Source organism: Larus michahellis, chromosome 12 (assembly GCF_964199755.1).
Source record: "Larus michahellis chromosome 12, bLarMic1.1, whole genome shotgun sequence".
Lineage (NCBI taxonomy): Eukaryota > Metazoa > Chordata > Aves > Charadriiformes > Laridae > Larus > Larus michahellis.
In genome coordinates this window covers 16,024,925-16,165,159 of record NC_133907.1, presented here as the reverse complement: position 1 = coordinate 16,165,159, position 140,235 = coordinate 16,024,925, and the positions used below count along the sequence as shown (strand labels likewise).

General features: G+C 46.5%; 7 protein-coding genes across 14 annotated transcripts; all 7 read right to left on the bottom strand.

The window, feature by feature from the left end:
• Window positions 1-1,364: 1,364 nt before the first annotated feature.
• LOC141750421 (centrosome-associated protein CEP250-like) lies at window positions 1,365-5,146 on the bottom strand. Of its 2 annotated transcripts, none has more exons than XM_074605448.1 (4): window positions 4,838-5,146; window positions 3,485-3,637; window positions 2,945-3,058; window positions 1,365-2,117 (listed from the first exon to the last, which is right to left on the bottom strand). In XM_074605448.1, the coding sequence occupies exons 1-4, from the start codon at window positions 4,937-4,939 to the stop codon at window positions 2,076-2,078; spliced, it is 411 nt and encodes a 136-aa protein (XP_074461549.1). In that variant the 5' UTR covers window positions 4,940-5,146; the 3' UTR covers window positions 1,365-2,075. The 2 variants fall into 2 exon arrangements, with proteins under 2 accessions (XP_074461549.1, XP_074461548.1); XM_074605447.1 differs by having other exon boundaries at window positions 3,485-3,640; window positions 4,838-5,143.
• Window positions 4,997-11,805, bottom strand: LOC141750420 (uncharacterized). Of its 3 annotated transcripts, XR_012589663.1 has the most exons (11): window positions 11,252-11,805; window positions 10,738-10,794; window positions 10,191-10,267; window positions 9,450-9,615; window positions 9,001-9,107; window positions 8,371-8,502; window positions 7,300-7,444; window positions 6,721-7,039; window positions 6,380-6,573; window positions 5,205-5,332; window positions 4,997-5,134 (listed from the first exon to the last, which is right to left on the bottom strand). XR_012589663.1 is itself a non-coding variant. In XM_074605445.1 (10 exons), the coding sequence occupies exons 1-10, from the start codon at window positions 11,348-11,350 to the stop codon at window positions 5,276-5,278; spliced, it is 1,353 nt and encodes a 450-aa protein (XP_074461546.1). In that variant the 5' UTR covers window positions 11,351-11,805; the 3' UTR covers window positions 5,154-5,275. The 3 variants fall into 3 exon arrangements, 2 of the variants coding, with proteins under 2 accessions (XP_074461546.1, XP_074461545.1); XM_074605445.1 differs by lacking the exon at window positions 4,997-5,134 and having other exon boundaries at window positions 5,154-5,332; XM_074605444.1 differs by lacking the exon at window positions 4,997-5,134 and having other exon boundaries at window positions 5,154-5,332; window positions 6,809-7,039.
• Window positions 11,806-19,870: 8,065 nt separating this feature from the next.
• Window positions 19,871-24,889, bottom strand: LOC141750250 (zinc finger protein 541-like). The gene is made up of 7 exons (XM_074605019.1): window positions 24,607-24,889; window positions 23,432-23,574; window positions 22,399-22,474; window positions 22,145-22,233; window positions 21,599-21,727; window positions 21,007-21,182; window positions 19,871-20,472 (listed from the first exon to the last, which is right to left on the bottom strand). The coding sequence occupies exons 1-7, from the start codon at window positions 24,773-24,775 to the stop codon at window positions 20,406-20,408; spliced, it is 849 nt and encodes a 282-aa protein (XP_074461120.1). The 5' UTR covers window positions 24,776-24,889; the 3' UTR covers window positions 19,871-20,405.
• Window positions 24,890-26,219: 1,330 nt separating this feature from the next.
• Window positions 26,220-37,318, bottom strand: LOC141750371 (uncharacterized). 4 transcript variants are annotated; one of them, XR_012589651.1, is made up of 15 exons: window positions 37,110-37,318; window positions 36,617-36,673; window positions 36,070-36,146; window positions 35,329-35,494; window positions 34,880-34,986; window positions 34,250-34,381; window positions 33,179-33,323; window positions 32,779-32,925; window positions 31,998-32,228; window positions 31,569-31,762; window positions 30,388-30,515; window positions 30,021-30,317; window positions 28,025-28,180; window positions 27,485-27,598; window positions 26,220-26,666 (listed from the first exon to the last, which is right to left on the bottom strand). XR_012589651.1 is itself a non-coding variant. In XM_074605342.1 (15 exons), the coding sequence occupies exons 1-15, from the start codon at window positions 37,206-37,208 to the stop codon at window positions 26,625-26,627; spliced, it is 1,965 nt and encodes a 654-aa protein (XP_074461443.1). In that variant the 5' UTR covers window positions 37,209-37,318; the 3' UTR covers window positions 26,220-26,624. The 4 variants fall into 4 exon arrangements, 2 of the variants coding, with proteins under 2 accessions (XP_074461443.1, XP_074461444.1); XR_012589652.1 differs by having other exon boundaries at window positions 28,025-28,177; XM_074605342.1 differs by having other exon boundaries at window positions 30,021-30,190.
• A 2,254-nt stretch (window positions 37,319-39,572) lies between these two features.
• Window positions 39,573-58,568, bottom strand: MAP1LC3A (microtubule associated protein 1 light chain 3 alpha). The gene is made up of 4 exons (XM_074605341.1): window positions 58,408-58,568; window positions 48,293-48,348; window positions 41,400-41,506; window positions 39,573-40,866 (listed from the first exon to the last, which is right to left on the bottom strand). Exons 1-4 carry the CDS (start codon window positions 58,445-58,447, stop codon window positions 40,704-40,706), a joined length of 366 nt encoding a protein of 121 aa, XP_074461442.1. The 5' UTR covers window positions 58,448-58,568; the 3' UTR covers window positions 39,573-40,703.
• Window positions 58,569-63,692: 5,124 nt separating this feature from the next.
• DYNLRB1 (dynein light chain roadblock-type 1) lies at window positions 63,693-71,449 on the bottom strand. The gene is made up of 4 exons (XM_074605340.1): window positions 69,649-71,449; window positions 66,973-67,048; window positions 65,320-65,487; window positions 63,693-64,212 (listed from the first exon to the last, which is right to left on the bottom strand). The coding sequence occupies exons 1-4, from the start codon at window positions 69,793-69,795 to the stop codon at window positions 64,169-64,171; spliced, it is 435 nt and encodes a 144-aa protein (XP_074461441.1). The 5' UTR covers window positions 69,796-71,449; the 3' UTR covers window positions 63,693-64,168.
• A 572-nt stretch (window positions 71,450-72,021) lies between these two features.
• Window positions 72,022-133,813, bottom strand: ITCH (itchy E3 ubiquitin protein ligase). Of its 2 annotated transcripts, XM_074605337.1 has the most exons (24): window positions 133,708-133,813; window positions 107,495-107,585; window positions 104,846-104,984; window positions 101,935-102,059; window positions 101,156-101,293; window positions 98,873-98,915; window positions 96,617-96,786; window positions 95,235-95,469; window positions 93,854-93,949; window positions 92,423-92,597; window positions 91,362-91,428; window positions 90,037-90,121; window positions 88,502-88,630; window positions 87,780-87,852; window positions 86,733-86,804; window positions 84,600-84,688; window positions 83,786-83,945; window positions 83,368-83,501; window positions 79,413-79,553; window positions 77,519-77,639; window positions 75,890-75,994; window positions 75,563-75,659; window positions 75,104-75,176; window positions 72,022-74,661 (listed from the first exon to the last, which is right to left on the bottom strand). In XM_074605337.1, the coding sequence occupies exons 2-24, from the start codon at window positions 107,562-107,564 to the stop codon at window positions 74,562-74,564; spliced, it is 2,637 nt and encodes an 878-aa protein (XP_074461438.1). In that variant the 5' UTR covers window positions 107,565-107,585; window positions 133,708-133,813; the 3' UTR covers window positions 72,022-74,561. The 2 variants fall into 2 exon arrangements, with proteins under 2 accessions (XP_074461438.1, XP_074461439.1); XM_074605338.1 differs by lacking the exons at window positions 72,022-74,661; window positions 75,104-75,176; window positions 75,563-75,659; window positions 75,890-75,994; window positions 77,519-77,639 and adding an exon at window positions 78,113-78,213.
• Between the last annotated feature and the right edge of the window lie 6,422 nt (window positions 133,814-140,235).

The window sequence follows — 140,235 nt, the reverse complement described above, 5'->3', positions numbered from 1 at the left end:
ATTAGCTGAGCTGCTGAACTGCTGACCAGTGGCTCACAGAAGCCATTCCAGCAAGGGAGTTTTCTCTAAATACACTCAAAAAAAAAAAAAAAAAAAAAATCACTAAAATCGCCACCCACCTCCTTCCCTGCTGGAAAATTCCTTCTCGTGGACGGTATCGAGAAGGCAATCAGCCGGCAGAGCCACCGCGACGTCCCCCTGAAGGCATCTCGGCTTTGGAGGGACGCTTTCCATCTCCTGCGGCCTCCGGCGATGGTTTCTGGGCACCAGCGAGGGACTGGGGTGCATTTTCTGGCCTCCAAGTCCTTCGCATCCCAACTCCAATCCAAATGGTTTCTCTCTGAAAGAAAATAACGAGAACTGCTGTTAAATAACAAGCACTCAAGGATTCCCTTTCCCTTGACCTGCTGCTCCTTCCTTGCTGTGTGCCATCGCTCCCCGCAAAAACACCCGATGGCGACCTTTTTCGGTAGAAAACCACCCGACCGCGGTTATTGGAGGGGGGTGGCGGGAAAGCCAAAAAGTGGAGAAAAAACAATATGGAGATAAAGGGGTGGAAAATTAATGGGAGGAAGTTGAACTGCTTTTTTAAAGAATAGAATTTCATCACCCTCAGTGTTCGATCTGCCGTTTCGGGCCAGGCGGTGTGGCGGGGAAAGGACTACGGGGCTCGGAGCTGAGCCTGCGCAGGGTGCTGGGGTGGGCACGGGCAGGAAGGCGACGTGCAGCCACGCAGAGTGCCGAGGGAGGAGATGTGCGGCAAGCGAGGTGTAGAGCCCCTGGGCAGCAGACACAGACCTTACCCCCTCGTATTGCAATAAAGAGTTTACTCCCACGTCTTTGCTTGTGCCTTCCTTCCTTCCGGCCAGGCCATACTGTGTCTGAGCATCTTCCCTGCAATGTTTTCCCTCTTCTTCCTCCCTCCCACAGCCTGGGTCAGGCGAAGACCCAGCTTTTGTCTCCTTTGGGAAGCTTTGTGGCCAGGCTATCGGAGGGGCTGCTCCAGCTCTGTTGAGCCGGGGTTCTGGCGGTCCTTGTGTTGAGATCCTTTCTCCAGGGCTCTTTCTCCTCAGAGCAAGCAGCCCTGCACAAAACCCTTGTTCCCGCCGCTCCGGGGACGGACGCTGGCGTCTCCCCCTGGGGACCGCTCTGCCACATGGCCTTTGGGTCTCCTCGCTGCGCAGCGGGGAGGCAGCTCTATTGTGGAGGCCCAGAACGGTGCAGCGGAGCAGGTTCGAGCAGCCGGTGCCAGGGCTCACCCAAAGGGAGCTGCAAGCAGGGAATGGGAAAAACCAGGGCCAGAGGAGATGGCCCTAAATCAGGGTTCTTCACCCGCTGGGCAAAAACCAATCAACACACTGAGTCGAGATATTTGGCTTTATTTCAGTTCTGCAGAATCGGGGGCCGGGCGTTTAACAACAGCCAGCACACCACACGTTTCCGACAGTCCCAGGTTCACAGTGATGAGATACAGCCCATGAGTGAGCTACAGTTCCCTTACCAGCCCTCATCAGACACATGCATTCAAGTCCAAGTTTGGAACGGTTTGGGAGATCCCCCTAATTAGGCCAATTAAGGTTTAATTTCAGGAGTTCAGCTCAAGCTCCATCAAAGTTCTACTACAATTCTATACAAAGCGCTCCTGGAACTTTTTAACCATATTCTTTTGACATCCCTACTCTAACCTTTTCCTGACCCATGAATGTACCAAGCACTCTCCTTTTCCTTCAAGAAACAGTACAAAATGGCTTTTATTACAAAAACATAAAAACCCCTCTCCCTTTTCCCTTCAGAAATAGTACAAAATGGTTTTTACTACAAAAACATAAACCCCCACTATCACTAGCACATGCTGCAAAATCTACACAGAACAAATGCACCCCCCCTGCCCGCAGGAAAACAAACACAGTCCAGGGAAGGGCCCAAGACGGGAACCCCGCGATGCTGCAGCTGCTCCGCGGCAGGACAAGGTTCAGCGCAGCTCCCGAGTCTCTGCCACCGGAGCAGCAGCTTTGGCCTTCAAGGTCTTCAAGTTCCTGGCCGGTCTTTGCACAGCACTCAATCCAGTCCCGCTTCTATTTTCCGTCTTGCGCCAGCTGCGTCTGCGGAAGGGACACCTGAAAGAGGCCAAAGGCCGAGCTCAGACAAGCCCACGCTGGTAGGACCAGCCCTAGCTCCACGGTACCGGCTCTCGGGGAAGACGCACCCTCTAACGCCAGCCCCGACAAACACTTGCTCTTCGGGGAATGGAAGTCACAGGCTCCCAGAGTCACCCTGGCCTCACCTCACACTATCAACACGTTGACTTTCTCTCTGGCTCACCATTCACACGTACAACCCCGAGACATCCCATGGATATGAGAGAGAGAGGTTCCTACAGGATTAAGTCACCCAACTCCCCTTTCCAAGGGAGAGACTGGGGCTACTGCCACCTTACTGCCACAGGCTTTTTCCTCAGCAGGAGAGTTACTGGTGACACAAGGCACTGAGGAACTCTTCTGCTCTCATCTGCCTTGAAAACGTGACAGCTAGCGCGTGAAAAGGGAAAATGGGAAAGCTCAACAAGACGAGCAAGACTCAAGGGGAACGTCCTTAGACTATTCTCTATTTCCCACCCATTCCGTTTTCTGAGTTTCCTCCAATCCCTCTCCCACCCTGCCTGACCCACAGGCACCACAGAGACCAGACCTCGGGGAACGATGCTGTCTGGCCATGGCCAAGGGACGCGTCTGACTGGGTATTCCCACCGCCTGCCGGCCTCCCTTCCTGATGGCCAAACAAAACTCGGGCCACAGCATCGTGCAGAGCTGTGCCCATCAGCACAGCCACAGCGGCTCTGGATGAGAGCTTTCCTGCTCCTCACCCGGTCTATACTGGGGGGCTGCTGCCATCGTTCCTCCATCTGGCCAGAGCCTCCTCCCACCAAGTAAGATCCTGGTCTCACCTGCTGAGACGCCAGCATCTTGTGCTGGTCAGACTCGGAGAGAGAAGATCCGCCTGCATCTGGCAGCGCCCGACCTCTGCAACATCTCCTCAGCCTCCTCCGTTCACGTTCCACCTGCACGTTGGATAGGAGAAAGGGTCACAGAAAGCTGCCACCACGCAAGGAGCAAAAGGACCTCTGGACATCCTGGCAAGGAGATGGCTGCTCAGAGACTGTGAATCGCACCACAGAACGCTGGGGCCAAAAAGCACTCCAAGCAGCCCACGGAAGAGAGCGAGCAGGAGGAAAGAGTTCCTGACACAAGAGTGTCCAGTGGGTGTGTATGGGGACACTGGGGCAAGAAGGCTGGTACCGCAGTGAACGTGCATTTGCGAAGGCAACGGGGTGCCAGAAGAGAGAGAAAAGACAAAAGCGTGTGGCCACAGGGGACAGTGGGAGAGGGAAGGAAACAAGCCGAGGACTCCACAGTGCTGCCTCTGGAAATGCGGTGTCTTCCAGAGGACCGTGATGCTGCGCAGAGGCAGCGAAAGCCTGGTCTACCTCCTCCAGAGTCCTCCTGAGCTCAGCACTGTATTGCTTCAGCTCCGTCTTCTCCCGGTCCAGCCTTGCAACTGCTCGCTGCAGACGTTCCAGCCGCTGCGACAGGAGTCTCTTCTCCGAGAGCCAGGACAGCCGCTGCCCTTCTGCAATCGCCTGCTGGGCATTCAGAGAGCAGATGATGGGAGTGGTGCCACAGAAAGGAGAGAAGGGCCAGAGTCAACACATCGCGGAGAGTGACCATGGAGGAAAGGACAGTGCTACGTCCCTTCTCCTCCTCCTCCCGGCCCACAGCCCAAAACAACACTCTCCCTTCCCAGGGGCCCTCCTCCACATCACCTCGGAGAAATCCCTGCGCCAAAAGGACACCCTGAAAGCGCAATGAAGCCTTCAACCTCACCAGCCAACGGTACCATTTCCATTCTCTCTAATACCCTGGGAAAGCTGGACCTCAGGAGTCTCCATCTCTGAAAGCATCCTCTAAGCACCATCAGTGTCGCTGCTGTTCAGCCATCCTTACAAAATTCTACTACGTTTAGTACATTCGCTTGGTCAACTGTGCCCTTTCCAGGCCAAATCCCAACCGCCACACATTGCTTCATCTTGCCTAGATAGGAGAGAACCAATCACCCACGCACAGCTCTTGGACTCGCATTCATTTTAACGGCAAGCTGCGTAGTTCTTTCATTAGTTCTGGGCTTGACGGAAAGCGTTTGAGCAGCTGAATGGTGAATTACTAGCAAACATTTTCTTCTCGGCCCAAGCACAAACACAAACAAGAAGTCTCAGCCAAGCTCCTCAGAACAGCGTAGGCTCACAGCCTCCATTGTCACAGCTCGGCTCCCTTTTCATCAAGGAAAAGGTGCAGACGGACTGCAGGGTCAGAAAGGGACCAGACCCTCGTGCCCTCCTCACAAGACAGGCCTCGAACGCCAGTACCAGGAACAAGGGGCCTGTTCCGTCTGCTCCAACACCTCTGTCAGCCGCCAAAGGACAGAAAGGAAGGAACAAAGTTCCCCCGCCTGCAGCTGGCAGCAGCGTTAGGAGTCTACTCCATGGCGGGCGGGAGGCTGCTAAGATCCCAGCCCTTTGCTGCCGTGCTTTGGCTGGGGACCACCCAACCTTCTGTTGAACTCCTCTTACGCCCACACGCAACCCGTGCCTGCATTTACTGTCCCACCAGAGTCCTGGGGTCTCCACGCTCCTTCCAGGACGAGCCACTGGCTCTGCTGCCTGGCCCGGCACCGTGTCGCCCGGGACAGACCATTGCTGCCATTTCCCACGCTCAGGCTGTTCTTCTCCTAAAGTCAGCCCACAAAGCTGGCTTGAAGCATTCAGAAGCATAGTGTTTCCTACCACGTCTTGCAGGAGCTTGTTTATCTCCCCTTGGTGGTCGGCCTCCCGAACTTTGAGGGTGTCGGTATGCTGCTCTTCTTTCTGCAGGAGCTCTTGCGCCATGTTTTGCCGTTCCCGCTTCAGGAGAGACCTCTCCGCTTCCAGCTCCCACTGAAGGCACTTCACTTCCCCTGCAAACACGACAAATGGCAAGAGTCAGAGTCTGCACAAACAGCGGCTCTGACTTTACTGACCTTACGCCCTTTGAGTTTCCGTGGAGGAGGGGTCTGTCTCCAGCTCCTTCACTCCTCAGAAGCACTGCGGACAGAGAGCTGCTTTCATACCACCTTCCCCAGGCACGGGGTCACCAGAAACGGGAGGCTCTCACCTTGGATCACCTCCTTGGCCTGCGCCACCGCGTGGAGCTGGGTTTCGAGATGACTCCTGCTGATCTCCAGCTCAGACAAGTGCTGCTGAGCCTCCAACAGGCTGCATTCCAGGGTCTCCTTCCCTGACCTGCAAATCGTGAATACAGAGAGAAAGGAGCTGCTTGCTCCTGACACCCACAGGGAGTTGTTCCAGGAAGAAGCGGTGCAAGATCCCTACCCCTGCCTACGGAAAAAGGCTCGCGTGGAAACTCCTACACAGACAGCCTATTTCTGCCCTTCCAAATAGCAATGCGGGCCCCTGCCAGGGGATGGCCAGGCTTCCCTTGTCACCTGGCAGCACACAGAAAGCCCAGCCGAATTGGACTGCAATAGCCAAATCTTCACTTGCTGGGGTCTGATCCACGACACACGGGTAGCTGCGCCCACCAAGCCTGTGCCAGCAAGCAAAACTTGGATGGACAACGGAGGACGTATCTTCAAGAAGGAGAACAAGCACACAGTTCCGATTACACCAGTCTCTGGCAGGCCAAAGTAACTATGTCCATTTTAACAGACATCAGTGATGGGCAGGAACCCCTGAAGGCTGGCGAGAATTCAAGAGAGGGTTCCCCGCCGCTGGTGTCACCAGCTCTAGCTCCTGCACCATACTAACACCAGTTAGCTTAGAAACAGAAGGCCCTCCACATTTTCTGCAGGAGCCTCTGGCTTCTCCCGAAGGGCAGCGTCCTGCTCACAACCTCCATAAGCAATAGCCGTCAATTCTGAAGATCCCACCTCAAACTACGCGACAAGGAAAGATCGATGTTCAAATGCACAGAACAAGAATCCAAGACCAGAGAGAAACTTCACGTTCTGGGAAACGTCTGCGTGGTTTAATTATGGCTCCGTTCAGAGCCCACTCGGCTTGCTGTGGACGTCACAGAGGAACACGTAAGGGGGCATAAACATGAGCCCCACGCTCAGGAGAGCTTTGCCAGCTTCAGCTGTCAGAAAAATAACCTTCAAATCAAGGTAGACTTTCTTTTTTTGCTTGAAATTCTTCCATTTTCTCTCCATGGAAGAGAAAACATGTGAAAAGCACACAGGATGCAATCGATCCCCGTGGAACCACTGTCACCTTTACCATTACAGACATTAAAGAACGTCCTGCCCAGGGTCTCCTCCCTGCCCTTACTTGGCCTCTGCCAGCTGCTCCGAAAGGCCTTGTCTCTCCCGCTCCAGGGCTGCCAGTCGCACCTCCAGGGCAGCCTTCTCCCGCACCAGCAACTCCTTCTCTGCGCACACCTCGGCCAGCGCGTGCCCTTGGCGAGAGGACTCCTGGCGCAACTGCTCCAGGCCACTGCGAGACGACTCTTGCTGGCGGGAAACCTGGAAGCGGGACAAAAGGCAGTGAGAGTCCTTGCGTGCAGCCCTGGCTTTTGCCCCAGACAAAGGCTCCAGAGCTACACAGTTTGCTGCTTTTGCCACACGGGAGAACAGTAGAGTCGTGGATGCAGTCCTCTCTCTGCAACTTACCAGAAGCCAAAAAGGAGGCCAACACGCACAGCTTCACCCAGCCAAGCAGCCACATGCCCACCCAGAAGCACCAGGTCTTTGGTCTCACCTCAAGGAGTTTCTCTTGGGCTTCTTCCTTCTCCTCTGCCAGGACGCCCAGCTCTACCCGCAGCTCCTCTTGTTGCTCCTCTGCTTTCTTCAGCAGCTGCTCCAGGTGCCCTTTCTCTGCACAGAGCTCGCTCTTTGTTCTTTCACACAAGCTCAGCTTCTCCTGGGCAGAGATCTTTGCTCTCTCCATCTCATCCACTTTACACAACAGAGCCTCATTCTCTTGCTCCAGCTGCAATCACAGAAGCACAGAGGAAATCAAATACAGCAAGACTTACTCTGAAGAAGAGGAGAGCAGCAACTCCACATCCCCTGCGTCTCGCTGACATACTCCCAGGTCAGCGCTCCCAATAAGCACGTGCCGACAAACTACCCCAAGGAGCCTGCGTGGTCTCATCACCATTTCCCAAGGAGGAGAACAGCACGTTCCCTGGCCTCTACTGACACGAAAAAAGCATCTGTGCTGGTCTTGCTATCACAAGGTGGCCATACCTTCTCCAGGGCCACTCTAAGCTCATGCTTCTCTTCCTTCAGCACATCCCTCTCAAGGTGCGATTCCTCCAGCGCCTCCCTCGCAACTACCAACTCATGCTGTAACACGCAGTGTTTGTCTTCGAGTGCCACTAAGTCCTTCAGTCTGTGAGAAGGGGAAAGACAAACAAGTTGTCAATGTAAAAACATTCTCGTTTCCAAAACCAGGAGCACATACTGTGTCCCAGATATGGCAGTTGGAATGATTTCCAACGGCTTTGGACCTACACCTAAACACCACCGGCATTTCCTGACTAGAGCTGCATCGCTCTTTGTCATGGATGAAACGTTCCTCATTGAGAAAGTAAATCAAGCTTCCAGACATCACAGAACGTTTCCAAAACGTTCAGGTACTGGCAACAGCTTCCTGCCTCTTAGTTCTCTCTCTCCTCTTTCATACGTTGGATATAAGCCTTGCACAAGTTCTTCTTGGGCTAAAACAGACTTTGAAAGTCCAGACTACGACTCCCACAACTACTTTTGCCTTCTGCAGTGAATGAATCCAAGGCCCTGCAAGCTGTCTGGGGAGACGGCTATGAATGTCCAATCCAATAACCATGGGATCACAGGAGGGTCCCGGTTAATACGCTGCATGTTGCAAAATGGCCCTTCTTGCCCCAAAGGCCTTCTGCACTCAGTCTCGCAAGGAACTGTCAGCACAGAGGTGCTACAGTGCTTAGGATGGTGCTGGGCAAATTCCTGCCAACTCCTCTAGCACCGCCCCGGGGAGCAAAAGGGCTGTACCAGAGACAGAGCTCTCTTTAGGCTGCTCTCGCTTGCTCACCAAGAACCAGTTCACAGCAAAAGCACTGGAATACGCCACCTCTTTGCCAGTCTGGTCTTACCCAGAGGAGCTTCTGGCAGTCAGACGATTTTTGCCGTCCTTTCTGTTGAAGGCAACCGTTTGACTCGGGACAGAAACAAGGCCGTGCAGAACGGGTGTGTTTGCAATGTGAACACAGCCCATCTATGAATGCAAGAGGCAGCCCCAGAAGAGAACGGTGCTAACAGCAAAGTTTAAAACACCTTTACCTGTCCTGAAGCTCCTTCTTCTCCAGCTCCCCCTTGGCTTGGAAGGACATCACGCTGCAGTTTAGACGGGAGCAGTTTGCCATTACAGACCCAGAAAGCCTCGTTTGCTCTGCCTTCAGCTCTGACAAATCTCTGCAGAAGAACAAAGGAAGAGCCAACGTTCACACCACCGTCTCTATCAGCTGACTCGCTTCTCACGCACGTAATGGCGCAAAGAGGAAAAGCTGCCAGGAAAGATGACATCTCGGCTGGGGACAAATCATTCCCCTGACACTCTGGGGTCAGGACACACCTTGGCGAGCGACTGCTCAGAGGCTCACGACAACAGCCACATAATAAACTTTTCAGGAAGGTGGAGGAAGAATAAGCCTAAAACGGCGTAACAAAAAAGCACAAAGAACACAAGAACCAAGGCACGCTCGACGCATTAAGGAAGGTTCATCATCCAGGAAGATAAATGGCTGACAGTAACCCAGAGTCTGAAGTCGCCTGCTGACACCAGCAGCAGACACTCTCACGGCTACGCTGCTCTTGTTTGTGTAGAAGGCAACTGTGAGAAAGGAACCTCAGAGAGGTGTGAAGGGAAGGTACATCTTTTCTGCCAGAGATCGGGCCTCAACTTCTACTCACCGGTTCGTGGCAGTCTTCATTTCCAGGAAATGACGGCGGAAGGTGACCATCTGATGCCACAGCCCGAGCAGACGGTCACGGTCACCCCTGAAGTAGTTCTCATAGAGCTACAGATGCAAAGACAAAAAGAAATGCCAGTTCAGCCTCCGCCATCACTGTATGAGCAGTAAAACACCAAGTGGACCTTGCTATAGCACCCTCTTAAAACTGTCGCGTCTGCTATCGACTTGGTCAAATCACTGGTTTATATCAATAAATATATTGCTGCTTCTCTCTTAGGAGTGAAGTCTATCGCTCCATCCGTGACAACCCCTCTCTTCTGCTCGTCAACACCAACACATCCTCAACCGAGCCACAACCTTCTCACAGCAAGTTCTCTGGGCCAGAAACAAAACGCGTTCTCATGCCACGCTGGCACCACCTCTGACATTCCCGCAGCTGAGCCTCACCTCACGTTCCTGGCGCCATTCGCGCTCCTTCGCTTCCAGCTCCTCCCGCGCCCTCATCCAATCCACCGTCAGCTTTCCAACATCTTCTTTGAGGGCTGAATTCACCTCTTTCGCTTTCTCCAGGTGCTCCCGCAGCAGACTGTTCGCTTCGGCCAGATCCTCGCACCTTGCAAAGGGAGGAGCAGCCATGAGGTCACTGAACAACCCCTATCCACAAGCAGCATCCCCGGGATTTCCCGGCTCCCCCAACACTGACTTTGTTCTCAAACTGAGAGGCAGGAAAAGCGCTTTCTAGGATGAACTAAGATCTCTGGGTGATGGCCAACTCATGCACTTCTCCTTGCTTTAAGCCTTCAGTTTCCACCTACAGGTTGGCTTTCCCCTGCCTCTGCAACTCGGACGATGCCCACAGTTGACGGCTGCCTCCCCTTCGTGCTGCCTCATCACTGGACGCATCACCTTTCTCTAGCGTTGCCCCCAGTCCCTCACCTACTGCACCAGGGCAGCGTTTAGGCTGGAAAGGGACCCTTGGAGCTCACCCGCAGGAACGCCCCGCTCCAAACAGAAGCGGTCAGCACACACCACTATTACTGCCCCACAGAACAGGTTGTGCACCTCTCTCCTTTCCAAAGGGCTTGCCCCAACACTTCCCTTGCGGAGACTGCCTACCACTGACAGGTTTTCCCTCCCTGCCGTGAGCATCCAGGATACCGAGTAGGAGGGAACGCTTCTTCCTTGTACCTTTGCTGCTCCTCTTTCACCTCAAGCAGGGCTTTCTCCAGGGCCTCCGTGCCTTCCCACCTGCCTGGGAGGCATCCCTGAAGAAGAAAGCGAATGGTTGGTCCAATTCTTCCACCTGAAGCCCAGGAATGCTCTCCTACGCTCCCACCCTTTCTTTCCTAGCTCTGCTTTAGCCGGCAAGCAGAACGAAAAGCACAGAGCCAGCTCTCTCTGCCCGACGCCAGCATTCTCGCCTTCCAAAACACTGTCTGTCCACCCATTCTATTTCGGAGACAGCCCTAGAACAGGCAGCAAAGCCCTCTCCCGAGACCCAGGACGAAACGCTCCCCGCCAATAAAGCACTCCCGCACACAACTCCAATCCTGCATTTCTGGGACCGCTGGCTGCTCTGAGAGCGGCAACTGGGCAGAACAGGGGCGGGCAAACTCGCAGCGCTTCTTGAAACCCTCCGGGAGCACAATCTCGCTTTCCCCTGCCATGGCTCGGGGAGCTTTTTCGCTCCCGAACGCTCCGGCCGCTCTCTTCAGTTCGCGCCCTGCGCACTCACCGCTCCTGCTTCCAGCTGCTGCTCCAGCTCTCGGCAGCGGGTCCGGTACTGCAGGACCTGGGCGCAGACACGGCATGAAGATGAGCGACTGCAGCCGGGGACGGACCCGGCTCCTCCGGCACCGGCTTTTCTCTCGCTCTCTGCAGCCCGAGCTCAGCCCGCGCCACGGCGCTGCCGCTCCGACACCGAGTCCCTTCGGGACCGGGAAGCTTCGCTTCCCCCGAGCCCGGCCAAGCCCCGGCGAGCGGCTCGGGGGTGACCGCCGACGGGACGGGACGGGACGGGACGGGACGGGACGGGACGGGGCGGCTCCCGGGGCCTCCCTCCCTCCCCCGAGCTCCGGGCTCGGCGCCGTCCCGCCCGCGGCAGCGCAGGGCAGGGCCCGGGCAGGACCCCGCCGGGGCCGCGCCTTCGCCCCCCGAGGGCTCCGCCGCCGAGTCCCGTCCGCGGACGGCGCGGGCACCCCGGCCCGGCCTCGGGGAGCTCCCCCCGGGCAGGCGCCCCCGCTCCTCACCTTCGCCTGCAGCTTCCGCACCAGCACCGCTTGCCGGTGCCGCGCCTCCTGCGAGCTCTGCAGCCGGCGCTGCAGGGAGGCCGGGCCCGGCGCCGCCATGCCCCCGCTCGCCGGCCGGGCTCCGCCGCCTGACGGGCGCCGCCGGGAGCCGCGGGGCGGGAGGGACGGGCTCGCTCGGGGCCGCTCTGCGGCGGCGCTTTCCTGCGGGCTGCGGGGCTGCCGCGGGGGAAGAGGCCGCTCCGGCCGCGGTTCGCTCCGGCCGGCTCCGCTCGGAGACCGTTACCGGCCCCGGCCGACGCTGGGGGCGGGAGCGGGGGGAAACGGTCCCCGCGAGCCGCGTGTCGGGGGGGCCCCGAGACGGCGGGCGAGAGCCGGGGCCGCGGGGACGGGCCGTCGCCCGGGGAAGGCGGCGGCAGCGCCGGAGCCTCTGCCGGAGGCTGCGGCTTCGGCCCGGGCTGCCGCGGGAGCGGGGGGCCCGGCCCGGGGCGAAACGCCGACGTGCCCGGGGGGAGCTCCCGGACCTTGTCCTCCCCGACGGGCGGCGCGAAGGGCCCGGGCCGCCAGCAGGGAACGGGGAAGCCGGGGCGGGAGGGAAAGCTTCCGAGTTCCAGGGCAACGGGCTCCGGGAATACAGCGCTATTTCATGGGCTCAGGGGGGAAAAGCGACAAACGGGGCTCAGTCCCCTTTGCCCCCCGGCCTCGTCTCTCCTGGGAATTCACTGATTCGCCACTCAAGTCATGAGTTTGCATAACTTACAGCCGTGCACTTGCAAGCAAACAAAAAAGAATTAGTTCCCTAGTGAGAGCGCTCATCCTTCCTCTTCCATCACGGTGCGGGCGTCCCCCGGGTCACCCCGGGAAGCACGAAAGCCTGAGTGGGCCGGCTGCTGCTGCATCCTGGGTCTAAAGTAGACCCAGTCAGTACGTTGTGACTGATACAGGACCCGTTACGCAACATTTTAAATACTTCTTGTCCCCAGGCATTAAGTTTGCAATGCCACAACCTGGGAATAGAGAAAGGCTGCCAAGGGACACCGCAGCGAGAGCACTATCACCACACTCCCGCGACAACGGGAGAAATCCTCGTACCTCCCCATCATTCAGCTCTTGCCTTTCAGCTTCAACACCAGAAAGTTACATCCAAGTGATGCAAACCAACAAATTCCCTTTATGCTGACACACAGAATGACGCTGTCTCCCAGAAAAGGTAGTCAGGAGATCACGTTTTGGAAAGGAGAAGTCAGGACAGTATTCCTGTTAGACTGCAACACTTTGCCAGAATCCTCTCTGGTTTGTATCGAAGAACGAGGGTGAGTCAGAACAGGTAGAAAGGGTAGAGGAGAGGGTCACGTAGCCAAGGGCCACTTCCTACAACTTGTAACCGATAAGTCAACTACAATATATTTCTCAGGTCTGCATGAACACACACAAAGTACCTGCAGTAAGGGGCCAAGTTTAGGCTTCAAGGCTTGAGTCGCCGGAACCTTCCCTGGGGAGAGGCTCTTTCCTCTAACCAGGTCATCCCATTTGTCAGCCCACTGTGATTTAAAGATACAACCAAAGCCAAGCTTGGCCAGAACAGCTGCTTCCTTTCTAGTCGTCAAAGACCATTAACTTGGGAGCTTTATTCCTGAAATGCATCCATGAGCCCTTGTCATAAGGTCAGAGGGACTAGGCAAAGATTTGCCCCGCAAAAGTAGCCAGTATCAAAGCAGTCGGACTGATCTGCACGTTTCATAGACTTGCGTGCCTTAAACGTGTTTAAGGTTCAACCTTAAGGTGTTTCAGTTTTAAACACCTTAAAGGTGTTTAAATGCTCGTCAGCTGTCCCTTGTTCCCGTGAAAGCCAAACCAGGCACACAGTGATGGCAGGACGACCAGAGCATCCGCCCAAGACAGGCAGAAGAGCGCCTTACCGTGTCTCTCGGCCCCTGGAGTCACGCGATTGCCACCTTTATCCCACCGCTGCTTAAACAGGTTGTGCTCTACATCCAGCTGCTGCTCTCCTGCTCCCTCCATGGCTTCGATGCTCAAATCTGAAAGCAGTGAGCAAGGGAAGTGGTCTGTAAAGGCACAGTCATTATGGCCTGTGGTGGGCTGAGGAAGCATTCAACCCGTGAAAATACAGAATCTTTCAGCCAGGGGGACAAGAATGTGCCAAAGTGAAAGGCTGTGTATGCCTGGGGCCGAGTGTCACCCAGGGAAGAAAACGCACGTTGCAGCAGCCGAAATGCCCCTTCCAAATACGGGGTTGGGTTTGGTGTACAAGAAGGACTGTTTCCAGCTGCCACAGAAAGCGTTACCCTGAAGGGTAATACACTTAAGGCCAAACAAATCCACAAACCAAGCCCCTCCAAGCCCATAACCATCTTCACAAACACCGCTTCAGGAGCACAGCTTAAAACGGGTTGAAAGCTGCCTCCTACCTCAACCCCCCCACCTTCAGCTGTCTGACTCCTTGTCTGACTCCTTGGGGGAGTGGGGTGTCTCTGAGGGTGCCAGGGATAATTTAGACGTTTCCTGAGAGCGGTTCCCGAAGACTTCCGAAGGGCAAACTTTGGCCTGCTTAGGAGCATGGTTGAGAGTGTCCCTTGGGGGACAGTCCTGAAGGGCAAAGGTGCCCAGGAAGGCTGGTCTCACTTCAAGGAGGAACTCCTAAAAGCTCAGGAGAAGGCCATCCCCAAGTCCCAGAAAACGAGCAGACAGGGAAGAAGACCAGTAAATTATCCACGAGCAAGGAATGTGCCCTTGTCGCCAAGGCGGCCAACGGAATTCTGGGCTGCATAGGGAAGAGTGTGGCCAGCAGGTCCAGGGAGGTCATTCTCCCCCTCTACTCTGCACTGGTGAGGCCACAACTGGAATACTGTGTCCAGTTCTGGGCTCCCCAGTTCAAGAGAGACAGGGAACTGCCGGAGAGAGTCCAGCGTAGGGCAACAAAGACGATGGAGGCATTGGAGCATCTCCCTTATGAGGAAAGGCTGAGAGAGCTGGGACTCTTTAGCCTGGAGAAGAGAAGGCTGAGGGGAGACCTTATTAATGTTGCCAAGTATCTAAAGGGTGGGTTTAAAGAGGATGGAGACAGACTCTTTTCAGTGGTTCCCGGTAACAGGTGATGGGCACAAGGACCCTTGGGGCCTCCCTGTAGGGCTGCCTACACTTTCTGCATTCCTTGTGCAGTGGAAAGGGTCCCCTTCTTGACCTCTCCTGTCAGGGGACACTACACCCAGGAATCAGCAGCTCTCTGCCGTTTGGCAGGACTCGGAGCGAACCCACCTTCTGCAGCCTTAAACCCCTCCCCTGAGCAGCCCGTGGGGGCGAGCAGCCCGTGCAGAGCAGGGTCGGGAGAACTGGACCTGGCGAAGCAAAGCTCCTGCTGCGCTGGTGGATGAGCCTGGGACCCCCGGCTCTGCAGCGCAGTCGGGGCTCTGCCCCTTATCTCAGCCCTTTGCCGGCCAGGGCTGCTGCGGGGGCACCAAAACTCTTCATTCCTGCACCTGTGAGCAAAAAATAAACAAGTCATTTCCCCAGCCAACGGTGAGAGTGCTCATCCCTCCTCCTCCCCCCTCACCTCCTCCTTTTGCCAGTGGGCAGCAACCCCACTCCCAACACCAACCTGGGGGGGATTCTGCATCTCTGGGGCCTCAGCCCAGAGAGAATTTTCATCCCGAGCCAGCCTGTCCCGTGGAGAAGGGGCAATAAAGAGCAGGTCACAGACAACCTCCCATCGGCATTTTGCTGGCAGAAGAATGCAAGCACCAAATAAAGACATTTTCAAAAAACGAGCAGTACTATGTTTTCCATTCTCCTTGAGCAAAAGAGTTTTGCTGAAGTGTTTTCCCCTTCTGGCAACAACCAAAGTTCCATATTTTGGCTGGGGCAGGCAGCAGGGCTGAGGACCCTCCGCTTGCCTCGGCAGCGGCACTGGCACCTCGTCCCGGCTTGTTGAGACCCCCCCCTGCCGCCACCCCCCGCCCCATCCCGGTTGTCCCCCGCCCGCCTCAGCCCTGACACATGCCAGCCAGCAGGGCTGGCACCAAGGAGCGCGTCCCACAGCCTCCACCCCACCGCTGAGGGCGATGCCTTCTGTCCCAGCCCGCGGGGGGCTCGGCAGCAGCTTGGGAAGCCTGACCCACCGGGCACTCGGCCCCCGCCTTGCCCTGGCACCTTTCCTCCGAGCCAAGGCACCGGGGCTTTCCCTTCATCGCTCCCTGCAGTTCCTTGAAACTCCTTTGCGCTCCCCACAACTCACTGCCGGGCACAAAAAGATGCCCCCAGTCATCCCCGCAAACATTTTATTGCTGACTTCCCACTTGCCCCCCACCTTGCCCCTTCTGCTCGATTGCTCTTTAAGCAGACCTTTCCCCAAACCCGCCCAACACCACCCTCCTTACCCAGCTCATCTGGGATTATTACAGCTCTGCTGAAGTTAATGCCCTCCCAACACCATCATCTCGGGGCACTCGCTACAAACTCACCAACACCAGGGGGGAGCTCAACTCAAGCCACAAGGAGGAAAGCTCTCGCAGGAAGGGTCTCAGCATGCGGGGGGGGAGGGAGAAGGATGGCTTTGGGCAGCAGGATCCGAGTGGAGACCGGGTGCAGGCTGCTCCCTGCAGCGCCTGACCCTGGGACAGCCCGGACACCTGCGAGTCCCTGGCTGAAGCCCCTGTGTCCAGGGGAGCCTTGACAGCCGGGGGGGCACGGACAGCTCGGCTCCGCCAGCCGACACCCACCGGACACACACACACAGCCCCGACCCAGCCACACGGAGAGAGGGGACCCCGCATCGCCCCCCGACTCCGCACCCCAGGCAGCGGCCCCTCCGCAGCCCCGGCCCCCCGCGGCTCCCCGCATCCCGCACCCCCGGCCCGCACGGCATCGCCCCCCCTCGCCACTCTGCCGGCACCCACGGCTCCCCGCACCCCGACACCCTGCGCCCACCGCACCCCTGCACCAGCTCCCTCTCCCCAAAGCCCCCCGCAGCCTGCGCTGCCCCCTCCACGGCTCGCCCCGAGTGGGGACCAGGGCCCGGGGCCGCTGCCAGCAGCAGGAATGCCGGAGGGCAAGGAGGGCTTTGCTCCGGGCTTCGGCTCTGGGCACGGCCCCGGGTAAAGCACGGCAGGACCAGAAGCAAAGACCCGAGCGTGGGGAGGTTCACACCATTAAACATCAGCCCCTGCAGCTCCAAAACCTTCTCCCCTCATCCTTGTACCAGCCATTCCCAAGGATGTCATGGCCCTCGGCTGATCAGTTTGCATTTTGCAGCTCTGCAGCCCCATCCTGGCTTGTGCCCCGTCCCTCCCTTTCCTTTCCCTCCAGCAGCAAGGCAGCAGCAGGTTTCCTGCCTGCTTTGATGGCATCATGGCAGGGGTCGGTCATGGCAGAGACCATGCTTGGCTGGGGACCCCTTTGCTGTTGGGGACCCCACTCCCCAGCAGCCCATGAACCCCGCTGGTGCCCAGGGACGTCCCTTTCATCAGCCGCATCCCATCTGTGCACAGGGACCCCTGGGGTGGCCGTGCCACCACCCCCAGCCGCCTCCAGCGCCGCCATCCCCGAGACACTGGAACCACAACTCTGCAAAGGCCGCGGCTCCCAAGAAATGCACACAGAGCTTGGGTGTGAAAAACAGGAACACAACTCTTTATTAACAACAACACAACTACCTACAACTCTTAACAACCAGTAACAACTCTTACAACTCTTTACAACTCTGAACAACTAACAAAAATATTAACAACTAACAAAACTATTAACAAACACCAAAACTATTAACAAACTGTAGACAAGTATTTACAACACTTCCTCTTCCTTGATCTGCTCTTGGTCTGGCCTCCGCACACCTGCTGCCCCTGGAAGAAAAGCCAGCGGCACGGCCGTTTGGCTAACGAGCAGCGCCTCACCCAGCAGAGCTGGGGCTTCCCGAGCCGGCTCAGCGGCAGCAGCTGCTTCGGGTCGGGCTTTGCCCCGACGGGCGTTCCATGGCCACAGCCCTGGGACACGCTGGGGACAGCGGGACTCTGCCGCCAGCGCTGAGCCCCGCCTGGGCTCGGGCTTACACTTGCCTGTCCCGGCCCTAAGGAATCGCTCCCGGCCCAAACCGGACGGGGGCTCAGGGCAGCGCGGTGGGGGCCGTTGTGCCGCCAGCACGAGGGCAGCGGGCGCCGTGTCCCTGCAGCGGGGACCACCCAGCCCAGCCCCAGCCCCAGCCCCATCCCGGTGGCAGGAGACCCTCCCTCCCTGCGGGCAGCGCATGGCGAGCACGTGCCTGTCCTCCTGATGGCGGGTCCACATCCATCGCCTCCTCCTCCTCCACATCCACCTCCATCTCCTCCTCCTCAGCCACATCCACCTCCATCGCCATCTCTTCCTCCGTCCCCACACTCCTGGCAGCCGCCTCTGCAGCCTCCAGCGCAGTCTGGCACATCCTAAGCCGAAAGGCAAGCAGAAAAGGGCATTGGTCCTGCCCGGGCCAGCCCAGTGGACCTGTGGGACGGGGGTCTCCGCACCCCTGCCCCTCTCGCCGGCCAGGGAGAGCAGTGGGGCCATGGGGCTCCAGCAGGAACTGGCTGGACCTGAGTGGCTCCTTGGCCACCAGCACCCACCAGAGCTGACGCCCCAGTGCCTGCAGCTGGAGGCTCCTTTGCTTCTGCATCTTCATTATTTTGGTGTTTCGCATGGTCTTCTGGATCTGATGGTGCAGAGAGGGCAGGGGTGAGCAGCCCTGCTCCCTGCAATGTGGGGCCACGAGCACAAACCCCGGGGCCCCCACACACAGATCCCGGCCCACGCGTGGTGTGCCTGGGCGCCCAGAAGCTCCTTACTCGGTGCAGATGGCCTTTGGGCTCGGTGCTGCTCCGCTGGCAGGGCTCAGCTCCCACGGCTCCAGCCTGGAAAGGGGCAGCGCAGGCACCGGCTCAGGCTCCGGCCAGCACCCGCCTGCTCCCGCCGAGCATCCCTGTGGCACCAGCCCGGGGCAGCCTGGGCTGTGTGTGGGGACGTGTCCCCCCGTGCAGGGATGCTGCACCCCAGCAGGGCATGAGCAGCCCAGAAGGGCTTCTGCCAGCCCCTGGCCTTGCAGGGGTGGGGGGAGAGGGCGAGACAAGCTCCTGGCACCACGACTACGGCGGGCTGCCCACCTCCAGGGGGCAGGGATGTACCTCTGCCAGCACACATGGATTCTTCTTCATCGCCTTCATTATCACAACGCTAGGGGAAAGAAATTGGGATCAGGCGGGATGGGAAGGGAAGGGCTGGGTCGAGGGTAGGAGCTGTGAGGAGCAGGAGAGCAGGGCTGTGTGGGGAGCAGGAGAGAAGGGCTGTCGGGCACAGGGCAGAGGGGATGCATTGTGCCCGTCGCCAGGGACTGGCAGTTACAGATGGAACACGGGCCATGGCAACGGGAGCGCAGTGGGGATGGGGACGAGCCCCCTTAAAGGTGGGGCAGCTGAATACATACACTACCCCCCAAAGTTAAGAATCCCAACACATTACACTTCAGTCCTGTCTTCAGCGGCTCTTCCTGACCATCCCCTCATGCCTGACCATCCCCTCATGCCAAGCTGCTCCTCAGTTTAGTCTCAGAAGCGTGCCGGAGAAGACGTGCCCAACAGCATCCAGCCTACGCTGCTGCGGGCTACGCTGGCCGAAGAGCAGGAGCTTAAAGAGGAGGCTGAGACCGTGGTCGGGGAAGTGCTGGATGGGGGAAGGCGCTGGATCAGTCCCTCCATGTCTTCAGGAGGGCTCCCCATGGGGTCGGCGGGAGGTTGTTTGCCAGTGCCAGAGAGGCAGAGCCTTTGGACACTTCTCCTGTGGAGCGATGGGAGGAATTTGGACTGGAGGCTCGAGAGATTGTGGCGAGCGTGTTGGGGAGCTTTGGGCAGCGTTTGGTCCTGAGGAGGTTTGCGGCTCCTGGGGCACAGAGCCCCCGCGCAGCTCCACCAGGCGGACAATAAAACCTTTGCTCCCAGGGGGTGCCTTGTGCCTTCCTTCCTTCCTTCCGGCCAGGCCATACTGTGTCTGTCTGGGCATCTTCCCTGCAATGTTCTCCCTCTTCTTCCTCCCTCCCACAGCCTGGGTCAGGCGAAGACCCAGCTTTTGTCTCCTTTGGGAAGCTTTGTGGCCAGGCTATCGGAGGGGCTGCCATTATCGGAGGTTCACACCATTAAACATCAGCCCCTGCAGCTCCAAAACCTTCTCCCCTCATCCTTGTACCAGCCATTCCCAAGGATGTCATGGCCCTCGGCTGATCCGTTTGCATTTTGCAGCTCTGCAGCCCCATCCTGGCTTGTGCCCCGTCCCTCCCTTTCCTTTCCCTCCAGCAGCAAGGCAGCAGCAGGTTTCCTGCCTGCTTTGATGGCATCATGGCAGGGGTCGGTCATGGCAGAGTCCATGCTTGGCTGGGGACCCCTTTGCTGTTGGGGACCCCACTCCCCAGCAGCCCATGAACCCCGCTGGTGCCCAGGGCCGTCCCTTTCATCAGCCGCATCCCATCTGTGCACAGGGACCCCCGGCGTGGCCGTGCCACCACCCCCAGCCGCCTCCAGCGCCGCCATCCCCGAGACACTGGAACCACAACTCTGCAAAGGCCGCGGCTCCCAAGAAATGCACACAGAGCTTGGGGGTGAAAAACAGGAACACAACTCTTTATTAACAACAACACAACTACCTACAACTCTTAACAACCAGTAACAACTCTTACAACTCTTTACAACTCTGAACAACTAACAAAACTATTAACAAACAACAAAACTATTAACAAACAACAAAAGTATTAACAAACTGTGGACAAGTATTTACAACACAAATCCACACACGAAAACTAACCTTATCTCTACCAAAAGGGCGCTGCAGTCCAGATCTTAAACGCTGCGCACCACCAGCAGGGAAACACGTTGTTAAATAGGATGACCCTTTTGGGGCCATTTCCCCCATTCCCTCTCTTTTTAGAGCGGGGGCGACCGCGTCTTCTTGAATCCTCAAAGCCCAGCCGCTGCCCGGATGCGGAGAAAAAGCTGGGGGGTTTGAAGAAAAATGGTAAAAACTGGCCTCGGGGTTGGTTTGGTGTCAGTTCCCAGGTGTTATGGGAGGAGGTCAGCGGAATGCGGGGGCTTTTGTGGCTTCGCCACCCTTTAGAAGAGCTCCCGGGGCCCTTTTAAACATCAGCGTTTGGGCGATGGAATCTCATGTGGGCGTTTCTCCCCTGGATCTTCTCAAACACCCTGAAAGTTAGAAAAGAAAGGCATTTTTAAGTCTTTGGCCGTTTTTGTAAATTTGTGAGACCAAGCTCCGTTATTCCTCCTTTTGGGAACTCTTACGCTTTGCTGCGTGGTACGACAGAGTTTCCGACGTCGGTGGTTCAACAGGACAGATCGTGGGCGATTAACATATTAGAATTAATTGGGCCATCGCTTAAAATGAGGCCGAATTGAAACGCGAGGCATTTTGCTCGGCGCGAGTGAGTGGAGCGGGGAAGCCTCAGGCCCCAAATCCTCACGGAACTTGAGGCTTTTTTGGTCAAAAAGGAGAAGCGCCGGGATTCTTGCGCAAGGGAGGGCCACCGCTCTGAACCTCAGGGCTCGGTGGAGGGTCTCCCCGACTCCGAAAACACACATTTTTGGGGGCTGAAAGTCAATGAAAACCGCCAAGCGGCCCCGGGGCAAGGGGAATCCTCCAGCTGCCCTCCCCCGCTGCCCCCACGGCTGCTTTTTGAGCCACAAAACAGCCGCTTTTGAGAAGGAAAAGGAAGAGCTGACCTTCCACACTCGCCGCAGGGGAAAAATCCCGGATCTCCGGCGCCGCCGTCCCAGCACCAGGAAGCACCGGCATTGATGGAGGAGCTGCCGCCGTTGCAGGGGTTCTCTTCCTGACTCCCCAACTTTGGATTTTCCTGGGGGATGATGCGCCGCCTCTTCTTTGTGCTCCAAAGGGCCTGTAAATCAGGTAAAAAATAGCTTGAAACAGCCGCAGGCGGCAAAGGAATTGGAGTTTTTGCGCCGGAGGTACCGCGTTTTATCAGCCCAACCCTGCCCGGGTGGACTCTGAACACTAAACAGTCGAGAAAAAACCACTTTAATTCCTCTGGGAGGACCAGACCTTGAAAGAAAAACCCTATCAGTTCTCTATTTGAAGCAGAACAGCGCTTTCTGACGCAAAAATCGATCCCAACGGGTTGAAAACGTGGAATTCCGAAGCACCGAAGCGACACCGTCACCCCGTTTCTACCACCACAAAGTTACAAATATTTCTGTGAACCAAATCCGTTGGTTTTTAAGGAATGTTTTCCCAGATGGCTTCATGGAGGAGCGGAAGCTGGCACAAAAATCCCTCCCCCAGCAGCTTTCCTACCTCTTCCTCCTCCTCCGGGTGTCTCGGGCGCTTCTTCTGCGTCAGGCGAGGACGAGTGCAGCCAAAACGGGTTTTTTTCTTCCAGGTATAATAATATTCAACACACTGAGACACGCTTTTAGTCTGGATCTGCCGGGAGGAAAACCAGGAGCCATTTCATAAGGGAAACACGGCAGTAAAATACCCAAGGGGCAGATTGACCAGGAGTCTCTCCTGCGCTTCTCGCAACGCAACGTCCGGGGGAGCTCGGACAGAAAAGAAACCTTCACCTGCTGAAAAACGCCGTCAAGAAGCGTTTTCAGGGCAGAATTCTCCGTTTCACAACAAAAACTGTCATTATTCTTTTAATATCTCTGCTATTTTCTCCCAGAGAGATTAAATAGTCCCTTGCCATCACACATGAGGGCAAAAACTTGTCTCGTACCGGTGGTTTTTTAGCATGAAGAAGGGTCCTAAGAACAGCATTCCAACACGCAACTCAAAGTACGACTTTCTGGGTTGAAATTGCCCACGCTAACGAGCTGCGCCTCCCTCTAACGGCTTTACCTGCTTCTGTATGAGGCGAAAATTCTTCTTATGGAGGTAAAAAGCCTCTTTAAACAATTGCTCCTCCACCGGTGTCCAAGTATCCGAGCCTAGGAATTAACCAGCGACAGCCAAACTATTACAATAGGCATCCCCCGCCTCCAAAAGCCCCGGAAAGGGATTAGAACTACTCTTTGCCCCACCCCAAAAGAACATTTGGAAGCCTCAATTCAATCAGAGCAAAGGCAACGGCGGGAGCTGTTCTCCTCCTTTACCTGTGTAATGATAATCAGCCAGGGGATGGGACTCGGGTCTCCGAGGCGGCCCAGCACCCAGCATCTCCGCCGCCTCCTGCCAGATTTCATAGGGAAAAAAAGAGTTAAATTCCTCTGGAGGAGGAGCCAAAAGGGAAATTCTCCCTCCTCCTGGCCACGCCCCAGCAGACGCCCAGCCCAGGGGTGTTAAAATCCTTCTTCCAAGAAGGGGGAGCAAAGCAGACCCGCTCGGGGCTCATCGAGGGCACACCTCGGGTTTTAGCCAATATCCCTTCATTCGGGAGTAATTCTATTCTCCAAATCCTCCCAGAATCAAAACCAACTCTTAGTGATGCACCAGGAGAGGGCTCGGGAAGCCCACGAGACGTTAACGCCGCGACAGGCAACATCCAAGAACCTCCTGCGCCTTCGGCAAAGAGACTCCCGCCCGCGCAATAGGAAACTCGGAGCGACTCCCAGCTCAAACCAGGAACAAAGTCCTTTCTTCATGAGAAACTGCCGCTTCTTACCAGCACGTCGCCTTGAGCCTCGTGCAGGCAATGCAGAGCCAGCTCCGCGTTGACCCGGCTCCCTGGCCCGCCCTTGGGAGACGCCAAATGGAGCAGGTTTCTAACTACAAACGCAACAAAAACCCACAAAAAGTCACGTTTTCCTCCAGAAAAGGGGCCAGAGGAGAGGGAGGGAAAACAGGACGAGCGCAGCAGAGACCGCAGACGAGGAAAAGGCAGAGAAAGAAGTCCGGTACCCCAAAGAGCTCTATTTAAAAGCTCAGAGAGAAACCTCCCCTCTCCCGAGGGCACCGCACATGAGCTGGGAGGGCTCCAAACGCCCCTTTTTCATGCAAGACGCTGCCGAGAGCGTCGCCCGTTAGTCTTTAGTCCCTCTCCCACCAAAACCCAGCCATCTCCTTCCCTCCAATGGGAACGCGGGCAAGAAAAGGAGGGAGACAAGCCCAAAAAGGTGGCATTTTCAACCCCTCCTATCCCTGGCTGGGGTCAAAGTGGAAGAAAAGCGGTAGGAAACAAAACCAAACCTTTCTCCTGCGTCTCCGGGTTGGTTTCCACGTCGCCCCAGGGCTTCCACACCAGCGACGCTCCCTCTTCCTCCTCTTCCAAACGGGCTGGGTCCTGGAGGTCTGGAAGCTCCGCTTGGAATTGGCTTCCAATGTTGATGCGCCTGAAAGCGTGAGGAAGAGGAGGTGAGGAAGGCGAGCGGGAAACAGCTCCGGCAGGAGAAACACGCACATACGGGAGGAGCTGTAAGAAAGACTGCCCCTATTTCCCAGGAAAGCGCTAATCGCTCTCCTCTAACAACTTCTCCAGCACCACCACGGTACCGTTCTGCCTCCTGAGTCCTCTTGGGCCCCATCGGGCAAGAAAACTGGGGGTTTCTTCCTCCTCAAACCTCTCCCAAGTGGTCAGGTTTGCTCTGAGAAGAGCAGCGAGCTGCAAGAGCCACCACCGCCGAGCACCAAGTGCTTCGGAATGTTGTGTAGAACGCAGGAGGCCGGCAACGCTCCGTGACAGCGCTTGGCCGGGCATTTCCGCACATTTCTGGCCAACTTTGCCCCAAAAAACCCGCCCTTGACGACTGGCCGAGCCACCGGCAGAAGCCCAATGGCAACTGCCAGGGCCTGCACACACCGGGCCTTGCACCAACCACACGCCCACTCCTCAACGGCACTTCCCTCGTCCCCCCTTTTCCCACACTCTGCTCTTCTTCCCACGGCTGGGCGCCCATTTTACTGTTTCATCAGCCAAAACACCCAAACCCCCTTGCAATTCTGCCTGGAAGGTAGCAAAAAAAAAAGCCCGAGAGAAAAATTGTTCCAACAAGACCAGCCTTTAGCCTTCCTCGCCATCCTCCAGTCTTTTGAACTGTGTGTTTTTAATGCTTACCTTCAGTTTTTACCCCAAACTCGCACAATCAAATCAGGTCGCGGCTTTAGGAGGAACCTACATCGCAACTCCAAAGTGATTAACAGGTTACCTGTTTCCCAGAAATTCCACCAACAGGCCCCTGGAACCTTTACCAACTCCGTTACCATTAGCGTTCATTACCACCAAGCCCATTCCTGCCGTCTTAGTCGAATAGAATTGGGGGGATTAGCTGAGCTGCTGAACTGCTGACCAGTGGCTCACAGAAGCCATTCCAGCAAGGGAGTTTTCTCTAAATACACTCAAAAAAATCACTAAAATCGCCACCCACCTCCTTCCCTGCTGCCAAATTCCTTCTCGTGGACGGTATCGAGAAGGCAATCAGCCGGCAGAGCCACCGCGACGTTCCCCTGAAGGCATCTCGGCTTTGGAGGGACGCTTTCCATCTCCTGCGGCCTCCGGCGATGGTTTCTGGGCACCAGCGAGGGACTGGGGTGCATTTTCTGGCCTCCAAGTCCTTCGCATCCCAACTCCAATCCAAATTGTTTCTCTCTGAAAGAAAATAACGAGAACTGCTGTTAACTAACAAGCGCTCAAGGATTCCCTTTCCCTTGACCTGCTGCTCCTTCCTTGCTGTGCGCCATCGCTCCCCGCAAAAACACCCGATGGCGACCTTTTTCAGTATAAAACCACCCGACCGCGGTTATTGGAGGGGGGCGGCGGGAAAGCCGAAAAGTGGAGAAAAAACAATATGGAGATAAAGGGGTGGAAAATTAATGGGAGGAAGTTGAACTGCTTTTTTAAAGAATAGAATTTCATCACCCTCAGTGTTCGATCTGCCGTTTCGGGCCAGGCGGTGTGGCGGGGAAAGGACTACGGGGCTCGGAGCTGAGCCTGCGCAGGGTGCTGGGGTGGGCACGGGCAGGAAGGCGACGTGCAGCCACGCAGAGTGCCGAGGGAGGAGATGTGCGGCAAGCGAGGTGTAGAGCCCCTGGGCAGCAGACACAGACCTTACCCCCTCGTATTGCAATAAAGAGTTTACTCCCACGTCTTTGCTTGTGCCTTCCTTCCTTCCAGCCAGGCCATACTGTGTCTGAGCATCTTTCCTGCAATGTTTTCCCTCTTCTTCCTCCCTCCCACAGCCTGGGTCAGGCGAAGACCCAGCTTTTGTCTCCTTTGGGAAGCTTTGTGGCCGGGCTATCGGAGGGGCTGCTCCAGCTCTGCTGAGCCGGGGTTCTGGCGGTCCTTGTGTCGAGATCCTTTCTCCAGGGCTCTTTCTCCTCAGAGCAAGCAGCCCTGCACAAAACCCTTGTTCCCGCCGCTCTGGGGACGGACGCTGGCGTCTCCCCCTGGGGACCGCTCTGCCACATGGCCTTTGGGTCTCCTCGCTGCGCAGCGGGGAGGCAGCTCTATTGTGGAGGCCCAGAACGGTGCAGCGGAGCAGGTTCGAGCAGCCGGTGCCAGGGCTCACCCAAAGGGAGCTGCAAGCAGGGAATGGGAAAAACCAGGGCCAGAGGAGATGGCCCTAAATCAGGGTTCTTCACCCGCTGGGCAAAAACCAATCAACACACTGAGTCGAGATATTTGGCTTTATTTCAGTTCTGCAGAATCGGGTGCCGGGCCTTTAACAACAGCCAGCACACCACACGTTTCCGACAGTCCCAGGTTCACAGTGATGAGATACAGCCCATGAGTGAGCTACAGTTCCCTTACCAGCCCTCATCAGACACATGCATTCAAGTCCAAGTTTGGAACGGTTTGGGAGATCCCCCTAATTAGGCCAATTAAGGTTTAATTTCAGGAGTTCAGCTCAAGCTCCATCAAAGTTCTACTACAATTCTATACAAAGCGCTCCTGGAACTTTTTAACCATATTCTTTTGACATCCCTACTCTAACCTTTTCCTGACCCATGAATGTACCAAGCACTCTCTTTTTCCTTCAGAAACAGTACAAAATGTCTTTTATTACAAAAAAGGTAAAAACCCCACTCCCCCTTTCCTTCAGAAACAGTACAAAATGGCTTTTATTACAAAAAAGGTAAAAACCCCTCTCCCTTTTCCCTTCAGAAATAGTACAAAATGGCTTTTAGTACAAAAACATAAACCCCCACTATCACTAGCACATGCTGCAAAATCTAAACAGAACAAATGCACCCCCCCTGCCCGCAGGAAAACAAACACAGTCCAGGGAAGGGCCCAAGACGGGAACCCCGCGATGCTGCAGCTGCTCCGCGGCAGGACAAGGTTCAGCGCAGCTCCCGAGTCTCTGCCACCGGAGCAGCAGCTTTGGCCTTCAAGGTCTTCAAGTTCCTGGCCGGTCTTTGCACAGCACTCAATCCAGTCCCGCTTCTATTTTCCGTCTTGCGCCAGCTGCGTCTGCGGAAGGGACACCTGAAAGAGGCCAAAGGCCGAGCTCAGACAAGCCCACGCTGGTAGGACCAGCCCTAGCTCCACGGTACCGGCTCTCGGGGAAGACGCACCCTCTAACGCCAGCCCCGACAAACACTTGCTCTTCGGGGAATGGAAGTCACAGGCTCCCAGAGTCACCCTGGCCTCACCTCACACTATCAACACGTTGACTTTCTCTCTGGCTCACCATTCACACGTACAACCCCGAGACATCCCATGGATATGAGAGAGAGAGGTTCCTACAGGATTAAGTCACCCAACTCCCCTTTCCAAGGGAGAGACTGGGGCTACTGCCACCTTACTGCCACAGGCTTTTTCCTCAGCAGGAGAGTTACTGGTTACACAAGGCACTGAGGAACTCTTCTGCTCTCATCTGCCTTGAAAACGTGACAGCTAGCGCGTGAAAAGGGAAAATGGGAAAGCTCAACAAGACGAGCAAGACTCAAGGGGAACGTCCTTAGACTATTCTCTATTTCCCATCCATTCCGTTTTCTGAGTTTCCTCCAATCCCTCTCCCACCCTGCCTGACCCACAGAGACCAGACCTCAGGGAACGATGCTGTCTGGCCATGGCCAAGGGACGCCTCTGACTGGGTATTCCCACCGCCTGCCGGCCTCCCTTCCTGATGGCCAAACAAAACTCGGGCCACAGCATCGTGCAGAGCTGTGCCCATCAGCACAGCCACAGCGGCTCTGGATGAGAGCTTTCCTGCTCCTCACCCGGTCTATACTGGGGGGCTGCTGCCATCGTTCCTCCATCTGGCCAGAGCCTCCTCCCACCAAGTAAGATCCTGGTCTCACCTGCTGAGACGCCAGCATCTTGTGCTGGTCAGACTCGGAGAGAGAAGATCCGCCTGCATCTGGCAGCGCCCGACCTCTGCAACATCTCCTCAGCCTCCTCCGTTCACGTTCCACCTGCATGTTGGATAGGAGAAAGGGTCACAGAAACCTGCCACCACACAAGGAGCAAAAGGACCTCTGGACATCCTGGCAAGGAGATGGCTGCTCAGAGACTGTGAATTGCACCACAGAACGCTGGGGCCAAAAAGCACTCCAAGCAGCCCACGGAAGTGAGCGAGCAGGAGGAAAGAGTTCCTGACACAAGAGTGTCCAGTGCGTGTGTATGGGGACACTGGGGCAAGAAGGCTGGTACCGCAGTGAACGTGCATTTGCGAAGGCAACGGGGTGCCAGAAGAGAGAGAAAAGACAAAAGCGTGTGGCCACAGGGGACAGTGGGAGAGGGAAGGAAACAAGCCGAGGACTCCACAGTGCTGCCTCTGGAAATGCGGTGTCTTCCAGAGGACCGTGATGCTGCGCAGAGGCAGCGAAAGCCTGGTCTACCTCCTCCAGAGTCCTCCTGAGCTCAGCACTGTATTGCTTCAGCTCCGTCTTCTCCTGGTCCAGCCTTGCAACTGCTCGCTGCAGACGTTCCAGCCGCTGCGACAGGAGTCTCTTCTCCGAGAGCCAGGACAGCCGCTGCCCTTCTGCAATCACCTGCTGGGCATTCAGAGAGCAGATGATGGGAGTGGTGCCACAGAAAGGAGAGAAGGGCCAGAGTCAACACATCGCGGAGAGTGACCATGGAGGAAAGGACAGTGCTACGTCCCTTCTCCTCCTCCTCCCGGCCCACAGCCCAAAACAACACTCTCCCTTCCCAGGGGCCCTCCTCCACATCACCTCGGAGAAATCCCTGCGCCAAAAGAACACCCTGAAAGCGCAATGAAGCCTTCAACCTCACCAGCCAACGGTACCATTTCCATTCTCTCTAATACCCTGGGAAAGCTGGACCTCAGGAGTCTCCATCTCTGAAAGCCTCCTCTAAGCACCATCAGTGTCGCTGCTGTTCAGCCATCCTTACAAAATTCTACTACGTTTAGTACATTCGCTTGGTCAACTGTGCCCTTTCCAGGCCAAATCCCAACCGCCACACATTGCTTCATCTTGCCTAGATAGGAGAGAACCAATCACCCACGCACAGCTCTTGGACTCGCATTCATTTTAACGGCAAGCTGCGTAGTTCTTTCATTAGTTCTGGGCTTGACGGAAAGCGTTTGAGCAGCTGAATGGTGAATTACTAGCAAACATTTTCTTCTCGGCCCAAGCACAAACACAGGCTGGGCAGAGAATGGATTGAGAGAGCCCTGAGCAGAAGGACTTGGGGGTGATGGTCGATGAGAGCTGGCAACGTGCACTTGCAGCCCAGAAAGCCCCCCGTATCCTGGGCTGCATCCCCAGTAGCGTGGCCAGCAGAGCGAGGGAGGGGATTCTGCCCCTCTGCTCTGCTCTGCTCTGGGGAGAACCCCTGCAGTGCTGCCTCCAGCTCTGGGGCCATGAATATCAGCACACGGACCTGTTGGAGCGGGGACGGAGGAGGCCACAGAGATGCTGGGAGGGCTGGAGCCCCTCTGCTGTGAGGACAGGCTGAGAGAGCTGGGGGGGTTCAGCCCGGAGAAGAGCAGGCCCCGGGGAGACCTTAGAGCCCCTTCCAGTCCCTAAAGGGGCTCAGGGGGAACGGTTTTAGACTGAAAGAAGGGAGACTGAGATGAGATATTAGGAAGAAAGTCTTTGCTGTGAGAGCGGTGAGACACTGGCCCAGGTTGCCCAGAGAAGCTGTGGCTGGCCCATCCCTGGAGGGGTTCAAGGCCAGGTTGGACGGGGCTTGGAGCAACCTGGTCTAGTGGGAGGTGTCCCACTGGCATGGGGGTAGGAACTAGAAGATCTTTAAGGTCTCTTCCAACCCAAACCATTCAGTCATTTGATGAAGTCTCAGCCAAGCTCCTCAGAACAGCGTAGGCTCACAGCCTCCATTGTCACAGCTCGGCTCCCTTTTCATCAAGGAAAAGGTGCAGACGGACTGCAGGGTCAGAAAGGGACCAGACCCTCGTGCCCTCCTCACAAGACAGGCCACGAACTCCCGTACCAGGAACAAGGGGCCTGTTCCGTCTGCTCCAACACCTCTGTCAGCCGCCAAAGGACAGAAAGGAAGGAACAAAGTTCCCCCGCCTGCAGCTGGCAGCAGCGTTAGGAGTCTACTCCATGGCGGGCGGGAGGCTGCTAAGATCCCAGCCCTTTGCTGCCGTGCTTTGGCTGGGGACCACCCAACCTTCTGTTGAACTCCTCTTACGCCCACACGCAACCCGTGCCTGCATTTACTGTCCCACCAGAGTCCTGGGGTCTCCACGCTCCTTCCAGGACGAGCCACTGGCTCTGCTGCCTGGCCCGGCACCGTGTCGCCCGGGACAGACCATTGCTGCCATTTCCCACGCTCAGGCTGTTCTTCTCCTAAAGCCAGCCCACAAAGCTGGCTTGAAGCATTCAGAAGCATAGTGTTTCCTACCACGTCTTGCAGCAGCTTGTTTATCTCCCCTTGGTGGTCGGCCTCCCGAACTTTGAGGGTGTCGGTATGCTGCTGCTCTTTCTGCAGGAGCTCTTGCGCCATGTTTTGCCGTTCCCGCTTCAGGAGAGACCTCTCCGCTTCCAGCTCCCACTGAAGGCACTTCACTTCCCCTGCAAACACGACAAATGGCAAGAGTCAGAGTCTGCACAAACAGCGGCTCTGACTTTACTGACCTTACGCCCTTTGAGTTTCCGTGGAGGAGGGGTCTGTCTCCAGCTCCTTCACTCCTCAGAAGCACTGCGGACAGAGAGCTGCTTTCATACCACCTTCCCCAGGCACGGGGTCACCAGAAACGGGAGGCTCTCACCTTGGATCACCTCCTTGGCCTGCGCCACCGCGTGGAGCTGGGTTTCGAGATGACTCCTGCTGATCTCCAGCTCAGACAAGTGCTGCTGAGCCTCCAACAGGCTGCATTCCAGGGTCTCCTTCCCTGACCTGCAAATCGTGAATACAGAGAGAAAGGAGCTGCTTGCTCCTGACACCCACAGGGAGTTGTTCCAGGAAGAAGCGGTGCAAGATCCCTACCCCTGCCTACGGAAAAAGGCTCACGTGGAAACTCCTACACAGAGAGCCTATTTCTGCCCTTCCAAATAGCAACGCGGGCCCCTGCCAGGGGATGGCCAGGCTTCCCTTGTCACCTGGCAGCACACAGAAAGCCCAGCCGAATTGGACTGCAATAGCCAAATCTTCACTTGCTGGGGTCTGATCCACGACACACGGGTAGCTGCGCCCACCAAGCCTGTGCCAGCAAGCAAAACTTGGATGGACAACGGAGGACGTATCTTCAAGAAGGAGAACAAGCACACAGTTCCGATTACACCAGTCTCTGGCAGGCCAAAGTAACTATGTCCATTTTAACAGACATCAGTGATGGGCAGGAACCCCTGAAGGCTGGCGAGAATTCAAGAGAGGGTTCCCCGCCGCTGGTGTCACCAGCTCTAGCTCCTGCACCACACTAACACCAGTTAGCTTAGAAACAGAAGGCCCTCCACATTTTCTGCAGGAGCCTCTGGCTTCTCCCGAAGGGCAGCGTCCTGCTCACAACCTCCATAAGCAATAGCCGTCAATTCTGAAGATCCCACCTCAAACTACGTGACAAGGAAAGATCGATGTTCAAATGCACAGAACAAGAATCCAAGACCAGAGAGAAACTTCACGTTCTGTGAAACGTCTGCGTGGTTTAATTATGGCTCCGTTCAGAGCCCACTCGGCTTGCTGTGGACGTCACAGAGGAACACGTAAGGGGGCATAAACATGAGCCCAACGCTCAGGAGAGCTTTGCCAGCTTCAGCTGTCAGAAAAATAACCTTCAAATCAAGGTAGACTTTTTTTTTTTTGCTTGAATTGGAATTCTTCCATTTTCTGTCCATGGAAGCGAAAACATGTGAAAAGCACACTGGATGCAATCGATCCCCGTGGAACCACTGTCACCTTTACCATTACAGACATTAAAGAACGTCCTGCCCAGGGTCTCCTCCCTGCCCTTACCTGGCCTCTGCCAGCTGCTCCGAAAGGCCTTGTCTCTCCCGCTCCAGGGCTGCCAGTCGCAGCTCCAGGGCAGCCTTCTCCCGCACCAGCAACTCCTTCTCTGCGCACACCTCGGCCAGCGCGTGCCCTTGGCGAGAGGACTCCTGGCGCAACTGCTCCAGGCCACTGCGAGACGACTCTTGCTGGCGGGAAACCTGGAAGCGGGACAAAAGGCAGTGAGAGTCCTTGCGTGCAGCCCTGGCTTTTGCCCCAGACAAAGGCTCCAGAGCTACACAGTTTGCTGCTTTTGCCACACGGGAGAACAGTAGAGTCGTGGATGCAGTCCTCTCTCTGCAACTTACCAGAAGCCAAAAAGGAGGCCAACACGCACAGCTTCACCCAGCCAAGCAGCCACATGCCCACCCAGAAGCACCAGGTCTTTGGTCTCACCTCAAGGAGTTTCTCTTGGGCTTCTTCCTTCTCCTCTGCCAGGACGCCCAGCTCTACCCGCAGCTCCTCTTGTTGCTCCTCTGCTTTCTTCAGCAGCTGCTCCAGGTGGCCTTTCTCTGCACAGAGCTCGCTCTTTGTTCTTTCACACAAGCTCAGCTTCTCCTGGGCAGAGATCTTTGCTCTCTCCATCTCATCCACTTTACACAACAGAGCCTCATTCTCTTGCTCCAGCTGCAATCACAGAAGCACAGAGGAAATCAAATACAGCAAGACTTACTCTGAAGAAGAGGAGAGCAGCAACTCCACATCCCCTGCGTCTCGCTGACATACTCCCAGGTCAGCGCTCCCAATAAGCACGTGCCGACAAACTACCCCAAGGAGCCTGCGTGGTCTCATCACCATTTCACAAGAAGGAGGACGCTGCATTTAAACAACAGTAGGAGAATGGAAAGGGAGCAACACGGTGTTCAAAGACGGGTAGACGTGGTGCTCAGGGACACGGGTTAGTGGGGTTTTGGCAGTGTTAGGTTCGTGTTTGGACTCGATGATTTTAAAGGTCCCTTCCAACCTAGACAATTCTACGAGTCTATGATTGTCCCTGTCTTCCCCTGCCAGAAACAGCATCTGTGGCGCTCTTGCTAGACTTCCTATGAAGGTTGGGCTTGGACAGAAAAAGGAACAGTTCCATATTCAGTCAGTCACACTGTCAGAAGGCAAGAATCTGAGAAGAAGCAGCAGCTGGAGACAAACACCTGCCAAGACCTTTGGCAACTCTGCTCACCTGCAGCACAAGTTTGTTCAGTTGCACTTTGTCCAACGCAAGAGCTTCATTGATACAGCTCATGTTTGCTGTTGCAACACGTAGATCGGCAAGTTCAGCACTCAGCTCACGCTGAGCCCCCGTCAGCTCTGCCACCGACTGCTCGGCCTGAAGAGACAAAAGAACAACATGACAACAAGGGCAGGGAAATCCCTGCCTTCGAGCAGCAACTCCACATCCCCTGCGTCTCGCTGACACACTCCCAGGTCAGTGCTCCCAATAAGCACGTGCCCACAAACTACCCCAAGGAGCCTGCGTGGTCTCATCACCATTTCCCAAGGAGGAGAACAGCACGTTCCCTGGCCTCTACTGACACGAAAAAAGCATCTGTGCTGGTCTTGCTATCACAAGGTGGCCATACCTTCTCCAGGGCCACTCTAAGCTCACGCTTCTCTTCCTTCAGCACATCCCTCTCAAGGTGCGATTCCTCCAGCGCCTCTCTCGCAACTACCAACTCATGCTGTAACACACAGTGTTTGTCTTCGAGTGCCACTAAGTCCTTCAGTCTGTGAGAAGGGGAAAGACAAACAAGTTGTCAATGTAAAAACATTCTCGTTTCCAAAACCAGGAGCACATACTGTGTCCCAGATATGGCAGTTGGAATGATTTCCAACGGCTTTGGACCTACACCTAAACACCACCGGCATTTCCTGACTAGAGCTGCATCGCTCTTTGTCATGGATGAAACATTCACCATTGAGAAAGTAAATCAAGCTTCCAGACATCACAGAACGTTTCCAAAACGTTCAGGTACTGGCAACAGCTTCCTGCCTCTTAGTTCTCTCTCTCCTCTTTCATACGTTGGATACAAGCCTTGCACAAGTTCTTCTTGGGCTAAAACAGACTTTGAAAGTCCAGACTACGACTCCCACAACTACTTTTGCCTTCTGCAGTGAATGAATCCAAGGCCCTGCAAGCTGTCTGGGGAGACGGCTATGAATGTCCAATCCAATAACCATGGGATCACAGGAGGGTCCCGGTTAATATGCTGCATGTTGCAAAATGGCCCTTCTTGCCCCAAAGGCCTTCTGCACTCAGTCTCGCAAGGAACTGTCAGCACAGAGGTGCTACAGTGCTTAGGATGGTGCTGGGCAAATTCCTGCCAACTCCTCTAGCACCGCCCCGGGGAGCAAAAGGGCTGTACCAGAGACAGAGCTCTCTTTAGGCTGCTCTCGCTTGCTCACCAAGAACCAGTTCACAGCAAAAGCACTGGAATACGCCACCTCTTTGCCAGTCTGGTCTTACCCAGAGGAGCTTCTGGCAGTCAGACAATTTTTGCCGTCCTTTCTGTTGAAGGCAACCGTTTGACTCGGGACAGAAACAAGGCCGTGCAGAACGGGTGTGTTTGCAATGTGAACACAGCCCATCTATGAATGCAAGAGGCAGCCCCAGAAGAGAACGGTGCTAACAGCAAAGTTTAAAACACCTTTACCTGTCCTGAAGCTCCTTCTTCTCCAGCTCCCCCTTGGCTTGGAAGGACATCACGCTGCAGTTTAGACGGGAGCACTTTGCCATTACAGACCCAGAAAGCCTCGTTTGCTCTGCCTTCAGCTCTGACAAATCTCTGCAGAAGAACAAAGGAAGAGCCAACGTTCACACCACCAGCTCTATCAGCTGACTCGCTTCTCACGCACGTAATGGCACAAAGAGGAAAAGCTGCCAGGAAAGATGACATCTCGGCTGGGGACAAATCATTCCCCTGACACTCTGGGGTCAGGACACACCTTGGCGAGCGACTGCTCAGAGGCTCACGACAACAGCCACATAATAAACTTTTCAGGAAGGTGGAGGAAGAATAAGCCTAAAACGGCGTAACAAAAAAGCACAAACAACACAAGAACCAAGGCACGCTCGACGCATTAAGGAAGGTTCATCATCCAGGAAGATAAATGGCTGACAGTAACCCAGAGTCTGAAGTCGCCTGCTGACACCAGCAGCAGACACTCTCACGGCTACGCTGCTCTTGTTTGTGTAGAAGGCAACTGTGAGAAAGGAACCTCAGAGAGGTGTGAAGGGAAGGTACATCTTTTCTGCCAGAGATCGGGCCTCAACTTCTACTCACCGGTTCGTGGCAGTCTTCATTTCCAGGAAATGACGGCGGAAGGTGACCATCTGATGCCACAGCCCGAGCAGACGGTCACGGTCACCCCTGAAGTAGTTCTCATAGAGCTACAGATGCAAAGACAAAAAGAAATGCCAGTTCAGCCTCCGCCATCACTGTACGAGCAGTAAAAAACCAAGTGGACCTTGCTATAGCACCCCCTTAAAACTGTCGCGTCTGCTATCGACTTGGTCAAATCATTGGTTTATATCAATAAATATATTGCTGCTTCTCTCTTAGGAGTGAAGTCTATCGCTCCATCCACGACAACCCCTCTCTTCTGCTCGTCAACACCAACACATCCTCAACAGAGCCACAACCTTCTCACAGCAAGTTCTCTGGGCCAGAAACAAAACGCGTTCTCATGCCACGCTGGCACCACCTCTGACATTCCCACAGCTGAGCCTCACCTCACGTTCCTGGCGCCATTCGCGCTCCTTCGCTTCCAGCTCCTCCCGCGCCCTCATCCAATCCACCGTCAGCTTTCCAACATCTTCTTTGAGGGCTGAATTCACCTCTTTCGCTTTCTCCAGGTGCTCCCGCAGCAGACTGTTCGCTTCGGCCAGATCCTCGCACCTTGCAAAGGGAGGAACAGCCATGAGGTCACTGAACAACCCCGATCCACAAGCAGCATCCCCGGGATTTCCCGGCTCCCCCAACACTGACTTTGTTCTCAAACTGAGAGGCAGGAAAAGCGCTTTCTAGGATGAACTAAGATCTCTCGCTGATGGCCAACTCATGTGCTTCTCCTTGCTTTAAGCCTTCAGTTTCCACCTACAGGTTGGGTTTCCCCTTCCTCTGCAACTCGGACGATGCCCACAGTCGACGGCTGCCTCCCCTTCGTGCTGCCTCATCACTGGACGCATCACCTTTCTCTAGCGTTGCCCCCAGCCCCTCACCTACTGCACCAGGGCAGCGTTTAGGCTGGAAAGGGACCCTTGGAGCTCACCCGCAGGAACGCCCCGCTCCAAACAGAAGCGGTCAGCACACACCACTATTACTGCCCCACAGAACAGGTTGTGCACCTCTCTCCTTTCCAAAGGGCTTGCCCCAACACTTCCCTTGCGGAGACTGCCTACCACTGACACGTTTTCCCTCCCTGCCGTGAGCATCCAGGATACCGAGTAGGAGGGAACGCTTCTTCCTTGTACCTTTGCTGCTCGTCTTTCACCTCAAGCAGGGCTTTCTCCAGGGCCTCCGTGCCTTCCCACCTGCCTGGGAGGCATCCCTGAAGAAGAAAGCAAATGGTTGGTCCAATTCTTCCACCTGAAGCCCAGGAATGCTCTCCTACGCTCCCACCCTTTCTTTCCTAGATCTGCTTTAGCCGGCAAGCAGAACGAAAAGCACAGAGCCAGCTCTCTCTGCCCGACGCCAGCATTCTCGCCTTCCAAAACACTGTCTGTCCACCCATTCTATTTCAGAGACAGCCCCAGAACAGGCAGCAAAGCCCTCTCCCGAGACCCAGGACGAAACGCTCCCCGCCAATAAAGCACTCCCGCACACAACTCCAATCCTGCATTTCTGGGACTGCTGGCTGCTCTGAGAGCGGCAACTGGGCAGAACAGGGGCGGGCAAACTCGCAGCGCTTCTTGAAACCCTCCGGGAGCACAATCTCGCTTTCCCCTGCCATGGCTCGGGGAGCTTTTTCGCTCCCGAACGCTCCGGCCGCTCTCTTCAGTTCGCGCCCTGCGCACTCACCGCTCCTGCTTCCAGCTGCTGCTCCAGCTCTCGGCAGCGGGTCCGGTACTGCAGGACCTGGGCGCAGACACGGCATGAAGATGAGCGACTGCAGCCGGGGACGGACCCGGCTCCTCCGGCACCGGCTTTTCTCTCGCTCTCTGCAGCCCGAGCTCAGCCCGCGCCACGGCGCTGCCGCTCCGACACCGAGTCCCTTCGGGACCGGGAAGCTTCGCTTCCCCCGAGCCCGGCCAAGCCCCGGCGAGCGGCTCGGGGGTGACCGCCGACGGGACGGGACGGGACGGCTCCCGGGGCCTCCCTCCCTCCCTCCCCCGAGCTCCGGGCTCGGCGCCGTCCCGCCCGCGGCAGCGCAGGGCAGGGCCCGGGCAGGACCCCGCCGGGGCCGCGCCTTCGCCCCCCGAGGGCTCCGCCGCCGAGTCCCGTCCGCGGACGGCGCGGGCACCCCGGCCCGGCCTCGGGGAGCTCCCCCCGGGCAGGCGCCCCCGCTCCTCACCTTCGCCTGCAGCTTCCGCACCAGCACCGCTTGCCGGTGCCGCGCCTCCTGCGAGCTCTGCAGCCGGCGCTGCAGGGAGGCCGGGCCCGGCGCCGCCATGCCCCCGCTCGCCGGCCGGGCTCCGCCGCCTGACGGGCGCCGCCGGGAGCCGCGGGGCGGGAGGGACGGGCTCGCTCGGGGCCGCTCTGCGGCGGCGCTTTCCTGCGGGCTGCGGGGCTGCTCCGGCCGGCTCCGCTCGGAGACCGTTACCGGCCCCGGCCGACGCTGGGGGCGGGAGCGGGGGGAAACGGTCCCCGCGAGCCGCGTGTCGGGGGGGCCCCGAGACGGCGGGCGAGAGCCGGGGCCGCGGGGACGGGCCGTCGCCCGGGGAAGGGCGGACCCCGCCGTGGTGGGGGGTCTGGGGCTGCGAGAGCTTGGCGTGGAGGGACGGTGGCTTTTGGTGACCCCGAGAGCAGCCTTGTGGGAGCCCCAAGATGGGGCCACACTCGCTAACACCAGTTGTGGGGCGGCTGCGGATGGGTCCAGTGTAACAGTCAGAAGTTTGCAGCACTCAGCTTTATCTTAAAGCATTGCCACAATCTTGGCATAGTGCAAAGATTCACCCGAGTTTGTTTCACAGCAGCACAGTGTCATTTTATTTTGCCTAAATATTAACAGTCTGGCATTGGGATGTACATAGCTGCAATAAGGCGTAGAAGGGGACTGAAAGTGCCCTCGAAAACTTTCATGCCGATCTCCAGCTGTTCAACCCCTTCTGCATCATAAGCAGAATGACCAGCATTGCATTTGCATCTGTGCTGGGTGCCCTGCCCTACTGATCCCTGTCCCCGGCTCATCTGGGTTACGGTGTCTCCAGAGGAGCCTCTGCTTCCTCCAGCCCTGACGGTTCCATGGTTGGGCACCAGCCAGCGCCTGCACACAGCTCTGCTGCAAAATCTGCTTGGCTCAGCTCTGGGTCAGGGTGGCCAGCTAGGTCGGTTCTGGTCAGTCCTTTAAGCCAGTCTGGCACGCGTAACCTCATTCACTAGTCAAGCGATGCCCAGAGGCATCAGACCACGCAAAGCCCAGGCAGGGCCCTCCTGCACAAGCAGTTGCTTGTATCAACACATGCAGCAGCTCATCCTGAACTTCACTAGCGACAGGGGAGAGAAAGGGAGGACAAGGCAAGGGTCTGCTTTCACCTCCCACATGGGGAGGAAGGGGCAAGACAGCGGCACTTCCATTCAGAGACCTTTGAGAACCTGTGGGTATTAGAAGCCACGGCAGTGCGGGCTCCAGCTGAACGTACAGGATAGACACGACTGGCTGTCGTGGCTGTGGGGATGAGCTCCAGTTGTTACCGTTATCTGCAAGTGATGGGGAACTAAGGGCAGAGCAGAGGAAAGGAGAACAGCAAAGAACTGCCTGAAAAACAGAAAGAGGAGAGATCCAGAGGAGGCCATGAAGATGCTGCGAGGGCTGGAGCCCCTCTGCTGTGAGGACAGGCTGAGAGAGCTGGGGGGTTCAGCGCGGAGAAAAGAAGGCTCTGGGGAGACCTTGGAGCCCCTTCCAGTCCCGAAAGGGGCTCCAGGAGAGATGGGGAGGGACTCTGGATCAGGGAGGGGAGCCATAGGACGAGGGGGAACGGTTTTACACTGGAAGAGGGGAGATTTAGATGAGATATTAGGAAGAATTCTTTGCTGTGAGGGTGGTGAGACACTAGCCCAGGTTGCCCAGGGAAGTTGCAAATACCATGAGGTTGGTGCTTAACAAAGGTCCACTGCCATTGCTGCTCCTGCTGCCAGCCCCAGTGGGGCAACTGTTCTCACCCCGCTGTGCCGGCTGCTGTGCTTCCAGCTGGCTTCCCACCATCTTCCTGCAGCGCTTACCCACTTGCGTGCACCAGCTGCTCCCCTGGACAGAAGATCCCCTGCAGGTGCAGGACACACGACAGTCAGCTGCAACTCAGGCTAACAGCATCTAAACTCTTCTCTGCTGGGCAGCGCAAAGGACACAGAGCGAGCCGAGGGGCAGGGAAACCCACTGAAATACTAAATGGCCACCAGCCCCTGCCTTTGGTTGGGAAACAATTTTGTCTGAGTGCTCAGGGAGATTACCTGCACTGCTCAAAGTCTCCTTTAAAAGCAGCGACTTCGCAAATGCCCTCCCCCTCGAGTTTTTCTTTCCCAGATGAGGAAACATGGCCACAGGACAAGAGGTTTACCCAACGCTATGTCGCAGGTAGGGCGAGGATCCCCGTGTTTCCCACATCACTATCCAGCGCTCTGCCCTCTGAGCCCAGCTTCCGCCTTTGCCTCGGCCGCTCAACCCCAGCCACCCGCTTTCGCCACAGCTCGGACGAAGCAGCTCCGAACTCCAGGCAGGCACCCAGCGCTCCAGCGACCACGGGGAACACGCAGCACTCTTACTTGACAGACATTAGGGACATTAACATAGACAAATGAGATGGGAACAGAACATTCCTACAAGACACGACTTGAATTTATGTTTATTTTATATATATATTTATATATATATACCTTTGTATAGATTAAACTGGTTGGGATTTTATCATATACATTTTTTTGGTATAATACATGAGAAACAGGAATGGGAACATAGCAAATATAAATCAGTACATTCCTTGAGCAAACTCTGCCACACTGAGACCGAAAAATTGCATGCAATGGGGAGACAGAGAGAAGGGAAATCAATTATATTTAAAAAAAAAAAAGAAACAAAGACAATCTAGGTACAACTGTCAACAGAGGAGCAGCACTATATATGGCAAACCTGTATAAATTAAAAGTAAATTCCACTCTGACATCTACTATGCTTTAAAGTGCAATGAAGCCTTATTTATTTACCTACAGAATACAGGAAAGATTACCCCCTCTCCCCATTCCAATCTATCCCTAAAAAAAAAAACCAAACCAAACCAAAAACCCAATAAAATAAATCTAAAGGATATACATTATCCACAGTCCTATAGAGACACCTACATCTACTCAGTAGCACCAAGAATCTGATATGGGTGTAATTAAAATCAATTAAAACTCGGGAGCAATGGTAACATCTGTTTGCTGCTTTTGCAGACCTCCTGCCCTTTATGAGTGTTGCGGAGGAGAGGCGGCTCTCCCTGCGCCGAAAGCCAAGGCGACGGCCTCCTGTCCCCTCCCCGCCACCGGCCGATCTCTCTTGGCAGTGGGCTACAGACACGCACACGGAGCACAGCGAGAGCAGCTATGGGGGGGGACGGGGGCGGGATGGGGAGCCAAGGCCCCACAGCGAGACCAGCTGAGGGGCGGGGGGGGGACGACAGGGACACGACGGGGAGCCGAGGCCCCACACGCGCGCGCGCGGGCGTCCGTGCACACGTGGGTGCGTGCGTGTGTGTGGAGGGAGCGGGGCTACTCTACACGGAGGTGAAGGGTTGTGCCAGTCCAACACACGCCACGAGCCTCTTTGGTGACGAGGCGGTGGGACGGGGCGGGAGGGAGAGGAAGGGAGTCAGCACAGTCCCCCTCTGGTGAGCCTCTGGTTGTGTTGTCTTCCAAGGCCGGGGGCCTGCGCGCCACAGTTCGTCTGTCTCCACATGCCACCTCTCAGCAGGCCTCAGTAGCCAAAGGTCTCCTGGGAAGCATAGACCATGTAGAGGAAGCCATCCTCGTCCTTCTCCTGCTCGTAGATCTCCGAGATGGGTGTAGACACGCTCACCATGCTGTGCTGGTTCACCAGCAGGAAGAAAGCCTGGGTGGGATTCAGCTGCAAGCGGCGCCTGTGGGGGCAAGGGCAGGAGGGCCTGGGTCAACCCCCCTGGGGTAGGCACTGTGACAGCAAGGTCCACCTCCCCCAGCAATGCTGCTCGTACGCCCCCACAGCAGGGCCTGCTCCCACAGGCTCAGGACACAGTGTCCATGAGCCCAGCTGAGCTGCTCGGGGCTCCAAGGCCTCCTGAGCCAGGACTCTGCAAAGCCCCTTTCTACATGCGCTTCTGGCAAGGGCAAAGCAGAGGGGCCTCTTCCATCTGAGCTGAAGGATAAAAGGAGGAGACTGGAATCCCCCTCATCAGCTCATGGAGGGTCCCTACGAGGGAGAGGTCACAGTCCACCACATACTCCTGAGCACCAGAACCTGCCCCCTCTCGGCACCCCCAGCAGTCTGTACCACAACACAAGGATGCCGTGGTTGCCATGTCGCCATTCCCACTCTCAGCAGCTGCCTCTGCCCCCCCTCACCCCACCGCTCTGTGTTCAGGGCCTGTGGGTGAGGACAGGTTCACAACATGCCAGCTGGGGCCACCCCACTCACCGGATTATTTTGACCAATTCACTCATGTTGACATGGTCTGGGACGAGGAACTTGGTCTTGTCCAGCACCGGCAGCTGTTTCTCTCCTTTATAGCGTTCAATAATGACCTGGGGAGAAAGTCAATGGTAGGGTTAGCCACAGTTTACAGTGCCCCAAGCACTGGCCTCCAGGTCAAACATGAATCAAACTAACACAAGTGGAGAAGTTGAGGTGAGGCCCCACTTTGCTTCACCCTCACAGGAAAACAAAAACCAGGCCATGGTGGTGGCCATCAGGTTGGCTGCAGACAGCTCATCAGCAAAGAGCCATCTGCCTGCCTGAGCCAGTTGGTGGAGAGCATCCCAGAGAAGTGAACTAAGGCATCGACTGCTCTGGCTGGCTGAGAAAACAGTAGGCATTAGCGGATTGATTTAGCTACCATCCCTGGCACGCAGGAGATCCGGAAGAGGAGCGAAGTGTATTTTAACATCGCTTTCAGACTGACCAAAACCACAAGTTTTTCTGGCTTGAGACAAGGGTTGAACTCATGGTGCACAGCAAGAGATGTTCTCCTTCCCTTCTGTGCCACAGCGCTGGGCTGCTGCCGTTCAGCATCACCCTGTTTGCTCAGGACGAGCTGCAGATACTCCCAAACAACCGGTTTTTAGAAATCACTGTGAAGCCATGCCTAAGGCATTCCTTCAGGAAGGGGGAGTTTGGATTTCGCCAGTCCCGCTCCTCCTGTTAACACTCAGACACACTGACTCCAAAGAGGCTCAGAAACCCATGGCCACTTCTCCCGTGTGCCACCACCGCTGTGCGGTAAGCTTCCAGGGCGCTTCAGCACAGTGCCACCACGGGGACAACCCGACCTGTCCTCCCCTGAAAAAGGTCTTGCTTGGGAAAGCTCTTACAAAGTCTACATTCTGAAATGGCCACACAATGATTTCTGTTCAGTTTTCCTGCTATTATAATTAAGGAATTCCTTCTGTTAAGACGTGTCTGCTGACAGCTACAACTGCTGTTCTAAATCAGCTTGGAAACGTACTATTTGCATTCTAAGAAACACGGCGTTAGGCAGTTAAAATAAGTAATGACATTCCTTACAAAGCTCCATACGTTCCCATTACAGTGATTCTCCGACTCTCACATCTCTCCAGTACCTCGTTGTTTTCTCCACAGAAAGACACTTACCCACTAGTCAGTTCATCGTCCTCTCCCAGTTGAGACTCAACATTATTTTTTCACTATAAGGCAAGGAGTTCCCATAAATCATTTTCCCAGGTCTTTTCCAAAAAATTATGGGAGACTGCAAATCCCTTTGGACGGCGGAAGGATGGAGCAGCATGCAGAGATCAGGATCCCCAGAAGATGGCTCTGTGGAGCCAAAAGGAACAGGCGAACTTGGGGGAACATTGATTTGCCTTTCCCATCGTCATCTGTTGACACACCAGCCTTTATCAGCAGCAGCAACGTAACTCCTGCTGCCTGGCTACACCAAAGCCAAATCAGACGCTCTGGGATTCTGGGAACGTCTGCTGAGTTCCCCATTCTGCAGGGCTTATCTCAAGGCCCACCAGGATGGGCCAAGCTATGGGGCAGGCAGTTCCTAGACAAGGGAGGGGTGCGAGGCACCTTGGTGAGAGCTCTGCATCTCGCTGCCCTCTGAAGAGCCCATCCTGGACAAAGCTCTCACAAGGGGGGCCCAGGAGCCGGAGAGCCGGACAAGCAGCGCATGAAGGTCCCCATGAGTCCACCAACGCATTCTCGCATTGGCCATGTCTCCTCTTGATACTGAGCAAGAGTGCCAGAGAAAAAGACCAGGGAAAGCCAGGTATTGATCCTTTGGTCCCTTTTGCAAGACAGGGACCTGATGAAAGAACAACTGCCTGCAACAGACTAAATCATAGAATGGTTGGAGTTGGAAGGGACCTTAAAGACCATCTAGTCCACCCCCTGCCCTGGGCAGGGACACCTCCCACCAGACCAGGTTGCTCCAAGCCCCGTCCAACTTGGCCTTGAACCCCTCCAGGGATGGGCCAGCCACAGCTTCTCTGGGCAACCTGGGCCAGGGGCTCACCACCCTCACAGCAAAGAATTTCTTCCTGATATCTCATCTAAATCATGCATCAGGATGCCCCTTACCAACCTGCTAAATGTCCCTTCCTCGCTCCAGCAGGAGAGCAGGGAAGGACAAAGACAAGCAGAACCATGCTACTGTATTTTATTTGAATCTTAATTGGACAGATAAGTATTTTGGCTATCAGGAGATGACTAGTCTCAAGGGGCTGGACACTCACAATAGCCACATACGGGGATGCTGCTCTGGGAAACACAGAGACAACAGCGGGACCTCAAGATTTTAACAGCAGCTTGCACAAACTACGCAGCTACTGTTTGTGCATGTATTTTTACACGCAGAGAAGGTCCCGTACACCTGGGTTCCGCCTCATTTCTCACTTACATCTAGCAGGAACAGAGGCAGACGTCTCTAATTACCAGCCAGTCCCATCACACAAAGAAAAGCCTCTCAATTAATACAAGAATGGGCCGAGAAGGATGTCCTGGCTGTTAAAGCAGCAGCTGCCTTGTGCCCCGAGCAGACAGAGGGCCTGTCACGTAGAAGAGCTCCAAGAGTTTCTGTTTCCAGAACATGAGCTGCTATTTGGGTAACCCAGCTACGGGAACAGGTGGCCAATGGACAAAACGTTCTTGTCTAGCTTTGGAGGGAAATGCATGATCAAACGCTAATATTACACCCCTGTGGCCACAGGGCTTGTATACAAAGCCACCTCCGCTCCCGTATCCTCTTCCAAGCTGCTGCCTCAGGCCAGGGGGTTCCTCAGCATGGGACACCTACTCCTGCAGCCGGAACCCACCACAGATCTCTCTGCAGAAATAACATGAGCTGGGCACAGGTGGGAAGGCTTAGGGCAGAGCCTGGGGTCCCGGTCCCATCACAGAGGGGGCTTGGGCAGCATTTATAGACTCAACCCTTGATCTAGGGCCAGTCTGAAGAGACGGAAAGGGATTTTAGTAGGGAATGGGGCTGGATCTGGCAGCCCGACAGAGGCAAGGCTGCCACTGCTCCATGTCCTCAGGTCCAACCAGCAGCCAGGCTGAGAATATATTCCCTGTAGGCACACACACACAAATGCGTACGTAACACGTACAGACCTATATACACGGCCAGCCACGGAGATCCACACAGAGCACTCCCACGAACGCAGACAGCACCAACAGCCTCATCCTGTCCCCCACCAGCTGAACAGGGTGGAGGTCCTCCAGGGGGAATGCATTCCGTAACCCCCTCTGTCCAAAAGGTGCTCTGCTGTTGATCCATCTTGAGTGGTGTCAGCCCTGGACGCTGGGTCTGCAGCCCCCCAGCACAGCCCTCGCAGGAGCCCAGAGAAGGTTGTCCCTTCCTCCAAGTCTGTAATTTGGGTTTCCATCCACCGTTGTGCAGGGGCAAGGCATTATTTGGGCTCCCTCACCTGCCATTGCCTCTCTGTGCTCCTCTGTGGGTGTGCAGGTGAGTTTTTTATCACGTAACCTACCAGAGACATCTCTCCAGGGCCAAACACACCCCCAGCCCTCCCTGTCAGCACGAGAGGGGGCTCTCCCCTGACCCACCCCCTGCAGCAGTACAGCCCCCGTCTCACCAGGCCTCGCTGAATTTAGCATTACAGTGCTTTGGGAAATGGTTTGCTCCCATCACTGCCCAGCACAAGCCGTTCCCCGGTGATTTTAGACTCTCCAGGGTTCACCGGAGCCAGCTTAAAACTTGCAGCTGCTCCTCAACAGGACTCCAGAAGGAGAGCCCTTGGGCCGATAGCAGGCGAGGGCAGGCGTAAGGTCAGCCTATCCTCTAGCAGGGCAGAAGAGATGGTTTCTAAAGCATCTGCTGAGGCTGTGGATGGAGGTCCCAGCGAGAAGGCAGGAGGCCCTCTGCTTGCTCTGCTCGCCTGAGGAGGAGCCACCCCGCAGATGCCTGCAAGGGGCAGCTGGAGGCTCCTTCCCAGCAGAGCTAAGCGTGAGGAGCACCTCGCTGCCACCACAACATGCCCTTCTCAGCAAGAGCTGTGTTCCTGTGCTCAGCGCTTTTGTACCATGGAAGTGCTGCCAGCTTCAGGGAATGCAGAGACAGCAAAGGAGCCCCTGGTGTGAGGTGGACAGGGAAACACTGGGGAGCCCTCCCCATCTCCTGCCTGTCTCCTTATTACACGTGCCCATGAGGCGTCCTGGGATATGATTTCCCTTCAAACGCAAGCAGAGAACTCCCCGCCTCAGGCAGAGGCCAGGTTATCTGCCTCTTTGTCTCTGGTGGGCACAGACAGACGCACCGCCAGCTCTCTCCCTACGCAGTCCCCCTGCGGGTATGTGGCACAGCCCCTTCCCCAGCTCCCTCTGGAAGTACCCTGATGGAAACAGGAGAGAAACGCCTTTCCCTGGGCACAAAGCCAGGCCATGCACTCCGCAAATCCTCCTGGCCCTCTGTCAAAGCAAAAGGGGACTCGCACAAGGGCTCCGGGTGGAAACTGGAGATGCAAGAAGGGGGCAGCAGCTGTGGCACAGATCGCTGTCATCTCTGTCAGCAACAGCGGCATGACCTGGGCCACCTTCTCCCTAACTCCCCCTGGGCCGTGGGCTCAAACCCCTTTGCTAATTCCAAGTGCCGCTCCAGGGAGGCCAGTCACTCGGCAAACACAGCTCCTGCCTTTCACCAAAGAGCAAGCCCTACCGACAGCCGTTCTGCCTGCACTGCTCAGACCCACAGCCACCTGCCGGCCATGCTCCGATCCACAGGAGGAGGCTCTGCTCGCAGCCCTACCGCCAAAAGCTACAGACACTGACGTGCAGGGACTTTGCTACGTAAAGGAGAAGAGACGGCACCAACCTTGGTGCCAGGGTCTGATGGGGACCAGGCCTTTAGAGACACTAGTGATACAAACACAGCTGCCCCTCCCCAGCCTTCAACATCCTTCTCTCCTCCTGATTCTTTTTACTGCTCCAGCAGAACCTGCAGCTAGATGTATCCTCCCCTGCCACGTCAGTCAGCCCAGGAAAGCAAAGCAGCCAAGCGTTTAGCCAAGTCCCTCATCCTCTCACGACGCCGGCACTTGGGACACCATCAAGGACAAAAAGGCACCAAACAAAGCAGTCACTGGAGCAGGTTTCTGCCACGGCTGAACCTCCCCAGACAACCACACCAGTGGCCAGGTCCTGATGACGCAGAAGCCTTCTCCCAGGGCATGTGGTGTTAGACCCCAACACAAAGAGCACTCCAGCCATGCACGTTCTCCCACCACGTTTCAGTAATGCCAGTAAAATTCTGCATGTGGATGCAGAGCTCTGGCTCCTTCTGTTCATTTCCCAGGCAACACACATTTGTGTACAGGCACTTGATACATGCACGTGTGTACATTTTATGCACAACTTATTTCTAGCCTGTCCTTGTTGCTAGAGCCTTAAGGCATCGTAACTAGCTCTGCCACAACTCTGGAAAAACGCAGAGCCAGCCTAATGCCGTGAAAACCATGTTAAAAGTGGCAGTTAATAAATGTGTAGATGAGATGGCATACTGTTATTTAGTGTGCTGCGAGGGGCAAGTCCTGCTCTGCTGAGCTGACAACACGTGGACACCACGGTGGTGGTGAGAGAGAAGAAAAAGAAAGAATTATTTTTGCTAGAAGACGTGGTGCTAAAATGAAGAATGAGGCAGGAACGGACTAGTATGTGCCAAGAGCAGTGAGAGATTGTATGCCATTTTAAGACATGGCCACCGAGAGTGAGCTGAACTACGAACGCATCCCATTTTTTGGTCACACATCCAATAGTATTGCAAATAATAACTCGACTGAGCCCAGTGTATGTTATTTCTCTAAGTTCTCCACCTTCTCAGAAAGAGAAATAAATACTCAGCTAGGATACCAAAAGCACACTCACAGCCAAAGAGCAAGACAGCATATTAGGTCTGACATGGATAGGAAGAACCGGAGGCGATTCATGGAGTCTCACCTACGCGTTCTCAACAAGAGATGCTGGGAAAGCACAGACCAGGTGTGATTGTTCGGCTAGGTTATGAAGTGTCCTAAGAGAGCCTCTTTGCTTTCAGTACAGCAAAGATCATCTCACACATCTTTCTCTGGGCAGATGCAGAGAAATCCTTACCAGGTTATCCAGGAAAAGTCAGGCAGCTACTGCAACAACAACAAAAGGCCATTTCAGAGTTTTCTCCTGCTGCGCTGGCTTGGAAGTAGATTTGAGATCAAACCAGTTCCTTGCCTCTAGGGTGGGCATGAATCACTGAATGCTTTGGGTTGGAAGGGACCTTAAAGACCATCTAGTTCCATCCCCTGCCCTGGGCAGGGACACCTCCCACCAGACCAGGATGCTCCAAGCCCCGTCCAACCTGGCCTTGAACCCCTCCAGGGATGGGGCAGCCACAGCTTCTCTGGGCAACCTGGGCCAGGGGCTCACCACCCTCACAGCAAAGAATTTCTTCCTGATATCTAAATTTACCCGCTTTCAGTTTAAAACCATTACCCCTCATCCTGTCGGTGTACTCCCTCATAAAGAGTCCCTCCCCATCTCTCCTACAGGCCCCTTTTAGGTACTGGAAGGCTGCTGTAAGGTCTCCCCAGAGCCTTCTCTTCTCCAGGCTGAACACCCCCAACTCTCTCAGCCTGCCAATGAAGCTTAAGAGAAAGCCTGCCTTTTGTGCTGCTGAGAATGCGGTCTACTGTCGAGCTGCTGGCATGCACAAGGCACTGGAGGCTTATGGAGAGCGTCCCGTGTTGATTCTGGAGAGCAAAGTTTTGTGACCTCCGTGGCTGACTGGTGGAGGCTGCCCAGCAGCACAGAGGGGTCGTGAGAACAAAGGCTAAAGCAGAACAGCAAGAACGACAACTTACCGGGATTTTGTTTGGATGCTGCTCTCGGATCTGCTGTACTTCTTTACAACGATCCGCTGGAAAGAAAGAAGGAAAGAAAGAAGTTAGAAACATCCGGCTGCGCTAGTTCAGGCAAAAACGAGGTAACCACCCTGCAAGCCACAACCGACAAAAGAAATGCAAATTCTTTTCATCAGCCTCTTCTGAACATTTGCAGCAGTAGACGGTCAGCCAGACGTCAGCTTCACGGATCGACCCTTTGTGGCTTCCAACCACCCCAATCAGCCCCCAAGGCCGGGACATGCTACCCTGCCCGGTAAAACTGGACAACACACGTGGAAATTAAATGACTTAAATGAGACCATAAGGATTACAAAACTCTATTCCTAAATCCACCTTAAGCACCTGCAGCTCATGACCATCCGTGCCACGTAGCAACACAGCTTTAGGGTCTCGGCTCTGGAAGTTCAGGCTCTTTGTGTCTCCTGGCTGCTTCCCCAGAAGAGATGATTCTCCACCTGGGGCTGGGTTTTAGCCATTTCCTTCCACCTGTTGCACACTTCCAAGAACTATCTGGCACAGTGCCTCAATCCAAAAGAGACAGGCCTTGCCAAGGAGGACTCCTGCGCTATCATAGATCTACTTAGCAGCTACAACAGCTATTGGCCTGACAGAATGTATTTCTAGACCTGTCGTGGAAACAGGAAGAAAAACTTAAGCAAGGAAATGACCCACGTACTGAAAGATTGTTTTTCTGCAGTTCTCACACTTTCTAACCCATTTTCCTCCAGAGTTCATGTTTACTGAGATGCACAACAGGCAGCACATAAAAGCTTGTATGCTCTTTGAGCTTACAGGAGGCTTTCAATGCCCCCTCACTGCTTTACAAGAGGGGTCTCCACTTTACACAATTCAAAACAGCAGAAAGGAGGGGAAAAAGGCAGGTATGGCTCTGTGTGTGCTCCTCCTGGGATGCTACAGACCTGCACTCCTCCTTGGGTCACCATTACTCTGGGAAGTGCTTCACAGCCTGCAAGGGCCCATCTGAAGTGCCCAGGAGAAGCAGTTTCATGGATCACAGTAGGTAAAGCCAGGTGGTGAAAGCTAACGACTAAGGACTGCCTAGAAATGTCAGATCTGGGTACCGCATGCTCTGCCGTGGGACTGTCCTGCCACAGCACCCGCTTCAAGCCTGACTGCCATGACCTGCTCCATGCAGCCCCAGCTTCTCAGGACCCACCAGGACCACATAGGGCAAGATAAATGCATGTGTTTGAGTGTGTTTTCTCCCCACAAACATTGAGCATTTCTCCACTAACCACTCAACAAAACCTTATTCCTTATAAATTGAATTTGGCTAGATACCACTTTGGGAAGAGACTGGAGTTTCGTTAGAGGCCACAGGACTACAAAATCACTGGACCACAGAAGCTTTTGAGCACCATTTCTGTCTCCTCTGAGAGGAAAATATATCCCTCTACTAGGAATTGCTAGACCTTTCTTCTGTAGGAGTCTATGGGCTAGCAAGACAGAGCAAGATTATTTGGATTTAATGGAAAATTTGGGCATGTTTGTTTTGGGGTTTACAACTGAAGCTGTAGTTCCTCACATTGCCTTTTCACCCTATCCAATGCTCCAGGGCATCCAGAGTTATCCTTGTGATAACAGACAATTTTCCCCAGAGGTCCCAATCAGCAAGGAGTTATGCAGAAATCAGCACTGCACATGACGCTGGCACAGCAGTGCCTCTTCGGGAACGCTGAAGGACACAGCGACAAGACGGACCCAAGGCACAGCATCCAACTCGAACAGCCAGCCAGAAGCGTGCCCCCCGCTTCTGCAGAGTTCTGCTCCCTCGTGTTCACGGTGTACGAGCTTCAGCAGGACAGAGCATCTGAAAGGCTGGAGAGCCGGAGCAGGAGTGGACAACACTTACCAGCATAAGGACTTTAGGCAGCTTGACTGCAGTCAACTCAGACGTGCTGGGTATTAACAGCGCCTGCAGAAGCTGCGTGTCCTCATGGCTGGCTAGTTTTTCTGGCTTCGCTACCCACCCTACCATGCATCTCTCTCCAGACTATCAGATGGCCGTGTGGGTGAACTTCCTAGACATCGTGCGTTTCCCTGCAGGGTCACAGAACTGTTTGCAGAGGAAGCCCCAACAATGCAGGTAATTATCAGAAGGGTCTGAGAAGCAATTCGCCACAGGCAAATTTGCAGCCTTTGCACGTTATCATGGCTAGTAATGTCGGCAATCTCAGAGCAACCAACTGGCCTAGGCTGCACGCGCCGAAGGGCAGCCACATGCCCGATAGCCCTTTGTGCTCCCTGGAACACTACCAACTCCAGCACAAGGCTGGCAGCCATCACCACCTTCGCTTCCACAGAGGTGCCCATCACACTGAAAAAGATGCCACACCAAGAACAAAACAGTACATCATCTACCCAGCCACACGTTAGGGTCTCAGGATACCACCCCTGGAACCACAGGCCTTTGTCCCTGAGGGACAGACTGCAGGTGCCTCGGGCAGAGGCAGGTCAGACTGCTGCTGCAGCACGTTTCTACCAGGTCTTGCCGACTCAGCAGGAATTAAGAGCATGAGCCACCAGTGATAAAGCTCTCAACTAGCCTGAAGTCTGATGTACCATAGTGGCAGCTCCCCTGTCCCACTCTTTTAAGACCCACCAGGTGCCCAGGGCCTGGTCCCTCTGCTCAGATGGGCCCAGGGTTTTGCAGCCTCTCTGATCTCAGAGGACCTCATGGGAGGTGGCTGATCCGCAGGTCACCACAACGCCATGGCAGTAGGTGCTGCTGTGCTCCAGGAGCTGCCGGATCCCTTCAGCAGGTCCATGTGATTGCAACCACAAGCACCTAGAGCCCTGCAATGCTTCCTCTGCCCAGGAGATGCCCGTTTCAGAAACTTCATTCAGGAAGGCAGGTGGGAGCAACCCCACCTAGGCTGTCGAAGTGCCTGAAGGTTCAGGCAGAAGTTTCCAGGCCATCTGAAGCTCTGTCCCATCCTATCCTTAGACATCCAGCCGAGCAGGCCTGGGAATCAGGAGAAGCTATGCTGCATCAAACCCTGCACAAGGGTAATTTCTGTGTGCACAATAGTTCAGGGGCTAGAGATCTCCTGGAAGAAATAGGTGATGGTCACCCACACCCTCAGCCTGGAGTGGGAGCTAGAGATTGATCCTGTGTCTCATGAAAGCATCTTCCAACATCACACAGCAAGGAATGGCTATAAATACCACCTTTAATTTAATATATATGTAGGCTAATCTGAGTCACAGGACTAGAGAAAACCATTAAAGGTGCCTTCAGAGAGGCCCCGATGGAGATGCCAGCCCAGCACCCCAGCCTACACCACGGCCGCTCCCTCCACCCTTTCACTAGCATTGTCCGCACACTCACGTTTCATACGTGACAGGTCCGATTGTACAAGCTTTTATCTTCTCCTGCAGCTATCCCAAATTATAGCTGTGCTAATTGAGATTAAGACTTTCCCGTTTTCTGTAGCACCTGGCTATAGTTAATCCTTAGCCTATATGTAAAGTGAACCAGAACTGTTTACACAACCCAGCCCCTATCTATATTTTTCCCCCTCCCTCCTCACTGCAAGGAGAAGCAAAACACCACGCCTGACTTCAGCACCTTGGGGGCTCCAAGCGAGAGGGGACGGAGGGGCTACGGTCTGCTGCTGCTGCCGCCAAGGAGCTAAGCAAAGAGGAATGAACCACAGGCAGAGGGAAGGGCACCGGCTCCGCTCCCAGCTGTGGGCACTGCACATCTGCCACGAGGGACACCGGGCTCCTCCCCAGTGCCAGGATGTGAGAGCTCCAGATAGCAGCAAGCTAAAAAACACACACTTTTTACTGGTTATTCCTAGCAAAAATTCACTGCTAGGGCCTACTGAAAGACCGGGGTATTTTTATAGCATTGCATGTGCCAGGAAAATTGCCTATTTCTCCTCCAACTGCTGTTTCAACAGTTAAGTACCAACAGCAAAGCTTGCAAATTGCCCAAAACACCAGAATCTCAGCTGTTTTCTTGACAGAGGTCCTTCCCAAGCTGTTCTCCCAAAGATGTCACAACATATCCCATGGCGATGCAGGATGAGACTATCACGACAGTTAAGGAGAACAGCAGAAAAATTTAAGCCAGACTTTCCGAGCATTAACCTTCACCTTTTTTATCAGCGGTGCCAGGAACCCTGGCTACGGGAGACAGGTCTTTGCTGTGCAGACACAGGACAGAAGGACAGCCTTGGATGCAAACGAGCTTAATCAGACAAAAGATACAGATGGCGGAACAGAAGGAAAACACATGTCAAGTTCTCCAACAGTGCAGTTGTGTAAGGGATGGCATTTTTCAGGAGACACTAGACAAACACTGGTCAGGCACCAGTGCTGCCCTGGGGCAGCAGATGGACTCTGCGACCAGCCCTGCTGCCTGTCACCAACAGGAATGTGGTTCAGAAAACTCCATTAAGAAAAAATACCACCTTGGAACATCATCAAGGTGCCACCGGCTCAACAGCTCTGGAACTGAGCAAGAGCTGTGTGTGGAAGGCACAGCAGAGAGTAGAAATTCAGCTATGAGCCCCTGCCTCTCCCTGCGGTCCCTCATCCCAGGGCTCCGGGGAGCACGCAGACGTCCCCTCCGCTTGCCGCCAGCCCCCTGGCTTCCTCATGCCACCCACAAGACACTCTGCCAGCCAGCTTGGGGGTGATTCTGACTGACTCAGATCTGAAGCAGATGCAAAAATAAATACATTTCTTCAAGAAGCTGCTGCGGTCAGTCCCGGGGCAGAGGGTTGCTATAATACAGTACTCTCTCCACAAGATTTTCTGTAAGGAGAGGAGGAAATGGATGGTTTTAAATCAGGATATGTCTGGGATGAGCTGCCAACTGCTGAAGACACAGGCAAGTTATGCAGGTCATTCCAGATGAACATCAATAAATATTTTTATAATATCACACCACCCTAAGGCCAGCCACCTCTAACCACCAGGAAATACACCCCTGCGTATGTGTCAGGGCGCACAGGAGAGCTGAGCTGACCTGGCCCTGCCCAACAGGCCAGCGGCACCCTGGGGAGAGCGAGAGGAGAGCAGGGCAGAGCCTGAGGCCAGCCGTGCCCTGGGACAGCTGTCCTCACCATCAAGATAGGGACGATGTCCCAGGCTAGGAAGGACAGCAGTGCTGTAGAAATCTGGCAGTGATTCTGACTGTTGGTCGTGCTTTACTCCTCCTGTCTGCAAAGCTGGGGGGGCCCGGACAGGATCAGCAACTCAGGACCAAAACTACAGTTTTGAACTTGCTGTCTGATAGAAGGTGTCTCTGCAACACAGTGTCAGCAGAACCCGATGCTCCATTGTCACAGGAAGGAATTACCAACAGGGACACGGGGCAGCTGATGATCTGTCTGCACGACTATCCACTTCGCTGTTACAGCTTCATTACAGGACACGTCATGCCTGGAAGGATTTTTCAATGCCTAGCTCCTGGAGCCCCAGGATTGCCGAAGGATCTCAGCAGTCTCACTCATTTGCATAAATTCCCAATCTTCCCGGCTCCAGAGTAGAGCTTGAAAATGAATTTTGAAAGACAAACAGGAACCGCCCTCATATGATTTTTTTTTAGCAGTTTCAGAATTTAATTGAGTATGATTTTGAGCCTGGTTCCAGGAATGAGTATTTGTATCCAGCAAATCCATGGTAAGGGCTCAGCTCGTGGCCAAGCAGAGCCAGACGACAACTGTGAAATCTAAATTCATGTCCAGGCACTTGTGCTCTGGTTGCCCAGTACCACGTCACCCCTGCCACGGTCCATGCAGGGCGAGCACTGGCCTCCATCATTCAACCAGCTGAAAACAGGGCTTCTAACTCACTACACCTCCCGAGCACGGGGGGCGAACAGGCAGCGCCTTCTGTGCCACGTTTGAATGGCAGACAGAGTGTTTACACCAGAGTTCCAGATAAGGAGCTGGGTTTTTTTCTCAACATTTAATCAGAGTTTCATTAGCCTCGGGAAGAGAACAGTAAGTTCCCTGTCCTCTGCAAGGGCTTCCCTCTAGCTTTCGTTTGACCTTTTCTTTCGTCTTGACAACCTTCACTATTATAAGTCTCCAAGACGGCAGGATCGCACACGAATTTCTCAGAACTGCTCAGGACACTTCAAATTGCACAAACAAAGAACTGGCACACTTTATAAGACTGTATTTTAATGTGGAACACCACAAACGTGCACAGAGACTTTGCACAGCCCGGGTCATTGCTATTTGTGCACAAACATGCCTGGACACGCATCTGCGGGGCCTATTTGGGGAGATGAGCCAGACGCAGCAGTCCTGAATTTGTTCCTTCCTTTTCTCTCACGGCCTATTTCCAAACTGCCTTCTGAAGACAAAAGGCAGCAAACAACTGCATGACCACGGAGTCGGAGGTGTTCACACGCTGCAGGTCGACCGCAGAACGTCACACAAGCAGGGTGACACACGGGAACACCTCCTGAGTGACCCTCCTGGCCGTGATCCCCCCAGGACCGACCACGGAAGGCACACAGGAGCCAAGGGAGGTGACTGGTCCGTGGCTCACGGCTACTCAATGACAGAAGCAGCAAGAGTCTACCAGTCTCACAGCTCCTGCGTTCGTCACCCTCCACCCTTCTGGCTCAAGGGGATATCTGAGGTTTTTGTAGTGAAAAAAATATTAAGTCATGAACAAAGGACATACAGGTTTTATTATTCCCAGCTGCCACTCAGGACCTTTTGTTATGTAAAAGAATAGTAATAATAATTAAAATAAAAATAAAAATCAATATTTGTGGTCTACACATCTAGCTGGCATTTGTTCTGGATGTTTTTTCAGTTCTTCTTGTACCAATATTTTCTTCAGTGCTGACAATTAACCCTGCATCAAATCGCGTCACTGAATGTCCTCGGTAATTAACAGAACTAGACCCAGGCAGCTACGCGTCAGCTTGCAACAGCAGCCTCATTTCAAGGAATCCCAGCTCTTCCAGCACAACTGCCAGAGCACACATACCGGGTACGAGGACAAGCTGACTCACTAACCAACCTCAGATCAAGATCAAGACGCTTTTCCAAGCCACCAACAAGCAAATCCATTACGAGAAGCCCAGGATGGCTGGTACAAGCCCGGCTGGCTCACAGTAGACGAGTTCCCAGAGAAGGCAACGCTGCCAAGAGCGTTCCCTTCCTCCAAAGGGAAGCGGCTTCCCAGAATCGAAGGCAGATCTCCCAGAGGACTGAACCTGGGATGGGAATATTCAGCGCAGAGAGGCTAAGGTCAAACCTCGATGTTTGTCCCCTCGGCAGGGGCGTACGTGTCCTGCTGCGAAGTGCCTCCACGTCGGCAGGACGCTGCAGCACGAGGCCACCTTCCTTTCAGTTACCCAACCACTGGTGTGGGTTTACGGTCCATGTTGGTAACCACACCGGTTACAGGCTGCCTTGCAAACAAGGCCTGAAGCCTGCTGTCACCTGCAGAGCCGAGCAGCCCGTCCCAACCGTCGCTCCAGGAACAGTGGGAGGTGCAAGCGCTGCCCGATGCTCCCAAGGACTCCCGCTCTTTATGGGAAGCGCAGCGGTGTCGTCAGGCGGCCGCACATACTCTCTACAGCCAGGACACCCTGTTCCTTCGACACAGACCGCACCTTTGTTTTGGGAATTGTTTTGGACTCCTACAATGGATCTGACTACACAGAAGGCAGCTGCCTCCATGTCCACAGTCGGGCCCAGCACACGGAAGCAGGGGGTTACTGTCAGATTTTACCCCCATGCACCCAGACCAAAGATGCTCTGCCACAGAGGTGCCAAGGACCGGACCAGGTCACAGAGCATCATCCTCTCACCACTAATGGCACATCAGATCGGGAGAGAAAGCACTCGGTGTCCTCAACACACCTGGGCTCAAAGCCCTGGCATTTCCCAGCCAGTCCCTTTTTCAAGTCCTCAAAAATGAGGAACAGAAATCAAGAAATTTTATTCAGAAGAGACCCAAGACAAAGCAGATGAACAAGTCAAAGAAAGTCATGGAAAAACAAATCTCAAAAATACAAGAAGGAGGAAAACATGCACCAAGGAAGGCAGAATTTTCAGCAGGGGGCAGCAGATTGAGACCTAAGCAAGGCACTGGCCATGAAACCGGAGCTGGGTTCCTTTTGTCAACAGGCACACTCCTGACTCTGCCTTTTCTCTGTGTTTTTGGAACCGTTCCACTTCTACAAAGTTTTGAAGACTTAAAAATGAAGCCATTCTGAGGGGACAGTGTCGCTTGGCAATGTTTCCCATCAGCCCTCTCCAACTGCCTTGTAAACAATCACTTCCCGCTCCTGTTGTGTAATGATCCGAAGAGGAAAACAAGCTGTATTTACTTTCTCCAACCCAGTGATCCCAGCCCTGACCCAAAGCAACTGCGTGGGCTGCCAGGCTGCCTCCCCCTCCTCCTCCTCCCAGCCAGCCGCGCTCCTCAGACCAGTCAGCAGAGAGAGCGAAAGGGCAGAGGAAAGTACACAGAAACAGGGAGCACCAAACTCCCTTGCCCCCCCACTCCTTCCCTCCTGGGCTATTTTAATCCTGCTCTCTTTCAACTACTCTGAGCCTTGGATTTTGTTTTCCTTCTGGCTCACGCAGAGGCTGAGCGATCTGCAAAGGCAAACCGGACTCCTCCTGACCATAATAAGCTGATTCTCACCAGTTTAACAGTAGGTAGCTACTAAGGGTGCAATTTAGGACTTCACTGCTTTTAATACGTAGTTTAGGAGAACACAGCAGCTGCCAACCAAGTATCACAGGGCACCCAGACTTAATTTTATTCTTGTTTGTGCACGTTCACCGGTCTCGGTGGCCATGGCAGGAGGCGGCTGGGTAAGCATTCAAGGCCGGAAGGGTTGCACCAATATATTACCAAATATTTACAGTTTCCAAGAGAGCAGCGAGGGGTTGGATCAGCAGTTCAGTAGGAAAAAGCTCCAATTTTAAAACTCACGTAGGAAACACGCCCTCACCTGCGTCTGAACAGCATCTGACACAAACTGAGGCCTTGTTTGGCACGAATACACTGATTTCAACATTATTCAGGCAAGCAACGCTCAATCGATGTCCCCCTCGGGATGTGACCCACCAGAAACATGCAGCTCTCCCAGTGCCAGCTGGCAAAGGTCAAGAGGGACAGCAGCTGATGTTTCATCTGATTTCACTATCAGGCCTGGCAATCAAATCTGGTACCTCATGTGGTGACCTCCTTGTCACTTGAGCTGTCCCAGCGTGTACATTTTACAAAGGGACAGGTACAACACGAGCATTAACTCTTCTGGCTCTCGGGAATGACCAGAGAGGCTCCACCAAATTCTTGGAACCACAACTACTCCAACGCTAACGAGACGGGGCGCAGGGAAGGTGATTCTTGACGAGGTCATCATGCTCCGACAGTCAGAAATGTAAAGGTTGAAACCCAGGGAAAGAGCGAAACACAAATATTTGCCTCTTGGCTACCACCCTCGCTCGGCATTAAGAGCCCCTCGCAGTGGTCGCCCCAGCTCCCTGGAGGGATGCACGGGGGGGGTGACACCGGGGGGGGGGGTGACACGGGGAGGGTTTCTGAGCTCAGCCCTGTCCTGCGCCCCTCCCCCCTGCTCCGACAGATTTGTTATTCCGGGCTGGATAAAAGCCGGGGGCTGCCCGAGCGGCAACCCCCCCCGAGGGACAACCACCCCGCCCGATGTGAAGCACATATGCACAGCCTGCCCCCGTACAGCCGGCGCCGGGGGGGGGGGGCTTTAAACCCGCCCTCCGGTTCCAGCGCAGCCCTCCCGGGGCTGCCGTCCCGCCGCTCGGCCGGGCCCGGCACCGAGCCCCCCCCCGCCCCGGGCTGCCGTCCCCCGGAGCGGGTGGGCGCCCCGCCGCGCTGCCGGCCGGGATGACATCACCGCGCGGCGGCTGCGGCACCGCCGCCCCCCGGTCCCCCCAGGTCCTTCCCGCCGCCCGCCCTCACACAGCGGAGCCCGGCCGAGCCTCCGGCCGCCCCGCGGCAGGGGGAGACGGCGCCCAGGGGGTCCGCGCGGCGGGGAGCGCAGGGAGGGAGGCGCGGGGACCCCCCGCCCGGCTCACCGAAGGTGCGGCGCTGCTTGAAGGGCCGGTCCGAGGGCATGGCGGCCGGGCGGGCGGGGACGGCCGGGCCGGGGCGCGGGTACCGGCGGCGGCTCCGTCTGGCGGCGCGGCCTGCGCTGGGGCTGCGGCGGAGCGCGGCGGTGACGTCAGCGCGGCACGCCCGGAGGGGGCGGGGTTGGGCGGGGTTCCCCCCCCCGGCGGCGGCGGCGGCGGCAGCGGGGGGCCCAGCGGTGCCGGGCTGGGCCGGGGCCGGTCCTCGTCACGGAGCGGGTTGAGGGGAGGGACCTCAGAGACCACCCAGTGCCACCCCCTGCCCTGGGCAGGGACACCTCCCACCAGCCCAGGTTGCTCCAAGCCCCGGCCAACCTGCCCTTGAACCCCTCCACGGATGGGGCAGCCACAGCTTCTCTGGGCAACCTGGGCCAGGGGCTCACCGCCCTCACAGCACAGAATTTCTTCCTGATACCTCATCCAAATCTCCCTCTTTCAGTGTAAAACCGTTCCCCTCGTTCTACGTCTCCCCTCCCTGATGCAGGTCCCAGCCCATCTCTCCTGGAGCCCCTTTGGGCACTGGAAGGCCGCCGTTGCCCCCGCACTGTCACAGACCGGCCTCTGCCCGGCAGAGGGGCCTTCTCTGAGGAGAGAAGCACCCTCGGGCCGAGGCTCTCGGGGGTGCTGGAAGGAGGGGGCGGGTGTCAGTGCCTCAGCAGCTTCTCCTGGCACTCCCAGCTCAAACCTCTCCCCGGTGACATTGCCATTCCTGTCACCGTGGTCTCCGTCACCGCATGCCGCTGCTGCGAGGCCCGTGGAGGGGAAGCACCAGAGGCAGATGCCTGCCCGGACCCTCCGCACCACTGCATCTACAGGCAGCAGACCCGCACGCTAACTCATCTCACCAAGATCTTCAGATATTTGCAATGCCCACGGTGACCCCCATCATCTCTCACCTAACGAGTCTCTCGTCTTCCCCACTGCCTTCAGAGCCACTTCTACGCTGAATATTTTAAAGACCGCAGCATGACTACAAATAGGGCAGGCTATTTCTGGAGCTACCATAAACGAATCAAAAAACAACCGCAAACAGAATGTCAACGTCTCAGGAAAAGCCATCTTTAATGTTCCTCCTCAATGTATGCCGCAACGAGAGCTGTATTCTGCCGGAGCAACATTGCATTGTTTACAGGGAGTTGGCACGAAACACAAGGGAACACAAAATGTTAAAGGATTAAGTACAACCTTGGTAAAAAGAAACATGGAAGATGCATCTATTAAAAAAATGCTTCAATTATTAGAAGTGTCACCAATTAGAAGAAAAATATATGTAACTACAATCAAATTCTTTTTTCCTTGTAGTTTACCCAGAAAAGGAAACAATTACTTTCCCGGCTAACATAATGGATTCTCCTTGACCAAGCAGTAGCAGTAGTTAATTAAACACATACTGGTAAGGAAGTGTAAGCTCTTCAGATTCACTTTTACAATTAAGATAGAGGTAGAGACATTCATTTCCAATATAGCTCCTTTTAATCATAAAATACATAAGGGAAAGCAGCAATGTGGAATCAGACATGGCAAGCCGATCAACGTTAGAGACTGTATCCTCAAGCAAAGGATTTTTTTATTGCTATTGTTATAAAGCATTAAGTCCTTTTTGATGAGAGGCATGAGGAACTCTCTAATTTAGTGATCTGATCCCCAATTTTACCCATGCAGATCTCAGTGCAGGACTGGGGCCATAATTCCATGGAAGATTATTCATACAGCCAGAGTGGGAGAGAAGACACTGGTTCGTGGAAGCTCCGGAGCTTCTCAGCATGTTAATGTATTTACAAAAATGGGACACGGATCAAGGAAGTTTTACTTCTAATACAGCAGAGTATTATTTATAGACTTCTTCCCTTCAGCTCTCCTGAAAAATCAGGAGATTTTTCCTGTTTGCCTGTTCTTAATGATGTCATCAGCAAAACTCCTTATTTCAGGAGGTGGACTTTAGATCCAAAAACCCCAGATCAGTCAAAGGTCTAAAGAAGATGGAAGGACCCAGCTGTACCAACCCAGCCCCTGAAAGCTGGCCTAACGCCACCCAGGACCAAGGAGCAGCTTTACACGTGCCAGCATTCCGACAGGGTGAACAATAAGCACTCCTGGATGCTTGCAAAACCGTGCTGGCAGAGGGGAACCTCCCCAAAGGAATCCTGCCCTGCTGGTAAAGGAAGGGTATTTTTGTCCACAGAAATTGTGTTGATGCTCAGGCTTCTGCTGACACGGCAGCGTTTGTCAGAGCTCATGGCCCTGCACACTCCATTACACTGGCTCAAGGAGCTGCTGCTCTACTAAGCTAAGGCCAGCCTGTATCGCTGTAACTGCCCGTGCCAGGCTTTCATCCCCTCCAGACGTAGCTATACATAACAAAAGTGGTAAGACAAGATCAAACATAAACGCCCTGTACACGAAGAGGAGTGAAGAGGATGCACTCCTCAGTCATCTCGGGCAGAGGAAGAGTTGCTGGAGCAAACACAAGCTGGAGCGGCTTCAAAGAACTGCTGTAAGACCCATAGAAGATGTTTCTACAAGCCCATCTCTTGCAGTATTGACATGTTATCACCTCCATTCCCCGGCCAGAGCCTTATCTTGGAGCAGAGTCAGCATGGGAGCACATCCTTGGGCCTCAAGTGCTGCTGTTCACACCCCAGAGCCATACCCCCGACTTCCTTTCATTAGCTTGGTAATGCGTTAGGGTCTGTTTTCTGCGTCTCAGCAGCAAACGCTTCCTCTGCCTTCAGAGAGGGACCCATCAAAAGTGACTTCTCCAAGACCGCAAATCAGTCCCGTCTCCAACCACAGCACAAAGCAGCTCTACGGCAAAGATCTCAAAGGTTATTCAAGTCCTCTTTTGAGCCACCTCCTCATCCTTTCTGGATAGAAAAAAGGACTGGAACCATAATGCTTGTTTTTCTGTTGTTCCTCAATGTGACAATAATTCTACCATACGAATGACTAGGCCCAGACTCAGCAAACACAGCACAAGAAGCAGAACTTCATCCCATCTCTTTCTTGAACCTCTTTAAGATAACTCAGGTAAAGTGAAATCCTCCCAACTTGCATACAAAGGAATTGCTTCCGCTCAGATCTGTGACTCTTTTAAGCTCCTAATCCAAATAAGACACTTTTTTCCCTATAGTAAGTACCTAAATGGAAGTTGTTCTTCAGCTTCATCCACCCCTTCCCCTTTTTTTTTAAAAAAAAAATTGAATTAACTTTGAATGCCAGCGTAAAGGCAGCACTAACATGGCATAGGCAAGGCCCTGTCCTGACCAGATGGATGTGACAAGCTCCTCCAGACTCCCAAACCAGCTTCTTCAAGAGCCCTTTATTCAAATTCCTGAGTATATTTCAAGTCCAACTGCTAACAGTCCTTGGAAGAAAACCCCAAAACAAACAAAAAAAACCCCAAAACCCAAACCAACCCCCAAAACCTCTCCAAACCCCCAATCAATGAGCATATAGCAGGAACTCAGTAATTTCACTGCAAGTTTTTGGTCTCAACACAATGCAGAAAATGGGAATGATCTTTGCTTTGCAATAGGATTATTTATTACAGCTTGTTTAAAAAAAAAAAACAAAAAAACACACAAAACCCAAAAACACTCTCTGTCCCAAACTCAGATGTGACACAAAACCACCAGCAGGACAGCGATCCTTAAGGAAGTGTCCAAAAGAACGGAGGACACTACAGAAATTCTTCGCTGTTCAAAAGAGTAACACTGCCACCTACTAGGGAAAGACAAAATATGTAAGCAGGTCACCACCTCCAAGGAAACATTTCTCTGGCTTGGAACAACAAAAGTCAGAGGAGATAACTGAAGTCACATTTTTCTTCTGCCCTGCCTCACTATTCAGTTATTATCCAGAGGCTTCAGCTTGCTGGGGATCATTTTTTTGAAGAGAGCATTCATACCGGAGCGACAGCCGAGATACTCAAAATGCTGTAAAGCACCCTCACCACTTTACAGATCTGAACGAATATTTCTGACCTTCATAGTCATAAACATTACCTAAAAAGTTAGACACAGTCTATAAATTAATGACAAACCCGAAAACGCACAGAAAACAACCACTTGAATATACAGGTTACCTCAGCTGTTTGAGTCACCACACGTCCACCCCATCACTTCGTGCTCTGAAATCCAGAAAAGTGTCCGAGTCGACACTGATATTTTGACTAAGACTCCAAAACTGCACTGCAGGCAGTTGGCTGGAACACCCCCTAGGCCCTAAATCCTTACTCTGTTCCTCGGCGTAGAACTGGACAGTATCGCATGTTCCTACTGCTTGTAATTTTGAAAGAGCAGGGCTAAACACAGGTTACACTTCTGCCAACAGAGGTACACGAGTTAGAAGTGATCCCTCACCAGCACAAGAAACAGCATCCCCTCACAAAACAGCAGTTACTCAATCAAGGTTCGTTCTTTAACTGCACAGTGCGTTTCATGCCTGTGGGCTGTGCCCCTTTGCTGAGGTGCACTGCGGGAGACATTCCTTTTCAGGCTGGTGACACACTTCCGTCACAAGCAGCCTGAGGACAGACATGCGAGGAGGATGAAGCACAAGCAGGCAGCCATGGTACCCGCTGCCCCCTCTTCTCCATGGGACACATGAGCCTGGGGAAGGAAGCGGCTCCCTGCTGTAGCCATTACCTGTATTGAGCCACCCGAGTACACAAAGAAAATGCAGTGCAAGACAATGTGCATCACTTCTGAATCTGGGCTGTGACCTTTTGCACATCGCTAAGACTCTTCAGGACAAGCCACAGTTGCGTCTGTCACACACGTGATGAATATGTTCAACACCGACATTCGGCGCAAATTCTTGAGCTCTGCACGCAATTATGAGGCTCTTTCAAGGCTACAAAAATAACCCCTTTATTATTTTGGAGGAACCTTTTTTTTGTCCTTAGTGGCCATCCATAAAAAATTACTAAAGGAAGATACCAGAACAAATTGTCTACTGAATTGTGATGGCGTGAGAGTCCAACGGGCAGTCTCCATGGCCTTCCTTAGCCACAACACTGCTCTGTCTGAAACAAAAAGGAACTGGTAGGAAAATGCTCCAACATACGAGGAGTTATAACTACATTGCACATGCACTTAGACTAAATCCTTGTTTAGAGACAGCAACAGATGAGTAAATATAGTCCTAGGAAGGTTCTATTTTTTGAAGAAAACCTCAACCAATCATGAGAATAATTAAAATCTTCAGAAGGAAAACACACAACACAACAACAGTCACCGATGACACTTTTTAATTCGATATGGCCGGGCTTTTTCAAAGGAACTTGTAAAACGAACAGAATAAGACAGCACTAGAAGATAGGCAAGTTTCATATTTACAGTCATTCGAAAGTAATAGTGTAAAAGCAGGACTCAAACGGTGGTGACAGAAGCATGGAAACATACAAAGAATAATCTTTTTTAGAACATTATTAGAGTTTTACTATAATATCTTAACTATTAAAAGGATCTGTTGCATTTTTTACTGCCTGATTCTAATTCACCAACTTCTCCTCAAAATGACTTGCGATACCAAAAAAAAAAAGCCACTTTTTCTGTTTGTAAACAACAAAACCACCTGCTTTTGTTTATCCAGACATTACTGAAGTGGCACAGCAGAGTTAACACTAATGCTCTATGCTTTACCATTAAATTAAAAAAAAAAAAACAACAGTCGGGCAAAGGGGGAAAACCAGACCCAGTCAGTGTAATCATTCAGTTGGATTCTGGATGACAATCAGGAAGTAGTCTTTATCTGGAGGAAAAAAAAAAATAAACAAATTATTCTTTCATTGCTGGTATTTGTTCACAGCAACAGTAAATGTCAACGTTTTTTCATATCTCACTGCTGCCCAGTGGGAACTATAGAATCCCAACATTCATTCTCAATGAGCAAAACCGGCTTGGCACGTCAGATCACTTATTTTGATGAGTTTTACTGAGGAAGAAGTCTCAGCTTTAGAAACCGCGTGCTCCTGAGCCAACTGAATTGAACTCAGCTTCTGCCTAGGAAGCAACAGCAACTGGCACGTGCGATGATGGAATCAAAACAGGCGGTGCAAGACAGAGATTTCCCATATCTCACAGGCAGGCTGCTGGGCTGCAGCGGCTGTAGCTGCATTTTTCCTGGAGCAATGCTTATTCATCTCTTTTCACCCTTCAAATGGAAATCAGAGGCTGCCTCAGCACAAACCCCAGAGCCTGTCTGCCTCCAGCAGTCCCTGCGGAGCAGTGCGCTGCCAACTGCAATCCCTCCTCTGCCTTCGCAGCAGCACAATCCCACCACAGAGCCCATGCAAAGCTAAGTTCCTGCCACGTTAAAGAACTGCACTTAGCTCTTTGCTTCCTCTTTCATAATGTGATGAGATACTGAGAACGTTTCCTGAAAGGAAGGTTGCTGCTGGTATATTCTGTGACTCATGATTACAGCTACAGTGTGTTCTATTGCTTTCCTCTGAACTGGAAAATCTATTAGACTGTTTTGCTTTATCGCTCAGTCTACGGCGCTGAACTGAAATTGCTCTCCAAACGTATTCCTTTCCAACTCTTGTGGTTTTAAACTGAAAAATGCAAAGCGTAAGAGGCTGCAACACACCTTCAAACACTATTTAACAGTTTCTACTTTGATCAGCATGAAATGAGGAAAGTGATTTCCCACATTCAAACATGAAAAAGCAAACTTAGGTCAAAGATAAAAGCTTTCAACTCTGAAGAAAGCAAAACAGCTTCTTGGAAAAGAAGAGATTATACAATATGAATAAAGCAGCAGGTAGAACTTTTCTCTCAGGCTGACAGTGTTATCTCACAAGAAAAGAATTCTGCTGGATTCCCTGATGCCTGCTTTCACCCCATTCGCTTTTACCTGGTGCCACCATGATTTCGTTTTTCTTGGAGCGGATCCGCAGGAACGTGAGGTCATTCTGGGGATCAATGTCTCGCACAGTGCTCCTTGCTTTCATGATGAAGCTGTGCATGAGGCCCGCGTACTGAATCGTTGTGGAGTTGTCCATAGTACTTTTGATGGGAATACCTGCAAGAAACAGGGGACAGCAAGGGACAGTGACAAACTCCAGAACTAAATCCACCTTGGGCATCATCAGGTCCAACGGGGTGGCTGGTTAATCTCAGCAGATGTTGTCGCTATACCAGGGAGTGTTCTTTTTAAAAGCTTAAAAGAAGAACATGAACAGAAATAAGATGTGGAAAGTCTCAGATCTGGAACCACAGGTGTAGGTGAGAAGAACTGTTTACCTCTAGTAGCATAAGTGCTTTACTTTTGCTTTTTCATTTATTTGTTTATTTATGAGATTTATAAATAGAAATAATTAACAACAAAAAAAGTATCTCGGGGAGAGAGGAAATACCAATGTTTTGGTTTTGTTCTCATGACTGGGGACAGCTTTTCCTCTCAGAAAGGCTCCTGAACATCCCAGTTAAATGACATTCAAGTAAGCCAGGCCGGGGTCAATGTTGATGGAGGAGGACATCAGCTGCTGCATCACACAGTGACAAAGTGGAGGCTCTGACATTTAGCCACAAGAGTTGATGCAGTCCTGCGAGGTCCCCTGTTCAATTCCTGCGCACCAGCCAAGAGGGCAGACACGCTGACACTGTTTGGCCAGAGCCTTCCCTCCCTTATATACTTCTGCCACCCGTTGGAGATGTTTTCCCATAGAAAGCCAGCCGAAATTCAGCTTGCGTGTCAGAACAAGGCAACAGCCAACTACCACATACTGGCGTGGCAGAAATACTGCTGCAGGTCTATGTTCAAATAAGCGCAGCTTCGGCCTGGAGAGCACAATCCATTATTCACTGTCATGAGTGACGGTTGCACTTGATGATCTTAAAGGCCCTTTCCAACCTAGATGATTCTGTGATTCCATGAAAAAGCAGCAAGCAGGACCACAAGTGGCATACAAGTACGCAATGATCTGATCTTCGATATATTCATATACAGCCACTGTCTTCTTTTCTAAGGATTTTTTTCTAGGAAACGTTCGATTTAAATTGATAATCACACAATTTAAGAGGTTGGGCTGCTCACAGTGTATTCAGAGTGCTCTGAACAAGTCTGCTCTGTTGGACCCTTCAGTGACTCCAGAAAGAGACAATAAGCTTATGCGTCTCAGGAAGCCACAAGCACGAGACAGCTGCCAAGCTACTCGAGTCCGCCAAGACAGCAGCATCCTGCACATGCACGGCTGCAAGATTTGAGATGTCATGAGAGCTTTTAGTGCTACTGGTAAAGGCTTTGACAGAACACGGTCTCAAACACTGGCGTAACTTGAGTATTTCTAAGCTTTTGCAATTTATTTTATTTAATTTATTTCCTAAAATAATAAAGTGAGCTTGCAGAAAAGGGAATCCAATTTTCTCTTGGAGCCTAATCACTGTCCATCTGCTTTGGCTACAGGGAAACCTGTGCTAAAGACGGACTGCAGTCTAAATGCAAGTAGTACAATCAGCGGTCCTTAAAGCGCACGTTTAGAATAAGCTGTATCTCAGAAAACAGTACCTTCAGAATTAACAACAATGATTCCTTGCACTCCTTTTTGGCTCTGAATACGCTTCAGTGTTTCTTCCACCTCAGCCTGCAAACAGAGAAAGACCAAATCAATAGATGATTACAGCTGCTATTTGCCTTCCACCAAAGCTTTGTAATACTGTGTCTGAAAATAAAGCTGCACAAAGATGATTCAAACAGATACCACCTACACTGTTCTATACAGCAAAGTGTCGGTACTACTCAATAATACCTTTTCTGCACAACCTTTTCCATTGTTTTCCATCTGTCTTCACTCTTTGCTCATCTGTGATTATAAGTTGTGGAAATTTGGAACTCCCCTCTAATCTTTCCCTCCCTCCTCCTCCCCAACCCTCCCGCAACCTCCCGTGTCATTTCCTTACTGTAGGCTTGCAACTGGAAGACTGCTTAGTCAGACTGCTACAATTTAGCTGTCAAGCTAAAATCACATATGAAAAATATACATGGAATTTATGAAAAAAGTAGAGGAAAAAAAAATACATTCTGGGTGCAAGACTACCGTCCCTTTTATCAAATGAATGCTAAGAGCAATTACAAATAAGAAAAGTGAGGGGAAAAAGACTGAATAAATGCTATTTATTTATAATCACGAGTCATGCTGGGATAGCTACAAGATTATAACCACTAGCAATAACTTACAGCTTTGCAAAAGAAAAGAAAAAAGAGAAAAATAAAAACTGAAGGCCAAGGCAGTAGTCCCTCTGCCTTCCCTGTAAACATCACCATCAGCTTCAGAAGAGCTTTCAAACCCTTCTGCACAACTGCCATTGCTACAAGACATTAATCAAAATTTAACTATGGGTTGTCTAATAGAGTCAGAAAAACTCAGCACCTGAGCTGTTTTCCACACTGGGTAAATATTTAGCATTTCTTATTCCCATTAAAGGAAACAGAGACACACAGCATCTTTCAGATCCTGCAAGACAGAGTCCCACAGAAACACTCCAGGAGGGAAGACAGGAATCACCTGAACTCAGGAAAGGTGAGACCTGTAAGGGGCATCTGGCAAAACGTGTGTCTTGGGCATCGTGAACAACCCTCTCTCCACTTCCACCCCGCAGCAAACGAGCCCAGCCATGTTGTAAGCCCGGTTCCCAGGGAAAAGGGCTTGTCCTAACAAAACAACACAGCCTCAGCACTACCAGCGAACTTGCTGCAGAGTGCCGTTAGTGTCAGCTGCTTGGAGTAACATCTATTGCTGATAAGAGATGGTAACACCCGAGTTTGTCTTCACAAAGCAGAGTTTTTCTGCCTTATCCAAAATAGAAAAATTCTGTCTTTTCAACACAGCTCTTGATTATTTCCGAATGCCAGGCTATTTTCCAATGTAAGACAAGGGAAGTGAAACAGAGCGTACAAATGCTGAGAGAAATATGGTGGCACACTGTTAAGTCTGAAATGATTTCCTGACCTCTTAATAGCAGTATTTAAGTCCTGATTCATTAAACCCTTTCTTCATTGAACCTTAACAAGCCTATTTGGATGCAAAGAAGCATCTATACAGAACAATACAAATTTTTCATTTCTTCTAACAACCAACAGACGCTCCAACTCACTGGCGGGGTGATCCGTTCCAACAGCTCACTGCTGTTGACATGGGAAGGTCTTGGCCCCCTGTTCTTTCTCCCTGACACACACGCACAACTTCACAGACACTCACTCTGGTGCTTGTCCAACACCTCCACAAGCCAGTCTGATTCACCAGACCAGCACAAATATTACTGATGAAAAAATAGCGTATTTAACTCCTGAAACAAACAACAACTATCTTAATGCAGGGCTGAATAACTACAAGAGACAGTATATGGGGAAGGAGGGATGCACTCTGAAAAGGAGAATAAATATCCCTCCATCACCAATTTGCTCTTGTGTAGCCTTTGCTGTATATACAATACAACTGCCTTTATCTTCCTGTTTTCATCTAGAAAAGTTCAACTCCTAGGATCGCCTAAACAGCATGTCTTATCAGACTATGTCAATTTTCCCCCTGCAACTTGGGCCAGTATTTATTTCTTTAGAAATTTTCCCACCTATTTTGATCCCCAATTTCATGAATGTGTGCTAGCCAACAATACATTTGAACAGGGAGCAACCTCCAACACAATAATAAGGAAATAAATAGGTTCCAAGTTCCACAGAATACTAAACAGCCAGTTTTCTTAAAGCTGCCTTTTCCCCCGAGTGCTTTCAGCTTTGGGAATTGTAACCTGGCAGCCGTAAGAAACACAAACACTCTCCTCCCTCGGCCCGCCGTCACACGGCCCGCTCCAGTGCCCCCCAGAATTAACGGAAGGTTTATGGCAATGAGACGCTTTCCAGGGCCGCGATTCGGGGCAGAAGCCCGGCTGGGCTCGGCCCTCCCAGTGAAGCCCCTACGTGAGCAAGCAGGGGGCCCCCGGAGCCACCAGACACGGGAGAGCTAGCGGCCCCTCCGTCCGAGGAGGCCCTGCGGCCGCTCCCCCCCGCCTCGCCCGGCGCCTGCTGCGGGCCGGGCGCCGGCGACAGCGCCGACACGGGCGTTCCCCGGGCTGGAGTCCCCCGAGGCCCGGGCGACGGGCGGCCCAGGAGCACGCACACACACACCCCCCCCCCGCCGCCCCGGCAGTACAGACACCCCCCCAGTCCCGCCACCGCCTCCTCGCCCACCATCTCGAGCCGCCGCCGCCGCTCCGCCCCGTCACGGCCCCGCGCGCATGCGCTGCCCGCTCGGCCAATGGGCGCGGAGGGGGGCGGTGCGTGCGCGCCCTGCCCCGGAAGTGCTTGTCCCAGGGCGGGGCGAGGCCTCGCCCCCATCGCCTCAGGGCCCGGAACAGGCGCCGCCCCGGCGGACCCCCAAAGTCCCGGGCCTCACGTAACCGTGGTGGGGCGGGGAGAGCCGCCCGGGCAGGGTGAGTGCTGGCCCCGCTGGCGCACCCCTAAACCGGCCGGGCCGGGGAAAACCCCGGGGACTCAGGTCAGACGGGTAGAGGTGGCGTCTGCCCCGGGTGAGGAGTAGAAAGGCGACCTCGCGAACTATTTTCTTTTTTTTTTTCAAGTATTTGACATGGCAGATGAGGTCACTGGTCCTTCAGACCCGGCAGTCACTACTCTCTGCTCAGAGACGACAGAAGATTCCTCCAGCGCATCCTGCCGTTTCTGCACTGCTGGGGAGCTGATGGGTCAAGAGCAGACACAGCACAAATCCTTCGTTAGGATCCCAGGGATACAGCAATTTTCCCTTCTGGTGGATACTTACAGCTCTGTAACCAAATTAATTTAAATTCCAATCTCTCTTATTAACCCAGCCATAAGTTTTAAAGCTTGGTTACGTAAAGTCATTTTACCACAGATGCATTCAACTTCTAGTCCCAGCATAGTTGGGAGTTGTTACTGCTAACAAAATTGTATAAACCAAACCCGTGTGAACATCTGGGAAAGTAAGCAGAGGGAAAACCCAGTGGGAAGGTCTGCAGCAAGGAAGGTGCCCTCTGTGGAGGAGAAGCAGTTTAGGGAACATTTGAACAAATTAGACATGAACAAGTTGATGAGAGTGATGGGATGTACTGGTGAGCACCGAGGGAGCTGGCCAAAGCAATTGTCAAGCCCGTCTCAACTATCTTTGCAAGGTCCTGGTGATCAGGAGAGGATCCTGATGAGAGGAAGAAGGTAAATACCACTTCTGCCTTTGAGGAGGCAGCTCAGGGTAACTACAAGGCTGGTCACTCTCACCTGAGCTTTTTTCCCCTAAACAGAAGAGAAAACACAACCTTGCACAGTCATAGCTCATTTTTGTTATCACTGCAGTAGTGGCACAAGGAAATGTTGAAGCTGTGGCTCCTGCAGAACCTTTCTCCAGACCGTCTTCCTCAGGGCACCGGCACTGACGGACCAGCAGCCTCACCCTCTCCTCAGGGCAGCATCCCCAGGATCACGAGCACCAAAAATTCAGGAATTGTTTAATCTGCAGTTTCTAACCAGTGACAAAGGCAGTCATGTCTGAAATCTCCTAATGAATTTCCAGTGCAATCAACAACGGCAGAAGGGGTCTCGGGAAAGAAATATTCCTGAAGACCTTTGCTAGAAAAACAACTTCAGAGAGCCTAACGCCTCACCCTCCAAAGGAGCAGACAGACAATTTATTTGCACACGGATGCTTCGTAACACAGAGGGAATAATGACGAGACTACCAGCTCTTTAAGTAGTTTTATAAAAGTATTTGACTTACTGAGATACTGTTACAGTTACCTGAGTATTTGAAATTACAATGCAAGGAAATTTCAACAATGAATTTCAGTACAGTATTTTACAATCCAGTGCTGCTGATCCCAGTTTATATACGAGTTCACTAGAGCACATATACACAAACAGTGATTCTTGAAGAAAATTAAAAGACATCACAAAAAGGGGGCTGGAGATACCAATATAACAGAGGGAGCTGAGATTACAAATCCAGTGCAGCATGTAGTAAAAATTCAAACAAAAAAAAAAATTAAACAAGCGGGTTTTTTTTTTGTTTTACTTTTCTCAGAATAATAAAAAACCCACCTTTTTTTTTTTAAATACAAGCAACTGGATTAAAAAACCCAAACAACTTCCATATTAGATCAGGGAAGACATGACCATGTCTTCCAACCCAAACCATTCTGTGATGCATTTACCACGCATCTCATTAGTATATTAACATTTCCTGAGCTACCCAGAACAATAAGGCTTTGTTAATTCTTAGATCAGCAGCTCAGCATTTAATTTTCTCATGTCATTCGCATAAGGCAAAATTCTAAATAAAAGTTATTTTAATACTTGAAAATTAGAATGAATTGACAGTTGCATATGAATATAGATTTGTGACATAACATGAATTTACGCAGCTCAGGCTGCTAAATCACTTGAAGTAGTGGGAGGCAAGTTCATTAATCTCTGCTGAAAATCTTACTTCTAAGTCCATAATAATCTATTATCTGGGATACCAGATGCTGTGGGCTCATCCACGCGTTTTCACCAGATCCCCATATAAAGAACAGAAAAGTGCACCAGTGGCTTAGATTCATTCCTGTTTATTTCTACAGAACATGCTGTAAGAACAGATTTGTTAGCATCCACAATGCTGACAAAGTAAAATGCCTAAGTGATCTTCACTTCTGACTTCAGAATATTGCCAATTTAACACAGTAAAGTTGCTTTAAGTTTTTTATGTTTTGGTCGAATCCAATGTTTCACAGATTTTTCCCCTCCCCACCCCCCAATGAATTCTTTATTTGCAATATTTTAAAATTGTATCTGGTGCTTGGGATATCCAGCCCCCTTTCCCCCATCCTAATACAGCAGAAAAGACATATAAACATGCCGTTTAAATTAAAGAAAAAAATGGAGTAAGTGGAATCCCGGACTGCAAAAATATATACAAGCGTTTACCTTTTTCCTGAACTAAACATTTCAACCATAAAAATATTAAACAGCCATACCCTATAGAACTAGGGCTAAGGCTATTTCAATTATAACTATTCTTTATTTTAAAAATATAGGGCTGAAAGCCTTTTGGGTGATTTTTATACATTAACAATATTTCTAGGTTCCCTACACGAATCATAAAGCATTATGCAGAACACTATTTTTCATAGCTTAATCTTGCATTATCTTGCTTAATTTAATCTCTCTTGTAAATACGTTAGATAACTACATTTCCTTGTAAGAATTAATATAAACAGAAAATATTTATAAGGCTTTTTTTCTCCTCATGAGCTGTATATGGTAATATATCCATCACACGTTTTGAAGTTGGCAGATTTTCCTCCTCGTAAAGCCATGACGTAAGATTAATTCTCATCATCATTGAAACTGTAAGAGGGTCATTTCTGTATCATCAGAAACTCTTTTCTATGCCTTTCCTAGAATACGCATGACAGAAGAGTTATTCACTTTAAGCCTAATCATTCTGCCTTCCAATAATCATGTATTGTATGACCTGAAAAACTCTTGAAGTCAGTTAAAAACTGTAGTGTCTTGGTTCTTAGGCCTGAATCAGTTTTTCCCTCTTATGGTTTAGTCGGAAGGGACAGCAGGAAAGAAATACTCTCTTCAAGACTGGAAGTTCAGTTTTACAGTTTCCCACTGTCCTGTTTCACCTCCGATATCTAGAAGCCTCTTAAAAACAGCTCGCTGTCCCAACGGCTCTGAGCTGCGCTTATGCTTTAAGATGTGCTACATGCTATTTCAAGTGTCAGGTCTCTTACTGCGGCGAACAGCTCCGCTCATTGAGGTTTGCTTTCCTCCCTTCAGATAAGGAAAGAGCTGATCATACCCAAAAAGTGCATTCAGTCTAAAGGAGCAGTAAAATGCAAAATGTTATTGTAAACCAGAAGAGAATCGAATACTAACATATTCTAAAAGGAAGTAAAAGATGTTATTAGTCCAATAGGAACTCACTTACAAAAGTTACTAGCTGTAAGCAGCTTAGGGTGAATTAGCTTAGAAACCTCCCCCAAAAACTTTAGTTTCAATCTTTATAGAACTATTTACTGATGCTCCAGCTTTTAAAAAAATCTGTAATCCGTGTCTGAACTTTCTAATCCTCTCAGCTTTAGACAATATATCAGTTCATCAGCAAAAATGATAAGTATTACCATTTTCCGAATCCAGTTGTTTTGCACCTCTTCCTGAGAACCCAATACAGTTTTCAGAGCAAACTGACTGCTACATGTAAGAATAACACTGAGAATAATGTCCATTAACACTTTTGACAAGAAACATCAGTCTGCAAACAGGAATCTAAATGGAATCAGTGCAATCCCAGGTGGTCTTGTCTTTTGCAAAACAAGTGAAGTACCACAGTGTTAACATTGATTTAAAAGTTAAATGTGTTACACAGAAAAAGATCAGAATTCTTCTGAGGGCACAAAGAAATGTTCCAACAACTTTGGGCGGGTGTCTATTTTGCTGAAATTAGCAGGATTTGGAAAAAAACAAAGCAAAGCTATGCCCTGGATTTGTGCCACAGTTTGACATCCCCTGAACAGCAGCTTGAGTCCAGCTGGCATGTGAGCAGGCTCCAGGCGGGGAAAAAACAGTCTGGCCACACTTGAGTTAGAAAAAAGAGCTTTAGCAATGAGTTTGCTCATGGTACGGAGAGGATCGTTACAAGCTGGCTCTAATTACACTGCTGTAAAGAGGCTTATGACGATGCTGCAGCATTGCAGCTACCAATGAACTTCCCAGTGCATCAGTAGCAAAAAATGCTACTAAAAAGGAAAGACAAAACTATTGTTAAAAATGTGTCAGTCATTAAGGACACATTCTAATTAATGAATGGTAAAACGAAGCAGAGCCCAAAGCTGTATTAAACCTCTACCTAGGTCATAATTCATTTGTAGCCGTATCTGATTGCTCATTTGATTTCTGAAAGTGCTCAGTAGAAATCCAGAGTTAATATGGATAAAACCTCAGGATAACATCCATTTACTTACATATTAGTATTGTTAAATAAATCCAAGTCAAGTCTACTTTACAATGAAGTGTGCAACAAGCAGAAGAAGTGAAGAACATACATCGTGTTGAGTTCACATTCTTCGAGGTGCAAATTTTAGCTATTCTTGCCCAAATCCTTCTGTTTCTTCAATTGCGAACAACAGCTTTTCCTTCAACTGCTCATAATTCTTATAAGGTGGAAGGTCTAAGCGATTGAAACTGAAAATAAAGAAAAAAATAAGTACTGAAAAATAATTAAACCATCACAAAAAATATGGGTAACTAAACTTTTTGCTGTGTAGATGGATACCAGGATTTATACCCTGTGAAAAGGTGACCGCCAACGTAAATTTATGTATTTCTGAAAGCTAAAGTTAGTATTTAACCGCTTGAATCGATCCCAACCTCTTTAAACAGTACTATTTATTACACTCAACTTTCACTAATACACAAATCCACAAAATTTACAATGGAACCTATTCCATTCCACAGGTGTTTTTCAGAAGTTCAGCTTTTATTCAACACCAAAGTTTATCGGTAGAACTTTGCTTTCACCTAGTCTCAACCATTTAAGTATATTACCCATTCACTAAAATCGCCGCGTAGATTGTTGTCAGCAAAACCAGAACAATAGTAAAATTCTGGTTTGTTACATACTCACCAGGTATGACTTCTAGGTAACCAGTTTTCCTTTCCAACTTTTTCAATACAAAATTTTTGGGGTCCGTTGCTCCCTGTAACAAATTGAAATAAATAAGTCATAGGTCTAGCTACCTTTGTATCAGTAGGTAACACATTACCACTGCGGCATGAGAGGCTTAAACGCAAAACAAAATCACCATTACTCACACAGAAAAGAGACATCTGTCTTCCACTATTCAACTTTGTCCAGATCAAAGTATGCACGTGGAGACATGTATTAATTTGAAGTGATTTTCAAACTCAATACAACAGCTGTAAACATTCCCTCCATCTCTTTTTCCACCACAGCTCAAGTATATACAGGACTTACAAAACAACATTAAATATAAAATTAATTAAAAGTGTCCATAAATGTATAACTTGGTTCTTTTAAAAAAAAAAAATTATCTAATGCATTAGAGGGATTATTAATGCATACCCATGAGGTCAGCAAATCCTCCCACTGGTAATCTGCATGTTCCGGTAACAAACTGCAAGAGTCTCATTCTCTTCTCGTTATCTATTTCTTTCACAAACTGAAAAATAATAATTGAAATAAACATGTAGGTATAGATTTGATATTCAGATCTTCCCATCATCATCCATAGATTAACAGATTACATGACTGTTAGGAATAGCTGAATTAGCAGTAAGAATTTATATTTACACACTACAGATCTGCTCAATAATTCTGACCGTTGTTTACTAAGCTGTAGCTGTGCTCTGTAACTTCTGTTGGTCCAAGAATAAAACACAGTCTACAAACCTGCCAGAACCACATTATCTGTCTGCTGGTCCTGGTGTAGTGCCGGTAGATGGTATGCCTCTGCCAGTCATTCAAATCAATTTCTTGCATTCCACATAGAAGCACCTTTAGGGGAGAAAAAGGGAAATAAGGTTGCGAATGCAAGTTATGACTTTCCTTCTATGACTTCCCACACAGCCAAACAGGACATCAACCGCACCCGTACTTAGAAGCATCTGCAGTGACAGTATACTTGTTTGTAATTTTAAACTTTATCCAAAACTTCTACAACAAAGAATGATGACTGCTCATGAAGTGTACTTGGAGAGGCCACAAAACAGACAGCACCATAGAATCGTCTAGGTTGGAAGGGACCTTTCAGATTGTGTCCAACCACCAACCCAAAACTGACAAAACCCATCACTAAACCATGTCGCTAAGCACTATGTCTACTTGGCTTTTAAATACTTCCAGGGATGGCAATTCCACCACTTCCTTGGGCAGCCTGTTCCAATGCTTAATAACCCTTTCAGTGTACAAATTTTTCCTAATATATATGCTAAACCTCCCCTGGCGCAACCTGAGGCCATTTCCTCTTGTCATCTCTGCCATGAGAAATGGAGTAATTGCTTGCATTTAGACATCTAAGCCAGGAACGGTTTATCATTGCCCAGCCATAAAATTCTATGCTAGGAACACAGAATCACAGAATGGCCAGGGTTGGAAGGGACCTCTGGAGATCATCTAAGTCCAAACCCCTGCCAGAGCAGGGTCACCCAGAGCAGGTTGCACAAGAACGTGTCCAGGTGGGTTTTGAATGTCTCCAGAGGAGACTCCACACCCACCCTCTCTCTGGGCAGCCTATTCCAGTGCTCTGGCACCCTCAAAGGAAAGAAGTTTTTCCTCGTGTTCGGACAGAATTTCCCATGTTCCAGTTTGTGCCCGTTGCCCCTTGTCCTGTCACTGGGCACCACTGAAAAAAGCCTGGCCCCATCCTCCTGACACCCGCCCTGTAGATATTGCTGAGCATTGGTGAGATCCCCTCTCAGTCCGCTCTTCTCCAGGCTGAACAGCCCCAGGGCTCTCAGCCTTTCCTCAGCAGAGAGATGCTCCAGGCCCCTCATCATCTTCATAGCCCTCCACTGGACTCTCTCCACTAGTTCCTTGTCTGTCTTGAACTGGGAGCCCAGAAACAGGATGTTTTCTTTTTATGTTTTTATCTTTTTAAATTGAACAGATGATACAGAAAGTGTAATTTTGAGATCTCAAAACCATCTAGAACCTGGTCCAGTCTATATGAGATCATCCACTGCCTATCTGGTCTTATCTTCCTTTCTGTCAAGTTACTCATTCTTTAAACACAGGCAAAACAAATTGCTGAGGATTACAAAAGCAATTTGATAAGAAGTTTCTACTGGCAGAATCTTACCCTTTGGAAACGTGTACACAGGCTGCAAAGATGAAAGTGAAGGGAAACACACTAATCAAATACCACTCCATAATGTTTCCCTCATATGCTCCACAATGCAGAGCTCTCGGTGAGCTCTGCTGAAGAGCCTCAGTGAGTTCTGCTCTTCAAACGTAATGACTGGAGCTTAAGTATTTTATGTGTAACAACATGGATCTAGCAATTGCCAAACAATCTTTTACCTCCAGTTCCTTAGCATCAAAATACTGCAAATACTGTTGGGGCAGAATTTCATTGAAGCCTTCAAAGAAAGCCTGTGTCTGCTCCTCAACGCCTCGGGAAAGTCTCCATTCTGCTACTAGCCTGAAAAAGAAGATACAGAAAGATAGTTTAAATGGCCTGTGGTAACCAAAGCCCAGATCTTTGTTAGCCTATTTTGAGACGAACCGTAAACTAAGTTTAAAAAAAAAAAAAAAAGGAAAGTCTGGAAAGTTCTGGGGATAGAGCATTGTATAATTTTATTAGTAACCTTTACTCCGTGCAGACGATTCTGGTTTTTCTTCAAGTTAAAACCCTATGTTTCCAACCACTCTGCTACGGAAAGTATTTTAGACCCAAAGAGCAGGCTGCACCTATTCACTGATTATATTAATGAGAGCACAGCAGTCCCTAGGTATTTGACGAAAGAAAAAAAAAATACTGAGCTATATTTGTCTAATATTCTCCCCAGAAATCTCAGTCATTATCCATGAAAAGGTAAAAACTAGGTCAAGTTGTACTGGTGAAGATAAGTAGGACTGCTAGCTTACCAAGAAACGACTATGTCCATTTGGAAAGTTCCATATTTGTTTCTGTTAATCATGAAACTTTGCTCTGTGGCAGAAACTCCACTCTCCATTAATAAAAGGGTGAAAAGCAGGCAGGAGACCCGAAGAACCTGAACCCAGGGAGAAGCAGATATTATGCTGAATTCAAGCCTAACCTGGCAGGAGAATGGGAGTCTAAAGGAGAGATGGCTATTTTCTGATTTCAATCCTAGAAACCTTGGGGACTTAAAGCAGGACTCGGAGTAAGACAAAAGAATACGAGTGAAACTCGAATCCGAGCTCTCCCTGGGTTCCTAGAAACTAGAAGAGAATGGTTTTCTGCAGATCCTATTTTCAACCCCAGTATGAATACTTTGCAAAACCGCACAATGCCAGTATGTATCTTCTGCAAATACCACCTTTTCTGAAATGTCTTCAGATTACTCATGCGATGAAAACAAAATCTGCTCCCTTCTCCCTCCCCACTTCCCATGAGAGAAGCCTTTCACAGAACACATCGTAAGAAAGAGAGGAAAATTCTACTGTGATTCAGTTTATTTTGTGCCTGCAACATGTGAATATTTATGGTTTTTTGCAAGCACCTCCTCCAAGTTTATATGTTGACGTTCATACCCTAAAGCAGAGTTTATGTACTGCTGCACATTGAGGAAGAAGGGGATATTTCCGCAGGTCGGTGTTCACATTTTTATTCTTTAACCGTGCTTAGGCTCCTTCCTTTTTAACCTATTGGTTTAAATTTTCTGGTACTGCAAACATAATAATTTATGACAACGCAATTTATGACATCATTCATAACACCGTCCGGTTACAAATGCTAAGACCTAATTATAGTATACAACCAGTTCAGATAAAACTAGTAGCAATCCCAAGTATCTTTAAAAAATAAGAATCATCACAAAAGCATCCAAAAATGTTCTTAAGTTTAAAAAATAAATGGCTGGGTAGAATATCGGCAGGCTATGAAGCAATATAATTCCAGTAATAAACACATGCAACAATTTCATGAAGGACCTGACATTCGGATTTGTTGTCATGCTGTTCTGCCAAACTTCAATTTCTCTAGGAAAAAAAGTAGACCTTCTACTAACTGTAATCGTTGGGAAAAGTGGCTTTTAAAAACTTATTTCTCTCAATATTCTTCTTTCAAATATGATATCCAAACAATTGTCACTTATTGCCAACATCAGCAATTACACAGAGACGGAATTTCAGTCGTGCTTCAGGTTACAGTTTGACAATCTCTCCTTGCTAGAGCTAATGAAAGAAAAGACGGCGGTAAGAGTATTTTAAAATCTTCATTTATTCTTACCTAATGTATTCTTCTTTGTTCTCTTCTGTGACCAGAATGTTGCTACCATTTGGCTTCAAATCATGGCTTTTGATTTCACCTAGAATTTCTTTATCAACCGAGAAAAACATTTCCAAGCCACATTCTTCAATATCATTCTCTCTGTAAGAAAAAAAAAAATTTTAAATAACTGTGTCAAGACCTTGTACTCAGAGGAGATGAGTATGAAGAACCTTAAAAAAAAAAAAACAACGTTTTGGAGCTAAATAATCAAGGTAAGGAAGTGTTCCTTACACAATAATTATGGTTTTATCAACGTGCAAAAATGAATTGGACTCCTGATCAGAAATTTTTGATCCGTAGCACCTTTAAATTTAGCAATGAGAAGGCTGACAAGCTACCTGCTGCCTATGGTCTGCGGAATGGCTATGGAATACTGGAATGGCTACGGAATACGAACTTTTCCAGTAATGACATTTCTGCCTATTTCACTGCATGATTGCTTCTTCTAACAGGTAACGTAAGGACCGTGTGAAAATGTGGCTGTCACTTGCTCAGAGAGTGGCAGACAAGAAACAACTAAGACACACTTTGCATGCTTAATGAATTATCTTCAACTCCCGTATATTTACGGGACTATCTTATAAGCATACTAAAACGTCCCAAGTTCCTAAGTTAGCAAAGTACAAATACTCCTGCTAAAGAGGAATTCTCTTAGGAATTTCAACATAGGAAGAATGTGGAACCAACAAACGTTGCTCAAATAAACTCTATTCTCTTTACAGGCATTAACAGCCAGGAGAATACCAGGTATAAGCACTGTAATTTATATGCTGATACGTGCTTCTGTGAAGAAACACCTGCACACGCAGAGGTTTTGATGACCATTTTCCCCCAATTTAAAGTGCAAAATCAAGATATTTTCCTGAACCGTAACACAGAAATGTCAGCCTTGAAGACATCACTGTGGTTTATCAAGCACCGTGACGCAACAGTAATTCTGAACTTGGATCTTTCCAAAATACCTGCTCTTGCGTGAAATCGCAGATGAGGAGGGAAGGCTGAAGATGGATGGGTAACGAAATAAAATCACCCCTTTTAAAATGAAAGATGCCTGCTGTAGCTGAGATTGAGCAAGGAGGTTTGACTAGGTGACGTCTAGAGGTCCCCTTCCAAACTCGGGGATTATGTGAAATTTTCAAAATTGCAGGAATGAGAAAAATGGCCACCTGATAGGAGAACCACCAAGAAATTCAAAACTACTGAAAGCTTCGTGCAAAGTTTTAAAAATTGCTTTTTTGGTGAGAAACAAAGTTATGTCCACCCTGACAGACATGTCTTTTTTTCCCTTACAAATTTGCAGTCATTTCCTTCAAGGACAACTTTATCAGCAACACAGATGAGCGGGCTACACTGAGCTTGAAGTTTGGGTGTCTGTACGTAGAGGGCAATGTGCATCCCTCAGAAGTGTGAGGGTTTTTCTCCAAATTTTTTATACCCTTAAGTGTTTTGTTTTTTCTTATAGCGGCAAGCCTTTCATGGACTCCAACCTAGAAGATTTCTTTATCGCTACAGAAATTGTGACTCATATTTGGGTCACGTTTGCTCTAGAGACAGCCTCCAGAAAAGTTCTCGTTACAACCTGAGGCTTCCTTATTGCTTTCTTTTGCAGTAAAAGGAGGAAAAAAAGGAAAAAAAAAAAGCTGAACCCCAAATACTGAGTGCAGGTGAATAAAAGCGTATGTAGCCAGGGCAGCTTAGTCATTTGAAACCCTGATACACAGAGTGATACGCAAGAGCTGTTCTTGACAGTAAGTTTTGAGTTCTCCAGTTCCTTACTACAGATGCGCCTCCTGTCTTTGACAAAATCTGTCCTCAGGGAATACTGGCACCCCAGAATTCAGTCTTGGAAGTTTCACACCAACTATCCACCAGGTGGTATCTGGCAACACTGCATGCTTTGAATTAAAAGGAGGGGAAAAAGCAGTCTGTGATGTCTGTGACAAGTTCCCATTTATTGCCACAGACCAGCAGCCTCTGTGCTTCCTTTCAGACCATTGGAAATTAAATATGCACCAAAAGAACCACACAGAGAATAAATGTAACACACTCCAGCAGCACTGAAAGACCTTGCAATTGTTGGGTGTTATAAAGAGAATCCATTGCTTTGAAATGTGCAAAGTGGCCAGCTTATGCACACTACACACACAAATGCAAAAATGCAACTATGTCTACAGATAACAGCTTAAAATAACACCCTTCTACTCTAGACTTCCCACAAAATACTAACGGATTGATGCTGTTCCTAAGGTAAACGTTGTTACACATGCAACTTGGTACAATTTAGTCAGAAGACCATTCATCAGTAATAGCTTCCTCCATGATTTAATGCAGATTTCTTCCCTATATAACTTGCAGTATCATATTTGCGTGGTCTCTAAAACTCAGTAAGTCACAAGATGACAAAAAAACGGCGCTTCTTTTAAAAACAAATATAGGTACATTTTCTGACTACGAAACAGGTAACAGGATTCCTTAATTGCCAAAATCAGGACTTAAGAGCTTTTGAGACCTTTTCTTCCCTTTCAGGCCTCAGTTTCATGGCATCTTTACTCAAATAGCAACTATTTTCAGTTTTTCCTAATGGAATTGTAACTCACTACACCTTTTAGCAGCACATACATTGAGTATGGAACATACGACTCTTTGAAAACCAAATCAAAATTTCTATCTCAATTTGTAAACATCTCATGAAGCAGCTTTCCCCTCTCCTTGTTATTCAAGATAATGCTTCCAAGACTCACCACTACAGATGACAATCTTGTCTTTTACATTTATTTCCGCATTTTTAAAGCCAATCTATCCCCAAACCTTTTATGAATTCCTCAAAGCATTTTTAAAACTATTCTGTTTTTTTACGATTCTTAAGTAAAATGTTTTATCTCTCTAGTCACATTAAAAAAAGACTAATTTTTATGCTAAATTGTTTTTACTACAGCAGAGGCAAGAAAAATTTTTAACTGAATTTGTCTTTTTGTCTTTTCCTTCTAATTTTTTTTCTTAACTGTTGGGAAAGGAAAATCATCTGTGTTACTGAAACAAATGGTGCACATCAACCATGGACTACTGGAGTCCTGCTACTGTAAAGTAAGTACAGAATTACAATGCTTTAGATCTAAGAGGGTTTTTTTTAATTATTTCTTAAAATATTTTTAACACATAATTCCAAAATAATTACATTCTACAAACTCCAGATCCTTTTTACTTGCTGCTCTCTGGAGAGGAACCTGCAAAGGAGTGGAGAAAGAAGACCCAAAGTGTACGAACGCAGAACAGCAGCTGACTGACAAGGCACACATGGAAAACTACACGTGGGAATGGTCCTGAATCATTCAGCTTGAAGCAAAAAACCGAGGGCAGCTAGCAAAACGCATGAGCATTAACTTCTTTAAAGCATTAAATCCTCACTATTAACCCCTAAGTCAAATTTCAGGTATAACTAACAGAAGAATTACGTGGTAGGAAATAATGAAGTATATTTGTTAACTTCACGTTATTATAGCACTAAACTTTTTATGTTTCTAACTAAGAGAGAAACATTGAGTGGATTTTTGCTGATTTCTTTTAATCAGTTATCTGAAAAGTTTCAGTGGAATTTACTCAGGCCATTGTATTTGTGAGAGTGTTCAAGACTACCACATCTGTATAACGTCTAGGTAGATTTATTAAAAAAGAGCAAAAATGAAATGCAAGATGCTGTGCAGAATATTCAATGAAGGCTTTTGCATTATCACATTATCTAATTATTATCTATTAGTTACCTAAAAATACAGTAAAACTCCAGTACTGCTCTGCAATTGAAATATTATACTTTCCAGCAGGGCTTTTAGTAATAAATTTACATCTAATTCCTGGCATATGAGAAAATCAAAAACCTCGTATAGCTATTTCAAGAACAAAATCAAGTCAAACTCACTTTACCCAGATGAGAGAGTTGTAAAACTCTGGATCAACAGATTCTAAATCCTTGAGTCCTACTGGCTTGTTTAGGATACGTTTATAGAACGGCAGAGAGAAACCAGTGTCAATGAATTTCCCATGGAACAAAGCCTAAAGGAACATGAAAACAGACAAAATAATGCAAAGGATGATTGAATACTTAATATGACAACATTCTACATTCTGTACCAATGAAATCTGACAGTCAAAGAATTGAAACAACCTAGAATATCATGCCTGCTAATACGCTCAATTAACTTATACCAACAGTAGTTATAACCAAACCCGGTAATAGTTTCAACTCAAAAAATAATTGTTTAATTATCCATCTGACAGTACAATATTTATTTGTAGGAAAATGACACGAGAACACCGCTTTCTACTCTTGAGCTTACCATGGCAATGAATCTTCCAATAAATCGGAAGTATTTCAGATGGTCTGGATTAATATAAGAGGCTGGGTTTATCTGTAAGCAGTAGTTATCTTTCCCTGCATATTCAAACAGGCAATACATTGGGTTCAAAACTTCATGTGACAATAGAAAGAACCATTCCCTGAAATCACACAAACAACAAAAACACATTTCAAAATAAATTAAATCAGCAATTACTTTCGCTAACTCACGTTGAGTTTGGCACACAGGTAGGCAATGTGACTTCTTCACCAGAAACTATGCTAGGCCAAACTGAAACCCAATTGAAACCAACACAAACAATGAATTAATATGCAAAGTTACAATGCTATACAACTGGCAGTGGTTTGGATAAAAAACACCCTTATCTAAATGAGCAGATTAAAAGTCTAGCACTGATTTAAACTTCAGGGGTTTAGGGAATCCTAATTAATATATGCACTTCTCGGTTACATTCTAGTACAGACTTTTGACTCAAAAGGAGATTTCTATTAACTTTTTCAATAAACTGTGATATTAAGAGTTGTGCCAAAGGTTTACTGTAGTTCAGTAAACTGCATCTCTCTAATCACTGAGATGATTAAAGTAATTCCTAACGTGAATTGAAAATAGTTTTACACAGTTTTAAGACATGAATACATCTTAATATGTCTTCCTCAGATATTCCAAGGAAAGATAGGGAATAAACTTCACTAATATTTTGCAAGCACTGCAGTTTAAGTATCTGATTTGGGGAATTCTTCACACCAACAACTTGCAAAAAAAAGAAATTCTTTGCCATTTCAGTTTCGTTTACCTTGCAACACCTCCATAATCTAAGCCTTCTTCACCAGGGAAAATAACCCATAAACGTCTCCGTAGATCCTGAGGGCTGAAGCTCATTATCTTAGTAAAAGAAAAACAACCAATTCTTTTTAAGAAAACAGCTACAAGCACCGGCTAGACTTATTACTATTTGCTATCAAGCAATGTAGTATTTAATAATTCAGACCATAAAATGAACTATGAGTACGTGAAGTACCCGCTTACGGAATGTTCATGGAATTTGAAGCGTTAGTGCAAACCCATTTCCATAGATTAAAAAGATGTAAAAGAAAAGGAAATAATAATTCTTAAAGACTTGGGATACTTCGGCCAGCATCCTGTCTGTAAGTATATGACAGAAATCCAGCCAATAAATAAGTGGGCCCAAAGTGAGTAAATTTGGTGTTTGTTAAATACCATAATGAATGATATTCCCGGTTACACGTAATGAAGACACATGACCAAGGACTCAAAAAAAAATTAGAAACAAAACAATAATAAACATACATTATATATTTTTTAATTTTACAGCTTCATCTCCCAAAGAGGATAACAAAAACCTAGCTGGTTGGTTTGTTTGATTTTTAAAAGTTAGGAAGAATGATAGATGCAAAGGAACTTGACTAATGCTGGTTTTAATACAATGACCGAAATTTGTAATTATGCCGATTTGGTCAATTGTTGGAGGTTTCCATAAAGAGATGTCACATAACACTTGTGTGTGTCCAAGAACCTTAAGTTTTTGTTTGCAATGACAGGCACGGAATTTGGGTCAGGATTTGCATTTTAAAATCTCTTCTGGATGTCTGCAGTAACCATCACAAAACATTTTATAACCCCAACAAAGACATCTGCAACTGATGAATGACTAATAAGTATAAAACATTAACACAGGTCTTTGTGATTATGTCATCTGAGTTATCGATAAGGCCCCCTGTTTTCCTAAGGAAAGCCAGGTTTGCTGGCGTTTACGCAATGACATAATCTATCCCTTGATTCTTTCCAGTACAGTATAATTTTGTTACCGCTACGGTTACTGGAAAAGGACCAAGTGCAATTTTAGAAATAAGGCTGTAGCTAACCTTCAGTTACAGCATTTATTTTGTCCGCTTCTAACCCCTTTTATCTGAAGACATCACTGTTCCAAAAGCCAACTGCACCATTTGTTGCTTCTACTGAGCCAGTTTACAGCAGTTTGAACAAGAAAGCATTGATCTTCATTTAAGAACTTATTTGTCTCAAAACATACTATTCTATTTGTTCAAATTCCCTGGCTTGACACATCTGTGATAATTCCTACGAGAAACGAAGCCTGAAGATATATGGGAAGATTTAAACAAAAAATTCAGCTAGGGACAGAGGAAGCTAAAAGTTCCTCCTTCTTAGAGAAGTTCTGCGTTTTCTTAAGTTACTTTTAAGTCAGAAAAATAGAGAAGTGGCCAAGAGGAGTATGTGCCAAGAGGAATTGTTGCATGCACTTCCAAGTCTGTTTTCTATGTATCTTCTTAAAGCGACAAATAGCTGCTTTTGTCTTCAAAGCAATAGGAGTGATTTATTGCCATAATGAACATTCAAAAAGTAAAAGTCAAATTCAAAAGCACTTGAAAATATCGCATAGGAACAAATTTTAATCACAGTTTAGGTCTATAGACATTAACAAGAATTTTGGTGCTAATAATTTAAATAGAATTAATAATTTTTGTTTTCTTTTAAACATTTCATTACTCATTTAAAGACCCACAACACCCAGACTAAAAGCAACTTAATGTATTTTGGTGCCAACAAATGTAAACCAAACATGAAAACTTCCTAAGAACGGGGAGCTGCTCTGCCACAGCGCTTCCCTCAAAATTAACTCAGATTTTAAAGAATTATGAGGAAAAATAAAAAATAAAAAATCACCTTCTCTGTCAGATGAATCAGTCTTCAGAGCCAGAATTTCATGTTTTAGCATGAATTTTTAATATATAAATATGGATGTATCCCAACTATTAAACTGGTCTTTTTTGTTAGTCTCACTTAAAGTAACATTAGCAAGATGTCAAAGGATCAGGAATGCCATGTGACAATAAATCTAATCAACTCAACTTTCCACGTCCACGACTAACATGTTTTAATACAATACCTGTTGAAATGAGTCTTCAAATAACGTTTTTCTGCTCACTGTAATCTTTATGTGCTGTGGCAGTGCCAGTTGCTGAAATGAAATTTTTTAGAGGTGCAATCACTTAAAAGTTTCTAATACCGAGCTTTGACTGTTATTTATTGTATATACTATTTTAAGAGCTACAGTTGAATTTCAATAATACATATAAAACAAACCCAGCAATCAAGATATCTGAATTGTAATTTGCTCCAAGAACAAAATGCTTCCACTACTGCTATCTGCAGTGCGGTACACATGCCTCCAGATCTAGCTCAGAACAGGTTCAAACACCATACTCTTACAAGACATTGGAAAAAATTAAGATCAACAACATATTGCAAGTCACCAAGGCTTTCTACCTCACAATTTAATAAAAAATTAGAAAATTTAGGTTATTCTGCACAAAATTCAAAGTGAAAAATTAGGCTAGGCTCTCTGCTATTTTTCAAAGGACAATTCAATGACTCTTGAAAACTGGAACATTTAAACCAGTTTTAAGAGTTTTAAAGAGTTTTTCCTAAACACCAAGTTGCTTACTCTTTTGAGATACAAAATGTTTAGAGGACCAAGACTGAGGCTGGAATTTGATACCTTGCTAGAGCACGTTAAGGTGCAACACAGTATATTCCTCAATGGTTAGACAAGCACCTTCTTTGTCCAATGCCCTGCATTTTCTTCCAGAAGTATGCATTCGAGCAGAAAGTAGATCTCGTCTTAAATATAAAAATACTGTGCCTCCATATCTTCCTTTATTAACAGCAGAAGGAAAACACTATTCTGAAATCCAGAAAGGTAGCGAAATTGATGTTTTCCTTTATTCTAAAGAGTCTGAAAGCCATAGCCTACCCAGCTTTAAAGCTTACGTGAGTTCATAAGAGTCCTGCAGTCACTCCCTCTTAATTTAACTCACCTTTAACCCTGAAGTAGTTTGATTACCTTTACTTGCAAGGCATCGAAGAGTTCATTTAAAGCATGTAAGCAAAACCCCAAAATGCAAACAACTATTCCCAAGAAATGAATCCATACCTGACACCAGAATCTGAAATAATGGACCTTTGCCTTGAAGTCACGCACATAAGCGATCTGGGGTCCATTGTCTCTGGAACCAAAAGGAGGAAAAAAAAAAAAAAAGACGTTCAAAAGTGTTTTTGTAATTTAAGTAAAAGCCTGCAAATTTATTAGTTACATAGTTGTATGGTTCAGTTGGCTATCTAGTTGGAAGACTCTTACTCACATTTTTTTTGATTTGGGAGTGTAATTTTTTTTTTAAAACTAAAAAAAAAAAATCTTCCTGTGTAAATTGTGGAGTGCATACACAGTACATTTTAAACAGCATCTGATTATTAATTGTGAAAAAGATTCTAAGAATAAGGATGGGATGATATTCAGTTCATTAAAGTTGAGAGTTAAATTCTGGTTTTAACTCCATTCTGGTTCCTAAAAATCCAAGAAAGAAAGGGTTGATTGTAACTGGAAGGAAAGGATCTGGTCATCAACAGTACCGATGAAGCTCCTCCATTACCCTCAAGTCTTATGTACTCCTTGGCAAGAAGGATTCTGACGTGTTCAAAACACTGCCTTCTTCAGGAAGAGTTACCAGCGGACGAAAAAAACCCACAAAATTAAGAAGTATTATTACATGTAAAACTTTCTGCATAAAAAAAAAGCATACAAAGAGAACAAAACCTTCAAAACCGATGCATGCTAAAGTTCACTTTTGAAAGCAGTATAATGTTAAAAACACTTACAGAGCAGACTTGCCCGTTCGAGGATCTATATATGTAGTGGTTCTTCTATTGTGATCCACAAAATATGGAATACCATCCACAGTAAATCGCATTTCCCAGCCCTCTGGTAAGGGTTTCTCATTTAATTGGCTAAAGATACAAGCGTATATACAGTAACTGATCAACTTAATACATTAAGTCAATTGAACAATACCTGAGACGGTAAAAATTTTGTCAGATCTAGAAAAACTACGGATTGAGAAGCTTTCTGTTCAATACTTATTCTGCCTTTTTTTCCCCTCTTAAATTTTCATTTCAGCTCTCAATTAGACTGTTTAAATAAACATTAGCTCATTTGGTTGCACTACCTGGAATAACAGAAAACAGAAATTTAAGGAAAAAATGTAAGCAAGGTTTTCAATATTTCCTCCACATCATTTTCTCTTCTAACTATTAGGATTTTACTTGAAAACTGACATAATTTTAATAAATAGCTTTTGGTACCTGATGTATAATCACAGTAGCCAAAAAGTTAGAGAGTTTCAGAATGACAACAATAAAAGCAAATGCAATTACTAATCTTGTATAATTTTTCAACAACTTCCAATTCGATGTTGGTATACACAAAACCAGACCTCAGTGTATCTGGAAGACCTGAGTAGCGTCGCTCCAAAGTGCTCTCAGAGTGACTTCCCTCTGCAGAACTGCACTGCAGGACCATGTGTCTAACTGTGAAGCCAGCACATGTGGTTGTTGGGTTTAGAGTAATGGTGTTCTCCCCAGAGACAGCTGCTGCAGCTGTGACCGGGATGGAAAAATCGCAATCTCTGGCTACAGCTACTACCCCCGGACACATAGTGGGCTATTCCGCTCCCCCTCCCCTTACTCTTTCACTAGAGAGGACAGATGAAGTTGCTTCACCAAATGGAAATTTTCAGCTCAGATGGGAGGAGTTGGGATTGAACACCCTTCACCCTCCATTTCCTGCCAACATTCCCCACCTCAAAGAGTCAGAGTGACCAGAGCCTGAAAGTAACAGTACTCCGTTACTTCTAGTAGTACCTCCAGTTCTCTTTCAGTCTTTTTTAATTTTTTTTTTTTTTTTTTTTTTTTTTTTTTTTTAAGGTGTGAGAAGAGGTGCTGCAGTTTTTCAAGTTTGTCTTCTTTCTGCCTCTTACCTATTGACTGTCTAGGAAATAACCAAATTCTTATTCAGGATCCTCTGCACTATCCCATCACCGTATGAAAGAAATCCCTCCCTCCTCCAGCGATACAAACATTTAGACACGTGTGTCTTATTTATAAAAAGAGTAGGAGCTGTTCCGGGGAATTAACTTACTGCTGTTGACCAAGACTCTCCTGGTAATTGTACTATTACTGAGTAATACTTTGACGGTTTCCATTTTGGCTAGTACCTTTTCATATTTTAAGGGGTTGTCTGAAGTTTGTGCAGGACAGTCTGTGTTTCAGCTGTGGCAACATTTCCTAGCTCTCAGTCTCACTACTTAGTTACGTTTTCTTTCCAGACTTAAATGAAGCTGCAACTGATTCCTTACCCTTGACTCCTGGGATCTTCCCACTGCGTGATTCGCGTGTTGTGGTTGACAAAATACACTCTGCCATTGCTGTCAGTTCTCTTTTCTGAAAAGATGACAAAAGGAAAACAAATTTCAACACCTGCTTACGATATCGCTGAGACTGTATCAAATAAAATCAATCAATCAACAGACCCTGCCACAGCCTCTTCTGTCTTTAGGTTTCTTTACATCCTTTGACTCAACATCTTTTCACTCTCATCAACATTATTCCTTAATGGCCTTCTCACAAACAGGAACATGCCTTAATACTACTGACCGCTAACGGTTATACGCAACTATGCTCTGTTATACATATATACATCTCCGAAATACAGAATATAGAGTACAAATTATAAAATCAGGCCAAAATCTGACTACCACAGGTAAAATGCTTCAGTTTACAAGAGCAGTCTGGAAGCAGACGCTTGTCTATGACAGCAGAATTCAACATGATGCAGAAACTCAGTTTTGTTGTTCCCTGGGCAACGCCAGCCAGAACTTTCTTTGCAATGTTGTATATGTCATGCAACAAAGCACGAGTGAGGGGAACAATTATTCTACGGCATGAAATTGCATCAATACCAGAACTAAAAATCCCAATAGTTACGTGTGAAAAACAGACGAGCCAAAAACCCAGGTCTAACTCCGCCAATTAATTACTTGCTTTAAAATGACACAATTTTGAGAACTTTGCTTTTGACACACTTTGAGAACTTTATTATGAAACCTGAATTCTCGTATCTGCTTGACAGTCACACCAGAAATAAGTTTTACACTTACATTTTTGTACACCCCCCAATTATATTAATTGTAAATTGTTAACCCTGTAAAGTACAAAACCAAAATTATTCCAGGGGGAGGGGCAAGAAGCAATAAGTTGTCATTAAAAAAAAAAAACCACAAACATTTTCAGACCAACAAAACTCTCCAAGAATTGGCTTGGGGAGGGAATTTGGCTGTCTGAGTTAGAGGGGATGTGGAGGCTGATTTGGCAGGAATAGGATTGTGGGGGGGAATCCTATGTAATGAAAGCGGTAAAAAAAAAGAATGACATTGTGAAAGAAGCTATCATAATAGTTACAGGGAGTAAACCAGAATACTTTATAGTTTCTAATCTACTTTGAAACCACACATCTTTGTCAGAACTCTGTTTTAACAGCATATTTGATTAGATTTTAAAAGATTTTTTGATCCAGATTTTAATTTTAAAAAACTAGCTTAGAAAGCTGACAAAATAATCTGGCAGAAGTATTCTGTAATGTTTAATTATCTTGCATTACAAAACACTTTCGAGCCAGTCTTACCCCATCCATGTGGCAGAGGGCCAAGAGGATCAAACTCTTTGTTCTGCGTGGATGAAAAGTCCTGGTTCTGCAAGTCACACAAACAAATGGTGCATTAATGACTAGTCATTTGCTTTCCAGATGCTCTACCGTAGCCATCATGAATTATTGAAGTAAATGCATTTTTGTTAATGTTACATATAAGCAAAGATGCCAACAATTTATTTTTCTCCACAGAGAAGGCCTATTTTACAGACCTTGGCATGCTTAATTAACTACAGTGCCCAGAAAATAATTATTCTTTGTTTAGTGTCCCTGCCTACGCAGAAGGGAAATTAGTACAGTAGCACCCGAAGCAACCAGAAAGCAAACCACCTCATTCCTGCATTCAGTATAGTTCTCCCTACCACCATTTACGAGGTCCATTTTTATTCTCTACACATACAGCAAATTTAGAATCTACACCCTTCTTGAGAAACCAGCAGCGTGAGCTGGAGTTTTCTAAAGTTTACTAGTGATCAGAGGTAAACAATGGATTTAAAATTCTGGAAGGATTATTTTCAATTTCCCTGCTTTCATAACAGTCATTGTGTGTATTTCATTTTACCCAAAGCAGAAGCATTTGTCCTGTGAGCTTGCTTACCTTCCAGGTCTTTGGCAAAGCCAACACAAAACACAATACAAATAAACCAGCTTATTACGAAGCTGTAGTTTGTTTTGAACCAATGGCTTTTATCAGTATTGTACATACATTTTATCAAAGAATATCACTTATGTTCAGCTGATAAACAAAAAAACATTATACAGCATGCGCTGCCTGCAGTCATTGTACGGACATGAACTAAGGTCACCAATTATTACTGCTTGCCATGTTACACACACAAAGATACTATATTATCATAAAAAACAAACCATAACAAAGTCTAGTGTCTTTATGGGGAAAAGCGACCGTTGGGTTGCTTGCATGCCCCAAACCCAAATACATACCTACTTTCAATGTGCAGGAAAGAGACTAATGCGTTGAAAATCCGAAAAAGATAACTCTCTTACTTAACCTTTATAGTCATCGCTAAATTCCTTACCCCATATATAAATCTCTGATTAAATTGCTGCATAGCTCCTTGAAGCTGACTGCGCTGAAGCTGCCACTGCTCATAATTTCGGACAGACTCTAGTGTTGGTCTCTGCCACGTTGTTGTTCTAGTGAAGTGGTCAACATAATAAATTCTTCCCATGTTGTCAACTCGTCGTTCCCAGCTTTTAGAAAAAATTACAAACAACAGTTCTCAATAGCAGACAACGTTAAGAGCTCAGAAGCACTTTTAGGCAAACAGGCAGTATGGTGGCAGTGGACAGAACGCAGGGGCTCATCAGACTTTTTTTCTCCTTTTACCCTCCAATAAAACTATGTAAGAGCTAATATCATTTGAGGAGAATTACTTTGTTGCTTACTATACCAAGTCAGATTAATTCCATTTACTCTCCTTTCAGGATTTTTTGAAATAATTTTCAAGAGCTACACAAACCAGTCAATTCTATCACTGCCTTTATCCTGCCCAACCTGTACGACAATAGTCTGCTGGTTTCTTCTCAAAAGACAGCAAACCCCCTGGCAGTTTGGGCTGTACAATGCAAGATTTCCCCACACGCTAATTTGGCAGAAAAGGAAGGTATTGGCATTGGGTTTTGGTTTGGTTTTTTTATTGTTATTATTTTGAGTTCAGACGGAATCAGTACTATTTACAGAACTTGAGTGAAAACACTACCATTCTGAATAAGTTCAAGTAACACACTAGTCAGTCCTCTGAAGGAGTGCAAAACAAACTGAGTATGACAGGTGGGTTCCTTCTATGAGCCTGTCTTCCAGTTTTTGTTCTTTAATATCAACTTCTCTTTACTATCCCATGCTTCCACTTTGTAATTCTGTATAGCCTGTGAACCACTTGAGTATGCATGAAGTGTAACAGAATAACTCTTATGGTTTTCTTACATTTTATAAAAAATAAGAAACACAGAACAAATGTGAACGCTGCTTCCACGCAGAGACTAACATCGCTGGCTGTTCTGATGCCAACAGTTGGAAAAGCCCAATAAGCAAAGCTGGTTTATATGAGCATAGTAAATTAGCAGCTGGGAACCCTGAGAGAAGATCAAAGGGCTGCAAACAGTAACCTCGGGACGAAGAGCTAACCACGGGCATTCTTGCTCAAGCTGATAGTTACCTCAATCCCAAAATACTTTTCCGTGGTTTTGGTTCTCTTTTCCAGTTGGGGGTGTCTGCTGTCTTTAACTTAAAACTGCTCCTCAGTGCTTCATCTTCGGCACGAAATCCAGATTCTGTTATTTTTGACATTCAACTCTCTTCCATACTATGCATTTTTACAGAACTCTTTGGAGACAACCTGGCACAATTGTCTGCCCTGGGTTCACATTTCTATTTACAAACATGCTTTCTAGTTTTAGTAAAATGTCAGTCAATTAATTTCTAAAAATCCAGACATGTCCTGGCTCACCTTGGAGGAAGAGGCTCTGGTCGATCCCACGTCGTTCTTTTTTCAACGTGATCTACATAGTATACTCGACCATGTTGGTCTACTCTTTGCTCCCAACTGAAAATAAAACAATATTTTTATCTTCCTCCGGATCAAACTACTCCAACCATTTTCATCTACAGTATAAAGATGAGAAATGTTTGTTTCCATAAAATACTTATTTCTAAATAAAATGCTTGAAACTAACACTTAGTTCATGAGATGCACAAAAATGCTGTACAATGTACACTGTTCATATTAACACTAATTCTATGTCAACTAGAATACAAAAAGCATTCTACTTGATCACCTTTCCTAGTTTCTGGGAAACTGGAGTAAAATTCATCCCTATGCCTACAATTTTAGCAAGCAATGAAGCAAAAGTTTTGCATTCAACATCAAGTGTACCAATAACCTGTTGAACAGAACAATCTGTAGAGCATAATCCCCTTTAAGAGTTAACATTAATTCAATTTAAATCCTCAAAATATGCAAATTTTGCACAGGTCATGTATACGCAGAGTTCATCATAAGGGCACTGGTCACGTATTTTCTGCATACGCAGCATTTGGGAGACTGACTTACCACTATATTTGCATCAAACATAACACTGATGAGAAAAAAGCATGCTAATTTGCCATTTCTGTTGAAATCAAAATGGTAAAGCAACAACTGATGTTTTCAAGACTGCTTTTATATTTCAGGTACCCTGTGAGTAAATGAAGTCATTCAGACCTCTCCTACCTTTCGGTTCACCTGCCTGCCAATTAAGGCAGGTATTTCACCAATTACACCATTCACATTGGGAAGCTTTTGCTTTCCTTCACTCAAAGAGTCCAGAAATTTATTATTTTTTTTTTTTCTAAAGTTTAGATTCTAAATGAGAGCTCTGAGGCAACACACCAACCATCTGGACAGGTTCTACATGTGCCTGAAACACAACAGCATGCCCACGCTACTCCCAGGAGCTGCAGTATGAAGTCCAAACCTTTTGATTATGTACTGCAATAGCAGCGTTTCGTTATTATCTACACCAATATTTTACTACCTGGCTTCATCGTAATTTGAAGACAGCAAGCTGTCACACTATTTAAAGTTTCTATGTTTCACTGACACGGGAACATACGACATGTGTCAAAAATATCTGAAAGATTAATTTTTTTCTTGAATAAACCGTGCTTGAAGGCCTCCGTAACAAAACAGTTATGAAAACCTCCAAATTAATATGGGGGGGATTTTTGTTATGCAGCAAAAGGCAGATGTTACGAATGCTTTGTTATACCTACTGTAAGTAAAATAAAGTAAAAGCAGAAGTTTCAGCACAAAAAAAAATAAAATAAAAAAAAAATCACGAAGCTCGTACCCAGGTGGAAGAGGACCTTGACTGACTGTAGTAAGCGCCTGAGGTGGAGGATTTACTGGCTGGACTTGTCTGGACACCGGAGGTGTGGTGAGAGCAGGAGTTGCAGGAGCCGTTGTTGTGGCCGCGGCCCCCTCCGGACTCTGCTCTGCAGAGGTATTCCCAGCTGCACCCGTCAGGGACCCCGCACTGGCCCCGTCACTTTCTGTGGACGTGGACGAAGGACCATTTACACTTGCTACAATGTCAAAGATATCAAAGACAGAAGAAAAAAAGTCTTTAACTGATTTTTATCGCCAATCGATTTCAGAAGTCGTAAATCACAAAAGTAAAACGCACAAGAACTGGTATTTCAAAGCACACACAGCCAGATTTTACAGCTTACACAAAAACTAAAAAGCAATTTTGTTTCACTTCATAAAAATCCTGTAATCCAAGAACTGCCATCAATGGCACAATTTTGATATATTTGATGGAATAAATCATATTTACCAAAGCAAGCTTTCTGCATTCTGGAAACACTAAGCAATTATAAAGAAAAAAGTACTTTCTTGCATTGGTGAGTTGATTATTTTCCACTTATTATTTGGAATAATAATTTCAGAGATAACAAGCATAAAATTTTCAAGAAGAGATTTGACATTGCATGGAAATAAATTACTGGTATGGGAAGGGAATACACACATTCTTTAAACGTTTTCTGTTTTTTCTGAATGCCAATTGGTGGGTGGGATTAAAAGTTGTAGACAAATCAGGCTTTATCACTGAACTACAATGGATTAATCTTTTAAAGTTATTACTGTAACGCAGTTTTCCATCCAGACTCATCATTTATCAACTGTAATAATGAGACTACTGAAGCAGATTGCAGTGTATGGGGGCGAAGGAGGTTTTTAAGTAATCAGATAAAATAAAAAAAATAATCTATTCATTTCAGTGCAAAAGAGTAATAAATGTTTTAAGTGCTTCTATTTCACAGAATTTAACTAGAACTGCAGAAACAAATAACGAGTATTTCAAAACCCAATATTATCAGCTTGAGATAGTTCTGCAAGTCCTTTGGTAGATTTCATCTCAAGACTCAATCTCAGCAGATGCCTTGGTGCGGCAGCAGCATTCAATTGTGTTCTTTTGGTCCCAGCTCCACTACACGGAGCAGTATCTCTGCAGTCATTACTTAGCAGACAAGGAAGCAAGACATTTCTAACAATAGGAACGACGATCAAGCAACATGTACTGAATGCAAGCTAAATAATGGTCCTTTGGAAGTTCTCTGCCAAAGAACTTAACGTGAAAAAATGTAGTTAAAAATCAGCATCACAAACAACTACGCTGATTGAAAGAGTGTGCAGCCTTGGAGTGAACCCCTGCCCTAGAATACGTACCAGCTACCGACGTGGGTCTGCGGGGAGTGGGCGGAGGGGGTCTAGAAGGCCTGGGAGGTCTAGAAGGTTTGCAGTTTCCATTTGTGAGTAATGGAGAATCGCTGCCATTAACAGTCTTGTTTTCATTGGGAGCAGCATCTTCACAGCTTTCAAGGCCATTTGAGTTAGTCCTTCAGCAGGAAAAGACAGAAAGGAGAACTGTTCTAAGAGTGTGTGGAGGACATTAAACTTTATGAAGACACTAGAATGTAATAGCTATGACTAGGTGAGATTCTTACATTCATAATAATTCTAAAAACCTGTACCTCTGTATAGATGTACTAAGAGTTTATCTCCTGAGGTATGTGAAACCTCAGCTAACGAAAAGGTTGGGAAATAGGTATAATGTGTGTCACTGAAATCTCCTCTTTCATTTCCCAACTCGATACACCTGCCTTTAGGCCCAGGCTCTGGATTTTGCAGCTCAGCTATTTCCACCACTTGTCTCTAATGAGATGAGAAGCTGACTAAGATCTGAGAACAGCCCATGTGCGTTTACTCCACAGGGCTAGCATGTTCTCAGAACACACAGAATGCTTCAAATTTTTAGAAAACACCATATATTTTTAGAAATACACCAATTTTCCCCCTAAACTCAATTCTGGAAAGGGCTGCAGAATTTAGGACTAAGCATTAAAGTTTTGACCAACAGCTATGAATATAAGCTTCTCAACTCTACAAGAATTAAGAAATTAAATAGGAGCACTCACCCTTTCTGTACTGTTCAGTTACACCGAGCAGTGTATTAGTCTGATGTATCTGTAGCTCCTTAAGCAGAGTTACAGGTATCTACACCTTTACCTCTAAAGCATTTTACTTTCAGAATATGTTGAGCAAAATAAAAGGATTGTTAACTAAAGTTATAGTGGATTGACAGGTCAAGTACTTAGGCCATCAGTAATTAAACCATAGATTATTGTTTCATCCCAGTACCTCTAAAATTACATTCCTCTACATGTACACAAAATAAAAAGCAGTAGGTAAGCCTAAGTAAATAACAAGTCTCGGAGGAACAAGTAGAATCACATACATTTGATTGAAATACCATTGTCAAACACACTTTTGCTCTATACCAGGTATGGTGCACGTAATTCATACCATACCACGTGAACCGCTAAGTAAATGACTATGAAAGCGTGTACAAATCATTAGTGATCTGCAATTTCTAAGAGCTGTAGCTGAGGTTTCCCTCAGCCCCAGACAGCACACTGATGTTGTTTGAACATTAAAGGCAAAAGTGTAACCTCTTATCTTTAGTGTATTTGACCAGTTGGCTTAAGGTATAACAATGTATATCAAAACATTATTATACATGCAGCAATAACCACTGCTAGACATGTTCCAGGTCATTTACATGATCCTCAAAATGGACCTTTAATGAACACCAAAAACCCCACTGGTTGATACTAAAACCAAATCGGCTACTATTACTATTACTGTTGTTGTTATACTATTCCACACTCGGACGCTGCGAATACCCAAGCATGGAAACGTTCTCTGAGCATGAAAAGGAAACAGAACAAAAAATACCTTTCACGGGAAGACTTTAGGTGACATAGCTAAGAGTTACAATCTATTAAAAAAAAAAATCAGTGAAATTTAACTTAGCTACTCCAGATGTCATCCAAGAGTGTTGTGTATTATACAGATTAGTACTGGAAACTAATTAAAGTGGCATGGTGCTCATTGCAGGTTAATCCACCATCAAGTATGGTCACACTTCTATCCTACCAAGCAGCAGGGCATATAATCCGATATCGACCTTAAAACACTGCAACTGCTAGACAGCTTTTCGTATCTTCTTAACAAAGCTAAATATAATTCTGATACCTCCATGCTATAAAGCAAAACAGTGTAAAAATAACCAGCGCCATTTACTCACCAGTGGGATTTTTTTTTATTTTTTTTTTTTAACATTTTACTTTGGTTAATCACTGGGAGGAGGGTGAGGAACACGAAGGAAAAAATCCAAAAGATCAGTCAGGTATGGAGACAAACTGAAGCCAGAAGACAGGGCTCATATGGAAAACAATTTAATATGTGAATGTACAACAGCACAGTATCTTCGTTTAGGACACGCTCAGATCTTAACAGATCTGCCTGTTGCAGGGCATACTCAGAAGTCTTTCAATTGTCTTTATAAAACATACAATTCCACTTTCAAAACTGCAAACACTAAGAGACAGTATAAAAAAAAAGAGGAAAAAAAAGTCTTACCGTGTATCACTCCTTACTTTGGAGCTATCATTCTGTGTAGGACCTTATATATCAGAAAGAAAAAGACAACAGCAGTATAAGCAACATCCTGAATCATTTCCAAGAAAAGAAGCAGTCTTTAACACTCACATTTCTTTCAAATGTGGAGGTTATACACTATGTGCTGCTTATCTGCTGTCTTATTTCAAAATGGTATACATTTTGCATGTCTCTCTATATGTGCGTGTATACATTTTTTTAAAACCACTGCCACTGTGAGTAATATTTTCAACTTATGAAAGACATAACAGGATATCATTAGACTGTATGAATATTCCCAAACACACACAGTTTGATAACATTGTCTCCTGTCTTTGTAGCAGCATCAAGCAGCATTCTCCATTCTTCAGGTAGAACCGGCTTTTCATGTTCTCTCCCTTTTGAACGATGACAGGCAGAGCAGGAAAGACAACAACTTCTCTAAAATCTCTCTGGTTGGCTTGCAAGCAACCACGGGGGCTTTGTTTTCTGGGGCTCTCTAGCCTGGACCCTCCCCTTTCTCTGTAAATTATTTAGCATAAAGGCATTCAGGCAGGTACCAAATCTGGCTGCGCTCCAAACAGAGTTACGGCAGCTCCGCCTAGATTTGCAAACGTTTTGCAACCACTTATTCAGCCAGCTTGGAAATATCTGCCTTTTGTGCCAGCCTTTGCAACACTTGACTGTGCAGCACAGAACTGCTCATTCAGGTAGACAGTACAAATACTTTATTTCCATAGAATTAAACAAATGTCATTAACAAAGAAATCGGTTATCAATTCTGACGGGAACTCTGTACAGATCTAAGCCAAAGCCAAGGATGTGGCCATGGAAAGGACGTAGTCATGTAGTCGTGACAAGAATGTAGCCACAGTAAAGGCTTATGGTAACGTGCTGTTAGTGGGCTGGGCACAGAAGTGATTTTAATCCCAGAAAAGGAAATCTTAACTTAAAAAGCTACTGAGTGAACAACGTATTTCCCTGTAAGTACCTTTAGCCTGTACAATAAAAATGTATTAGACTAAGATTTAACTCTCCTCATGTGCTCCCGTCCCCTGATCATCGGAGAACCTTCTGCTGAACTTCTGGCTTGGTATGTCAACATCTGTCTTCACTGTGAGCCCAAACCCGTGTCTAGCACTCACTGCCACGACCTGAATGCCTTTCGCTACTTGCTAGCGCCTTGTTCTCAGTAGGTGAACGTCAGGAAACGGAAGAAAGCACAAATGAAACCCGAGTATTGCCTAAGAGGAAGGTTGTTACTTTCAGCAGGTATTTCTCCGGACACTCCCCAGCCCTGCTCTACAAGCCTCAGGCGACCCCAGCATTTGGCTTTCATTTACAAAAATATCCCTCACCATCAGATCATGTGAACAATCCTTTTAACAAGAGGTAAAGAAAAATGAACTAAAAGCTTTAAGAAGTAATGGTTACAAAGCTAGGGCGTTAATTACATTTTCCTATGACTTAAATGGAATTTCAACACAACTTCCTCTAGCCCTTTTTAAAAAAAAAACAAAAACAAAAAAACAACAGAAGCCTAACAATTTCCAATTAATTACCTGCCTAGTCTCTCCAATGCTCCCTTCTGGAGAAATAACCTCTTACCTGTTTCTATTTTGCAATGTACAATACCCTCAAAAATGCTCCATTGCCTGACCTGCAGCTATGGAATTAAAACCCCTTACTTTTTATTTTAGTGTAATTACACATTTTACATGTATTCAAGATTTTTAGTTAAAAATAATATAGTTATCAGAAACTGATGATACCAACTAAAAAGAACAGTGAAACTCTCTCTGCAGCATTCCACAGGGAACAAAATCTATGAAAGCTCTTATTTAAATGAGGGATTTCAAGAAAAACTAATATAAACTCATGTCTTCTAGTGAGCAGAACACTTATTATGATGAAATCAAAATAACTTATTTTACATTCTTTTCTGTTTATGATGTTATTAAAAATTCAGGGAAGCTAGAGGCTTTCATTAAAGTTTGAGATTGCTAGATACAAGTTAGCAAAGTCCAGGAAATAAAGATGCTGATCTTATTGTCATTACAGTAAGGCTGAAGAGCTTCACTGCGGACGACGACTCCACCTGAAAATAAAAATGCGTAACCGTCCTGGTCTCTATGAACAGAAGTTATAGAAACTGCCGTTATTAAAATTATTAAAACACTGTGTTAAAGTTTCCATTAAAAAAAAAAAGGCAGCTTTGTGTACCAAATATACACAGAGGGTAAATTTCAATTGAAAGTTACTTACTTCTTGTACTCGAGGCATCACCATTGGTTAGGAGCTCAGGATCCACCTGCATCCCGTCTAGACAGACGGACAAATCTCCTACCACCTCTGCTGGTTCTCGGTCACCAACAAGATGCAACGTCACCACTACCTGCTCAACTGAAAAAGTACAGAAATAATAGGAGTTTATCTTACTACCTGACACAAAAAAAAGTGCATTTTGTTCAAGAAGCCAAAAATACTTCTAAATATTTCCAGATGTCAGTAAAAAAATTATTTCTACAAAAAGGGGAAAACTGGAGCATAACCTTATTGCTGCCTAAAGAAAGGATTATCATTACAGCAGAGACCGAGTCTCACGTTTCTGCCCACATTTCTAAAGCAATTAGTACACCCGTCCTCAAAAACCTATTGTTAGGAAATGTAATTCACCTTATTCTTCCTCCAGAGCAGATAACAATTTTATCTTCCGATTGAAGTATTTCACACTTATCTAATGACATCAAGATTCACATTCAGAGTGCGAAGATTTTACATCATATCCCCAAACCAAAAATATTTTCAGGGTAAATAACTGTTTTTCAGTGAAACAGAACTGTAAAAACATTCTGAATTAAATGGTTTGAAACGAAACCCAATGAATTACAATTTACTGAAAAAGCAGGAGGAAGCTCATAAATGCAATCCGTAGTAACAAAAGGAATTCTCAAGGCCATCTACAGAGTTGCACACAGACTCATTAACAGACAATTCCTGACAAATCCTGCAGCATTCCAAGGTCTTATTAATCTTATACTTACGTTTCATACTGTTTGATTTCAGTGTCTCATGAATATCCAGAGCAGCGCTTCCCAGAAGGACATCTGATTTTAACGTTTGATGGCTCCAGACTCGAAAGTTTAATTTACTTACAGGAGTGACAATTCTGAAAAGAGAAAGTTGAGCGCTGTGTCAGGGCACTTGCTGGCAGGGGAAGCGGGCGAACCGAGCAATCTACTTCAACTGTCACTTAAAATTATTTAAAAACAAAGAAATAACAGTGGTAACATCAAACCATTTCTAATTACCACATTCTAGTATGTCATGTTTATATGTCATGTAAATCAAGACTGTTGCAAGACTGTTCAGACTGAATACATTTTTTTATTATTACTACCTTAAGGGAGGCATCTATAGAAAAAACTACCAGCTCACAACTGGCATCCGAGTGTAACCAGGATTAGAAAAAAGGACTGATTGCTGCAGGTTCACATTTCGTGAGTGTTCAGCATTTACGTACCTTGATGTGAGAATTTTTCACACAGAGAGGGAAGACATCTAATGTGCTTTCTGAAGAGGTTATCAGAAAATTTCAGGACATCCCATAAAAAGGGAAATACTCGAAAATACTAAAAATTATTTCAAGTGTTTTTAGAAGATGACTGTTCCCCTAATAAGCTGGGACATACTTACATCACACTATGACAAAGAAGCAGGAAGACATATAAAATTATTTAACAGTTTACTAGTATACTTCTGGCCTCGCAATGCATTTACTAAGAACAGAAGAACACGCTACATCATCTTAACAATTCAAAAACTTCCCTTACCACTTCGAGGAGTAGATGTATTACTTCTACAGTGTGCTAATTTGATTATGTCCTTGGAGAAACGGTCCCAGGTTTACTACCAGAAAAGACCTTTATGGACCCAACTATCACAACAGTTTCTCTTCATTCCAAAGCAAGTAATTCAAAGAAGAATTCAATCATTTATTCCTACCCCCCCCTTCCACCTCCCTGAGGCTTTTCTAAAATTTTTACTTGTTTCAGTAACACAAAAATCTGAACTTCATTCTAAGCATGGTGCCACAACCTGGAAGGATGCCCTCAGAGAGCACAGTACCAACACGGCCACGTCAGCCTCTACACAGTCCAAACAAGAGCCAAAGCTCTCTTGGAACATCTTGGAGAATAAAGGAACACTTCCAATCATCAGAAAAACCAAAAAGCCTAGATTTTTCTTTTTCCTTCTTAAAAGTATTCTGACAACAGCAGAAAGATGAGCATCACAAAATAGCTGATACTACAATCAAGAATGGACTCAGAAATTTTTTTTTCCCCAGAAAGTTGCTCTTAGAGGTAAAATAGTCACCTGCCCCTCACACTCCCTTGAGTTTTGAGAAGCCTTACAAGAGAAAAACAAATTTACATTCCTATCAGCTGCTGATACTGTATGAACATGTTTCTTTTTTGGTTGGTTGGGGTTTTTTTTGTTTTTTTTTTTGTTTTTGTTTTTTTTTTTGTTTTTTTTTTTAAATCCCTAACAGGAACTTCAAAGTAATTTTTAATACTAATATTCTTTTTCTATAAGGAACATTCTAACATTTATATATTTTAAAATTATTTTAATTTTAAGAAACATGTATTACAAATGACTGTTCATTTTCTTCGTAGAGAATTTCACTTGTATATGGTTGATAAATCCAGACTTTTGACAGTCAGACAATCCCTTCGGAATATGCAACTCCACCTAACAGGCTGCCTCCCAGGGGAGGAACCCATGGGCCATACCATCTGCAGGAGCCATTACAACTTTTCCTTTTTATTCTGGACCTGAATGTAAGCAGCTGTGTCAAAATATTTCCTAAAAAAGAATTAATTTACTAAGTTCCATGTAGCATTAGTGTAATCTTCAATGAAGGTGATGTGCATTGGGTGTCTCTGACACTGAACAACAGCAAAAATTGCCCAGGTATTATTATGTGGACTTGCACAGCTCAAGCCACAAACATTTCAATTAAAAAAAAAAAAAGAAAAAAGGCAGCTTTTAAAAGCTAAAAGAAAATTCTGCTCTTTCACATTGATACACATGTAAAGCACAAGGTTTTCTTCTTAAATTACTTTTTTGCAGTGGAAAGTAAAGGTAAACAGTAGTAACTAAAACTTTGTAATAATCTGAATTACAAGAAAAGAGCAGCCATAAAAAAGGTTTTCATCAGGCAGGAATGTTCAAGGTGCCTTAAGAATAATAATCTAGAATTTAAGCATAAACAAACGTGCAAGCACAAGACTGACCTTTATCCCAGATTTCCATGTGACACATTCGTAAGAGAAAACTAAACTTTATAGAAGCTGTAGATCTTTTTTTTTTTTTCTGTGCTTTACCTCAAAACACAAATACTGGGCCAAGCAAACGTCAACAGCTGTGTTCACCTTGAATCTAATGTTAGTTATGTACTCTGAAGGCACATATTAACCGGGAATTTTGTGCTTGTGATTGAATTTAGATGCGCGCAAGACTGAGCAAACTGGGTGTTCTACAGCACGGTACACAACAAAGTGGCACACAAAGAACAGCTACACTTTTCATGGTATTTCTGAAACACCAGAACCTTAAACGTGACAACAAAAACGTGCATGGGACCGTCAGTTTTGGTAAAAAATTACCTTACTTTCCTTACTACTCACAGAATTAAAGCTCCTTTGATATGCCATATACATTAATACAGAATATATTCCTTCATAAGCACTGGGTCCCTTCCATAGGGCATAATGCAATAGTTTGTAAATATATATCCCAGACTGTACCACCTTTGCTCCAAAAATTACACAAATATCTTCATATCACGTAACATTGAATGCCTTGCTTAAAATAAAACCGCAACCCCTTAAGTCCACTGTCAATTGCACTAACTTATCTCAAACTGGAAAACAAAACCATGAAACTTACACTGTAAGATGCTGTTTCCACTTCGGACTATTTGTATTGTTGCATTTTTCTGTCTTCTTTGACTGTCCATCTACTGAGACTTCCACGTAAGGGCTTGGTCCAAACCATTTATTTTTTTCTTTTAGTTTTGCTGAAATAACTGTTAAGAGAGAGAAAAATTTCAAATAATATTTTTCAGTTGTGTGCTTCAGTGTTCAAGTATCAGGTCATTCATGCCTGACAATAACGCTCAAGAAAAAAAAATACATTATATTGACAAAAATGCTCTTGCATTCCAGACCATTTTATACAATGCTATAGCTCACACAAATGTCTAAAACATGCAACAGTACTTCTATAACATCAGGTACTATAGTTAATAATCAGTATAAGGTCCACAAAAACGCTTCGGTGTTTGAAAGTAGAAAACACCCTCTACAACCTCCTCCTGTCTATCACCAGCCAAGAGAATTCCTGGAGTTTATTATACTTGCTTGTTAAAAAGCTCAGAACATGATCTGTCTCTCTCATTAAGGAATCATGGAAAACTGCCAACACTTCTGGTGAAAAGAACATCATTAAGAAAAAGAACTTTGTGTTAAGTTTTCTGTATCAAAGCAAACTAACAACAAACTGCGTTCCAACAACTACCTATTGTTCTAGAAACAACAAAACCTGGACAGGCCTTGCAGCTCTAAAGCTTTAATTTGTGGGTGGGGTAGGGTGGCTGTTTTGTTTGGTTAGTTGGTTTTCATGTTGTTTTTTTTTTGTTTTGTTTTGTTTTTTTAAACATTGAACATCATTGACTGCAACACTCCTGCCTTTCCAAACACTACATTACCTGCATTTACCCAGAGCAGCACGTGTCTGCCCCCGACTCTTAGATTACGAGTGTTCTTGGATTCCTTGACAACACTAAACTCACAAAACAGTACTTAAGACAAAAAATTATCATTTTTAATTGCCATGAACCCCACTTGATTCTACCAAAAACCAACTTGGTCTCCTGTGTTTTCAGCACCCACCTCAGCTGCACTACATCCTTAAAAAAAAGGGTGACTAATTCAAGCCCATATGGCTAATCTACCTAGATTCCCTTTATAGTCTATGCTCCTTTAGAGATTTAGAGAAGTAGCTTAGTATAAACTGCTCTCAACTGCTCCCAAGGGAAACTCTTTATATATTACAGACAACCTACAGAAATTAACTTGTTAGCTAACATTAATTTTCAAATAGTTCCCCTTCCCTTCACATCTCCGGTAGGTCTATACCGCAGCATCCCATGCCTCATCACAAGCTAACTCAAAGGCATCAAGACCTACTTTGAGGCAGCCCAAATCATCTGTCTTGCAACTGCTTTCAAGGTTCTTACACAGACAACCTGGAAGTTCATTTAAAACTAAAGAAGACAGCAGAGGGGGGAGGTGAGGGTAGGGCAGGTGGGGGGGCTCCATTTAAAGAAATGTCTTCAAAAAAGTAACACCTGCTTGAGCAGGAAATAGTCTGCTTGCAGACTGTGGCTGAACTTCTACAGAAATTCTGTTCAAACATATTAATAGTCTCAGTTCTAAATACTGAGACATTTCTTCAGCTTCGCTTTCTTTACGCGAGTCACAGGCCTTCAACAGAGCAAGCCTTAGAGAGCAATCACCACTTCAATCTGTAGCTCTGCTCTCCACAGCTATGTGGAGGATGCACCTCCTTCCAAACCTCTTCAATTTTTCTCTCCAACATCAACCTGTAGGGACAAGATTTCTCCTAAAGTCTCACGGCCTGTTCAAAAAAACCAAGCCTGTGACCTTAGTGTGACAGCTAGAGCCAGTGTAACTATTCAGTTACAACCTCCTTTCTAGTCCAAAGCTTTCCCATTTATTTTTGACAATTTTATTCATCCCCACAATATCAACTTTGTGAAACTTCTGCATATACCCACAGATTTCCACACTGAGGGTGCAAAATTTACTCTTGATGCTTTCAAACGTAGACCTGCGTACCTACACAGATCTCCCACCCCCAGGCTTTGGCTTTTACACTTCAGTAAAAATTGGCAGAGAGTAAAAGTAACGAAACCGTAGTAACTAAATTTCAGCTGCTGCTCTGTTCGTGGAGCACTGCAAAAGCAAAGCACGTCATGTAAATCTATTCCTCTGCAGTCTACAGATGCTCAATTACAGTAATATTCTCACCAACATTTTTCTTAAAGCTCCTTTACAACGATGGCCATAAAAACACGTAACAAGGGAGAGGCAATAAGTCAAATTTAATCAACAGCAGTTCGGATTCACTTAGCCTGAGATGTAAAAAGACTGTTAGGAGAAAGCGTTAGATTTGGTATTATGTCAAGTGTTAGTAACAGAAAGCAGTACCGTATTACATTATTAAATTTCAAAGAGGACTGTTCTGTACAATTTAACAGCATTCAAAAAGAATTATTCCTCTTTTTTTTTTAAACACAGAAATGTATCACTTCAAAATGCATTTTAGATAAAATCCTGAATAAAATAGACAAGTAATGATGGCATAACACCATCAATTTTATTGTATGACTTCTCTTAAGTTTTGTACAACTCAAAACTTCCTGAAATGCACCATACCAGTAACTTCCCTTTAATAGCGGGAAAAACTTTCACATTTCTAACCAAAAAAGATACATCCTTTCAAAAGGCTTACCAGTGATTTGAAGCTGTGATTTCATGGAAAACCCACTGGATGGTCCTGATTTGGATCCACTGCCAGCCATAATATGGGCTGGATCTTGAATCTGGATGAAGAGACAACGTAAACATTTTAATCCTCAGAAACACAAAACTGAAGCCATCTGGTTTTTGACACATAGATGCATTACCCTGCAAACAAACACACCACACTTTGTTTTCTTCCTAGTTCCTTCCCATTTTCCCAAAGTACAGAAAATAGTTTACAAAGGGCTTGGTCTCAACTATTGCATGATCTGTAAATATTCATGTTCTAGGCAAAAGATGGCTTTTGATTTTGTCCCTTCAATTTGCCAATTAACTGAGAGTGAATGATGTTCTAACTGCAAAGTTTGCCATACCCCTTATGTCTGAAAATACCTGCCTACTTTGATGTCGTAAGTCCTGGGTAAGAAGTTTATCTTCCCATGTCAAGTACTGGTTTAAAAAAAAAAAAAGAAAAAGAAAACGACAGTCCGCAAGCATAGGAAAGGCTGAAAGTAACTTATTACATTCAAAAGTGAATTTCAAATTTAGAGCTACCTGCTTCTGTATGTCTTTTGTTTTCATTTGGTCAGATCAAGTCTACAGACAAGGGCTATAATTCTACAAAGCACTTGGCTAGAAGAGGAAATCCATCACTTCTGAAAAAGGGTAAAACAATCTTCATCTACAGCCCAGCCTTCCTCTTCCCAGGCCCAACCCTCACACCTGCGCTAGCCTCGTCCTCCCAGCGCCAACCAAAGCAAGCAGGCATTCCTACTATTCTTTGAATTTAATTCCATTCAGTATTCAGTTTGGGGGGGCAGGGGCGAGAAAATGGACAAACAGTGTGCTATTTAATTAAACACAGACATCACTTTGGAAATATCCAGATATCCTGGTCTCCTATCCAGTTTTAAAACACATTTTCAGCTCAGCCTCCCCTACCGACTAAACTAGATATGTACCAGTAAATCCTCTACAGCAGATTACTCACTGGAAAATGGACGGGTTACTGAAGACTCCAAATTACCCGCTGGATACAACTTCCAGACTACTTACTGCATCCCCCTCAAGCCGTGTTCCCTCCTTTGTGCTATTTCCTCACTGTCTCCTGTGGTCATGGAATCATCGAATGGTTTGGGTTGGAAAAGACCTTAAAGACCACCCAGGGACACCTCCCACTAGACCAGGTTGCTCCAAGCCCCGTCCAGCCTGGCCTTGAACCCCTCCAGGGATGGGGCAGCCACAGCTTCTCTGGGCAACCTGGGCCAGGGGCTCACCACCCTCACAGCAAAGAATTTCTTCCTGATACCTCATCTAAATCTCCCCTCTTCCAGTTTGAAACTGTTCCCCCTCATCTTATGGCTCCACCCCCCGATCAAGAGTCCCCTCCATCTCTCCTGGAGCCCCTTTAGGGACTGGAAGGGGCTCTAAGGTCTCCCTGGAGCCTTCTCTTCCCCAGGCTGAACCCCCCCAGCTCTCCCAGCCTGTCCTCACAGCAGAGGGGCTCCAGCCCTCCCAGCATCTCTGGGGCCTCCTCTGGCCCCGCTCCAACAGCTCCGTGTCCTTCTGCTGTTGGTGGCCCCAGAGCTGGAGGCAGCACTGCAGGGGGGTCTCCCCCGAGTGGAGCAGAGGGGCAGAATCCCCTCCCTCGCCCTGCTGGCCACGCTGCTGAGGATGCAGCCCAGGATGCCGGGGCCTTTCCGGGCTGTGAGTGCATGTTGCCAGCTCATGTTGAGCTTCTCGTCCACCAGCACCCCCAAGTCCTTCTGCTCAGGGCTGCTCTCAAGCCATTCTCTGCCCAGCCTGTGTTTGTGCTTGGGATTGCCCCGACCCAAGTGCAGGACCTTGCACTTGGCCTTGTTGAACTTCATGAGGTTGGAACAGGATCACCCTCTAGAGCCTGTCCAGGTCCCTCTGGATGGCATCCCTTCCCTCCAGCATGTCAACCGCACCAGACAGCTTGGTGACATCTGCAAACTTGCTGAGGGCGCACTCATAACCTACTGCAAAACCATTCATCCACCTATCTATGTCTGACCTCTCTCTCTGGGCTCCCGTCTGGGGGGGGGCTCAGCTGCTCTGGCCAAGGGTCTGGCTAATCAGCCCCCGCAAATCTCCCAGCCCACTGCTGCACATCTTTGGTCAGCCACCAAATCTGACTCCCAAAGCAGATCAAATATCACATGCCATCTCTCAGGTCGTTTTCTGCACACAACATTATTTCCAACAAGGAAAGTAACATGTTATCTTAAGCTGCTGATATCAGTATCTTGAGTACAAAATGCTGTATGTATGAATTACCAACTGATAACAGCACGAGAGTCTAAACAAGCACGTGTCTTGCCCTCTGCATGCCATGCAAAACAGAATTTGAGAAAGAGAGCTGATCTGAATATTGCAGCTTTTTTTTTTTGGAGGCTGCAATCTGAAGAAAAAGTCTGTATACCGTGACACTGGTAATTCCACAGGTATTTCAAAAGTGGTAAAATGAGAAGTCCTTGCATCCTACAGCTCGCTGATGCTAGTCTTAACTACTGCAGAATATGACACCACACAAAAAACGTACTAATGACTTGCTTAAATAGTATATAGTGTTATTAGTGGAGTTCCGTACTGTTAATTGCTAGATTCTAGATATGAATCACACATCTAAATCCTGCTACAGTAAAAAAGCTTTTAATACACATATTTCAAAAGTAGCCTAATTTTAAAAGATTTAGAGGACAATTCTTAATTCCGATCCTGTGATTAGTTCTATCAAACTCACTAGGTATCCATTACGCTTTAAGAAAGCGTATGAACAGCAACTAGACAGAGACAGACATACTGGATAGCCTAAAGGAGGTTGCATTTACAGAAGAGCTGCTCTTTTCCACCTGGAGAAACAACACTGTACATAACACAAACGCGATTACCAAAGGTGATAATTTTCAATTGAAGTCATACAGTAATCACATACAGCACACAACATTCATTCAGAAGCACATGTTAAAGCTAACTTTCATTTCTAAGTCTGCAAAATACACTCATTAAAATTATTTTATTAATATTTGGTCATTTTCATTGAGAATACACCGAAAAACTTCTAGCAGCTTAATCGCATCTGAAGTGACTGTCCTGCAAACATTTGTTGAGTTAGCACGTATGTGCCGGTGTGTACTTGGCAAGCCACAGTTTTCACTAACAACTAGCTTAAGTAAAGTGTCAAGAATCTACTGCCTCCTGATACTTCTAAAAAAAAAAAACCACCACCAAACTACACTGCACATTGCCTAGTTCTCTCAGCTGCCAAGCTGCCATAAGTTTCTAATTATTTTTGAACAATAAAATTGAGGAGTCTTACTTTATTGCACGCTAAAATCCAGAGGCTCTTCACTTAAAGCAAGCTCCACTAGTTAACCAGGAAAAAGAAGAGTTCCAGAGGAAGAAGCAACAATTTACCTGTGCCCTGCACGTAAATAGCCCTACTTCTCTTTTCATATTTTCGAATACCTTGACCCCAACAATTCTTCTGTCCCCCTGAACCAGCAGCTGAAAAAGACCCAGTGAGCAGAACAGCTGGTTCCAAGCCAGGCATCCAGCAAGGAATAATCACTGAACTCTCACTGCAGCTTCTTTCTCAGCTGGGCATTGATTTAAGTCAATTCCCTACCATACATGTAGGTACTCTATCCAGATTTTTCATACCTCATATAAATTTAATCAACTTTGATACCTCCATGTCCACCGATTTTTAGCTGGAATGGATCAGCAATTATGAAAGTTTACAGTGCAACACACAGAAAAAAGGGGAGAAGAGAACAGAACAGGATTGGCAGGTGGAACTGTATACACCTAGTTTTCTTAGGAAACAAAGCTAAAATACATTAACTCATCAAATAAGAATCCATTATGATTGATGTACTGCACTTTGAAGAAGCACAAAGAGACTGCAAAAGACAATAACCCCACAAGTCACACACATTCAGCTGATTTCTACTTTTAAACTTAATTTTTAGCATTTAACTCCTCTTAATTTATATAACAAACACACACACAAATTAAATGTTTGTTAAGAAACCACTGTATTAACAGCTATTTTTAATGGTAACACTGCGTATGATTTCAATTCAAAAGCAGCCTAGGGCTACTTGAAGCTTAATCACAAAGTAGACAACATACACTCTTCAATCATTATTAAAATATTTCCATTTAGTTTTATTACAATAGAAATAATAGTTAGGATTCTGTGAAAAGCAAATGTCTTAAAGACAAGCAGTTCTGTCAGCAACTGGATGTGAACAGGCTGTCGCATGTGAACACCAACAAGCATTTCAACTGCACTAGACCTCTGGACCCCTCGCCAGTGGAAAGGAGTATAATGACTGCTTGCAAACTATGTTGTAAATAATCATTTTAAGACCAAAAATATAATTTGCGAAATCATTATAAACTAGGTATGTCTGCTTTATAAATTCATTGCAATGCAGCAAGTATTTCCACAAGTTGAAACTGTCATTCCAAAGCACTGAGAATGCATGCTCAAGGGGTTTTTCTGCAGCAGAAAAGTACACACATCTTCATAAATATTTAGGAATTTGGTTTGTTTTGGGCTTCTTTTTTTCTTCTAGTTTTGCTTTAAATTATAGTAAGGTCATATTGCTATTTTTTCCATCAGAGGATGCTACCCACTTCCAAGAAACCTGCCAGAATTTGAAATTCAGGAACACTCATTGAAAGGTTTGAAAGCTGTGTCAGAGAGCAGGGGCAGCGTAACAGATACTCAGAGGATGATCGTGTGAGTATAATTTTCTTAGAAATGCACAAGGCAAATTATGTAGCATATAAAAAGATACAATGCAAAATAATACAGAATTAATATCTTGTCATTAAAAATAAACCATTCAAACGCTTGCCCGAATTTCTTCAGTGGCTGCATACCTACTCCCAGGCAGGTTTGTTTGTTTTTATAACGTGCTACCATAACATGTAGATGATGAGATAAATTATGCTCAGCTTCATAATTGCATAGGCCATTGTCTGTACTTGGGCGGGTTTGAACAAACACTGCTTAAAATAAATCCGCCTCGCAGTAGGAAACTCAGGCCACGCATCCTTTTGGGATTAGGTTCTTTGAATTCCCCCCTAACCGAGCATCTTCTCAGGCGCCCCCCCTGTGCCATGACCTGATGCTGTTAGGCCAAACTGCTGCATCTTCAGCGCCATTTTAATCCAAGACAGTAAACTTCAGCACCAGATTTTTTTCGTGTGAGTGGTGTAGAAGACGGAAGAAATTCTAGAGTAGTGCAGCCCAGATGCTACAAACACTTTGAGAAAAAGAAAGGCAGAACGGGAGGATCCTCAGTTATTTTTCTTTTAACAAGTCATGAGAGAGCGGGGAGAAAAGCAGCTTTAAGTGCTTCTTGGTTAAAGCAAAGTGAGGAGGGAAGGAGCTTCTTACCCAACAAAATCAGGGAGTATAAACATAAGAAAAATGCTATCAAAGGCTTGAGAGATCTTTAGAACATCACACCAATTTAACTTCAGGTGATTTATTCAGCAATGGGATTCATCTGTTAAATGTTAGACTTACCGCAGAAGGTAATTTTGTTTCGTATTAATTTGAAAGAATAGAAGACAACTAGGTCTGAATGAAATTGTGACTGTATATTATACATGCATAGCTTTGAAAATATGTTGGCACATGCTCTTTATAATTTAAAAAATACTGAAATAATTGCACATTGTTGGCTGCTGTAAGCCTTATGTTTAGTAATTAATTTTAAGAACAGGCTAAACTGCTCTTTACAGGTGAACCAATTCAAAGTGTATTTGCTGTTTCAATAATGCAGCAAAAAAAAAATAATCACATAATGAAAATTTTCTTTAACATACCTAATAATTTTAACAATAGTTTTGAAAAACCTTGCTGTGTAACACAGGAACATGGACTTTTGGAAAAAGTGTAAAATATACAAAGTTTTGATTAAAAAACTGCATGGAAGGTGTAACATGACCCCTTTACAACAGGGTTTTTTTGGTGGTTTTTTTTGTTTGGTTGGTTGTTTTTTTTAATCAACAGGTACATGAGTTACAGACAATTAAGAAGGGCTTAAACTAGGTATTTCAGAGAAAGTGCAAAGTCACCTGTTTACATTAACACCACGCTTTTTTGTGTCTGAGAAATTAAATATAAATGCTTCTTCTCCTTCCCCCAAAACACGGAAGCCTCTTTTTAATTGAAGGCATGCATATTGTAGAAACGTTATTTTGTCTTAAATGTTAGATATAATTACCCAGTAAGCCCAGGCAGAGGCAGCTAGTTTGGCAACTTACTTAAGCAAATTTGCAGGAACTTTAACTGTTCAAGTTTCATCTTTAAAGTCAACGTGGTTTGACAAAGCTGTTTTTATTGGTTTACATTTTTATCATTTTTTCCCTAAAATACGTTTTAAGGACATGGTCAGTTTTGCCCAAACAAGTAAGAAGACATCCAGAAAGAAAGAAACTGCTGAGTAATCAACCAGGAAGAAAAGAATAGACACAGATTATAAGAGTGTTCAGTACACGTTGGAAAGGGAAGCAATTATGAGGTTTGCATCAAGGGATATTTATATAAGGAATGGGAACAAAGAGGGTTTTAACAGCAGAAGGCAGCTTAGCTCCCTCGGCCATTACTGCATGTAAGCAGCACTACACCTATTTACTGAAAATGCAGTAAAATCAAAGTACTCTCTGCCATAATACATCTGTTGAAGTTTAAAATCCAGCTGCCTAAGTTGTTTTTTTGAACAAAGGCGAAGTATAGCGCATACTGGGTCCAAAACCAGGCTGCAGGTTGAATTACTGAGCTGCTGTTGCCGCACCTCCACTGCTATCGGTCACCGCACTGCCCCGACGCCTGCACGGCCCCCTGCGCTGGGCGCTCGCTCCCGTTAGCTGTCCACAAAGCTAACGTGCAGGTGGCTGCTCTGCTAAGAATGACTGAGATGCAGACTCAAAGACAACACTTGAGCCAATTCAATACACCAGCTAAAAATATATTTGTGGGAAACACACTTTAATCAGTCTGGGAAGCAACCCAAGTGACATGACCTTCAGAGGCTGCAATGAGGGAAAAGCAAGATACAGAAACCACAAAACACAGGAGAAGAGCTGCCCAACTTCTGTCCTGTCCCTACTACAGACTTGCTAATGAGAAATCCTTGACATTGAAGTAGACACTTCATCCATTATGCTCTCTTAAAAATACACATTTTACATTTGTCCCTAATTCATGTATAAAATATATATGATCCATTGTACTTTTGGCTCAACACAAGAACCACTTTCTCATTATCTCTCCTTACGAACTATCATTTCTACACCCTTTCAAAGTACAACGGTATATCAGAGTCAGAAGCCACATTTCCTTTAAATAAACAGATCTAATTATGAGTGAGATTATTTGAATTTATTCTAGATAAGGACTATCCTGAATATTTCTATTGGATGTTCTTCTGCTACAGGTAAACATACCTCATAGAGAATTGCAATGGAGATGTTAAGATTGGTATGAACAAAGAAGGAACAGAAAGATGCATGTATAAAGCAGGAAAAAAAACCCCAAAGGTTAAAAGAATGGCTTTTCTTGCTAACAAAGAACACTTCTTGCAGCAGTAAAACTGAGGCATGTTTGTGGGAGAGCAGGATGCCTTCACTCCGATGAGACTACAGTCCAGACGACTGAAAGAGCCAACAGAAAGAGCCTGTGCTTTAACGGGAGGGTTACGGCACATCACTCACATATGTCGTTCCTTTTCCTGTTCGCCCAACAGGAAAACTTACTGCAGCTATAAAGATATGGATATTCCAAATCAGGAAAAAACAACTAGCATTAGCCTTCATTTAAGATTTATGGAGGCTGAATAAGACAGATTCTAAAGCAAAGGATAAGCGTAAAACAAGTCTTGACTCCCAAGGGATATAAAATATCCGTCTATAAAGCAGTTTGTTGTCACTAAAAGGAACCCGAAGCATGCTAAGCAGCTGACGGATACCATTAGTTCCATCCTTCGTGTTGCACATAAGAGATACTGACTATTCTACTTCAACACACAAAAACGTCCTGGTGCTTGTGAGTACACCAGAGTGAGAGAAAGAGTAAAGTAAGTGTATCAGAGGCTCACTGTGAGGGGTAAAATTAATTTGAGACTTTAAAAGTAAATACCACTTTCCCTTCCTGTAAAGTCTCACACTGAGTTTAGTTATACTAATTTCCTGCAGCCTCATACACAACATGAATGACACCGTACTGATATCCTACAATATCAACAAACGGCTCTCTTTTGTGTCATGAACAAATTTAAAATTAACGTAGCAAAGACTAAGAGACTGCAAACTAACACCCTTAAACACCTTTCCTAAAAACACTTGGTCAAATTATTTATGCAACACTAACCCTCAGTGCTGATTCCTTGTTTTTCCTAAACATTTACCACTTCCAAAAGGAGGACTGATCATGGGAAACTCTTCTGAATCCAAAGTTTCTAAGTCAGAAAAGCTGAAAAACATTGAACCTGACTATCAAAACAAAGAGATTGCCCAAGGAAAGCCAGAATAACTCTGGAAACATTGTGGCCAGACACCCAGTGACATTCATGCCGTAACTTTTATCTCAACACTAAGGATCACCAGCGTTCCTTATGCAAACTGCGCAGATTAGAAAAACTGGTCCATCAACTTCTACCTGCAGAGAAAAATGCTTCCAACAACACTGCTTGCAATCCAAATTAAACTATGTCTTCAGGCCTCCCAAACCAAAGACTTAAATCAAAATTACAGAGAATTCATTCATTAGCATTTCTATGCACCAAGAAGCCTGTTGTATAACCTGCACCTCAGCAGAAATATTTCATATGACTCTCTTCTACATACATGTAGTACCTGATACTGATTAAAAGAATTGGAAAAAAAAAAAGAGAGATGTAAAGAAACAGTACTGCGATATAAAAATTTCAAAGAAAAAAGTAATTTGACATTTTTTTCCCCTTTCAGTAGTACATCAGTAATTCCCCAGCCACAAGCTGTTCTTAGACTAAAGCTGTGGCAGGCAGAACAAAAGGGACAAAACAGGCTTTGCCACCAACTCAGATAACTTGCCAATGAACTTCCTTCCTAACTAAGAGGATGTTCGCTTTTACTAACTTTTACGAAATGCTCAAAAAGGGGAAAAAGGACAGAAGTGTACATGAACATCATATGCCTTTTGCTTGATTCCAAAAAGCCTGGCAAGAAAAGCCACTGCAGAGAGCTGCACGAGATAATTAAAACCATTTGTGAAAACAAAGAGATAGTCTATTTTTATTTCAGCCATTTCCTTCTCATGGTACAATCCATTTCAAAGAGGACAACAATTCATATATGCAAACCACTAAGCTAAAACTGGTTCACTGCTGTAATCTTAGAAATAGAGCAATACTTAAAATGGCTGGTTCTTAAATACCACCACTGGAAAACAAGATACATGAAACCTGGCATGCATGTTAAACCACAGTAGAGAGAATTACACTGGGACTGGGAAGACAGAGGAGAAACTGGCATCGTTGTAACTATCACAAACTTAAACAGATTTTTCTAAACTGCTGGATTTACTGGCATTAACCAGACATTAACTGGATCAACTCCTGCATTTTCTAAACTACTGCTTTCAGAAATTCATTTTGGCCTTTTAAGCTGTTTTTTAAAAATCTTTTGTAATAATACAGTTTCAACACAATACTGCATTGACTCAGAACTATGCTTCATCTTAATACTTCTGTGATGAGGCTTCAGGAAAATTTTTCAGTGGAAGTGCACAACCAGAACAACGTTACCATCCGCAGACCGGCAGGTAAGCAGTTATCTCGCTACTCACAAAGCAAGACAAACTGCTTTTCATACAAGAAACCAGACATTCAAGCCTATTCCTTTTACGGCTGAAAGTACCCAGGTGTTATCATGGGCTGACAATACACTCGCAAAGTAAAAGGTTTTTTTATAAGGGTTTGTGCGCTTTTATCTATTTCATGAATTATTTTCTTGGGTCCCCTCTTCTGGAAGCTTACCCTACAGGTCAAGATTTTTAAATCGCTTTTGGTTGCCTTTTCTTGATGGAATAACAAATCCCTAAGCGTAAGAGTAGAGAATATTTTTACTTGACTTATCAAAGACAACTAAACAAATTTATCCCCAAACCTGTCTCCACAGTAGGTGGCTGTATTGGATTTAGGTGGCAAGGCTTTGGTAGCAGGGGGGCTGCAGGGGTGGCCGCAGTGAAAAGACACCTTGGGCTGTGCCCACGTTGGACAAAGCTGGCTCCAAACAAGGCCCACAAATGTCAAAAGCTGAGCCCGTCAGTGATGCTGGCAGCGTCCTGTGATAACATGTTTAAGAAAAGGTGAAAAACACTGTGCAGCAGCTGTGTGAGAAAGGAGTGAGAAAACGTGAGCGAAACAACTACGCAAACACCCAGGTCAGTGGAGAAGGAGGGGGAGGAGATGCTTCAGGCAACAGAGCAGAGATTCTCCTGCAGCTTGTTGTGAAGTGCCCTGACGAGGTTCTAGAACCGGGGGTGATTGACTATCTAGTGAAACAACTTCTCAGGATGAGCAATATTCTTCTTTCATAGGAAAATATCTTTTTAGCACCTCCAAATACTAAAGTTCCTCTGACCTTACGCAAGTCCTGTTATTGGGACTGTTAGACTGTTATTATAGATCTCTAACAAAAAAGTATTGAGTTCTAGCAATTAGAACTCTCACATCTTGTAGAAATTAATTACAGCTTTCCCTCTTCATTCTTCCACTTCCTTGCACTGTGAACCATGTCCCGTATGGAGCTCTGTGGAAATACAGCTTGAAAAAAGAATAACCTGTGCTGTAACTTCAGGGATATCCTTCCTCAGAGAGGAAGGACAGACAGTTACATAGGCTCAAGCAATGTAATCGACAGACATGTATTGACAGAGCCCTAACAGGCAGAAAGCCTTTTCATGTTTCATTTTTAAAAACCAACATTGTTTTATTTCCAGGTTTCTAAACAGAAAGTACCTAGAAAGTATAAACAACATTGTCCAGTGGTAACCTTGGAGGAGAATTTTCTCAAGGGAAAAGCAGTGTGGACAGATAGTTACAAACAATCACTGTTAAACTGTGCACTAACAGTAAGCTGATCGAGTATCCAAAAGCATTGGTGCTTTCTTTGAATTCCAGCCATTTCATAAACACAATATTCTACAGCATGGAGCCTTGGTTACGGTTTGCCTAAGTAGGATTGTACCCTAACTGTAGAAATAAATGCATTTCTTTTGTAATTCGGAGACTGTATTTCTCAACACTACTCAAACTTTATCACAAAGGACAACTTTGGGCACAAAGAATCACTGAAAAGAAGTCCAAGTCAGTTATAAAACACAGAGTTACCAAAAGCAGCAGTATTTTTTGTTCTGTCTGCCCTATAAAATCTCATTTAACCCTATAGCTACGTCTACGCTTCAGCCAGCTCTGAGGCCAAGAGGTTCCTACAACGCAAAAGTCCCAGTTTAGAGCATCGCAGTCCAATATTAATGCCGGTGTAAGCAACAGGTTATTTTGGACCTTACCATGAAAGCATGAAAAAGAAATCTTCTGAAGAACTTCACCCAAAGTCTCCTCCTGCCTGTTGCTATGGGAAGGGGAAGGAAAGAATTTATCTGGAGGCCTCCACTTATCACTGCTTTAGCTATGTGACACAGTAATGAGAAGACACGGTCACACAAATCCACAAGCCATAAGCTACTTATTCATGCTATTCAATTAATTTTTAATTACGGCAATGAAATAATCTTAATGTGTTCACCATCAACGCAAATATTAAGTCAAAATTCCAAGTAATTTTTCTCCTTTTAAGCAATATTCTTACTTGTGATCTATTAACTGATGATTGCCTGGAAGTGATGTTCCAAATCACCTCCCTTTTACCCATCTTTTTGCAGTTTTAACAGCTTTCCTGAAATGCAAGATGTTAGTAGAAATAGTCAGGAAAAACACAAATTAACCTTTCCACTTTTAAAACAAAGATATTCAAGGATTAAAAGTTATTTCACAGAAATTATTGGAAGATAAAAACCACACCATAAAAACCAAAATTTTGCCTGTTATGACATGCCTAGAAAATTAAGGACAGGGAGAGTCAGTGACTTTACAGCCGTGGTACAAAGCCCTGTGAGAACTTTCACACAGGATGAGAGGTTTGCTTGGTTTTACTCTCAGATGCCTCTGAACATAGTCTAAACAACTGTCAAGCAGCATTTATATCTTATCTCTCAGAACCTTCCTATATATATTTTTATTCTCCCTTATGCTGTGCATTAAAAAAACACTATCAAAAACGAACCTGAAAATAAAATAAATGAAAATGTGTTACTGAAAGAGCATATAAGGAAACAAGGGTATCTTAAAATCAGAACACACTTCTATGAATTATTTTCTAATTTCCTCCCAAAAGTTTGAGTTTTTTTAATAGAACCACACAATAATTTAGGCTGGAAAGGAGCTCTGGAGGTCATCCTGTCCAACACCCTCCCAGAGCAGGGCCAACTTCAAAGTTAGACCAAGCTGCTCAGAATCTCACAGAAACGTTCAGTTGTTCAGTACGCTAAACTAGTAGCAAGATACAAGTTGTAATAAAGGTATCTCAATAGATACTCAAGTTTCCAGATACTATAACAACAAGCGAGTGGCTCTGTGGCTTTACACAAATGCATATCCTATTTTCCTAACGCACAGATGTGCACAAATGCCTTACAGCCTTAACGTTTCAGGCCTTTCACATATCCCTTGCCATACTCCTGCTAAAACTTATCAAAAGAAACAAAGCATATTTAACATGAAAGTTAAAATACTAAGTTACCTAAAAATGCATTCCTTAGAAATTATATTGTTTTTGCAATAATGTGGAGAAATAGAGTGAATAAAGTGAAACAGGCGAACTCCAAAGACAAACTGCCTCTTCTACCCTAAGCAGTCACCTTTCAATCAAGCTGAATTACAAGCCAGCTTTCATTCCAGAAGAGATTTCTCACAGTCAAGATAATGTACTACTTTCAGGACTTCATGCCCACTGTAAATCAAACTGCTTTACTAAAACCAGTGGGCAAATCTAATAGTTCTAAAAAACCCATTTTATATTGCAAGATTTATTTTGTTACATGATTTAATTCTTAGAACTGTAATAATTTTTCCAGTGTATGTTTATACACTCATTTCATATGGTTCTCAATTGAAAGAGTGAGAAGAGCTTCTAAGCTAACTCCTCCTGAAGCATTCTCCATCTCACTGTTCTCCAAAAATAACTCTGGGTTTAGTGAATGTAACAGCTATTCCTTTAACATCGTAGGATGTGTGTTTCCCTGCACCTTTTATCAATTAAAATCCATATAAGTGCTTCCCCTTCTATCAATCTAGGTTTTGTTTTTCTTCTTGAAGACTTTTACTGCTTCTTCTACACTTGTTCACATTGTACACATTCAAGGAAAATTCAAATAATTCCTTTCTAAAAGTTGTATTTGAAAACAGGCCTGTTCCCTTTCAGCTTGTATTAGCTTATTGAGTTGTCTTATAGCTTCTAAGCTTCACTGAGGGAAATACTTGCCAAAACAGATCCCTATTTTGTAACAGACCCATTTCTCACCTCCTGTATGCTAATCTCTCTAAAAACTCCTTGCACACGCATTTCATAAACACAGTAGTCGACCCATCTCTTTTTCATTATGGCATCTTTTAGCATGCCAACAGCCTCTCCCCAGCAATGACAGTCTTTGAACTCTCACTGCGCCTTCATTAACCTGATTTGCTGTACTGTGTCCACATTGGCAATCAGAGCAGTGTGACAGACATGGAGCTAGGAAGTCAGACAGGTCTGTAGTCCCCATACCCACATTGTACATGTTTCTGGAATTTTATTTTGGAACGGCTCCCCTCTGATCCCACAGCCCCACACCAGTTGGACTGCAGCTTCCAGTTTAGTTTCATCCAAAAGTAATTCAGCTTCCTCGATCCAAGCTTATTTCACAAATCAAAGTGCAGTCTGTGAGAACGATCAGGGGATTCATTTCCAAAGTGCACTCCTTGTCCAAATTAAAACAATTAAAACCCCAATGCAGATGCACTCCCTGTTTCCCCTTCCCCTGTTCCTCTCTGGTTCGCATTCTGGCCATATGGAAGACCTCCACAGGTCTACATTATGGTCACTCAAGCTCATTCTTTTGCACTCTTTCTTTAGTTGTGTGAATGTGGGTATAGGTATTTTCATGCATGAGTATGCTCAAGTCACCTTGTTTCAAGACTTCTACCTTTCACTCTGTTTTGATAGTTTCAGAGGAGATTCTTTCACAGAACATTTTCCTTTATAAAAAATATAAAAAGGAAACCCCGACGTTTCCCACTATCCATCATTGAGGCAGATCTGCTTTTGGGACAGATGTGCTTTCTTCTACACAAACTCTAGACTAGAAAAATTTTCTGCAAAACTACTGGAATTACCACAGCAGTTAAAATTAGGTAAATAATAAGGATCTTTTTAGTCAAATAGATTAAGATTGAATTTAAAGCATATAACTATTTAACTTGAATGATTAATGCTGTAGGTTAAAAAAAAGCTTTGCTGTAAAGCACAAAGTATTTGTGTCTTCAAATAGGATAACAGATTGTGTTTCTCTGAGGCCTATGCAATGAGCTCATGTGGAAGGAAGACAAGTGACTGAGTACCACTATCTGTGTAAATACAAATGTTTCTTTTTACAAGGAGGATAAATTTCAAGAAGTCGTGAGCATCCACAGAGATGCTGAAAAACTGGTTTCTTTTCCCATTTTTTCTATGTGCTAGAGAAAATCATTCATCAAAACTAAAATTTCTGATAAATCTATGAAGTCATGTTTGATCTCAGTGAAGCCCACACTGTGCCATGTAAAAGTGGGAAGGTCACTCGGCTCCTTTGAGTGACTCTCCACATTGCTGGCTACAGAAAAAGCAAATGCACGCCTTTCTGAAGAAAGAGCATGGAGGAAGATCCAAGAAACTACAGACTGGTCAGTCTCATCTCAATGCCAGGGAAGGTCAGGGAGCAAATTGTCATAGGAGCCGTTTACAAACATATTATGGACAAGAAGGTGATTTTTTTGATTAGTCGGCATGGATGCATGAAGGGGAAATCATGTTTGACCAACCTGAGTGTTTTCTACAACAAGATGACTTGGTAGTTGAGAAGACAGCAGGGGATGCTGATTATCTTTGACAGTGCCTCCTATAATATCCTCAGAGACAAGATGAAGCAGTACAGGCCAGACAGAGGACTCTGGAGTGGACTGAAAACCTGGCAGATGAGTGAGGCTCAAAGGGCTGTGATCGGTGGTACCCAACCCAGTTAGAAGCCAGTCATTAGTGCTGTACCCTAGAGGTGGATACTTTGCCAATACCGTTTAACTTCTTCATTTATGACCTGGACAATGGGACCAAGCTCACTCTCAGCAAATATGCTGATGACACAAAAGTTCCACAACGGGAAGTGCAAAGTTCTGCACCTGGGGAAGAATAAACCCATGCACCAGTAAAGGCTGAGGGGCAGCTGGACAGAAAGCAACTTTGCAGAAAACACTGGTCCTGTTGAAGATAAACTAGCAATGCTTCCTTGCAGCAAAAAAGTAGTGTCACCAACATCCTGGGCTACATCAGGGAAAGCATCACTAGCAGGATGAAGAAGGTGGTCCTTCCCCTCTACTCAACATTGCTGAGACCACAGCTGGTGCACTAGTCTGGCTAGTTCCGGGCTCCCCAGATCAAAAGTCAAACAGACGTACTGGAGTGACACCAGCAAAGGGTCACAGAGATGATATAGGGATTGGAACATGGCATATCGGAGAGAGAGAATTGTTAAACCTGGAAGAGAGAATGCTCAGGAGGATCCTACCAGTGTGTATAAATACCTGAAGGGGATATAAAGGGTTACAAAAGATGAAGCCAGACTCTCCCCAGCAGTGCGCAGTGACGGGACAATAGTCTGTGGGTACAAATTAAAATACAGGAAATTCCACTTAAAAACAGAGGATTTAGTTATTTATTTTACTATGAGGTGGTTGAAAAGTGGAGAAGCTTGCCAAGAGAGGTTAAGTCACCATCCTCGGAGATATTCCAAACCTGACTGCACACGTCACGTTACTGACCGCTTTGACTGGCCTTGCTTTAAACAGATGTTCACAAGTCCCTTATAACCTCAGTTATTCCATGATTCTTTAACTCGCTGAAAACAAACTCAATAATTCCTGTTGTACCTGTCTCATTCTTCCTGCTTGTTCTCTTTAGGCCTCCATTTTGTAGCAGATTCCTCCTCTAGAGAGACATCTATCAAGTTGGTTATATAGAATTATTTTTTTTTCAAACTGAGGTTTCCTTTCAGTGCCCAGTTATTGATTACAGTTTAAGTTTTACTAGTTTGAATAGGAAGGCACAGACTGCATAAGCCAGCATGCACCTTCTTCAGGTTCAGTAATCTTCATCTTGAGTGTCAAGTCTTTAATTTCTACAGCTTTTCCGAAGTCCTATATTAAAATTCAATGCACAAGCCTCCACTAGGTATTTTTTCTCACTTTTAAAAACTACTTCCGTTTACCTTATTGCTGCTCTCTATTATAAGAGCAACACAATACTGCTTGAGTTAATCTTCTACAGACATAAATACAGACTGTAAATACCAAACTGTTAGCTTGCTTCAATTAATGGCAACCAGGTAATGTGAAACTGAAAAACATGCAAAAATAAAGGCCAAGTTCAACCGTCCCAACAGAAAGAATGCTATTGTACACTGCATATGCACACTGCTTTCCTGGCTTACTTTAATTTTCTTTTGCCCTGATAATAAACCTCATAAAACATTCACATATCACTGCCTTGGAACCTGTGGTATCCCTTCATTATTTATGTTAAACATCAGAGATGGGGAAGTCATTGAATATCATGGTTAACACTCTGGTTATTCAAAAAGATGTTTTACTTTGCTATTGGCAGGTGTCCAACTGTTCATACTTTTAAGAATTTCCTTCATTTTAACTCATATGGTGATAACTTGATAACTTTCCAGAGCAAATCTGAACAGTTACCCATATGTTGCTCCGTATCTCTCCCATGCATCTATAAAGCCTCTGTCCCTATCTCTGCACTACTTTCAATCAAACTAATTACTCTATTTTACATTAAAAATATCCTATGCATGACAAATTTGGTCTGGAGTGTCACTTAAAGGATGTTGATCCTCTAACAGTTTCTAAAAGTTTCTCCTCAGTATCTATATAAATTAACCCAAATCTCAGTGGGAGAGAATGGCAATGGAGTTTCATTGATGATACTAAAACCAAATAAAAATGACGCTGCCAAAAATACCAATGATATATCCAGGCAACTTGATTGTGGAGGCATAATATAGTTGCATACCAAGATGATAAATTCACATCAGGGTGCTGTTCTACCACTTTAGCCTTATGGTTTTAACATATACACTAATTTCACTCATTTCACAGTTCCCAGTGCATACATTTACCCCCCCATCTCATTATTAAAGAAATATCCACATCACATCACAGTTCAAGATTACAGTGTTATGTTATTTTCCAATTAAAAAGGCGGAAATCATTAACCTTCATGAGCAAATTTCAGAAACTGCAGAACTTAATTTGGTGCTCATGGGAAGAGAGATAAAAGGCTGGTATTAGTACACTGGAGAACCACTTGAGCTTTAACTGACTGGTTATTTTGTGATTTGGCATCAGAAGAAAACTAATGTTTTTGTATTACAGCTATTTTTAAATGTTTCAAATGCATTACTTATGAAGTCTCAATAAAAAACAATCTCTATAACATAAACTCTCACGGTAAAATGAAATACAAGGCCAACACCTTCTGTTTCACCATCCACCTTGCAGCTTTTAAGCATGTCACTTTAGACACAGTTATATAATCAGTTATGAACAGAGGACAGCATCTACAGAGGATTTTGTAATCTCCAGCCATTAGTTTTCCTTCTTGTTTACAGCTCAATGCTTGCTTCAGCTTATTTCCCCCTTCCATTCTCAGTGCTACATTTCATTATCAATGCTTCACACACACCCTTATTCAAAGAAACCTACATAGAGTTTTTAACTCTGGGGGGAATGGAAAAAAAAACCAAAAAGCTTGACCATTAAAGTACACTGTGTTCATTACTAAGAATGACAACTTCACCCACTATTACAGTTGTTTTAAAGAATGTTTTTAAAAGTAGCCTTTTGAAAGGCTGCTGTTTACTAGCAGTCTATAAACCCAGAACCAAAACCAGACTCTGCCACCTAGAAGACTCAAATCTAGCAGATAGGTTTTCCAAAAGCATAATAAAGCTGATATCTACATTAACCTAAACATGATTCTTTAGTATGTTCTGTACAAAACAGCACACAATGCACCTTGTTTTACGAGTGTCCAATAGCACTGATGGAGGTTCACAGGTGTACAAAGGTACCTCCCCCTCTGGGGGGGAACAATGAAAGAGCTCCGGGTACTCCTCCGCCTCTTTGCTCCCACGAACACAGCCAGCGAGGGCCAGGGAGGTGTCAGGAGAAAGGTTCTGGCAAGTCGTATCGCCTGACAAAAACCATCTTGCTAAACAGATTGTGACCGTTGGTATCTGAGCAATAAACCAAATCAAAACAGGCTGCACAGAGCTGCAATTCAACCTGGCAAGGCTCATCTAAGACATGATGAATCATCCTCTAGGACCAGTGACAACCACAACTCTGAAAATTGCTGATCATTTGAAATCTCTTGAAAAAGAAAGTTCTTTGTCACTTGCTGCTTGTACTTGCCTTAGCAAATTTGATGGTGTAAGGCACAGTTCCTCTTGATTAACTTTTACTCAGCTGTAAGAACTACTGTAGCCAATGCACTGAAATTCTTACAGTTAACTAGTTATTAAAGTATGAATAGACATACATTGCCCCACAAGAAAAATAAACTGCTTCTCTGAATACTCTTAAGCATTACAAAAAAAAAAAGAAATTAAAACTGGAAATCTAGTATTTGCAACAAAATGAAGTAATATTCCTGTGTGCTAAACTGAATGCCAGCCAGAAATAAAGGTTGCATCTTTGCAACCTAAATTATGCATGTCTAAAGTAAAGAACACAAATCCAAAAGATGCAATGAAAATGAGATTTTTTTTTTTTTTGGGGGGGGTGAGGGGAATAAAATTGAGATTATTTAAGTAAGCAGTGAGGTATCTGAAAGTCTACTATGAGTCACTCTCATTTTCAAAACTGCAAACTGCTGCCAGCAAAATCTTGATTTCCAGAAGAATCACCTTCATGTTTTCTAATTGCAAAAGAAGTTCATTATCTGCTTCCTAGGAATCTTTTGCGAGTGACCAGCTGGGAATGTGAAAGCATAGCCAGGAGTGGACAACACCACTATCCCAACCCTGCAAAGTACAACTGCCTGCTACATTCCAGCTCATGCCTCTCCGAAAAAAAAACCAGAAACTATAGGAAAAAGATGGGTTAAAACTGCATCACTATTTCAATATTCTCAGCACTCCCATTTAACTTGTTTTTTTGTGGGGCTACCCTAAAACCCTTTCCCTGTTATCAGAAGATAGTGGAGACTACTTTTCTGAAACGCTGGGTCACCCAAGACTTCCAACTGTAGTAATAAATAAAATCCCCGAACAAAAGTTTCAGTGTTTACATCCTAGATCTTCTATATCAAGAACTGACAATTGCACATTTGAAAAAAAGAACAGGATTATCTGCTAACAACAAACACTAATTGCATCTTTCAATTTCAAGGGAATCACCATATTGCAGGGACACAACTTAAAGCCCACGGGTCTGTGAAGAAGCTTAGAACTGTCCCCTAAACTAAAACTCAGCAGTGAGCCAGAGGTAACTGCACGGTAAGAATGGCAGCAATAGTGCTGCCGCAGCTATCGGGGAGCGCAGATGGCAGGCTCTGCTCTGGCAGCTTGAGATTGCTGAAGGAGTGGTCCCACTCTCCTCTTTACGTTCCTCTCAGTCACACAGACCTTCCCTACCTTTGTGCTAATTCTAGTGCTAAACTGACACTCTCTGACCTGTTTAAATTCAGTAAATCTTCAGGAAAAAAAAAGCCCAGGGCCCCTGTTTGTTTTTAATAAAATAGGAATAATTTGCATGCCCTGGCAAAGCATTCTGTACAAGGAATGTGATTCAGTGTGAACACACTGATTACACCATACATAAACCTCTTCACAGCTTACTTGTGCATGCATTATGTGGCAGACCAAAAAGGTACTCACATACTGGAGTAAAAGTATAGGTCCACAGGGTTATAATGCTACGTAATGACCTCCTTAATCAGCAAAGCATTCTTCCAGATACAAACCCTGAGTCTGAGTCACATCAGGAGTTCTGACAACTGTTGTTCTAAATTTCCTTCAGACACTTTTTATTTCATTTGTAATGCATAAGCACCTTACTGCCTTTGATTGTAAGTCATGAAGGCAGGATTACAAATTACAAAGACAGAGTTTATTGTACTTTGGAAAAATAGGAAGTGAAATTCCAAAAAGCAAGGAAATCCCAGCTGTGGCACAGGCTTTCTCTCACACTAGATCTATTATTACTGTCTACTAAGTCCCTCTCCTCTCAACTCCCACATCATCCACCCGTAACCATGAATTTCATTTTATTGGTGTCTTCTACTCTCAAAACGCACAGTTCACTGGGAAGTGCACAGCTTCGAAGTGAACACACATCAGTCTGAAAGCATTTTCAACTCCATTATCGCCATCAGGACAGTACTACTTTGTTCAGACATTCACATCCCAGACGAAAGCAAGACATTTCTTAAATGTTATCTTTAATAACTCAAATTGTTACTAATGCCACAACAGTCTTGTTCTGATGGCCTGAAGAGGGGGGAAAGAAAAGGGAAGGAAAAAAGTAATGAATGATATGCCACACCTCACAGGACTATGTTTAAAACCTTTAAACCATTGAGAATAGCTAACTAAACCACGAGCAATGACAACAGGTTTCCACACAGAGCAAATCCACTTGCTCAAATGAGATTTCAGAACAGGGGTTAAATTCACTGAGTCGACGGGTGCACAAAAAGAACAACAAGGAGAACACTGTTGCCTTGTGATAGCTTATTCATTGACCTGAACTAGATTTGGTTCAGGCAAATGTTTAACAAATTGGTCATTTTAATATCCAGCACATGCTGCGCTTGCAAAAGACAAAAAAGATATTCCAATGTCTTACTGGTAAATACAATTTAACAAGCAGAAAATGGAGTATGCCAATTATGTGCAGAAGTACTGCCCATTGATCCTGAGTTTTCCTCTGTATCTTTAGGCGATGAGGACTTTTAAATGGAATTCAAAATGTTACACAATGAAAAAAAACCCAACCCTGCAAACACAGGTTTGGATAGCTATAGAAACTTTTTAAATGTAGAGTAAGGTGGTCAGAGTGTTTTCCGAAACCTTCAGCATTTCCCTCCTCTTTCGTGTTATTATACACATTATTCCCCTTCAAATAGCTGGAATAAGAAGCTGCTTTGAAGACTGCATCATTGATGGCAACACACACACTGGATGAATCACACACATTTAAGAACAGAAGCAGACTTGCATATCCTTATACAAAAAACAAATTAGTGTCACACTGTTACTTTTTATATTTTAAGTTTCTGTATTTTCTTTTTTCTCACTCCCTTTATAGACTTAAGTGTCTTTCATATGCAGGATCACCCCAGAAGGTCGATCTGGCACAGCAAAACTTAAGGTGTCAGAAAAGTACAAATGCAGTATTTGGAGCAACAGGTCTTAACCCATTCAAATGTTTATTAAATCAGCAGTGGAGAAATGAGAATTTGGATATCTGACCACTCTAACTGTCAAGCAAAAGTAATGATTATTAATATATAATTAAAAGACAGCTAGCACTGGGGACAGGAGCAGGCACTAGGGATGGATACTGACCAAAAGCATGTTAAAAATGAACACAGTCCACTCTTCTGTGTCTCAGTACATACCCCAACTTGCTCAGCACCTAGACTTCCTTAGCTTTCTTCACTGTACTGGATGAGGAAAAGCTAAAAAGGGCAGTAACCACTTAGGAATGACTTGCACAGGCAAAAGTTCCATCACAATCACATGAAACTGAAGGAATCAAAGAGCCCATTTTATTTTTAAGTAAACGAACATGCTCCCAGTCACAAATTTTATATTCTTGATGGATATTTCACTGCAAATGGCTATTCATTAGATGAATTAATTAATAAATCAGAACCAGATTATAGACCTGACTTTACTATATCGTTTTTTCATTCAAGGCTGCTTTAAACCATACCTGACCTTTCTTTTCCTTAGTATCACACTTTAAAAAAATTACCAGGTATCTAGCTAACACTAAGAGAGAAAAAGTATGTCTAAAGGGTACCCCGGACAAAAAGCCAGACCTATAAAGAACAGAAAACAGAGAGCATAAATATTTTATAGAGGCTGATATTAACACCCTCTTCTTGAAAGCTCCAGCTTCCATATCATGACCTACCCAATCCAGAACCCGAGATCTGCACATTTCAGGTAAAAGGTAAGGCACTGAACTTTCACTTCTTGATTAGAAACAGGGTTCCATGCAATAAAACTTTAACAATTCACCTGAACAGAATAGGCCTTTTCCTGCTCAACAACAATACCACTTGAGTCTAAGCTCTGAACTTCAAAATCAATGATCTAAATGCAAACACGTAAGCAGTTCTGTTCATGACTGAAACAACAAGCCTCTCCTACCAGCACAGTTTAGAATAGCTCAGGCAGGTGGGTGGAAGGCAGGCATTATCAGTTTCTAAATGAGAGGACTGTAATAAAACATTAAAAAAACCCAACAGAACAGCATATTAACATACTGCCAAGTTTTAAAAAATGATTTGAATAACCAGCATAACAAGATCTAGTATCATGCTTCCTTGGAGGGAAAAAAAAATCTGCCCTTGATGTTTTAACAGAAGTTTGTTCTATGCCCCAGTATAGTAAAAGTAGAAATTCCAGGCATAACTTAAGAGCTGGTCATACGAAACAGGGCCTTGGTTCCCTTAAAATACTCTTTCCCAGTTTGTTATAGTACCTTCATTTCTATTAAGTGTAATTTGCATTTCTCGTATAGGAAAAGATCAATCCTTCACCTGCAGCAACTCTGAACTACAGCAAGTAAAACCTGCATGCCAGTCACTTACAGAAAACACTGAAGTCCTTATTGCTTTATTCTTCAGATGAGAGGGATGAAGAAGAAAAACTACCTTTCCCTCTCCAAAATGTGGACACAGAATTAGCTCAGGTAACAGTCAAACCAAGCCCAAGAAGGATTGCCTGAAACCTTTAAAAATACTCAATTTATGAGACAGTAGAAAGTAAATATATAGAAAAACAGAATACTCCCAAGCTAGACTATAATCATGGCTTGTCTACTTCCTCTTCTGAAGCAAGCACACACTTCAAAGTGCTTCTATAGTTGGACAAAGTACGGTTACAGTAAGCAACTGAGGCAAATATTCTCCTCTAGGTTATGCACACGTATTCACTTTCCTTAGGTGTACAGGCACAAAGCAGTTCCTTCAATTACATATAAGTACGGCAGACTGACAAAAATTAGAACATTACATGCAGATAACTGGACAGACAAACAGAAAGGCTTAAAAATAAACAGAATCAGTCACAGCACTCCCAGAAGTTTCATCATTCCCATTTGCAAGGAATTTTTCCTCTGCTCTAACGCTATAGACTCTTTTCCTTGCTTTTAAGCAGAAATCAAATTGTTTTTGCTGTAATGTGAAAAGCACTTTGCTATGGTTCAGTAAGTTTACCACTTTGTTTAAACAGCTTAAGTTTACAAAAGAAGTTTGTTTAGAAGCTATCATTGACAGATACTGACAATGCTGTTGAGAAGTGACTATCTATTGCATATGCTGTAAAATAGAAGAAAATTAATCTCACAAAACATATTTTTCAAGCAGTTCTAAGGTAAGCTCTCTTAGGAAGTGATTAATTTAGACTCTACAAGGGAAACATTATGCTACTTTACTACCTGTCTTCCTATCAGCTTATTTATTCTGTAGTTAACTTCCCCTAACCATTTTGAAACTTGGAAACAAAGAAACAAAATAACTTCAGATTTCAGGTGTCTTTCACCACAGACGAAACAAAACTTTAAGAAGGGAGAAAAAATTGAGGGAGGAAAACAAGGTGATGTTGCTTAACTAATAAATTGATATAAATAATCTTCTCTCAATCTCTCTTAAACCCCAAAATAACTGTTTAATCTGTAAGAAGCTTTCAAAGTTAGCACTCAGGAGTCTCAGTTATTTTCCACTGCAACATCATCTTTCACATGCACTGTATCAGTTCTTTGTTTTAAAGACATGAAAATTCACTTTGGATCAGAATGCTACCTATTATTTCAATGATCACTTGGAGATGAATGCATTCAGTGTAGTGATTAAAACTGTCAGGCAAGCCACAACTAAGAATGCACACTAGACCAAGTTCAGATTTAAACGGCTGTACCAGCGAGCAATGTAACTATAATTAAATTAGAACCGCTTTGGACTTTCTCTGTAAGAAGAGAGATAAGAATTTAAATTTGTTTTTTCAAACAAGATTTTTTTTTTAAGCATTAAAATCCTCAGAATGAAAGACAGCTTTCAGATCATGTTTCATTCTTAAACATCTATGCCTTTTTTTCAGGTAAACACAAGCAAGCAATAGGTCGATCTACTGTAATTCTCTCAACACGGGCGGTCTTCTTACAAATACCAGTCCAGATTTCTCTCCTTTTCTCTTCGAAAAGGATGAGTGGCAGGGTAGCAGAGACCAAGCAAATAAAATGAGAAACTCACTAAAGTAAGTAATAATACATTGGGAAAAGAGGGTCTAAAATACCCTGGTTTCTGATTTCTTCAACTCTATCTAAGCTATAAAGGTAAGTTTTGCTGGGGATATGTTCTGAAGCTTCAAGGGTAAAGGATGGCACACAAATGAAAACGGATATCACAAATGCTACACCCCCTTTCTCTCTGCATCACACACAGATCTTAAGTTCTTTTGCCAGTTTAATATCACAAATTACAGCTATTAAAACAAGCTGAATTCTTGGATATCAGCGCCAATTAGATATAGGCATCCCCAAACACCCTAGTCTGCCTTTATCTCGACACCACTGCCACACAAGGTCAAAGACACCCTGTTTGGAAGCGGGAGGGTTAACAGCTAGAACTTGTCCGTGTTTCCAAAATAAAGCGGCGGCACCGGCGTTGCCGTTCTGCTGTGTTTACAACAGGGAACGCAGTTCAGTATAAACCTCCAGCCACAGTCGTGCTTTATCGCCGGGAAACATTACTTCCAGGCACGGCTGTCCCCTGACAAGACAAAGGCAGCGAAGCCCCGTAAAGCGGCGGAGGCCCCATCTGGCCGGGGACCCCGTGGCCGCGCTCCTCGGAGGGGGCTGAACACAAAGGCTGTGCCGCGGAAGGGCTGCCGGAAAGCCAAGCCCCTGACGGGAGCGAATCCCCAAGGCCCGGAGAGAGCGAACGTTTAGAGGCTGATCTCAGCGACGAGGAGCCTGGAAAGGATGGCGGGGTCCGGCCGGGGAGGGGGGAGCAAATACCGCTGGGGACAGCTGGAGAAAGCGACGCAGAGTCAGGGGAAAGGGGCACCCCGGCCCGGGCTCCGGGCAGGTGTCCCCACCAGACAGAGCGGAGAAAGGGCTCCGCAGCGCAGAGAAGAGGCGGCGGGCTCAGGCAGCCCTGACAAGGGAGCGCCGGGGTCCCGGCACTGCCGCCCCGGGGAAGTAGCGATGCTGCCGTCCCAGCCCGGCCCCCGGCCCAGGAGCTGTCCCCGCCGGGGCCCAGGCGGACAGCGCGGCGGGGATGAAGGGGTTCCCTCAGCCAGGCCCTCCCGGGGCCAAGAAGCCCCTCAAGAAACCGGGCCTACGCCCGCCGGGGTCCCCCGCACCCCCGTCTCTGCCGCCGCGCCGCGGCCGCCCAGAGCCAGGAGGGCGGCGAGGCCGCTGAGCCGCGCCGCACCCCGCAGAGTCCCATCCCCACCGCTACCGTCACCTCCACCCTCCCCGCCCTGCCCGCAGCGCGGAGCCCCGCTCCCCTCACCGGGCACGGCAGCCTCGCAGCTCCTCCGTCCCTCGGCCAAGATGGCAGCCGCTGCGAGCCCAACCTGAGGCAGCGACTTTACAAAGTCGGGCGGGAGCTGCGCAGGCGCCGAGTCGCGGTGCGGCCGCGGGCGGGCGCTGAATACAACTCCCGGCGTGCGCTGAGCCGCGCGTGCTCATGGCGGCCTGAGGGAGGGGACGTGCCGGGCCCCGGCGGGGCAGCGCCGTGTGGGGGGCCTCGGCGGTGAGCTCGGCGGAACGCTTCGCAACAGCATGCGGTTCCTCGGCCGCAGGCTGGGTTTCTCCGTGCGCTGGTGAGGCTGCCCGGACCAGCAGGGAGCCACTTACGCCCGGTCGTCCCCTCACCTCCTGTAGCGACCTTCAGGGCCAGGGCCTTGAAGAGAATTGTGTCTATATACGCGCACACACAAGAGTATACGTATACGTGTGTGTATATATATATACACATATACACACACACAGAGTATATGTGTGTGTATGTGTATATACGTGTATGTACACACGCACTACAGTAAAAATCATTGGGCATCAAAGTAACCGTGCAGGCCAACCTAACGCTCCTCTGAAATTACAAGAATACCTTGATGAACCTCTGGCCATCCACTGCGCTGGATTTTCACAGTAGCACTGATAACTGGAAATTTCTGATAGCACAAAGGGACGTACTGGGTAATCCGAGTTTCTACCAGTCGAGCAAGTGGGACATCACAAGAAAGCAGTGCGGGCTTTGTGCCACGCGGTTACGGTTTTGTGGTTTTAATGTATCCACTGCAGATACTTAACACATCTATATTATTTAACCTTTACATAAAACCTTTCTTGTTTCAACTGTATTTTTTCTTAACCAGAATGCACTGTTGCATAAGTGACTATGTAGAAATTACAATACACCTCCTCTTTTGGCAGTGAGGAATGAGAGAGTTCAGTTTCCATGCTGAAATCAGAGAAAAGACTCGTTAATTTTCAAAGAGTAGGAAAAGATCCTCACTAATTTTTCAGGAAAATCACATACTTTGCAAAGTTTAGCATTTTCTTACAACTGGTAGGGATGCGAAAATTCATCTTGTCTTCCCTACTTCACACATAAACTCTAATAAGGAAGGTCCCACGGCTACAACTGAGTGAGCGTTTCTGTTGATGAGCAAGAAAACAACTCAGATTGTTTTTCCCTAACAGAATAACAGACATGTTTCAGTGCCAGTTATCTGCAGTTACTATTGACCAAGGCGCATATGCATACAACTTCAAGCACCCGAATCACTTTACTTCCAGCACAGAACAAGAGATGCTGCTCAGTCAGAGCCTGTGAGTACTGAAGTCAGAACTGTGTGGCTTTGTCAGAAAGGTGCATCCCTGGGAAGCAAGTTTGAAGCCAAGGTTACAGCCCAATATAAGAACCAAACACACTGAAGAGCTGGAATAAGTTCTGGAAGTTTTTGCTTTTCTTTTTCTCCTCTAAAGCATTTCTATGCACCTTTAAGTCTTTATCTTCCTTTACAGATACTTGACCACATATACATATATTTACAGTTCTGTATTTAAATGGTCCATCCAAGTTATTAACAATAAAAATGAGTTCTGCAAGCTTTACTTCACAGAAACTTCTCTCTCATGCATCACCTGCATAAACAGTTACCTCTCATCCGTTGTTGTGGTACAGGTTCCTGTCCTGGCACTTGAAGTTCCACACCTGCATAGCCGTGTTTCCTTTACAGCTTATTTGTTCTGTCTCCCAGCTCATACATAACATTGGGCTTGTTTTTGCAGATTGCCTGTGGTTTGATTCACAAAACTGTAGGAACATCGCAGCTAGGAGTACTATGACCTTTAACCCCAGCTGTCTGAATTAATTTTAACTTTAGTAGGAGCTTGGTGTTTGCAGGAAGAAGCTGAATGCTACCCCAAGTACACGTACGTGTGACTCCTATTGAATTCAACAGATGTGCATATATCCCTAGGGCAGTGTGGCCATTTGCAGTCTCTGTTTTTATCTCACTGGTTTTTAGGTTTCCAAGGTAAAGGTTGCTAAAGCAAATGTGAATTAATAAATTCAGTGTCTCTTTTCAAGGACACCACATAAGTTGTCCTCTGTGTTATCATTTTTTCCTCCTTTTGTAACTCGCATTTTGGAAAAGTCATTGTTGTTCAACGCCAGCAACCCTAATCTCTTTATTTTTCAGCTTCTGATGTCTCAAGTCAAGTTCCACTGGTGCTATCTGCTCTGCAAAATTCATGAGAAAAAGAATGCATTCCAGGTGCACAGACTACTGATTAGTTTATGCTTGCCAGGACAAGATGAACAAATTCACACTCTTTCAGGGATCACTTTCCCTTTTACAAATCATGGCCTATCAGTGAACTGGAACAACAAGTAATGAATTAACGCCAGAACAACATGGCAGACACAGATGAATACAAGTGAGTGGCAGAAGAGAAAAGTATCCAAGATTTTACCTTTCTTTTGTTTACTTATGTAGGGAAAGGAGGAGACTACTTGATTATTTTTTTTTCCCTTTACTTTCTGTAGCTAGAAGACACTCAGGCAGGATGGAATTTTCTTGCTATTCCATGTCATAACTTTCTTTTGACTAGGAAGAACCCCAACAGATCAGGAATGTTTGCTACAACTGTGCAGGATGATCTTGTACAAAGGCTTTTTTGGAAAACTGTGTGTACTTTATAGCTTTTCAGATTTTGTAGGTTTGATATGGCGAAGCAGTGCTTCCGGGAGTTAATTTCTGAGAGATAATATTTAATATTATTATTAATTTTTTCCCATTCTTTCTCAGTCCAATCCAGATTTCAAAGTCACTGGGACATAGATTGTTTCTTGCGGCAAAACATGTATAGCATTTATTCTCGGTCGGGCTATTGTAAATAGCAATATTCAAATCACTAACGCAGTCTTCACTGTGGTGTTAACAGCCGGAACTGGTACGCTAAGTTAGTGCTGTTGGTGCTGGGAGTTGACTGGGAAACGACTGAGGGTAAGGGTCTGTGTGGCAGAGTTGTCTAAATCACTTCCATGTTTGACTCTTTGTCCAAAACCATGACACTCTTTCATGTGGTAATAAAAAAATCTTGCAGGATCATTAAAATATTGCGATTCTATTAGATTTTTGAGCAGGAGTCTGTGAATGAGGATTGCTCTCTGAGACCTCGAAGCCCTAGGCTCCCTCAGCTCTAGGAGCTTCTGCGTAACAGAACACCCTTCTTATTCTGCTGTCCCTAGAGTATGGTATCGCCTCTCCTGAAACAGACCCTGTCTTCATTCACTCCCATTTTCCACTCTCAACCAACAGATCCCCATTGACTTCACATATGACAAACCCATTCTTTCCAAGATCACATAATTTACTAAAAGTTGCACAGCAAGTTGCTGTCACAGTTGGAAACAGAGCTGGGTTTCTTAACTCCTTGACAAGTGTTTAATGACTTTTTATTATTATTATTATTTTAGTGAAGCACATAAAAAATCCGTACGGAATCACATAAACACCAAAAAATTTAAGTAGGTATTTAGGCCTCTGGAGGCCTGCAGGACCAACCCCTGCTTGAACCAGGACCAACTTAGGTAAGGTTGCACAGGGCCTTGTCCAGTTAAGAGGTAAATATCTTCAAGGATGGAGATCCACAGCCTCTTCATGCCCTGGTTGAGTGTTTGATGACCCACATAGTGAATAATTTTTTCTTTATATCACATTGGAATTTTGCATGCAGGAACTTTTGCTTGTCCCTCTTCCTGTCCCTGTCACTTCTGGAAAGAGTATGGCTCCATCTTATTGGCACCCTCCCATCTGGCAATTGTAGACAGCAGTAAGATTCCCCTTTGCCTTCTCTTCTCCAGGCTGAACAGAACCAGCTCTCTCAGCATCTCCTCATTGGTCCTGTGCTCCACCCCCATCATCTTGGTGGCCCGCCCTGGACTCTGGTACATCAGCGCTTGTCTTATACCAGAGAGCTCAAACTGGACCTGGCACTAGCAGATGGGTTCTTGCCACTGCAGAGTAAAGGGCAAGGTTCCCTTATCTCGCCCTGCTGGCCGCACTTTTGATGACACAGCCCTGGTCACAGCCAGAAAGTTGCCCTTCTTTGTCACAGGGCCACTCGGTAGACTCCTACTCAACTTGTTTACCAGGACCCCAGCACCTCGTCCACCAAATTGCTCTCTAAGCGGTCAACCCCTCGTAGTGCTGCCTTGGGGCTGCTCCCTCCCAGACACATCTTTGACCACCCGCATTTGTCTTAGTTGAGTTTCCTGAGGTTTTTGTCCAGTCTGCTAATACTATATAGGTTGACAACATAAAGCTGGTCCTGGTACTGAAGAGACCACAGTGACCATCTCTCCATGGAAGCAATTTTTATAGTGTGAATGCTTACCTACTTTGGGCTAGACACAGCCCCGAGCAAATGTCACACAATGACTGTTGAATAGTCAGCAGATGTCATCAGCACCCATTAGCTGCTAAGCTATTTTAAATCCTTAACAGTGGCTTAATGCTTCTGTCTGATTTAAGGCTTTGTAAAGTTGGTGATTTATAAATGCAGGAATATTTTGTTTTCACATCATTTTTCATTACTGGATTTCAAAGCACTTTATCAAAAACTATAAAGCACTTTATCAAAAACCATGAACTTCTTGTCTATGTCTTGCAGAGCTTTTTGTTAACTAGTTAACAAAACTAGTTAACAAAAAGCAATAACCAGACTTATTATCTTGAAATTGTCACCCTTAAAAAGAGAATATTTGTTGTGCTGCCTTGTTATCAGTCTGAATTAATGATTTCACTCATGAAGATAACAGTGAGGTGTCAGTGTATCTATTTCTAATTGACTTTAAAATCAGAATTGATTAATTTTATTTGGGATGTAGAAAAGTATCCGTAGGAAAAGATAAATTACTTCCTGTTATCTGGAGAAGGCACGAACGAAACCCTCAGGTTGGCGAGAAACTATTATTATTTCCGAGTAATCTAATTAAAGGGTAAAACAAAGACATGTGGCTATTTAATTAAGTATTTTATTACTCAATTGGTCTACAGTGCATAATCAGAGAAATGGGAGGAGTGATTAGGTGTCTTGAGAACGGAAATGACACAACCAAGACATGTAGGTGTTAAGGAAGGACAAGATACTGTTCCTCTCTTCCCCACGCAAAAGGCTGAGCATTATTTTTCCCTGGGACTGAAGAACATGATACCGTAAATCTGCTGGGGAGTTTTCAGAAAAAGGCTTGACATGCTGGTGCTGGGATACGTGAAATGCACCATTTTTAACTGACGGCTCTGCCCAGCTCTTGTCTACACAGAGACCTTGCAATCAGCCTTTGGGTCAGCTGGGCTGCTGGTGAGACAGTGCGGCAGATACACAGGGTACCCACAGGCACCTCTTGGATCCCAGTTACGGCGTTGCTCTCTGGATGCTGCCGCCAGGACTCTTAAAGGACAGGAAGACGTGTTTTCTTAGTGTTAGTGTGAGTTGGGTGCCTACTTCTGCCGGGCTTTTTGAGAAGAGTTTTTGGAATGGAGATGCTAGTAGAGAGGGAGTCTTTTATCTTGTTTAGACCCAGGTTTATTCCTGTCCCACCCTGATAACCTCCCTCATTTATACAGTTGTAAATTATCTACATCAGAAAGGCTGACTCATCCCCTGAGTGGTTTGCCTCCTTGCAAATTGCCCTGGTTTAAATCAGCTTGCATTTCAGAGCAGAACAGATGCTGATAAAAAGCTATGTAATGTCAAAACTAATATAAAGGGAGAAGGTATGATTTAAATACCTGAGGCTTGATCCAAATCCAAACAAAGCTAATGAACTGGTTTCCATTGTGAATTCTTTAAAAGTCTTTATCAGTTTCAGTGGTCCGTACCTTCTTTACTTATGTAGTCCCTCGTACCAGGATGCCTCAATGCCCTCCACTAAAAAGAACAGATGCACCCATGCTATCAATCCTGTTGAGTAAGAGGTCAAGTTGTGTGTTTCACTAAGTCCATCTGGCCCTTGGAGCTGCAGCATTACACTTCTGAACCAAACCTCCGGCCTTGGACGGCAAGGAAGCTAACAGGGCCAGGCTTTGAATCTCCCTTGATGAGTAGTAATCTTGCTCTTTCCCTCTATTTTATCCAGCCTTTCATACACTTAGTGTGCAGTAAGTAACTGGGCAGCTGAATTGCAAACTTAAGGTGAGTAACAGCAAGGGACAGGGAGGTTGCTGTACCAGTCCTATCGCATGCCATCAACGTACCAGGTGCAGTGCTCATAATTTCCCAGACTGGATTAAGGGAGAATTTACTTGGTTAAACTGGCTCTACAAGGCTCAGGGCTTGGTCGTCAGTTCGTGTTATGCTCATGCATGCTACAACTGCGAGAGGGAGGAGAAGATGATGCTGTACTGACTTAACCACCAACCCAGAGCCTCGGGCTCTCAGGGACTCAGTGTCTTGTGTAACAGGCTGGCCCCAGGGTTCCTCTAAGAAACAAAACCTGGTGGTTTTTCTCTTGTTGGGGATA

Coding starts and splice junctions, on each gene's coding strand:
- LOC141750421 (XM_074605447.1), bottom strand. CDS start 4,939: ATGGCGCAAGAGCTCCTGCAGAAAGAAGAGCAGCATACCGACACCCTC. Junction 3,641..4,837: donor ACAAGCTCCTGCAAGACGTG/GTAGGAAACACT, acceptor CTGAATGCCCAG/CAGGCGATTGCAGAAGGGCA. Junction 2,118..2,944: donor AGATGCTGGCGTCTCAGCAG/GTGAGACCAGGA, acceptor GGCCTCTTTCAG/GTGTCCCTTCCGCAGACGCA.
- LOC141750420 (XM_074605444.1), bottom strand. CDS start 11,350: ATGGCGGCGCCGGGCCCGGCCTCCCTGCAGCGCCGGCTGCAGAGCTCG. Junction 9,616..10,190: donor GTGAAAGAGGAGCAGCAAAG/GTACAAGGAAGA, acceptor TCCCTTTGCAAG/GTGCGAGGATCTGGCCGAAG. Junction 8,503..9,000: donor ATGAAGACTGCCACGAACCG/GTGAGTAGAAGT, acceptor GTTCTTCTGCAG/AGATTTGTCAGAGCTGAAGG.
- LOC141750250 (XM_074605019.1), bottom strand. CDS start 24,775: ATGCACCCCAGTCCCTCGCTGGTGCCCAGAAACCATCGCCGGAGGCCG. Junction 22,475..23,431: donor CCCGGAGACGCAGGAGAAAG/GTTTGGTTTTGT, acceptor GAAATCTGGCAG/GAGGCGGCGGAGATGCTGGG. Junction 20,473..21,006: donor CCCTGCGGCGAGTGTGGAAG/GTCAGCTCTTCC, acceptor TCTAACTTTCAG/GGTGTTTGAGAAGATCCAGG.
- LOC141750371 (XM_074605342.1), bottom strand. CDS start 37,208: ATGGCGGCGCCGGGCCCGGCCTCCCTGCAGCGCCGGCTGCAGAGCTCG. Junction 27,599..28,024: donor TCAGGAGGACTCTGGAGGAG/GTAGACCAGGCT, acceptor TCCAACATGCAG/GTGGAACGTGAACGGAGGAG. Junction 26,667..27,484: donor AGATGCTGGCGTCTCAGCAG/GTGAGACCAGGA, acceptor GGCCTCTTTCAG/GTGTCCCTTCCGCAGACGCA.
- MAP1LC3A (XM_074605341.1), bottom strand. CDS start 58,447: ATGCCCTCGGACCGGCCCTTCAAGCAGCGCCGCACCTTCG. Junction 48,349..58,407: donor CAAGCAGCGCCGCACCTTCG/GTGAGCCGGGCG, acceptor CTTTCTTTCCAG/CGGATCGTTGTAAAGAAGTA. Junction 41,507..48,292: donor AGCATCCAAACAAAATCCCG/GTAAGTTGTCGT, acceptor CTTTCTCCCCAG/GTCATTATTGAACGCTATAA.
- DYNLRB1 (XM_074605340.1), bottom strand. CDS start 69,795: ATGGGGGCGAGGCCTCGCCCCGCCCTGGGACAAGCACTTCCGGGGCAG. Junction 65,488..66,972: donor CATTGTTGTTAATTCTGAAG/GTACTGTTTTCT, acceptor TGTTTCTTGCAG/GTATTCCCATCAAAAGTACT. Junction 64,213..65,319: donor CGAAATCATGGTGGCACCAG/GTAAAAGCGAAT, acceptor TTTTTCCTCCAG/ATAAAGACTACTTCCTGATT.
- ITCH (XM_074605337.1), bottom strand. CDS start 107,564: ATGGCTGGCAGTGGATCCAAATCAGGACCATCCAGTGGGTTTTCCATG. Junction 102,060..104,845: donor TGGAAACAGCATCTTACAGT/GTAAGTTTCATG, acceptor TTCTCTTTTCAG/AATTGTCACTCCTGTAAGTA. Junction 95,470..96,616: donor CAGACCCACGTCGGTAGCTG/GTACGTATTCTA, acceptor TTGACATTGTAG/CAAGTGTAAATGGTCCTTCG.